General features: G+C 37.6%; 4 protein-coding genes across 7 annotated transcripts; 2 read left to right on the top strand and 2 right to left on the bottom strand.

Moving 5' to 3' along the window:
* Positions 1–29,170: 29,170 nt before the first annotated feature.
* On the bottom strand, positions 29,171–42,760 carry LOC133460919 (coiled-coil domain-containing protein 106-like). The gene is made up of 8 exons (XM_061741632.1): positions 42,745–42,760; positions 42,617–42,639; positions 37,533–37,608; positions 35,946–36,137; positions 33,110–33,262; positions 31,726–31,950; positions 31,322–31,482; positions 29,171–29,326 (listed from the first exon to the last, which is right to left on the bottom strand). The coding sequence occupies exons 1-8, from the start codon at positions 42,758–42,760 to the stop codon at positions 29,171–29,173; spliced, it is 1,002 nt and encodes a 333-aa protein (XP_061597616.1).
* Positions 42,761–42,813: 53 nt separating this feature from the next.
* Positions 42,814–52,767, top strand: tmem238a (transmembrane protein 238a). Its single transcript, XM_061742182.1, has 3 exons — positions 42,814–42,916; positions 50,960–51,117; positions 52,135–52,767. The coding sequence occupies exons 1-3, from the start codon at positions 42,846–42,848 to the stop codon at positions 52,296–52,298; spliced, it is 393 nt and encodes a 130-aa protein (XP_061598166.1). The 5' UTR covers positions 42,814–42,845; the 3' UTR covers positions 52,299–52,767.
* Positions 52,768–59,364: 6,597 nt separating this feature from the next.
* Positions 59,365–84,360, top strand: LOC133460746 (recoverin-like). Of its 3 annotated transcripts, none has more exons than XM_061741491.1 (4): positions 59,365–59,517; positions 64,830–65,395; positions 72,394–72,505; positions 81,540–84,360. In XM_061741491.1, the coding sequence occupies exons 2-4, from the start codon at positions 65,015–65,017 to the stop codon at positions 81,623–81,625; spliced, it is 579 nt and encodes a 192-aa protein (XP_061597475.1). In that variant the 5' UTR covers positions 59,365–59,517; positions 64,830–65,014; the 3' UTR covers positions 81,626–84,360. The 3 variants fall into 3 exon arrangements, with proteins under 3 accessions (XP_061597475.1, XP_061597474.1, XP_061597476.1); XM_061741490.1 differs by having other exon boundaries at positions 59,444–59,574; XM_061741492.1 differs by lacking the exon at positions 59,365–59,517 and adding an exon at positions 59,657–59,679.
* A 10,030-nt stretch (positions 84,361–94,390) lies between these two features.
* si:ch211-232m10.6 (uncharacterized protein LOC572203 homolog) lies at positions 94,391–113,700 on the bottom strand. 2 transcript variants are annotated; one of them, XM_061741487.1, is made up of 7 exons: positions 113,555–113,700; positions 108,310–109,636; positions 105,355–105,549; positions 102,179–102,238; positions 99,411–99,569; positions 97,912–98,023; positions 94,391–95,514 (listed from the first exon to the last, which is right to left on the bottom strand). In XM_061741487.1, exons 2-7 carry the CDS (start codon positions 108,503–108,505, stop codon positions 94,965–94,967), a joined length of 1,272 nt encoding a protein of 423 aa, XP_061597471.1. In that variant the 5' UTR covers positions 108,506–109,636; positions 113,555–113,700; the 3' UTR covers positions 94,391–94,964. The 2 variants fall into 2 exon arrangements, with proteins under 2 accessions (XP_061597471.1, XP_061597473.1); XM_061741489.1 differs by having other exon boundaries at positions 108,310–109,632; positions 113,555–113,569.
* Positions 113,701–117,806: the final 4,106 nt, after the last annotated feature.

Below are 117,806 nucleotides of genomic sequence, written 5' to 3'. Positions count from 1 at the left end.
GGGACAAAAGAGGAAGGGAAGAAGGAAGGAGAGAGCAGGAGGAAAGAAGGAAGGAAGGGAAAAAAGAAGGAAGGAAGGAAGGAAGGAAGGAAGGAAGGAAGGAAGAAAGGAAGGAAACAAGGAAGGAAGGAAGGAAGGAAGGAAGGAAGGAAGGAAGGAAGGAAGGAAGGGAGAAAACAAGGAAAGAAGGAAGGAAGGAAGGAAGGGACAAAAGAGAAAGGGAAGAAGGAAGGAGAGAGCAGAAGGAAAGGAAGGAAGGGAAAAAAGAAGGAAGGAAGGAAGGGAGAAAAAAAGGAAGGAAGGAAGGAAGGAAGGAAAGAAAGGGGAGAAGGAAGGGAGAAAACAAGGAAAGGAGGAAGGAAGGGAGAAAAGAGGAAGGGAAGAAGGAAGGAAGGGAAAAGAAAGAAAGAAAGAAAGAAAGAAAGAAAGAAGAAAGAAAGAAAGAAAGAAAGAAAGAAAGAAAGAAAGAAAGAAAGAAAGAAAGAAAGAAAGAAAGAAAGAAAGAAAGAAAGAAAGATAAATTCCCATTGATGACGTTTTTGTGTAACAAACATGGTGGATCTGAGAGCGAGATAGATTTTATAGTTAAAAAGATGGAGTTGAATTGGTATTTTTTTTTATCGTCATTTTTATCGTTATCGGGATGAATGCCAGAAATTATCGTGATACATTTTTTAAGTCCATACCGCCCATCCCTAATGGACATAATTGGCTTCCTTAAGCTGCTGGCACACTGGCATGAAGTTATTTTTCCACATTAACTTCGTCTTCTTTTCAAAGATAAACATCAGCCACAACACTGAAACTCCTGAGAGGTGAAGTGAACAACATCATCTCTTAACAACGGACTTTTCTGCTGGAAAATCTTGCCTCCTGGCATTCAGGTGGGTCTTATTCTGACACTGATCCACATACTAAAACACTGCTGTGGATTCCTAATGACTGTGATCCAAGAACCAACTATTTTGTGCATTGGCTCATGATCTTATTCATTGCATATAGAAAATTATTTGTCTTTGGGTTTCAATTAAGAATGGCCGATATTTTACCGTTCACGATATACCGTCAAAAAAAATTCCTCACGATAAGAATTTGTAATGACGCGGTAAAAACGATAAATTCCCGTTGATGATGTTTTTGTGTAAAGCTGATTTTTGGAAGGAAGGAAGGGAGAAAAGAGGAAGGGAAGAAGGAAGGAGAGAGTAGGAGGAAAGAAGGAAGGAAGGGGGAAAAAAGAAGGAAGGAAGGAAGGAAGGAAGGAAGGAAGGAAGGAAGGAAGGAAGGAAGGAGAGGAAGGAAGGAAGGAAGGAAGGGATGAAAGAAGGAAGGAAGGAAGGAAGGGAGGAAAGAAAGGAAGGAAGGGAGGAAAGAAGGAAGGAAGGGAGGAAAGAAGGAAGGAAGGGAGGAAAGAAGGAAATAATGTACGAGGGGAGAAAAGAAAGAAGGAAAGGAGTAAAAAAAGAAGGAAGGAAGGAAGGGATGAAAGAAGGAAGGAAGGAAGGAAGGAAGGAAGGAAGGAAGGAAGGAAGGAAGGAAGGAAGGAAGGAAGGAAGGAAGGAAGGAAGGAAGGGACAAAAGAAGGGATAAAAGGAAGGAAGGAAGGAAGGAAGGGAGAAAAGAAGGAAGGAAGGAAGAAGGAAGGAAGGAAGGAAGGAAGGAAAGGAAGGAAGGAAGGAAGGAAGGAAGGAAGGAAGGAAGGAAGGAAGGAAGGGAGAAAAGAGGAAGGGAAGAAGGAAGGAGAGAGAGCAGGAGGAAAGAAGGAAGGAAGGGGAAAAAAGAAGGAAGAAAGGAAGGAAGGAAGGAAGGAAGGGAGGAAGGAAGGAAGGAAGGGAGAAAAAGAGGAAGGGAAGAAGGAAGGAGAGAGCAGGAGAAAGAAGGAAGGAAGGGGAAAAAAAGAAGGAAGAAAGAGAGAAGGAAGGAAGGAAGGGAGGAAGGAGGGAAGGAAGGAAGGAAGGAAGGAAGGAAGGAAGGAAGGAAAAGAGGAAGAGAAGAAGGAAGGAAAGAGCAGGAGGAAAGGAGGAAGGAAGGGAAAAAAGAAGGAAGAAAGAAAGAAAGAAAGAAAGAAAGAAGAAAGAAAGAAAGAAAGAAAGAAAGAAAGAAAGAAAGAAGAAGAAAGAAAGAAAGAAAGATAATTCCCGTTGATGACAAACATGGCGGATCTGAAGCGAGATAGATTCATAGTTAAAAAGGTGGAGTTGAATTGGTATTTTTTTTTTAATCGTCATTTTTATCGTTATCGGGATAAATGCCAGAAATAATCGTGATACATTTTTTAGTCCATACCGCCCATCCCTAGTTTCAATTGGTGTTTAACAACCATTTGAAAGGTGCATTACCCCCACCTACTAGGCAATGTGTCATTTTTCAGTAGAGATGTTCCAATACCAGTGTCCCAAAATATTGGAAAAGATATATGGCTATCCGTATCGGTGAGTATTTCCACCCACGTACCATTCGACACCATGGCCTTTCTTTTTCTTTTTTAAATATACAGACACCCAATTCCTCTATATAGCCCTAAAAACCACGATGCTTTTCAATCCTACCTAGGAAATTCTTGTTTTGGAATCTGCAGGTGGATTAGCTTCGGCACATCGGTTGCTGGACTGAAACGGTGATTTAGCGATCTAACATTGACATCGTGTTGGTAACGTCGCTGTATTTAGGCTGGAAAATCCCACATGGAAAACTCGGACATACACATTACGCAAGGCTGCGGGTTTTCAGACTAAATCCTGTACAATGATGGACGAAATTCTAGCATTCATTGTCTTAGACTTAGATGATCAGCACCTGTTAGTCATTGAAAATGTTGGACTTCTCTACGTAATTGAACACTTGGAGTCATGGTGCCGTTTCCTGGGTCAGAAATGCAGCTCTGTAACTGTTTTTATTTTACAGATAGTTTATCTGATGTTATTGGCAAAAAAAACAAACAAAAAAAAAAACAGAAACTATTGGATTTGTTACTTAATAAAACAGAACGGAACAGAGGGATAGTTACTAGTGATGCACCGATTGTTCGGTAACCGAAATTGTTCGGCCGAAAAAGGCAAAAAAAACACTTTCTGTGTTCGGTGGAATAAGTGGGAAAAAAAACGAACAATTAATAACGGCGTTGTAATATAAGGAGACTGGCCGCTCCCGTAACGGTTGCGCACCACAAACATAAATCGTTGGCCAACCAAAAAGTAACCACATAAGAATTTTACCTAACATTCACCAGGAGGTGGAACCAAAACAACATAATGCTGGGAAATTAAAAAATGTTCAGTTTTTTATGTTCAATAAATATTTTCTACCTTGTAATTTTGTACAAGATTTTTTTCTTTGAAAAGCATGCCTAAATCAAATTTATTTGATTTATGCAATGGTGAAAAAATTGGCAAAATAAATGAAAAACTGCGCAGAACCATGTTCGGTATTGTTCGGTATTTGGCCAAGTGTTTATTATTATTTTCAGTTTCGGTTTCGGCCACAAATTTTCATTTCGGTGCATCACTAATAGTTACGATCCAGAAGAACAAATAATGACGTGAACTGGTATAACTACATCATTTTTTCGAAATCCCTCATGCTATTCTGTAAGATTTTGGGGGGATTTAAAAAAAGAAATATAAAGCCATTCTACAAAACAAATCCCCTCCAAACCACAAGGGGGCAGCAGGAGTATATTAAGCCACGCTAATGAGTACATCCTGAAATACCTCTTTATTCCACTAGAGGGGCACTTTTTTGTGTCTTACGGCAATGAACTTTCTTGTATATACTACCCCCATGTGGTCAGAAGTGGTATTTATGCATAGAGCGGTTTAATAATAGCATGTATGATTAAACAGCCATTTCCAATTTTAAATATGCACAAAAACCTCCATGTGTTAACTTGTGGTGTCTATTACTAAAACATTTATCAGTGTTGCAGTGGTGAGGGGGCTGTGGACATGCATAATTGAACTGAAGGTTGATTTAAAATATCCTTTTATCTTTTGTGATTGTTCAACTAAAAGAACAAAAAAAGAAAAAAGAAATCAGTTTGGTGATGCTAGTAAATAAATTGTAATTGGGACCCCTGCACAGACTGAATAAATGATTTCATGTCAACGTCTTGGTAGTAAAAGCCATGTAATGTATTATTTTATACAAATGTATTATTAAGTAGAAGCCTTTTTCAAATGTCAGTCAGATTATATTGGTCCACAAAAAGGCATCTGGGATGGAAAATGTAGCCTTGGCCACTTGGATTAAACCAAAACTACCGTGATGAGCATTTAGCCTTGACCTGGACAGAGTGTGCAGACTAAAGATTAGCGCTGACGTTACAATGATCTGTTTATCAGAATCGCATGGTTGAATCATCATTTATGTTTTAAAATCATTAAGCTTCCCTTTGTTCAGGGTCGTTTCTGCATCGAGACGCCTGATCTATGTTCTGACCCATTTGCATGCAACTGCTAAATTAAATCTACTCAAATCTGGCTCATCTCTCGAGTCGTATTCTCGGTAACTTAGATGCAATCAGTTTCACTCTGGATATTTTCCTAATGGGAAAGAACATATTCTAGAGTATTAAATAGGTTTTTCCACAACAGCTTTCTATTTGACCTGCTTCTGCTGTGCTGCCGTTCTATTGTTTACACAAACACACTTCGATTCAGCTCGGCGACCGTTTCTGTGGCCTGATCAGTATCCCACTGATATCCCATCAACTTTGATTTCCGATTATGCCTTTATACTATACAAACAGAAAAGTAGGTTACAGAGAAAAGTATTCAGTACCGCCTTGAGTCAGCAGTCTCAAACTGGATTGATATTTGTAATAATTGTAATTTGCTAACGGTTTCTGGATATAACAACGGCAATTCTATTATCTGTATTTCCCAAATATATATTAATTAACTAGCAATAATATCAATTAGCGCAAGCCAGTATAGAAATCTAGGAGATTAAAAATATCAGGACCCCAGTTTAGTGTTTTTATTGCTTAGTTGAAGCTGGACATTAAAAAAAAGGTTAATTGGATGTGAAAAATTTGAAGGAAAAGAAAATAGTACTGGATCATGCACTAGTTGAACTGGTGACTGAATACCGGTAAATCAATGTATCATATTTACTTCAGTTACCAGTGATTGGCAGAAGGCGATTGTCAGAATGAGGCTAGAAAAGAAAAAGCAGACTTTGAATGTACAACAAAACCAGGCAGAGAATAGTATGTACACTGCAAAAACTCAAAATCTTACCAGGAATATTTGTCTTATTTCTAGTTAAAATGTCTCATTTTTAGTCAAAAAAATCTCATTACACTTAAAACAAGAGACATTACCAGAAAAATAACTTGTTATTTGACAATTTTCACCTGTTTCAAGTACATTTTCACTTGAAATAAGTAGAAAAATCTGCCAGTGGGACAAGATTTATCTTCTTATTACAAGCAAAAAAAATCTTGTTCCAATGGCAGATTTTTCTACTTATTTTAAGTTAAAATCTACTTGAAACAGGTGAAAATTGTTGTTTTTATCCAGTGATGAGTCTTGTTTTAAATGTAATGAGATTTTTTTGACTAAAAATGAAGCATTTTAACTAGAAATAAGACAAATATTCTTGTTAAGATTTTGAGTTTTTGCAGTGTAGCCATCTGCTCAGCATAATATACAGCGCTTACAACACCAGCTGCTTCTTAAACACTTATTTAAGTTCAGCTGTCCGCTTTATAGGGCTAAGACTTTAATAATTACACTTATAAAGGTGCAATTGTTCACAAGTATATAATCACAGCCACCCACCCTTAGCTTCAAAACAAAACAGATAACAATCGAGTCATTCAGCTGTCCCAACCTGTCAGTGGGTGTTTGTAGCTGGGATGTTGTGTCTACCACTGGCAAAGTAATGGTACAACATACATCATTAACTGCACAAAGAGAGGGGGGGGTCGTATAGACGGATGATGTCAGAAAAGATCCATCTGCAGGCAACTTGAAGTTGTGCGTTTTCCACAAACTCCATGAAACATGTTCTGTCCTCAAGACGTAATGAGCTGAATAGGTTTAGCCATCATTTTGGTTTGTAACGCAACATTTGTCTCTTTAGTGGTTGACAATTGATATTTAATTTAAAAAAAATTCATAAAATTAAAGCTGCAAGCAGCGATAAACGGGCCCTCGCGCGTGCAATTTTCACCAATAAAGGTTAAGGACTCAAAACCGAGTCCGATGACACCACCCACGACTCTCTATGTCAAACCATTAAAAAGTTATTGTAGAAAGTAGGAACTATCTATCCTTATACTAAGGGGGGGGGTGCGCTTTTTGGCGTCTATCGTCGCCACAGTAACGCTTTTGACTGAGAAAAGTAATTCCCATCGTCGCAGGATGGAGACGCACATTTTGATGTATAACACACCTGGGTGCACGTTACGGTTCGGGCGAAGAAGCGGCCGAAGGAATGGTATAAATTGCTGAATAAATTGATTAATTCAAAATGGCCGACTTCCTGTTCTTCTTTAAGTTGCGACATGAAATTTTCATGCATGTACGTCGAACCGTATTGTGGGGCTTGAGGCACAAAGTTTTCTAGGGGGCGCTGTTGAGCCATTAGGCCACGCCCATTAATGCAAACCATTAAATATCAAATTTTTCGCCAGGCCTGGTGCAAAATTTGGTGACTTTTGGGGCACGATTAGGGGGAAAAAAGGCCCTCATTTCGTCGGAAGAAAAGCGAGAACGAGAAAAATAAAAATTCCTACAGATACAATAGGGCCTTCGCACTGTAAGTGCTCGGGCCCTAATAAAAAAGTATATAGATATATAATAACATTTAAAGAATGATTTAACAACCAAGAGATCTCACTGTGGCTTATAGTCGTTTTTTTCTTAAATATGTTGTTCCTGGGGAGTAAAGCAGCCTCTGCTTATTACAGACATACACAACATGACTACCACCTTCTTACCAGAGTTCTTCCAATTGTGATACAATCATCTGAAATACTCATCTATTCTGACCAAAAAAAAAGGAAATCACGATCAGTGAGTATTTAGATCCCTGCATCATCTGATATTACATACTTCATCAAAAGAATCCCAATTATTTTTCAATTCAGTTGGCCCAGGAAGTTACGCTATACTGTCTTGAAAGTTCCTGTTTTGAGCTGACAGGTGGCGAGTTGTTGGACTGAGCAAGCACCCTGGCATTAGCATCGTTTTTACACTGGAACTTACTCCGTGAAAGGCTGCAGTTCTCAGAGCCAATGGCATCGACTCTGTAGTTAGTATTTCTGAAACAAAAGAAATTCCCCAAAGAAAACCTGAAGGCCACAGCAGTAGTGGGCAAAATTGTAAAATTCATCCTACTTCCTGTGTAACATCAAGAATGTTTAATTTTACTTCTTAATTGGAGTCGTGGGACAGTTGGCAGGTGAGAAGTGCATCTCTGAAATTGCAACTGTGACTAAACATAAGCAGATGGACGTGTAAGCAACCAGATTCACGATGGACATATGAACCTTTCATTCAGTGTCTGACTGGTAACAAATTGGTACTCACTGGCCAACATTCAAAGAATAGTATCAGAAACATCTAACAGCAGTACACCATAGTATTGTTCAACCAAGTCAAAAGTACACTGTTGATAATTTTTCTTTCTTCTTTTTAGATTTTCCTCTAATAGGGGTCACCACACCGACTCATGATTGGCATTCCTTTCACAGACCTGATTTCTTTTGCAATACTCCCAATTTTTGGGCCATGGGACTAACACCATGAGTGGCTGAGGCAATGGGGGTAACATGGGGTTCAGTGTCTTTTTATGTCACGACCATAACACAGGCTTTAAAAACATGTTGTCAAACAGCATGTTATAGTAGGTCACAGGCCCAAACGAAGCAGTGACTACGTTTACATGCAGTCAAAATTCGGGTTATTGCTAATATTCCGGTTACTGAAACATTCGGAATATTCCGTTTACATGGTAATTAATCATTTGGGATATCTGGATCAAACCAGCGACGCGCGGAGAACATCATGACGCAATTACAGTCATTTCTGCTTCTTCTTCCTGTATCCAAATTCAAAACAAAAGCTGCTTCGCGCAACTTTTCCCTCACCTTCTTTTAAATCTGGCTATCCCGGTACTTTCTACCGTCTACAAATGCAGAAATGTTCATATCCTTCATTACATTTATGAAGTGATTAGTCTCCTCCTCACTCCAAAAGTGTGACGTGGTCTTGCGTTTCTCCGTGTTTAGAAGAACTTCCTGGACTCAAAAGACCAGGATTCCTTGTGAACAGAACATGTGCAGAAAACAAATTCATGTTGGGGATGGGGATATTCCGTTTGGTGTTTACATGACTGAATATTCGGGTTTTAAAAGGAGGAACCCAGGGGTCATATTCAGGTTTTTAAAAACCTGAAAATGAGCAAATTCGAGTTATTAAAAGGGGTTATTGGTGTTTATATGGCCATGCAAATTCGGGTTAATGCCAATATTCGGGTTTTAAAAGGGTTATTGATGCATGGAAACGCAGTCAATGTTTTCTTGACATGAAAACGTTTCCTTTCAAAGTTCCTTCAACTGCATCTCACCACCCTAGCAATGGTTTTTGTCATAATTTCACAGACATATTAACTGAACTGTGAATAGTTAATACTTTTAATCAAAAAGTTCCCCCTCCCGCTTGTTCAGCAAAGTTGCATAAAGCAGATTTGGAGGGACAGATGTTGTGTACGTTTGTCTAACAAGCAGTCTGAGGTGACGATAATCTGCTGCGTCAGCCTGAAGACTCATCGTGGTGGAAGGTCAGACTCGGCTGCAGACAAGTAACCTGGTCTGGACCCATAAAAACGCCTCCTTTCGGTAGCCTGTTAGCCAGTCCCTGAGTCTGGGAGCCATAATACCGTCAATCTTCAAACACTTGATTAAGCTCTTCTTTGGAAGACTAAAACTAGTGTAAAAGTAAATGTATTTTCCGAACATAACCTCCCAAATACATACCTACATAAAATGCATTTAGGTTTTTTTGCCTGGACACACTTGGGATTAGGGCTGAACGATATGGACAAAATTTCATATCTCGATATTTATGCCAGATATCTCGATATCGATACGATACGATATGACTTCGGTTCGGTGAAAACCAAGCATTTTTCAGAAAAATAAAAACATCAAAATCAAAATCAAAAGAAATCAAAAGAGTGCAGTTTTATTGATTAGAACTCACTGCCAGTCATCAACATTAACATAAAGTCACTCAATAATAAGTAATAATCAAAATATTTTACTGTAGCTCCGCTTTAACAATAAATAACCAATGCAGTTAGAGTTGGAGTTCAGTACATGTTATTGATTGGACGCTGCAGCTGAACGGACTGTCACAACATCACTGCAGTTTCATGACGAAGTGAAGACAGATTACGGATTAAACTCATGTTTCACTCCCAGGTTTCATATTTGATTTATTTTCTGTTTCAACAATTAAATATCTAAAAATGTTAACTTTCAATCTGATCAACAAAAGAACCAGAAACAACTTTCTTAATTTATTACTGCGCATGTGCAATCCCCCCATTTGTCCAATCCTTGTTTTCAGTAAACGAATAGGAAATAGAGAAAAGAGTTTTCCACTCGCTGTTTTAATTCCCAATTTCGATTTTCAAACACATCAATGAATTTTTTATTATCAAAACAAAAGATGGGGAACGGATTATTTTGGTTTATTTCTCTATTTTTATTTTGTAATTTCAAAAAAAAAAAACGGATGGCTGCGAAATACACGTCGCAATTTTCACCAAGCACGACTTGCACAACACCTCGCTCTGGTCGACATCATCCTTTCTAAATCCAAAATACCTCCAAATAATGGAGGATGATTTATGTTTTGCCACAAAATTAGATTCTGCACCGCCACTGGCCGCATTATCCTCCGTACTCATGTCTCCTTTCTTCCGTTTGGATTTCTCCGCTCTTCTCCGCTCTCCTGCGTGTGGCTGTGTGCGTCTCAGTCACGTGTCCCTCCCTCCCACCCTCCTATGTTTGTCATTGGTTGGCTTCAGCTGTCGATCAACAGCAAGCATGAAATAAGCTTTTTGGTTGGCTGGCCGTAGTGGTGCGTTCAAGGGCAATCTTAAAAGTAGTGTTTATGGAGACTGCTCGAGCTTTACAAGCAGGGCGAGCGGAAATATATCGTTTATATCGTTGCTTTTCCGTTATTAATGTCTAGAATGTTCATATCTCGATATAGATACGATAACGGTATATCGTTCAGCCCTACTTGGGATGTCTACAAATTAAAGAAAAAAAAGTATGGAGAATCTTATTTGTCAAACCTGCCTTCACTTTCACGTCATTGGTTCTTCCTTGTGTTTTAAAAACACCTCTTACACAGAAAAGTATTCTGTTTTATACCAACTGCAGCCTCAGCTAACAACTAAAACTAAAGTATTTGACTTAAGCCATAGTGTTCGTTAAGATTTCACTGTTTTAGACATGCGCTCAATGTTACATTACCAGATACTCAACAGAGTGACATAACCCTAAATGTACATAACTAACTACAACTAAAGGTCCATTAAGAATGATTTCATCTCTGTGTGGAGTTTGCATGTTCTCCCTGTGCTGGCGTGGTTTCCCTCCGGTTACTCCGGCTTCCTCCCACAGTCCAAAAACATGCATAGTAGGTTGATTGATGATTCTAAATGGCCTGTAGGTCTGAGTATGTCTGGTTGTTTGTATGTATGTGGCCCTGCGATGGACTGGTGACCTGTCCAGGGTGAACCACGGCCTCTCGCCTGAAAATTAGCTGGGATAGACTCCAGGATGGATGGATGGATGGATGGATGGACGGACGGACGGACGGACGGACGGACGGACTCGGTTTTAAAAGTTTTGAGGGATTAAATCTGTTTTAAAACAACTCAGCAGGATGTAATTTTTAGTCATGTACTGATCCAATAGATCTGATCCAACCTTAATTGTAAAATCGACCTTAACCACAACTTGCAATGAATGTAAAAGATCATCTGCTTTAGGTGTCTCCTGGGTTATTTCCACAGGTGTATAATCCGGGTGCCATAAATTAAAAATCCTGTCCAGCAGTTGTTGTTCTAAATGTACAGGCTGATACACAGGTATGTTTTAATGAGCAAATATCAGCTTAATGTAAAGAAAATTATTGGACTAATGGTGCTTTGAGACTGACCCCATTTCAAAATTGGTCTTAATTTAAGATTGATTCAAAACTATTTTTGATTTTGTAAAAAAAAAAAAAAAAAAACATTAAAGCACATTACAGAGGTGTATAATCCATAAAGTAAAAATGCTGCCATGTTTCTGGATAATCCTGTAGATTTAGAACAGGGGTTTTCACTAACAACCTGCCATTTTATTAATGTGCTGTTCCAGAGGAGCTGGTTTAGTGACCGGTTGGAACAACTGCTGGACAGGATTTTTACTTTATGGCACCTGGATTATACACCTCTGGTTATTTCTTCAAGTCTTATTGCTCTTTACATAAAAAATGATCCCATGCAAAGAAATGGACAGAGATATTTACAATGACCATTATCAGTTCAACAAAGTCACAGCTCACATGCATGCCCAAAGGTTTTCAACAAATGCATTCAACTGCTATAATATCGTATCATTATCATGACCTCAATATCGTGTATCGTTGTCGTGAGATTTAGTGTATCGTTACACCCCTACTGTCTTGCCAGGAATTCAGAAAAATAAATACATAACCCATCCTACACTGGTTTCAGCGTTACTTTTCCAAACAGGTGCAAACATCTACAGACATCCGCATCATCAACAGCAATGTCAAATCGATTCTGCTATATGGAGCAGAGACGTGGCGAACCACCAACACCATCACCAACAAGATCCAGATGTTCATCAACTGATGTCTGAGACGCATACCGAGGATCCACTGGCCAGACAAGATCAGAAACAAAGACCTGTGGCAACAAACAAACCAGAAGCCAGCTAGTACAGAAATCCTCCAGAGAAAATGGAGATGGATAGGCCACACACTACGGAAACCAGCCGACAACACTAGCCGACAACACCAGCCGACAACACCAGCCGACAACACCAGCCGACAACACCAGCCGACAACACCAGACAGGCCCTCTCCTGGAACCTGCAGGGAAAAAGGAAAAGAGGACTTCCAAGAAACTCATGGCGCCGAGACCTGCAGGCTGGGAAAGACCTGGAACCAGCTGGAGAAGATGGCTCAGGACCGAAGTGCCTGGAGGACACTTGTCGGCGGCCTATGCCCCAGGAGGGGTGATAGGCGTAAGTAAGTCATCTCTGTTTTAAAGGTTTTGAGGGATTAAATCTGTTTTAAGACAACTCGGCAGGATGCAATTTTTAGTCATGTACTGATCCAATACATCTGATCCAACCTTAATTGTAAGATCAACCTTAACCACAACTTGCTATGAATGTAAAAGATCATCTGCTTCAGTCTCCCCTGGGTTATTTATTCAAGTCTTATTGCTCCTTTACATAAAAAAATTAGCCCATGCAAAGAAATGGACAGAGATGTTTACAAAATCTCAGTACTACAATGACCATGCATGCCCAAATGTTTCCAACTGCATAGTACTGTACCTGTCCTGCCAGTAGGGCTGCAACGATTATGAACTGTCAATTATCCATCAAGCTCCACAATGATCATGTTAACATTAAATCAGATAGATTTGTCTGGACATTTCTCTTGCGGGATGGGAGAAGATACTAAATCAATGCATCTTGTTTATTATCATTCGCCACATAATTAAAGCAACCTCATACTAAATTTAAAAAAAAATACTAATTATTCGATTAGTCACACACACACACACACACACACACACACACACACACACACACACACACACACACACACACACACACACACACACACACACACACACACACACACACACACACACACACACACACACACACACACACACACACACACACACACACACACACACACACACACACACACACCTCAGTTTGGACCGACTAATGTGGCTTTAAGATTCTCCAGAATCAAATAAGCACCATCTAATTGCAGGACCTGAAGTTTTATCTCTATTTCCCCCCGTTGGAGCGAGAGTAGTGAGTTGTGACTGTTTATAAACAATGCGGGATCACCAGCAGCTCCAACATCCAATACTCTCCAAAACATCCAATACTCTCCAAAACATCCAATACTCTCCAAAACATCCAATACTCTCGAAACATCCAATACTCTCCAAAACATCTAATACTCTCCAAAACATCCAATACTCTCCAAAACACCCAATACTCTCCAAAACATCCAATACTCTCCAAAACATCCAATACTCTCCAAAACATCCAATACTCTCCAAAACATCCAATACTCTCCAAAACATCCAATACTCTCCAACATATCCAATACTCTCCAAAACATCCAATGTCTCCAAAACATCCAATACTCTCCAACATATCTAATACTCTCCAAAACATCCAATACATCCAATACTCTCCAAAACATCTAATACTCTCCAAAACATCCAATACTCTCCAAAACATCTAATACTCTCCAAAACATCCAATACTCTCCAAAACATCCAATACTCTCCAAAACATCCAATACCCTCCAACATATGTAATACTCTCCAACACATCTAATACTCTCCAAAACATCCAATACTCTCCAAAACATCCAATACTCTCCAAAACATCCAATATTTTCCAAAACATCAAATACTCTCCAAAATACTCTCCAAAACATCTAATACTCTCCAAAATACTCTCCAAAACATCCAATACTCTCCAAAACCTAGAATACTCTCCTAAACATCCAATACTCTCCTAAACATCCAATACTCTCCTAAACATCCAATACTCTCCTAAACATCCAATACTCTCCAAAACATCCAATACTCTCCAAAACATCCAATACTCTCCAAAACATCCAATACTCTCCAACACATCCAATACTCTCCAACACATCCAATACTCTCCAAAACATCCAATACTCTCCAAAACATCCAATACTCTCCAAAACATCCAATACTCTCCAAAACATCCAATACTCTCAGAAACATCCAATACTCTCCAAAACAAACTCCAACTCTGCTCTTTCAGCCCGCGGGGCTGCACCAGAAGTTGAGCTTTCCTTTTTCAAAAGTGACCCAAAAAAAGCCCCGCACAGACTGCAAGTTCCTGTCAGAGTCTTCTTTCCACCGGCGTCGCTTTTCTTGATGCGGGAGAGTCAATTTGGAAAAGAGCAGAGAAGAAGGGAAGCCACACAAATTCATCACATCTGGCTCCACGCTCGTTTACCTGGGTCTTTCCGGGCTAAGATCGCTTCCCCCAGTTTGCCACGCTCCAGTAAATCTTCCGTGACCGAATGTGAAGGGTGGTTTTATTCTTTTAACAAAAATAATAACAATAATTGTCAATGCTTATCGTTAAACAATCACTCCGTACATCCAAGATGGCTGCCAGGAACACCTCCTCCTCCGATGCCCCGTCGGCCGGGAGCCCCGCCTACGGCGTCCCTGATTGGTCCGCTGGGGGAGATGTCGTCCTGCTATTGGCTGCGTTTGCACGTCAGTCAAACATGGACTGGTTTTACTACTTCCCGCGTAACTCGAGCGCTGATTGGACCGCTCGGGAGGTCAAAGGTTAGTTTTGTTTTACGAGCATTCCCCCCCCTCTACTTCCCCTTACGTTGCATTCAAGTCGGACTTGGAACGTTACCTGATGTTTTTACAGAGAGAATAAATGGATGGTTTCATTTTGGTTTGAATTTGGAGTTAAAAGAATGTACAAACGTAAAACAATTTAAGAATAAATATAAAGACATAGTTTATTTTAGGTATAAAAGTGAGGACTGTGTTTAAAGATCACCAGCTGTGTGTGTTCTGCTATTTTGGCATGTTGTCTTTGTATGTTTATATACAGGACTGTCTCAGAAAATTAGAATATTGTGATAAAGTCCTTTATTTTCTGTAATGCAAAAATGTCATACATTCTGAATTCATTACAAATCAACTGAAATATTGCAAGCCTTTTATTATTTTAATTTTGCTGATCATGGCTTACAATTTAAGAAAAACTCAAATATCCTATCTCAAAAAATTTGAATATTCTGGGAATCTTAATCTTAAACTGTAAACCATAATCAGCAATATTAAAATAATAAAAGGCTTGCAATATTTCAGTTGATTTGTAATGAATCCAGAATGTATGACATTTTTGTTTTTTTAATTGCATTACAGAAAATAAAGAACTTTATCACAATATTCTAATTTTCTGAGACAGTCCTGTACTTAGATGTACGTATTATATTTATATCATAGTTATATTATATTTATATCATAGTTATATTATATTTCTGATAGAGTTTACATCTTGTATTAAACAGGTTATTTTTGTAAAAAAAATATATATATTTATACAAATTATTGTCGAGTATAAAAAATAAATACAGACATATAATTTATGTTTAGTTGTGGAAAGGGGGTGGGATTAAATACGTTTATACTTCCTCCCACTCCTTTTCGAACATGTAACTGAAATATGTGTTTTGATGTTGGTTTTTTCGTTATGTGGTGGAATGTAACCTGTATTTGTTTTCTTATCTTTTTTCTTGTTTTTTTATACATGTTTGAAATAAACATGTGGTTTTTTGTTGCAGATTTCCAGTGCTTGACGTGTGTCTCCGTGTGTTCCTGCTTCCTGGATTGGCAGTGGATGTCGTCACCCCCCCCCCCCCCCCCCCCCAAAAAAAAAAAAAAAAAAAAAAAAACACTGGGTTTGTATGTGTATATTTATGTATGTGTACGCATATGTGTGCGTATATATATGTATATATTACATATAGTAATAATGCACATATATACACTTTTGGTTTCTACCGTCATGGTATCAATCAATAATATGTGTGCAGACAAGGTAAAAAAAAAAAAAAAAAAAAAAAAATGAAATAAACAAAAACGAACAAACGATGGTCTCTGGATCGGTTTCACGTTCCCCCAGACCCGGATTAACTCAGTGTGTTTCCCCAGGGTGACCACACCTGAAGTGCCCCCCTCCTCCCACATTTTACGGTAAAAAAAAGGGAAATTTACCATCAATCAATCAATCACATTTTATTTGTATAGCACTTTTCATCCAGGTACATGAAATACAAAGTTCTTAACATTTTGACTGAAAAATAAGCATAATAAAAATAAAAATAAAATAAAAACTGGGAGACCAATGCACACTGACATACAATATAGTTAATTAAAATGAAATAATGATAAAAGTTCAAGAATTAAGGCTAAAAAATAATCAGTCCACAACAATAAAATATAATAATTAATAATAATAATAATAATAATAAAAACATTACAAGAAATAGAAAAATAAATAAACAAATACCTCTAAAAAATGTTAAACAGAATAAAACTATAAAATTTGATGCTACATAAAAGCCAGACCAAAGAGCTGAGTTTTTAGTTTAAAAATGTCCACATTTCCAGCTCCTCTCAGATCCTCCGGCAGGCTGTTCCACAGTTTTGCAGCATCGTGGCTAAAAGCAGCAAATGTTTTAGTTCTACTCTGTGGAAACAGCTAAAAAGGAAGAGCCAGAGGATCTGAGTTCCTTCCTGGTTCATAGAATAAAAACATCTCTGAAATATACTCTGGTGCAAGCCCATGTAGCGCTTTATAAACTAATAAAAGAACTTTAAAATCAACACGAGAACTAACAGGTAGCCAGTGTAAGGATTTTAAAATGGGCCTAATGTGTTTCTCTCCTTCTGGTCTGAGTCAGAACTCGAGCTGCAGCGTTTTGAACCAGTTGCAGATGATTTATGGTATTCATTGGTAGACCAGTAAGAAGAGCATTACAGTCGTCTATCCTGCTAGTTATGAAGGCGTGCATTAGTTATAAAGACCATAGATTTACATGAACATATTGTTGAAGTATATGCTCAACACTCATATTACTAATAAATGTAAGACAAGCAACCAACTAAGAGTAACACCACAGATAGATACACTGATGCTCCAATCAGAATGAAACTCACATGCCAATGTAACACCACATGTTATTTATCATCATTTCCATCATATATGGCCTGTCTGAGGATTACAGTATATGCTAAACTTTTACAGCATATGACTAAACAATCAAACAGGCCTACTGAATGAGCTGATGTGAAGTTAGGGAACAGCACATTAACCCTTGTGCTGTCTTGGGTCAAAATGACCCAATTCTTCCATCCTTCTTTCCTCCTGCCATGCTCTCTCCTTCCTTCTTCCTTTCCTCTTTTCCTCCTTATTTACCCTCCTTTACTCCTTTTTCTTCCTACCTCCCTTTCGTCATTCATTCCTTTATTACCTTCTTTGCTTTTCCTTCCTTCTTTCCTTATTTTATCCATTCCTTCCTTCTTCCCTCCCTTCTTTCTTTCCTTTTGTCCATTCCTTCCTCCCTTCTTTCTTTCCTTTTCTCCCTTCTTTCCTTCCTTTCTCCCTTCCTTCCATCTTTTCTCCCTTCCTTACTCCCTTTCCTACTTCCTTCCTTCTTTCCTTCTTTTCTCCTTTCTTCCTTACTTCCTTCTTTCCTTCCTTCCATCTCTTCTCCCTTCCTTCATTCCTTCTTTTCTCCCTTCACCCTCCCTTGACTCAAAGACAGCACAAGGGTTAATAAACTCACTCAAATGCAATTATTTTTATTATTATTATTATTATTATTATTATTATTATTATTATTATTATTATTATTATTATTATTATTATTATTATACCAATAATAATTATTGTTATTGTTATTATTATTATTATCATTATTATTATTATTATTATACCAATAATAATTATTGTTATTGTTATTGTTATTATTATTATTATTATTATTATTATTATTATTATTATTATTATTATTATTATTATTATTATTATTATTATTATTATTATTTTCATGTATTTTTATTATATCATTGGTTACTACTGTACCAGTTTGCTCATCTTGCAGGAAATATATAGAGAAAATAACAAAATATGACATATATAGTTGAAAGATTCCAGTTCGTGTTCTTTTGTCTGGAGAACCAAGAAGGACTAGTGGAATAAATTCACAGGTTAATACAACTTTTAATCATGTCAAGCACAAGGTTTTTTCCGGCCGGAGGTACAGTTGTGTCCGGCCGGGGTACAGCTCTGTCAGACCGCGTGAGTCGGAGAGAAATGCACGACGTTTTCATGAGTCCAGTCTTTTTTATACTGAAAAGGAGGGTGTTCTTTGCAAGTAAATTTCATTGGTGGAGGGAACGGGAAAAGACCCCCGAACTTTGTCACTTCCAGCTCTACATTTCCTTTACCAGACCGCAGATCAGACCCCCCAATGCTAAACATCTGTTTCTTTCCATTGTCGTCTCTCAACAAATTGTATGTGTATTGCTATCAAGGGGAAATCACCTTAAGGTGTCACCTTTCCCCCGTCTCCTCTCCTACAATGTGTATTTGTATTTAACTTCTAATCTAATTTAAACCTTTTGCTCTTAATCAGAATGAGATTACTTTGAAGAGAGAGCTTAGACAGTTTTGAGCTTCAATAATTTCATTAAATCCTAACATAGTCCAGTTAGTCATTTAATTTGGTGTCCCCTCATTGGCTGGGGCCCCTGGGCCTCGCCTGGTTCAGTATATGGATATATAATCCGGCCTGGCGTTCCACAACTAAGAATAAATAGCATATGTAGATAAGTAAATATCTGCATGCTCAATGAGGTAAATTACGAATGATAAACCAACAACAATTTTGCACCGTACAACTCAATCAATTTAGTGTTTCAAACAACATTTGACGATGGGACATTTAAAAGTCAAACATGTGTGCCTCTTTGTTGCTGTGATGTAAATTACCAGTTCCATCTACATGGCTTTTGCATGTGTTTTCGAGCTGAAATCCAGAGTTCAATGGCCGTTTCATTGCACTTTCCCAAGGTGGAGAGCGGTTTTTCCTCCTCTTTCCGAGTGTACTTGAACGCAGCATCCCATCCCGCAGCAGAGACTTCTGGGAAATTGAGTTCATCACTAAAGTTAGATAGCAACATAACGAATACATTTTTTACGAAATAATTTTTTAATTTTAATAAACGTTATTAGGTCTCATCTTTTCTGGCTTTAAATAATAATTTTGTGTTGGTTTGAACATTTGCTTCATCTGTACATTTTAAACGTTCTATGCCTCTTGATTTTGAATGTATTATTGTTTTTTGCACATTATGTTTAAGACTTTTTGACTTTTTTGATTTATTTACACATTGAAACTATCCTTTTTCTTTTACAATTATCCACATTGAACACAGTAAACACAGTTAATGCTCTTTTGTTGAGCCTGCAGCCATGTATTTCAGTTGAAAGATACATTTTCCAACTATGTAAAATGAATGGATGAGCAATTATCTATCATATAGCACCCTCTCATATTTAATTTTGATTGTTGAAGTGGAAACAAAGTGACAGTTTATCTTGTACCCACATGCAAACATAATCTAGTAATTTACAGAGGTGCCAAGTAACAAAGTACAAATACTCCGTTACCTTACTTAAGTAGAAATTTTGGTTATCAATACTTCACTGGAGTAATTATTTTTCAGACGACTTTTTACTTTTACTCCTTACATTTTCACGGAATTATCTGTACTTTTTACTCTTTACATTTTAAAAACAGCCTCGTTACTCTATTTCATTTCGGCCTTTAATAAAAACTATCCAGTTAAATTGCTCCATCCGGATAGAGTGAATTTGGTTGTGGTTGTTTCAGATGTTCTTGTCCAGTTTTGTTCTTACATCCGTTCCCTCAGATTCCTGCAACTAAACTTGGATGTACATTCCAATAAAGGTTAGGATAAATGATAACACGCCTCTGAACTTTGACTTTTTGCACCATTACAATACTTATAGACAACTAGTCATCATATCTGCTGCTCTCTGAAACACATGTTAATGCTCAATAGTACACATATATGGTTCTTTAATATATTTGCATTATACTAACATGCATTCATTTTCAATGGCTTTTGTCCTTAATGGCTTTTTTCCTCCTTACATTACTTTTACTTTTATACTTTAAGTAGTTTTGAAACCAGTACTTTTATACTTTTACTTGAGTTGATACTTCAACTTCTACAGGAGTATTTTTAAACTCTAGTATCTATACTTCTACCTGAGTAATGAATGTGAATACTGAAGACACCTCTGGTAATTTATAAACATACAGTAGCATTAATAGTTTAGCTTTTTTTTCCATAAATAATGTATCTTCTTTTAACCATGCCATTATAAGCCATAAAAAGGTCATAGTTGATCTGTTTTTTCCATCTGCTGGATAAATTCTATAGTGATCAATGAAAAGAGCACAATATTGATTAGATTTAAAAGGCCTGACTGTGCTGATGGCTTTACTCTACTGAGTTTTCCTTTCTATCCCGGCTGCTTATCCTCCCTGTGCTGCTGTACGCTAAAGATGGAACTGTAGTGTAAAATTAATTGATTAATAAACACATCTGTTTATTTTTTGGCGCATAAAAATATGTATAAACCTTTAACAGTTATCATAAGCATTTGAGGCACTTGGACAATATCCTGGTTTAAGTGTTTTACACGTGTGATTTACAATTTATGTTCAAAATGAGGACATTTGACTACAGACCAGACAAATGACCATGCAGGGAAACCAAGCACTCAGAAATATCCATTTAAATCACCAATGAACCTACAAAGCATCTGTTTGGACCATGAGAGGAAGCAGAAGAGAACTCTCACCCCAGCCAAGAACTGGCTATTTTTTGTTTTAATATGGTTTCTGTAGGAAAACATGACACTAACAATCTTAATGTTTTCAAATGCTGTAAAAATGTGTAGAATAAATATTACATTTCAACATTTCTGTTAACGAAGATTTGTACGGAAGAGTATCAGGGCCATGCAGGAGTAAAAATATTTGAGAGGGGAAGATTTTTTTTTATTGAGCACTTCGAGAAAAAAGTCTAAATGTCGAGATTAATGTTGAAATACAATTTAAAGAATAATTTTAAATAATAATAATAATTATTATTATTATTAAAGAATAAAGTCGAAAGTTCTCAACATTTCAACTTTTTTCTTGACATTTTTACTTTTTCTTGACATTTCAACTTTTTTTCTCAACATTTCAACTTTTTCTCGACATTTTTACTTTTTTTTGATATTTCGACTTTTTTCTCGACATTTCGACTTTTTTCTCGACATTTCAAGTTTTTCTCGACATTTTTATTTTTCTTTTGATATTTTGACTTTTTTCTCGACATTTTGACTTTTTTCTCAACATTTTGACTTTTTTTCTCAAAGTGCATAATGAAAAAAAATTCTTCCTCCTCTAAAATATTCTTTTTATTTTTCTCCTGCCTGGCCCTAAAACTCTTCCATAGATTCGCGTAACAAAAAGAGTAACGTGGAAAGACATTTTCATGCTACATTTGCAGCCGAGGACCCAGTTCTAACTAATATAGAAACATGCAGCATGTGTTCTTCATTCTAAGGCTGATACAAGACTTTTCATTTTTTGCGGCTCCAGACATATTAGTTTTTTGTGTTTTTGGTCCAATATGGCTCTTTCAACATTTTGGATTGCAGATCCCTGACCTAAGATCATGAAAAGCAACGCCTCTGAAATCTGATCAAATGCATATTAATCTGTCTGGTTATTTTCTAACAGCCTGAGTGGAGAACACAATGCACTAAGCATCACTGCAGTCATCCTGTCCTTTCAGTGAAACGTGGTGGTGGCAGCGTCACGATGAGGGGATGTTTTTCTGTGACAGTAAGTGTGTAGCTTGTAAAGACTGGTGAAAAGATGGATGCAAAGATAAAGGAAGCAAATCTGTTTTCATCAGAATCAGAATCAGAATCAGAATAAGCTTTATTGGCCAAGTTTGAGCATGCCCGACAAGGAATTTGACTCCGGTTATTTCACTCAAAAATAAGGCTGCACGCCTGGTATTGGGTTGCTCTACAAGATCAAATATTAACCGCATGCATGACTCTCTCTCATGGTTGACAGTAGTAAACAGGTTAGCTTTAAACACAGCTGTGATGTTTAAGTCAGTTTTGATCAGTAAAACTCCTGACTTTTTATTTAAACATATTGTTTTTAGACGTACTGTGCATGACCATGACACTAGAGGGTCCAGCAAAGGTCAGCTGGAGCTGCCTCACCCAAGAACAAATGCCTTATCACCATCTTTTACCTATAGAGCAATAACCCTATGGAATAATCTGCCTCACTATCTCTGTCTTATAGAAAGTAAACAAGTATTTAAAAAGAAACTTTAATCTTATTTTAGATTTTAGATTTTAGATTATAATGTTGACTTGGCTGTATGTCGAATGGTTCCGTTGTGTGTTTTAGTGCAAATTAATTTTAGGTTCATATAATTATTAAATGTTTGTCTTAAGTGTTTTAACATCAGATATTTTATAATTGTAAATTTTATAATTCGTAAATGTGTGATATATTGTGGATGGTGTGATTGACTGTTTTATATTCTTGTTGTTGTTCTTTGTGGACCCCAGGAAGACTAGTTGGTTACTATGGTACCAGCTAATGGGGATTCCTAATAAACTAAACTAAACTCACTGTACCCAGATTTAAAAAAAATAGCAACAGTAAATAAACAAATGTGGCACTTATTAACATATATACAATTAAAAAACTGAAAGGTGCAGCAGTATGAGGTAGATATGGTTATTGGAAGGTGCAATGTTACAGCATATGATTGTGGTTATTAGTACTATTATTATTATTGCACAGGGATTGATTTCTCTGAGACTCTATGAGTGTTGAGAGTTCATCAGAGCAACAGTTTGGGGGAAGAAACTGTCTGAGTCTGGAGGTTTTGGCGTACAGTGCTCTGTAGATCCGTCCAGAGGGGAGGAGTTCAACCAGACTGTGTTCTGGGTGTGAGGGGTCTGGTCCTGGTCCTGGTCCTGAAGTTTTTCCTGAAGTCCACTGTCATCTCCACGGTCTTGAGCGGGTTCAGCTCCAGGTGGTTCTGACTGCACCAGTGGACCAGCTGATCCACCTCCTGTCTGTACACGGACTCGTCACCCTCGTTTCACTTTATAAAAGGCTCATATGTGAAACACCATTCAGAAAACACAGGATGTATCAACAACCAGAGCTAAACCAGGACCTAAAGGCTCCCCGACATCATTCTGGCTGAGATTAGACGTTTCTGCCAAAAAGAAGAAACTTCTAACGGTGTGACAAACCTACAGAATCTTTACTACAAACACTTTAGGCTGCTATTAAAAAAGTTAGTTTAATCAATCGTCAGTGGACAATCTGAATCCTTACATATCATAGGTTAAGTTATTATTTGGTTATTAAAGTTATCAAAATCAGGTCTTAATGTATACATAAATGAATGAATTTGCAAAATATTTTGCAAAATTTACTTTCAAAAAGCTGCAAAAATGACCTACATTTTAAAATGATTCATCAAGATGTAAATGATTTCCTGCAACAATTACATAATCAAATATGGCTGCAGCATGAACACGAACTAACTTGGGGTTTTACTTATACAGTAATCCCTCGTTTAATTACGTTCAGGGTTCCTACACATTTTTAAGGTCAAATTCAAGCACTTTTCAAGCACCTTCACGGGTCATTTTCAAAATCTTCAAGTACCTTATCACTGGTGTAAAATATCTACAGGAATATATATACTCATAATTATTTTTTCCGCTTTTTATCACAATTATGTACATTGTATCGTTCTGTAAACCTCTAGTCATGTTTCATCTTACTGATTTTATTTCTTCTTGTAATAACTAAACCATACAGTCTGATCCCAATTTTGTGAAAGACACAAGTTATAATTTCAAGCACTTTCAAGCACTTAAACTAAAATTCAAACACTTTTCAGGCCTTGAAAACACAACATTGAAATTCAAGCCCTTTCAAGGATTTCAAGCCCCCGTAGGAATCCTGTACGTTCCAAAAAGGACCCGTGATAAGTGAAATCCGTGAAGTAGGAACCTTTATTTAATTTTTTTTCCAATTATTATATACAGTACAAGGCTTCAGATTGCGGAGATCAGCACCGCCGCACCGCGAACCGATTCATTGATTTGAACGGGAGAAAATGAAAAATGATCATAAAAACAAATACAATAAGAACAGTCGGACAAATTGTGACTAGTATTTCACTGCTTTTCTGATGCTGCTGCATCCCGACTCGCTCTGTGGCGTCTTCTCTTCTGACCTCCTGACCCCCGCGGGGCCGGTGTTGAGACGCATTTTGTAATAACAGTGCATTTTGTAATAAACGTCCAAAATGTAATAACTTTGTCATTTCATTTCGTAATAAACTACCCCAACGCATTTTGTAATAAATTTTGCCCCATTATGTAATAAGTTATTACATTTTGAGAAGATTATTACAAAATGCACTTGCTACTTTTTTTATTCTCTAGAAAATGTAATAACATGGTGCAATTATGTAATAACAACTCTAAAGCATAGTTTATTTGTTTGTTATTGACCTATATACAGGGCTGTCTCAGAAAATTTGAATATTGTGATTTTCTGTAATGCAATTACAAAAACAAAAATGTCATACATTCTGGATTCATTACAAATCAACTGAAATATTGCAAGCCTTTTACTTACAGTTTAAGATTAAGATTCCCAGAATATTCTAATTTTTTGAGATAGGATATTTGAGTTTTCTTAAGCTGTAAACCATAATCAGCAATATTAAAATAATAAAAGGCTTGCAATATTTCAGTTGATTTGTAATGAAATCAGAATGTATGACATTTTTGTTTTTTTAATTGCATTACAGAAAATAAAGAACTTTATCACAATATTCAAATTTTCTGAGACAGTCCTGTAATTCCAAACTTCAAATAGGCAACTAAAGTTATATTTGGAGTTTTATACATAGATTTATTGGGCTACATAGCTCTAAGGGAAATAAAAAACTATAAAAGTCACTCTTGTATAAACAACAATAATAATAGGTATTATTACATAATGCACCATGTTATTACATTTCCTAGAAAATAAAAAAGTTGCAAGTGCATTTTATAATAATCTTCTCAAAATGCAATAACTTATTACATAATGTGGCGAAAGTTATTACAAAATGGGACAGTTTATTACAAAATGCGGCTTTATTACAAAATGAAATGAAAAAGTTATTACATTTTGGACGTTTATTACAAAATGCGGCTCAACAGGGCGTGTTTTTTCCAGAGAAGAACATACAGGACTGTCTCAGAAAATTAGAATATTGTGATAAAGTTCTTTATTTTCTGTAATGCAAAAATGTCATACATTCTGGATTCATTACAAATCAACTGAAATATTGCAAGCCTTTTATTATTTTAATATTGCTGATTATGGTTTACAGTTTAAGATTTAGATTCCCAGAATATTCTTATTTTTTTGAGATAGGATATTTGAGTTTTCTTAAACTGTAAGCCATGATCAGCAATATTAAAATAATAAAAGGCTTGCAATATTTCAGTTGATTTTTAATGAATCCAGAATGTACAGTAGCCTATGAGTTTTTTTTTTTTTTTTGTAATTGCATTACAGAAAATCACAATATTCTAATTTTCTGAGACAGTCCTGTAGTTTTGTGTAGTTGTTGCTGTCGCTCTTTTTTCTTCTGAGCAAAAAGGTTCTTGTAAACCGACATGCCGCCATCTATTATATTTGAAAACTGTAATGAACGAGTCATTAAAGGGTCCCACTCTTGAGCTGCTCGCTGAAGATCACTGGCCATCCTCATCAGCGTTGCTAGGCGACCGAGTGTGAGTCCATCCTCCTCCTCATCTTCATCAACACTCGTGTCCTCTTCTTCCTCCTCTTCCTCTTCTCTCTCATCCTCGCTTTGTGTCTCTGTCATTTCTAGCTCTGCATCAATCGGGGCATGAATGTCATCCGGAGGAGGAGGAGGGGACATGTCATCATTAAATCCTCCAAACTCCTCCGGGGCTCCGGCTTCTTCCTCCTGAAGGATGATGAAGGTGCGGGACGGCATCCTTTTCCAACATAACCCAGTCTCATCCCTATTAGAAACTCTTTCAGGCTCAATCCTCGCGTCTGCTCCTGCAGGATTATTCGCACAGGCGATCTCTCCGTGCAGGGAAACCCTTTTAAGTCCAAAGCGTTTCTTAAATTTTGCAAACCAGCCCTGGCTGGCTTGAAACGCGCTCCTTGATGATGATGATGATGGTCCTGCACCCTCCTCTTCCTCCTCTTCCTCTTCCCTGCCATCCCTGTCTGCACAGCTTTGATACAGTTCTCTAGCTTTCCTGCAGATATCTTTCATATCCAGCGTGATGTTTCTTTTACTGCAGTCAGTAATCCACAGAGCCAGCGCAGACTCCATCCTCACCACGGCCTCGTTGCGGACATTCGCGACCCTTTTTGCGTCCTTATTATTAAAAGTTATTGCTGCTGTCTTCCTGATGTTGTTTTCCTCCTTCCTGATGGAGCGGACGGTGGATTCGTTAATTCCATAAATGCGACCGACAGCCGCAAAGCTTTTTCCTTCCTTTAAAATGTCCAGAAGTTTCACTTTTTCTGCGATGGTGAGCATCTTCCTCCGCCTTTTGGGCCCCATGGCACGTGTCTTTGTCGGTGCTGGACGCTTTGTCGACATCGTGGGCTTTTTTTTGGAGGAGATTTGCACATTTAAATTTGGCACGGTGTGTCGTTCAGCCAATCAGAATGCAGAACACGATGCACAATGCAAATGATCCCGGAAGCAGCGACACCGCGGAAGGTGAACCGCGTTACAGCGAGGGATTACAATAATCCCTCAGTTTATGCCTTTATTCCCTCAGTTTATTCCTTTATTCCCTCAGTTTATTCCTTTATTCCCTCAGTTTATTCCTTTATTCCCTCAATTTATTCCTTTATTCCCTCAGTTGATTCCGTATTTCACAATTGTCCCATGCACGTGTCTCTCACACACACACACACACACACACACACACACACACACACACACACACACACACACACACACACACACACACACACACACACCAAACTAACAATAATGAACAAAATAAAGGACAGGATACATTAAAGACAGCAACATACAGGACTGTCTCAGAAAATTGGAATATTGTGATAAAGTTCTTTATTTTCTGTAATGCAATTAAAAAACAAAAATGTCATACATTCTGGATTCATTACAAATCAACTGAAATATTGCAAGCCTTTTATTATTTTAATATTGCTGATTATGGTTTACAGTTTAAGATTAAGATTCCCAGAATATTCACATTTTTTGAGATAGAGTTTTCTTAAGCTGTAAACCATGATCAGCAATATTAAAATTATAAAAGGCTTGCAATATTTCAGTTGATTTGTAATGAATCCAGAATGTATGACATTTTTGTTTTTGTAATTGCACTACAGAAAATCACAATATTCAAATTTTCTGACACAGTCCTGTATGTTGGTTCGCTCTCTGTTATTTATTAATGTCATATTATACAGATGAATGGTTGGGAAATTTGAATATATTGCAAAACTTCATTCGTTTCAGTAAATTCAACTAAAGGTGAAACAAATATGTTATTTCCCACATGCAAAGTGAGATATTTAAAGCCTTTATTTGTTATAAGTTTGGTTATTATGGTTCACAGTTTATGAAAACCCCAAATAAAAAATCTCCAAAAATGTGAATGTTTTATGAAATCAATAAACAATTCAAAATTGTAACAAATAAAGGCTTAGAATATCTTGCTTTGCATGTAATGAGACTATGTAATATATAAGTTTCACCTTTTAAGTTGAATTATAGAAATAAAATAACTTTTACACCATATTCTAATTTCCCGACCTTCACCTGTAGCTATATTTATATTTACCATAGGAGCATAGGCTATGGTTGGCTGTCTGTACAGTCATGCAAGTTCAATGCTATTAAAGAACTTTAAACTTTAAATCAAGCATTTTGTTTTTTTCATATAGAATAAATACATTTATATGCATTTTAGAAGTTTAGGGGATGTTCCCTTATTTTGGTGTTTGCGCTGCTGAAATCAGGGCGTCCTTTATTTCTATTTCTGAAAGGTGGCAATTAAAATGTAGGCAACTTTAGTTTAAGTACAAAGACAGTTTCTGCAAGCAATCATTTGAGGATTTCTGTATTACTACTTTCTCCCACCAGGGGGCGCTGTCGCCCGCGGGGAGGTTTTTTATTTCCACTTGGAAGATGCCTGTTTGTACCAAAAAAGTTGATTTATCCCAGTCAGTAACTGTAAATTAGTATAACTTTAATCTACTAATTTCCAAATAAAGATTGCTGTGTGCATGTGGTTGAAAAGTAAATGAGTTAGAAATGTGTAAGCCGGCAGGAATGCTTTGATATTAAATTCATGCCATATTTGATTTTGACCCCAGCCTTCACAAAACATTTTTAACTGATTCTTCAACAACTTAAAAAATAAAATCAGACATTTAAAGTCATTTTCTTTATTCCAAAGTCAACAACTCTTTTTCTACCAGTCAAAATGATGCAAAATACAGAAATGTTAACACTTCCATGTCATTAACTTGTAATAATATAACTTAATGATCAAAGACATTCAACACATGTGTTTTAAATAACAAAAAATATACATTTTCAAGAGTTTATTTTCAAGGTGAAAATGACTCAAATATAGTCAAATGTAAAGAAAAAAAAGGTAATAAATGTCTTCATGTAACAGAAACACAAAAATCAACATGGATTGTTTAGACTCCCAGAAAATGAATCTTTACCAATTCAAGACATATGTAACATAAGAGTAACACCATCTAACTTTTTAGATGCATACTCTGCAATTTATCTGCAGGCACTGGGAAAAAATAAATACATAAATAAATAAATAAATCAGATAAGGCAGGTAATTCAATTATCAATAGTCATTCTCCATTATTCATGCTTTATAAATGCTCAATTTCTGCCATATATTGGAGAATGAGCTGAAGAAACTGTCTGCAAAATATGTAAGACAAATATAATGTCTGCCCTGTAGTCTGTATTAACACTTCATCTTAAAAAAGGAAGAGATCCAAACGATTGGACCTGTGAAAGAAAAAAACAAACAAAAAGGCCACATGTACCGGGAGGAAACTGGTCCAGGAGCGACTGTTTCTCCCCGTCAGTTTCTGAAGCGGTACGAGATCGGCAGCAGCTTGTGCGTCTTCTTCATGCCCTGGACTTTGGTGTGCGTCTCCTCGTCCATGGTCTTGTAGCAGCGCCGCGCGTAATCCAGGAGCTTCTCCTTCGACGCCTCAAACTCTCCCACTTCTGTCAACTGTGGGGACAACAGAACTGCTCACCAGCATGAAATGTAAACTCTTTTCATAATCTCAGGGAGAAAGCCTGAGGACGTGACATGCAGTACTCGAGTTGAGGGGGGATGAGGGGGGACGGCATCCCCCCCTGAAATAAAAACAGTCCAAATCATCCCCCCTGTAAAACTGTCATCTCCCCTTTCCATCCCTTATGTCATTTCATCAATGAATGTGGTTTTACTGCTATTTCAACATTTAGAGTCATCACCTGAAAAATAACTTATTTGACAATTTTCACCTGTTTCAAGTAAATGTTCACTTGAAATAAGTAGAAAAATTTGCCAGTGGGACAAGATTTATCTTCTTATTACAAGCAAAAAAATCTTGTCCCACTGGCAGATTTTTCTACTTATTTCAAGTGAAAATCTACTTGAAACCGGTGAAAATTGTTATTTTTTCCAGTGATGAGTTTTGTTTTAAGTATAATGAGATTTTTTTTTTTACTAAAATGAGACATTTTAACTAGAAATAAGACAAATATTCTTGTTAGGATTGTGAGTTTTTGCAGTGATCCATGTTACTTATCCTGTGAAGGACAGAGTCATATTGATAAGTTCAGAAAACTGTTTTTTATTGTTGTGTTTTGATGTATTTGATGTAAGCCCAGTGGATATTTAAAGCTTACAGAAGGCTGCATTTAACTGCTGCTATGTCATTCCTGCAGTATTTCTGCAGGTGTTTTGGTCACTGCTATTATTTGTAATATATTATATTATTTGTAATCAGCACAAATTATCTGTCCCCATATGATAAAATCCACCATCCCCCCTGATTTTTTTTTACAACTCGAGTACTGGTGCATTAGAAAATGCCAGAATTGAACACTTGCCTTTAAAGACATACAATCCACCTGCTCTTCCTCCTTTTTAATCACAAACACGACTCATCTGGTTGGTTTTATTTGGCGATCCAAAGACCACGTGGCTACACATGGCACATTCCTTGAACTATCAGAACATTTTTAGGGATTCATTTGGACTTAAAGGTGAAACAATGTATGAATATTAAAGACCTGTTTGTTTCTGCTCAAACTGTCAGCTCCTTTAAATCAGGCCTAAAAACATTACTGTTTACTGAAGCGTACTCCTAAATTAAATACTTACCTGCTGGATCTACTGCCCTTATTTTTTAACAACTTGTGCTTTTTATTATTTTAACTCTTTTCCTATCATTTTATTTCATTTTATTTGTTATTTAAGCGTACTCTTAAATTAAATACTTTTTTAAAACCGCGCAAAGTTATGGATAAGCCCTGAATGCAGGCATTGTGACGTAGAATTGTCAAATTGGTTTGATTCACCGCACGAATCGGCACAGATTACTTTTGTAATACTGTATTTGACCCGGTATTTGTACGTTTTCACGGTGTAGAAACGTAATTCGTGCCATTTTAAGAATGAGATGTGTCCGAAGTGGAAAACTTTTTGCACACCGGATTTGCAGAAAGGTGCGTCGGAGGAGGAAAGCAGCAGCCAAACCTAACAAGAAAACTCCCGCACACCTTCTTCTCACTGTTCACTTATTTATTAGGCCAACGTTTCGGTCATAGACCTTTTTCAAGGCACCAAAAAAAATGCCTTGAAAAAGGTCTATGACCGAAACGTTGAACAGTGAGAAGAAGGTGTGCGGGAGTTTTCTTGTTAAGAATGAGATGTACCTGCTGTACTCTACTGCCCTTAATTTTTAACAACTTGTGCTTTTTATTATTTGACCTCTTTTCTTATAATTGTATTTCATTTTATATGTTATTAACTGTTTAATTGTGTCTTGCTGCTTTTAATTTTGATGTAAAGCACTCTGAATTACATTGTGTTGAATTGTGCTATACAGATAAACTTGCCTTGCCTAAACTTGTGTTATAGAGATTAAATAATGGATGGATGGATCCTCGGGTGGATCCTCATGTTGGGTGCTGCCTAAGCTCAGACTTCATAAGAAATCTAAAACTCTCTGACCTTATCCGGGGCCACCAGCAGCAGCTCTGCGATGGGGGAGGTGGAGGCCATGGTGTTGCGGTCGACTCCGTGGATCTGGAAGGCCCGGGACATGCTCCTCACCCGCTGGTACGTGGTCAGGATCTTCTTATACCGGATCAGAACCCCGTCTGGGTCTTTCACTACACAGTCAGGTGGGAGGAGAACAGAGACTGAGCAGAGGCCTGCACACTCATTTTAGATTCTTGGTTGGTGTCCAGGAGTTTAAGTCTGATGCGTTTCTAATAATTAGCGCTAATAATCAGGTCAAATCTGCTGTTATTGCACAGGAGCCGTTTCTAAATAAGATGTTGGTGTTATTTCAGTGTATTAGTGCAGCTCAGTTAGTGGGACAGATTTTTACATTACATATGTTGACCTGTCACCTCTCTGCCTCTCCCTCCCGTGCGTGATCCTGAAGATCCTCCTCATCTTCATCCTGGGCTCCCCGCCGGCTCGCCCCCGGCCCTTCTTCTTTGACCCCTTTTCCACGGACGAGTCCTCCCCTTCCTCCTCCTCCCCTTCCTCCACCTCCTCCTCCTCTTCCTCCTCCTCCACGTACTCATCCTCGGTGTAGAACTTTGCCTCTTCCAAATGAAACTCCTGCTTGACTGCAGGAAAACAGAAGAACATCATTTCTATGAGAGCTTTTCATTCTCACAATATTCATCTGAGAAAGTGTGACTGCGTTTACATGCAGTCATTAACCCTTTTAAAACCGGAATATTAGCAATAACCTGGTTTTGCACGGCCATGTGAACACCAATAACCCCTTTGAATAACGCAAATTTGGTAATTAATTTGGTTTTTAAAAACCCAATATGAGCCCTGGGTTACTCCTTTTAAAACCCGAATATTCGGTCATGTAAACACCAAATGGAATATCCCCATCAAACGGAACAGGAATTTGTTTTCTGCACATGCTCTGTTCACAAGGAATCCTGGTCTTTTGAGTCCAGGAAGTTCTTATAAACACGGAGAAACGCAAGACCAGGAGGAGACTAATCACTTCATAAATGTACACTGTAAAAACTCAAAATCTTAACAAGAATATTTGTCTTATTTCTAGTTAAAATGTCTAATTTTTAGTCAAAAAGAAATCTCATTACACTTAAAACAAGATTCATCACTGGAAAAAACAACAATTTTCACCTGTTTCAAGTAGATTTTCACTTAAAATAAGTAGAAAAATCTGCCAGTGGAACAAGATTTTTTTGCTTGTAATGAGAAGATAAATCTTGTCCCACTGGCAGATTTTTCTACTTATTTCAAGTGAAAATTTACTTGAAACTGGTGAAAATTGTCAAATAAAGTTATTTTTCTGGTAATGACTCTTGTTTTAAGTGTAATGAGATTTTTTGACTAAAAATGAGACATTTTAACTAGAAATAAGACAAATATTCCTGGTAAGATTTTGAGTTTTTGCAGTGTAATGAAGGATATGAACATTTCTGCATTTGTAGACGGTAGAAAGTACCAGGATAGCGAGATTTACAAGAAGGTGAGCGAAAAGTTGCGCGAAGCAGGATTTGTTTTGAATTTGGATACAGGAAGAAGAAGCGGAAATGACGGGAATTGTGTCATGATGTTCTCCGCGCGTCGCTGGTTTGATCCAGATATCCCAAATGATGAATTACCATGTAAACAGGGATAACCCTGTTTGCTCGCGCATGGAAATGAAATATTCCAAATGTTTCAGTAACCGGAATATTAGCAATAACCCGAATTTTGACTGCATGTAAACGTAGTCTGTGTCAGCATCTTCCCTACCAGGGACCTGGATGTTGCGGCGGCTCCTCGGCCCCGGAGCCTGGACGCGTTTCAGGGTCATTCCAGACCTGGTGGTCATCGGGGAGGGAGGGGACGGAGAGCTGTTGGGCTGGACCTTCACACCACGTTTGGAGTCTCCACACCACTCTGTCACTGACGGAAACAACATTCACAGTAATGACACAAGGTCTAACCTCTTACCCTGGATTCCAGAGGTGTCTTCAGTATTCACATTCATTACTCAGGTAGAAGTATAGATACTAGAGTTTAAAAATACTCCTGTAGAAGTTGAAGTATCAACTCAAGTTTTTTACTCAAGTAAAAGTATAAAAGTACTGGTTTCAAAACTACTTAAAGTATAAAAGTAAAACTAATGTAAGGGGGAAAAGCCATTAAGGACAAAAGCCATTGAAAATGAATGTATATTAGTATAATGCAAATATATTAAAGAAGCATATATGTGTACTATTGAGCATTAACATGTGTTTCAGAGAGCAGGAGATATGATGACTAGTTGTCTATAAGTATTGTAATGGTGCAAAAAGTCAAACTTCAGAGGCATGTTATCATTTATCCTAACCTTTATTGGAATGTACATCCAAGTTTAGTTGCAGGAATCTGAGGGAACGGATGTAAGAACAAAACTGGACAAGAACATCTGAAACAACCACAACCAAATTCACTCTATCCGGATGGAGCAATTTAACTGGATAGTTTTATTAAAGGCCCAAATGAAATAGAGTAACGAGGCTGTTTTTAAAATGTAAGGAGTAAAAAGTACAGATAATTACGTGAAAATTTAAGGAGTAAAAGTGAAAAGTCGTCTGAAAAATAATTACTTCAGTGAAGTATAGATAACCAAAATTTCTACTTAAGTAAGGTAACAAAGTATTTGTACTTTGTTACTTGACACCTCGGTTGGATTCACACTGAAAGCGTCATAGGCAGCCGGCTGCCATTCATTTTTTCCATGAAAGTGCGCGTCAGAGGCGTGAGAGGCGTCACAGGCGGCGGGAGCAGCGCGTCCAGAGCGTCAATTTGAAGTTGAAAAATCTGAACTTTATGCAAATGAGCAGCGGCAACACCGAGGCAGCGTCCAATCACAGACTGGGATTCCCGAAGCCTCAATGCAGATTGTACTTTCATGTACACACAAACGTACACTCACTCACATGCATACAGGAGCAGAGCTGTGCACTAACAAACTTAATTTATCAGGAATTAATATATTTCATCTCATGTGAAACACGTAACTATTCACATACTTTTATTTGCTACATCGATCCAACGCAAAATAATTAAAAACCGTGCTCATTAATCACAAAACACAGTTTAAACAACATGACCTGGGGCCTGTACTACGAAGCAAGTTCAACATATCCAGGATATCTTTTCCTTATCCAGATTCACTAACCCAGACAATTGCAATCACGCTAAGCGGTCACACGACGGCGGTTATCAACTCGGTATATCAACCCAGGTTTCTCCAATCTGGATATGAGCGCGTGCACATAAAAGGGGCGGTGTTTTCAGCAAATGACCAATTGCAAGCATGGAGAAGTCCGCTGTCAGAGCCGCTTATTTCAGTAGCGAAGAGCAAAGGATAAATTACACTGTGATTTAACTTAATATTTAGACTTGAAATTAAAAGTTCATGTCGTGTTCAAATTAAAGGAGGTCTGACATTTCATCCTCTCTCAAATGACTCGTACCTTGTTTCTACACTATATTTACAGTTTGTACATAAAGGTTTATTTGCAAAAGTAGTTTTCTTAGAAAGACGGAGTGAGGGTATCTACAGCAAAGACAAACGTACTCGCATACCTTGTTTGTGTTGAATAAATGGAGAGGAGACATGGAGCGTGTCTATCACTTCAGCAGTACATTTAATTAACGTTCAACAACGGTTAATGTTCGAGACATCAGCTGTTTTAACAGTCGGGGCAAAACGTTACCATGACAACACCGGAGGGGGCGGGGACTCCCACTATAACAGAATCCCATAACATACCTCTCTGTCAGGAGAAAAGAAATGATAAAGTTTTGATACTTGGGTATGAAAGGAATTGCTTAGTTTCTTGACTAATTCAATTTTTGTTGAAAGTCAGCCCACTCTTTTTTTTTTTCGTCTCACGATCCGCGCACCGAGCTCCACTGGATTCTCTTCGAAAGGGCATGCCATTTTCCAAGAGCGCTGATTGGTCAGTGGGCGGTGCTTTTATACCCGGCGATCTGTATCTCGAACATAACCTGCTCCGGAGCAGGTTAGCTGTTCAGCATAAGTTACCATGGCGATGTACCCCGGTAAGAAGTGAACCACCGTCGTAGTCCTGAAAACCCGGGGTTAAACCTGAAGTTACCTCGCTAACCCCAAATCCCGCTTCGTAGTACAGGCCCCAGATCCGCTCCGACCCGGTGTGTCAGTGTTCACCGCAGACAGACTGCAGCTTCACCGGGACTAACGGCTCTGATGGTTGATGTTGATCCAACCTGGTTAAAGAGAACATCAAACTCACTCTTATCTACGTGTAAATAACGCTAAAATATAAAGAAGGCTTCCCAAAGTGTGATTCATGTTGAAATAGGAAACTAAAGATGTGCACGCTATTTAAAGATATGTGTAGGCTATATATATATATATATATACATAACTAGTACTAATATACACTTTGTTCCCTCCAGTTCTGCAGCGAGCTTTAGCCCCGCCCACTCCAGGCGTCGACAGTACATGCCTCTTCCAGTGTGAATCCACCAATCAGCGAGATGCAGGCGTCAGGAGATTTTTGACGCTTTCAGTGTGAATCCAGCATTAAAATGTCTCCGAGTCGGGCCTCACCGTCTGGACTCCTCATGTTGACGATGAAGCGGTCCAGCTGACAACGCAGGAAGTTCCTCTCCTCCTCCAGCTCCTCGATGCGCTTCTGCAGCCAGGCGTTCTTCTCCAGAGAGACGTACAGGTTGGCCCGCAGGTTTGACACCAGGATGAAAGGGCTGTAGAGAGAAGGAGGAGGCTCCTGCCCTACCGGCTCTGCAGGAAAAGGAGGAAGGGGATTACAAATGTGGCTGACAGTGAGAGGAGAAGATGAAACTAATTAAAAACAGAACAAAATGACAGATGCACTGGGCAGTAGTTAAAAAAAAAAAACTAATATTGGTCAACTTATAATTATTATTATTATTATTATTATTAGGATAAAATACTGAGCTAATAAAAACAACAAAAGCAACCACAAATGCCTTTGTTTTTCCCAGGTGGGATATGACAGTTTAAACAGGCGAGTCTTTGTGATGGAAATATTAGTCTTGGCCCGGGTACAGAGTGTGCAAACTGATATTTTGTTCCTAAAAGATTAGCTCTGGTGTTACAATGACCTGTACAAGGATCATTTGTGGTGTTTAAAATCTTAACGCATCCCTTTTCTGTGTCATTTCCTGCATTGAGACCAATGATGTATGTTCTGACCCACTTGCATGCAACTGCTTAATTAAATCTACTGAAATCTGGCTCATCCCTCAAGTTTTACCATTGTTAACTTAGATGCATTCAGTTTCCGTATATATATATATATATATATATATATATATATATATATATATATATATATATATATATACATAATAATAATAATAATAATAATAATAATAATAATAATAATAATAATAATAATAATAATAATAATAATAATAATAATAATAATAATATAGTACAGGGGTCGGCGACCCAAAATGTTGAAAGAGCCGTATTGGACCAAAAACACAAAAAACAAATATATCTGGAGCCGCAAAAAATGAAAAGTCTTGTATAAACCTTACAATGAAGGAAAATGGCAAAAGGCGAAATGTCGAGAAAAAAGTCGAAATTTCGAGAAAAAAGTCAAAATCTTGAGAAAAAAGTCGAAATGTTGAGAAAAAAGTCGAAATGTCGGGAAAAGAGTTGAAATGTCAAGATTAAAAATGAAAGGAAAAAGGAAGGAAAAAAAGAAGAAAATAAAGAAAAAAGAAAAAAAGGAGAAAAAAAAGAGAAAAAAAGAAGAAAAAAATGTAAAAAAAGGTCGAACATTTTTGAAAAAGCTCCAGGGAGCCAGTAGGGCGGCGCTAAAGAGCCGCATGCGGCTTTAGAGCCGCGGGTTGCCGACCCCTGGTTTAGTATATATGCCTTCAGGCAGAAAGTTCCAGGGAAGTAGTTCTGGAGATGATATGAGCAGCTGAATTCTGAACTAGCTGTAAATTATGTAGGAACTTGTGTTGTAAACCAACAAGAAGAGAATTACAGTAATCAATCTGGGATGTGACTAACTGGAACTTCCAGTATAAAGAAGCATAAACTTATAACCAGGAATCCTGAGTGGCGTCCTCAGCACACCGATCATCATCTGTAGTAACTGACACATAATAAACACGGTCATGTGAGGATGTTCCGTACCGTCCATCATCTGCTGGCCGTGGTTCATGTGATAGGCGTGAGGACGGTTTATTCCCTCCTCCAATGGAAAAGAGACCTCGTAGGTGTCCAGATACATCCCTCCGCCAGCACTTCCTCCCTCTGCTGCTGCCGATGAGGAGGAGGAGGAAGACGGGGGCATGTAGTGCTCTGTGACGGGAACAACAGGAGAAACTCACTGAAAGCTGAAGGTTCATTAGATCCAGTCACACAAGTAAGAAGTAATTATGCAACATCACCGAGAACTTAAATAGAATTGAGCTTTTTCACAGAGATGAAATCACATTTCAACTTACACTGATACAAATATTGTGCTTGATCTACTTAAAAAAAGTAAGTCAACTTTTTGCATGAGATTATTATGTAAATCAAGACAGACTCTTTGTATAAACTACTTAACTTTTTGTATGTAAATAATACATTTTGCAAGTAGTCCACTTAATTGTGTTAAGTTTACTTTATTTTTTCAAAATTAAGTTGACTTTATTTACCAAAATTAAGTTGACTTTACTTGCCAATTAATTTTGTACATACTAAAAATTAAGTCGTTTTTTTTCTTTTATTATTTTTTTAATTTTTTTTTTATTTTAATTTTTATATTTGTATTTTTTATTTTTTATTTTTTATTAGTTTATATTAAAAAAAAAATTAAGTAGTTTATACAAAGACTAGTCTTTCTTCATCTACATAGAAATCTCATGCGAAAAAGCCTTCATTTTTTTGAAGTAGATGGTGTTCTACTTAAACAAATAAAGCATGTTTCATCTAAACGTTGGTCAATCTGCCCAATAGATTAAAATTGTTAAAGGAAAGGTAAATACAACAAGATCAAAGTGCAAACTCAGTCTTCTCACTTTACTGCATCAAAACTTGACGTTGACAGTTTTCGGGAGTTATTGTGGCTATTAAACCTGAAGACACCAAGAGAGAATAGGTGAAATAAAGGCTGGGGGAACTTGATGAATCAGGAATGTTCAGCATCACAAGCCCCAACCAAAGCTTCTCAATAATCTCAAAATACCCCCTCAAAAGTCTCCTCTGGAAGTTCACTTCTACCTGCAGTTAAAAGTTCCCCTTAAAAGGGATCTATGTTCCTGGAAAAAGTTCCTACAATTAACCTCGTCAACCCCATGTACTTGTACATTTACCTTGTGTGGACATAAAAAGTAAATTAGATGCAACAAACTTTTAAAAGTTGCATAAAAGGAAATATATTTTGGTGAAAGAAAAACACACTGCAAAAACTCAAAATCTTACCAGGAATATTTGTCTTATTTCTAGTTAAAATGTCTAATTTTTTGTCAAAAAATCTAGCCAGTGGGACAAAATTTATCTTCTCATTACAAGCAAAAAAATCTTGTTCCACTGGCTGATTTTTCTACTTATTTTAAATGAAAATCTTTTTTTTTCCAGTCTTATTTTAAGTATAATGAGTTTTTTTACCGTTTGGTATGTTTGTTCAAGATTAAATAAACTTAATAGTGCGGTCTCTGCCATGTGCCAAAGATGTAAAATAAACACTGGAAATCTTCTCCATGTGCTCTGGAACTGTCGGATTATAGATGCTTTCTGGAAATATGTTATTAAAATAATCTCTGACATTTTAAAATCATATATTCTTGATCCTAAAGTCTGGATACTGGTAGATATCAGTTCACTAAATATGACTTATCATAAAAACTTCATTCTGCTTGCAGGCACCGCGGCAAAAAATTTTATTTAAAAAAACTGGAAATGAGAAAAATCCCCAGAAACCCAAACAGAGGATCAATGAACTTGCATCATATAAAACTCCAGAAAAAATACTGTATTCTGTTAGAAAAAAACCTAGGGACTTTGACCTTATTTGGGGAGCCTTTTTGGATGTTTTGCCTTTATTGGACGAGCTAATGATCTGAATCATCTACTGCATTAAAGAATGTGTTTTTTCAGGACTTGATTATTTACTTTATTATTAATTTGCTCCAATTATTGTTATGCATATGTGAAAAGAAGCTAAATGATTTCTTTCTTCTTATTTATTTATTTATGTTTAATTATTGTTATGAGAAGTTAAAAAAGGGGAAATATTGATATTTCTATAGTTATTGTAAATCTTTTTTTATTGCCCTCAATAAATTGCCTATGTCTATAAAAAAAATGATATGTTTGTTCAAAACATATATGGTGTTGAACATTAGTTGTTATTTATCAATTGTTTCGGCACCATTAAAGTTGCAATTTTTATAAACTTATTCATGTGGGACTTCAGCTTTATATGACACAAGTTACATACCTAAAACACATGAAACTCAACCAATAAAGCAGAGTACGAGTTAAACTTTCTTCACGCAGAAAAGGTGTCCTTTGAGAGAGTTAAAAAACGAGAAGTTACCAGTTACCAGTCGATTAACGACCAATTAACCAGCAATACACTGCAAAAACTCAAAATCTTAATTTGAATATTTGTCTTATTTCTAGTTAAAATGTCTCATATTTAGTCCAAAAAAATCTCATTACACTTAAAACAAGACTCATCACTGGAAAAAACAACAATTTTCACTTGTTTCAAGTAGATTTTCACTTAAAATAAGTAGAAAAATCTGCCAGTGGAACAAGATTTCTTTGCTTGTAATGATAAGATAAAATAAGATAATCCTTTATTTTCTCCCTCAGTGGGGAAACTCACTTTGTTGGCAGCAGTACACATAACACACACATGCAGGGGAGGGGTAAAAAGTAATATATATATATATATATATATATATATATATATATATATATATATATATATATATATATAATTACAAAATTACAAAATATGAACAGTATATACAGTACATTGAAAATAAAAAAAAAAATATATAATATAAAATATAATATAATAAAATAAAGTAAAAAAATCTTGTCCCACTGGCAGATTTATTTCAAGTGAAAATTTACTTGAAACAGGTGAAAATTGTCAAATAAGTTATTTTTCTGGTAATGACTCTTGTTTTAATTGTAATAAAGATTTTTTGACAAAAAAATTTGACATTTTAACTAGAAATAAGACAAATATTCCTGGTAATATTTTGAGTTTTTGCAGTGTAAAACACATGAAACTCAACCAACAAACCAGAGTATGAGTTAAACTGTCTTCACGCAGAAAAGATGTCCTTTGTGAGAGTTAAAAAACGAGAAGTTACAAAAAAAAAAGTTTTCCATCGATTAACGACCAATTAACCAGCAATAACAGCTCAGTGACCAAATTCCTTATGACTTTAAGCTGATTTTCAACATATATAAACACCACTTTGGTCGTTACATGAGTTTACGAGCAAATACGTCCTTTAGAAACAGTTGCGAGCGACTCTGTGAGTGATGACTGAGGGCTGATTTATGGTTCCGCGTTACACCAACGCAGAGACTACGGCGTAGCGTAAGCGGCGACGCACACCGTACGACGCGCGTCGCCGCGTATTCTACGGCGTCGGCTCTGCGTCGATTTAACGCGGAACCATAAATCAAGCTTGAGGATGCAGCTCACCTGGTGGGTTTGTCTCGTCTCTGCTGCCTGCAGGATTCATGGTTGCAGCCTACTGGATGGGTAATAACTCAAAGATCTGCAGTGGCCTGAGATAAATGTGTCCAGCTGTTATACTTCTGTAATACAGCCTGAAATGAGCCACTTCTCCTTACGGCTCCGCCGGCGAGCGAGTTCACCGCAGCAATTACCTGATTATAAGTGGCGTCAACAGGTGAGGTCTGGTCACCTCACACATGCGCAGAATAACGCACCACTAACACATACACACATACACACACATGAAAAAATAAAAAAAAGTTTTTTAAATGTACTATATTACACAAACTGTGCTCTTTGCGACTTTATATTTTTTATTTTATATTAAATAACAAAAAATCATTTGAAACAAAATCTTTTTTTTTCCAACTTTTTTATTGGGTTTTGCAGATGTATACAATTATATTAAAACATTTACAACAGAAAAAAAAACCGAAAAGGCCAGTGGTCACTTAAGTATTGCAGCATACCCGAACAACCTATATAAAACTAGAACAACCACAATAAAATAATTAGATACATTAAAAAAATTTTAAAAAATAAAAATAAAACTACGACAGAAATTGACAACTAGAAAAAATAAATAAAAATTTGTAATGAAAATTATTAATTTGAAACAAAATCTTTTTTTTTCCAACTTTTTTTATTGGGTTTTGCAGATGTATACAATTATATTGAAACATTTACAACAGAAAAAAACAAACAGAAAAAGACAGTGGTCACTTAAGTATTGCAGCATACCCGAACAACCTATATAAAACTAGAACAACCACAATAAAATAATTAGATAAATAAAAAAATAAAATAAAAAAAATAAAAAAATAAAATAAAACTACGACAGAAATGGACAACTAGAAAAAATAAATACAAATTTGTAATGAAAATTATTAATTTGAAAAAAAATATTTTTTTTTCCAACTTTTTTATTGGGTTTTCCAGATGTATACAATTATATTAAAACATTTACAACAGAAAAAAAAAACAGAAAAAGACAGTGGTCACTTAAGTATTGTAGCATACCCAAACAACCTATATAAAACTAGAACAACCACAATAAAATAATTAGATAAATAAATAAATAAAATAAAAAAATAAAATAAAACTACGACAGAAATGGACAACTAGAAAAAATAAATAAAAATTTGTAATGAAAATTATTAATTTGAAACAAAATCTTTTTTTTTCCAACTTTTTTATTGGGTTTTGCAGATGTATACAATTATATTAAAACATTTACAACAGAAAAAAAAACAGAAAAAGACAGTGGTCACTTAAGTATTGCAGCATACCCGAACAACCTATATAAAACTAGAACAACCACAATAAAATAATTAGATAAAAAAAAAAAAAAAAATAAAAAAATAAAAAAAATTTAATAAAACTACGACAGAAATGGACAACTAGAAAAAATAAAAAAAAAATTCTAATGAGAATTATTAATTTGAAACAAAATCTTAGGTGAAGAAGAGGTCGGAACTCTGGACTCTTTCAACCTTCGTTCGAAAAAATACTTTAAAAATACTTTGTAGCCTACAATGTTATATACTGAATACGGAATTACTTGTAGAATATTTGATTTTTTACTATGTAAGCTGTCTTTGGGATATATGACAAAATGCTGGTTGAGAAAAATTTTAAAGTTTCCCTTACTGGACAAAAAGGTCATAAATTCCCATTGAACATCGAACGCAGCAAAACGTTAAACCCGTTCACCTGGAGGGGCGGGGCCAAGTGGGAACACCTGGAAACTAATGCGGAGAAAAGACTTTTACGGAAAACACCTCAGTTTAACGTCCAGTGAGGAGATTTCTCTCGCCAACAAGTAAGTTTGCTATGAGAGAATTGTGTGAACTAATATTTCCAATCTGTTGTGGTTGAAAGTAATCTACAAACTGAGTTTGAACATCGAACAAGAACAACGAGGCGAGTCTGTTCTCGTTCTCAGACAGGGACAAACATGTTTCATAGGGGTGGCCAGATATACTGTTGTAGTATACAGGCTCAGAAATACTTATTTTCTTTTTTTACTTTCTAACTTGTCTGCATATATATTAATGGTTAATACCATGTTGGTAAAAACCTAAGGCATATATATATATATATATATATATATATATATATATATATATATATACATATATATATATATACATATACATACATATACATACAGGACTGTCTCAGAAAATTTGAATATTGTGATAAAGTCCTTTATTTTCTGTAATGCAAAAATGTCATACATTCTGGATTCGTTACAAATCAACTGAAATATTGCAAGCCTTTTATTATTTTAATATTGTTGATCATGGTTTACAGTTTAAGAAAACTCAAATATCCTATCTCAAAAAATTTGAATATTCTTGGAGATAGGATATTTCAGTTTTCTTAAGCTGTAAGCCATAATCAGCAATATTAAAATAATAAAAGGCTTGAAATATTTCAGTTGATTTGTAATGAATCCATAATGTATGACATTTTAGTTTTTTTTTAATTGCATTACAGAAAATAAAGAACTTTATCACAATGTGTGTGTGTGTGTGTGTGTGTGTGTGTGTGTGTGTGTGTGTGTGTGTGTATATATATATATATATATATATATATATATATATATATATATATATATATATGCTCAGAAGTACTTAAAGAAATGCCTACTGACATTTTGCCCAAATGGTTTGTGATGAAACTGATGATAGAATCTATGTGACCGGCAAGTGTTTATTTTTTTTCATTGAGGCCAGTGGGGCGCCCCTGTTCTCAGACGTACCAAAATATGAGCAATCTGGTCTTCAACAATCTGTTTTATGTTACAGGCACTAAAGCATTTATTCATGATTCAATATCTTTGTTATACAAGACTTTTTACCCAAGGCCACTTATTTCATAGTCCTAAACCTTTACATTTTTTTAGAGAGATTTCTGCATTTAAATCACTAGACCAAGCCAATCTTTTACTGTCCGAGGATTCTTTAGATTAATCTACAATCCTTTTATTAGTCAAGGGGCAACTTTATAAAAGAGCCTCCGTTAAGACTTTTGCTCACATGTCTGGGTAAAGTTTGACAACCTATTTTTTTTGTTAGAACAAATCTATAGAAGGAATTTTAGGGGTGTTGTCATCTTGAATTTCTTAGCTGGTGACCACTAGAGGCGCTAGAATATTCAAGTTCTTAATTCAGGCATATGGTCAGTTTTGGTCAACGTGACAATTTATATGCATAATTGTCAAGATTAAAACATTGTATATCTAAGGAAATAGATAAAACAATAGTAAAAAAGCCTTTATGAATCATATTGTAATATTTTAGCCAATATTGGATACTAAATATCAATTTTTTATAGACGTTTTTGACACAGGATTTCATAGAAAATGTGTTTCACTGCAAAAAAAAAAGAAAAAAGATGGTTATTATGTGTGTGTTAGAAACGCCTATAAAAAAAGTCATATTTTTTAACCAATATTGGACAAAATATAGAAATACAATTTAAAAAAAAAAAAAAAAGTTTTTCAATTGATGTTTTATCCATTTCCCTAAATATAAAATCTTGAACATTGAAGATTTTGCATATAAACTGTACATTTTGACCGTTATTGTGACCATATGCATGAATTGAGTATTGGAATGTAACAGCGCCTCCAGTGGTCATCAGCAAAACAATCCAAGATGACAACACCCCTATTATTCCTCCTAGGGGTTCCTTCTAACAAAACAATAAGGTTGTCAAACTTTACCCAGAAGCGTGAGCAGAGTTATCAATCTTAGGGTTTGCCCCCTGACTATATACAAAAAGGAAACCTGGCCCTGAAGATGATCTAGTATCGCCTTTTCCAGACTAGAAAGAGGAGGTTTATGAGGGGATTGTTTAACTGCTGTTAGAATGTAGTTTCTAATTTGTAGGTATTTAAAGAAGTGTTTATTAGGCATATTGTAATTCTTTTGCAAGTCCTCAAAGAATATAAAGAATATCATTGGGCGGTATGGACTAAAAAATGTATCACGATAATTTCTGGCATTTATCCCGATAACGATAAAAATGACGATTAAAAAAAAATACCAATTCAACTCCACTTTTTTAACTATAATCTATATGTTACACAAAAAACTCATCAACCGGAATTTATCTTTCTTTCTTTCTTTCTTTCTTTCTTTCTTTCTTTCTTTCTTTCTTTCTTTCTTTCTTTCTTTCTTTCTTTCTTTCTTTCTTTCTTTCTTTCTTTCTTTCTTTCTTTCTTTCTTTCTTTCAGGCTCATTTCCTTCCTTCCTTCCTTCCTTCCTTCCTTCCTTCCTTCCTTCCTTCCTTCCTTCCTTCCTTCCTTCCTTCCTTCCTTCCTTCCTTCCATAAATCAGCTTTACACAAAAACGTCATCAACGGGAATTTATCATTTTTACCGCGAGATGACAAATTCTTATCGTGGGGAATTTAAAAAAAAATTTTTTTATTTAAATACCAATTCAACTCCACTTTTTTAACTATAATCTATATGTTGCACAAAAAACTCATCAAAACTAAAAAAAAAACCCTCAAAACTCCTTTCTTTCTTTCTTTCTTTCTTTCTTTCTTTCTTTCTTTCTTTCTTTCTTTCTTTCTTTCTTTCTTTCTTTCTTTCTTTCTTTCTTTCTTTCTTTCTTTCTTTCTTTCTTTCTTTCTTTCTTTCTTTCTTTCTTCATTTTTTTTTCGTCATCAACGGGAATTTATCATTTTTACCGCAAGATGACAAATTCTTATCGTGGGGAATTTTTAAAATTTTTTTTTATTAAAATACCAATTCAACTCCACTTTTTTAACTATAATCTATATGTTGCACAAAAAACTCATCAAAACTAAAAAAAAAACCTCAAAACTCTTTCTTTCTTTCTTTCTTTCTTTCTTTCTTTCTTTCTTTCTTTCTTTCTTTCTTTCTTTCTTTCTTTCTTTCTTTCTTTCTTTCTTTCTTTCTTTCTTTCTTTCTTTCTTTCTTTCTTTCTTTCTTTCTTTCTTTCTTTCAGGCTTCTTTCTTTCTTTCTTTCAGGCTTCTTTCTTTCTTTTTTTCTTTCTTTCAGGCTCATTTCCTTCCTTCCTCCATCTTCCTTCCTTCCTTTCTTTCTTCCTTCCTTAAATCCGTCTTTACACAAAAACGTCATCAACGGGAATTTATCATTTTTACCGTGAGATACAAATTCTTATCGTGGGGAATTTTTTTGACGGTATATCGTGAACGGTAAAATATCGCCCATTCCTAGTCGTTATACATATCCATAACTTTGCCAATCCCTCTCTCTGGCCGGAGTCTAAAGCCAGGGTCACCTCTGCCTGGAGAAAAGATCCTTGAATGGGATTGATTGTTATGGATAGTGGAGGAGCATAACTCCCCACTCTGGAGCCAAGCCTGGGGGAGGACTTGGCTCAGCTCAAACATGCTGCATGGGTTCACCCAGTACTCGAGTTGTAAAAAAAAATCAGGGGGGATGGTGGATTTTATCATATGGGGACAGATAATTTGTGCTGATTACAAATAATATAATATATTACAAATAATAGCACTGACCAAAACACCTGCAGAAATACTGCAGGAATGACATAGCAGCAGTTAAATGCAGCCTTCTATAAGCTTTAAATATCCACTGGACTTACATCAAATACATCAAAACACAAGAATAAAAAACACTTTTCTGAACTTATCAATATGACTCTGTCCTTCACAGGATAAGTAACATGGATCACTGCAAAAACTCAAAATCTTCAAGAATATTTGTCTTATTTCTAGTTAAAATGTCTCATTTTAGTAAAAAAAATCTCATTACACTTAAAACAAGACTCATCACTGGAAAAAACAACAATTTTCACCTGTTTCAAGTAGATTTTCACTTGAAATAAGTAGAAAAATCTGCCAGTGGAACAAGATTTTTTTGCTTGTAATAAGAAGATAAATCTTGTCCCACTGGCAGATTTTCCTACTTATTTCAAGTGAAAATTTACCTGAAAAAGGTGAAAATTGTCACATTTTTCTGGTGATGACTAAATGTTGAAATAGCAGTAAAACCACATTCATTGATGAAATGACATAAGGGATGGAAAGGGGGGATGGCAGTTTTACAGGGGGATGATTTTGACCGTTTTTATTTCAGGGGGGGATGCCATCCCCCCTCATCCCCCCTCAACTCCAGTACTGGGTTCACCCTCCTGCAGGCGGAAGGGGCTTTACTGCTTTTGTCTTGTAGCTTTGTTAAACATGATTAGGTTTAGAGAAAAGCAGAGGTGGAGATGTGTAATTTCACCTGTCAGCACCACTCAAGGTGACTAAAATGGCTTATGATCTTTGAAAAGATCCATGTCTGTAGATGATAATTTGGTCTGATAATAAGTTAACCCTTTGTGAGTGGCAGCTGTATGATAGTTTGAGTGACATTGTGTGATGATTCTGTACTTGGTTAACCTTCTTAACACTATCTTAAGTACACACAGAACTTGATAGCCCAACAAATTCCCATTAATAATGATGTTCATTTTGTTTACAATATTGTTATGTTTATAAAACTAATCTGGTTCCTTATCTCATTGTTATGTCCTTTATGTCGTGTATTTGCAGATAAAGACCAGTTTGTGACATTAGTGGCTGTTATAGTTTCATAGCAGCCTAATGATGCTCTTCTAGTTTAAGGCTCAATGACCTGCAACAATGATATAGTACGGGTATATTATACATTTCCTGAATCCTTATGGGCCTGTGAGTATTCCAGTTTTTGTATTTTGTGTCTCTGTTGTTCCTAGATGACACAGGGATAAAAGATAGTATATCATTTAGGCGAAAATGGTGTAAAAATGTGTGTTGTTTATAGTTTAAAGAGCTGCAGTGACCTCTATGTTGGTCAGAAAGATTCTCATCTTAGCTTCAATGAAAGCTTAAAAGGTCCCCTTTAAAATGATTCCAAAGACAATATTGTGACACATTGACAGATTTCCTGTACATGAGTCTAAACCAGGATATGCAGCAGCAGCTAAATGTAATTTTCTGAAGGGGGTGGGTAACTTCATGAGCTGATAACTATGATCCAGCTGCCACTCAGGAAGGTTATCATACCAAAATATCATCTATAGACATGGATCTTTTCAAAAATCATAAGCTAGTTTGGTCACCTTGAGTGGTGCTGATATCTGGTCTGGAACATGGACTATAGAGACGAGAGGAATGAAGGTCAGTCACAGCAAGACAGAGTTTTCATTTCATTTCATTTAATTTATTCCATTCATGGTATATATTCTCAATAATGTTGTACAAAATTTCATGAAGTACACATTATCACCATGAAAGAAAAGGAGCAGGAAGAAGAAAACTTATGATACCTGCCCCTCTCTGTTAATACAGTTACGTTGACTTACTGAACACCAATCTATCTATCACATATTTATAACAAGAAAACAAACAAAAAATACCACTCTATCTATTTTTTTTCTCTTTCCCCTTCTTCTTTTTTGTAGGCACTTATCTTCTCTTTTTTAAACATTTTCTTAAGTTGATACAAACTTGTGCAACCTCTCAGTTCCTTGCTTTGTCCATGCCATAATTTTACACCTGTAACAGAAATACACCTTTGTTTTATGTTTAGCCTTGCAAAAGTATGTTTGAAATCATGTTTAAGTCTGTTGTCCTCCAATCTGAACAAATTTTGCAACTGTTCTGGTAACAATCTATTTTTTGCTTTGAACATTATTTTTAAAGTTTGAAGTTCAACCATATCCAGTCAACCAGTCCATGTGTTAATGAAACTGAGTGGTGAAGATGCAAAGATAGGGGGTGAAGGAGTTAAAATATGTGGACTCAGCTGTGTAAAGAGGGCTGGAGAAGAGAGTGCAGGCAGGTTGGAGTGGGAGAAGAGTTTCTGGGGTTTCCTGTAGTGGAAGAGCAGCAGTTGTAGTAAAGGGGAGAGGTTTACGGGATGGCAGTGATACCAGCTTTTCTCTGTGGCATGGAGACCGTGGCACCAGTGGCGTCAATTCAGTCAAAGCTAAGGTATAGCAAGGTTACGAGTCACAGAACTTAACTAGAGTATCAATCAACACGTCCAGCAAATACTCATCACAGAAGTCTGCTATGGAGCTTATCTGTGTGGTCAAGAAAATTGGAACTTTTTCAAATGCAGTCTCACTCACTGCAAAAACTCAAAATCTTACCAGGAATATTTGTCTTATTTCTAGTTAAAATGTCCAATGTTTAGTCAAAAAATCTCATTACACTTAAAACAAGAGTCATCACCAGAAAAAAAACTTGTTATTTGACCATTTTCACCTGTTTCAAGTAAATTTTCACTTGAAATAAGTAGAAAAATCTGCCAGTGGAACAAGATTTATCTTCTTATTACAAGCAAAGAAATCTTGTTCCACTGGCAAATTTTTCCACTTATTTTAAGTGAAAATCTGCTTGAAACAGGTGAAAATGGTTGTTTTTGAGTCTTGTCTCAAATGTAATGAGATTTTTTTGACTAAAAATTAGACATTTTAACTAGAAATAAGACAAATATTCTTGTTAAGATTTTGAGTTTTTGCAGTGTAATAACTAGTGAAATCAATCATGTTGATGCTGATTTGCATTTGTAGTTATTCTATATGTATTAAGTAATAGAATAATCAATGCAAATAGACACAGAGTAATTCCATAAATGTATTTAAAAAACAAACATTTACATTTTCCCTTGAAGCCAAGGTGTGGCGGCTGCCATACCTTCATACCCAATTGACGCCCCTGCGTGGCACTGACCAAGAAACAGAATGCAGAGATGAAAATGCTGATGTTTTCTTGGTGAGAGACAAGGATCGATTGAATTAGGATTAAGCACATCTGTGTAGCAGCCAGGCTCGTATGGGTTGGAGATTAAGTAAGAGAGGTTGGATAGAGATGATGTGGACACGTAAAGAGGAGGGAAATCCTGTATTTTTCTTTTCCTCTGACCAGGCAGCTCCATCTCCAACATCCTTGTACCAAAGAGAGGGAAATACATTTTACAAACAGAGATTTTAATATGAAAAACAGTTTAAAAAAGAAATGTTTCTCTGATTTAGACTAATTATTATTTTATTTAATTATTAATTTTTATTTATGTATTTATAACACTTTGGTTGGACACAGTATAAATTATGAAGGTGTCCTTATTAGTGTTTTTTACAATTAAATTCAATCTGATTCTTAAAAAAATCTTAAAAAAATCAACTGTATATTAATAAAATTAAGGTAATTAATTGTGAAAATACACTGCAAAAACTCAAAATCCTACCAGGAATATTTGTCTTATTTCTAGTTAAAATGGCTCCTTTTTAGTAAAAAGAAAATCTCATTACCAGAAAAATAACTTATTTGATCATTTTCACCTGTTTCAAGTAAATTTTCACTTGAAATAAGTAGAAAAATCTGCCAGTGGGACAAGATTTATCTGGGGCAAAAAAATCTTTTTCTACTTTTCTACTTATTTTAAGTGAAAATCTACTTGAAACAGGTGATGAGATTTTTTTGACTAAAAAAGAGACATTTTAACTAGAAATAAGACAAATATTCTTGTTAAGATTTTGAGTTTTTGCAGTGTAATAGGCCAGTTTCCCCAATAAAATGGTAAATAATGTAATTGTACAGGGAAATTCTGCCTTGTAATTGACACATTCCTACATTCAATCTTATGCATTGTACTTTTCTATCAAGCATGGCAGGATTTTTTCTGATTAAATGACACTTTCAGAGGATTTTCAGTGCAGCGTGTGTACTCGGGTATTTGTACAGTGTAGTATTGGTACTATAGAGCAGGATTTCGCTCCACGGCTGCAGATGCAACGCTCGTCTGTGGCTGATGTTTCAGTAGCAACAGCTTTGTTGTGTTTTTAACAGTTGTTCTTGTTCCAGGCCAAGCATGGGTCTCTGTGACGGGCTGTCCCGCTGTAAACTGGCGCTGGCCTTCGCCGTGTTTATGGATCTGGTGGGAGGAGGAGCTCTGCTGGTGGGAGTCTTTGCTCCTCTGGAGATCAACGGAAAGGACTTCGGAGACTTGCTGGTCTATACTGGTATTATATGTTTATTATAACTAAATGAGGGGCGGTAACTAGACAAAACAAAGTAGAATTAAAGCTGCAAGCAGCGATGAACGGGCCCTCGCACCCTTGTGCACATTCAGGCTGAAGTGGAAGCTTTTATGACTTACATGTAGATTCTTCAGGCCTGGACATTTAGCGGATGAAACCAGCCACGACTCTCTATATAAAACCATTCAAAAGTTATAGCAGAAAGTAGGAACTATCAAATATGGACCAATCAGATGATGTATCACCAGGCCTGGCTTGCATGCAAAATTTGGTGACATTTGATGAAACTATCAAATATGAACCAATGGAGGGTGGGCGCGCTTTTTTGCGCCTATCGTCGCCACGGTAACACTTTTGACTGAGAAAAGTAATGTGCATCGTCGCAAGATGGAGACACACATTTTGATGTATAACACACCTGGGTGCACGTTACGGTTCAGGCCGCATTAACGACTGAAGAAATGGCATAAATTGCGCCAAAATTACAAGATTCATTCAAAATGGCCGACATCCTGTTCAGTTTCGGCCATGGCGCCAAGAGACTTTTCTTTAAGTTGCGACATGATACAGGTGTGTACCGATTTTCGTGCATGTACGTCAAACCGTATTGTGGGGCTTGAGGCACAAAGTTTTCTAGGGGGCGCTGTTGAGCCATTAGGCCACGCCCTTTAATGCAAACCATTAAATATCAAATTTTTCACCAGGCCTGGCTTGCGTGCAAAATTTGGTGACTTTTGGGGCACGTTTAGGGGGAAAAAAGGCCCTCATTTCATGGGAAGAAAAAAGAGGAAAATAAAAACAAAAACTCCTACAGATACAATAGAGCCTTCGCACTGTCAGTGCTCGGGCCCTAATAATGTAAATTCATAAAGTTATAAAGCGTTAGGAACTAGGAAAAAGTGTAAACTTCTTCCTACTCCTTTTTTCGAACATATATGAATATGAAGATGTTACTGTTTATTTTTATTTTTTTATATACATGTTCATTCATTCATCCAGGAGCCCTGTTTGTGGTGGCGTCCCTGGCCGGCTGGGTCCTCTGGTACAGCGGGAACATCGACGGCCCAACGGCCAGGAAGGAGCTCGGTCACATCAGCAGCGCCGTCGACCGACTCGCCCGCAACCTCAGCCGTAAGATCCGCTCGCACCGGACCGGCCGCTGAGCCCGGGTCGGCCGCTGATCCCGGGGCGGCCGCTGAGCCCGGACCGGCCGCTGAGCCCGGGGCGGCCGCTGAGCCCGGGGCGGCCGCTGAGCCCGGGGCGGCCGCTGAGCCCGGGCCGGCCGCTGATCCCGGGCCGGCCGCTGAGCCCGGAGCGGCCGCTGAGCCCGGGGCGGCCGCTGAGCCCGGACCGGCCGCTGAGCCCGGGGTGGCCGCTGAGCCCGGGGCGGCCGCTGAGCCCGGACCGGCCGCTGAGCTCGGGGGGGAGGGGGAGAAGTGCACGCTCTCATCACAACAGTCTGTATTCAGTATTTAAATCAGAACAACTGTGTCAGTATTTATACCAGAAAACGCACTGAGTCACAATTCAAGTTTTACATACGGTTCAGAATCATTTCAGCTGCAGAAATGTTGTTACAAAGTTGGTCAAATAATGCTTATCCACAAGCAGTTTTTTAATTGTTTTTTTTTTTTAAATCAGTTTTTGACTGTCTTTTAGTAAAACAATGATATTTTGTTGTTTTTCAAATAAAACTTTTTTCAATAAATTGCAGATTATGTCTATTTTTGGTTATGTTTTTACCAATATGGATCATTTAGAAACAGACTTCTTTATGATAATGTGTAGGTTTTTCTACTACTCTTACACTGAAAAAACTCAAAATCTTAACAAGAATATTTGTCTTATTTCTAGTTAAAATGTCTCATTTTTGGTAAAAAAAAAAAAAAATCTCATTACACTTAAAACAAGAGTCATCACTGGAAAATACAACAATTTTCACCTGTTTCAAGTAGATTTTCACTTAAAATAAGTAGAAAAATCTGCCAGTGGAAAAAGATTTTTTTGCTTGTAATGAGAAGATAAATCTTGTCCCACTGACAGATTTTTCTACTTATTTCAAGTGAACATTTACTTGAAAGAGGTGAAAATTGTCAAATAAGTTATTTTTCTGGTAATGACTCTTGTTTTAAGTCTAATGAGACTTTTTTTTTTACTAAAAATGAGACATTTTAACTAGAAATAAGACAAATATTCCTGGTAAGATTTTGAGTTTTTGCAGTGTAGTGTTTTAGTTTTGTGATTAACTTAACCCTAAAAAATAGAATGAAACATTCCCAAACAATGGAATTATATAAATGAAATGTCATTTAGGCAAAACAGAAACAGAATTATTTCCCAAAGAGGTCAAATAAAAGTTTTACATTAGCACATGTACATAGTTATTTTTCCTCTTACAAGTTAATTGTTTACAGTAGTTTTTTTTTCTTCAGGTCTTTTCCTTTTCTTTTTTTGTACCTACAAATCCTCCGTCTGCAGAGACGAGCTGTTTGTCCTGCAAAAGGGCTTCAGGTCGCAGCAGGTGTGCAGGTCAAACCCGGACTAAGAAGCTGCAGTGTTATTGTCTTAAAAGATCAATGCGCATGATGTAAAAGAAAAAAAAGAGAAAGGGGAAAAAAATTGCACAGTTGTATTATTGTATCAATTTGCTTTCAGATTTAAGGGACAAATAATAAAAGGTATCTATCTCTGTATCCAGGGTTGGTAATCGGCAGTGAAACATATACTGACATCTACTGGTGGGAATCTACAAGTAGGAATTACAACAATATCAGTGTTGCGTTTCCTGAGCCGTGACCTGAACCTGAGCAAGAGCAAGATTAATACGGTTAAGAGGGTTAGAAGTCTGGGTTTGGTGCAACACACATTATTTAACATGGCCTGTGCTCCGTAGGAGTAACAAAGCTTTAGAGGGGTTGCCCCCAATAAAAAATAAAAAGATTAACAGATAAGATGGCAGGACACACTGCAAAATCTCAAAATCTTAACAAGAATATTTGTCTTATTTCTAGTTAAAATGTCTCATTACACTTAAAACAAGACTCATCACTGGAAGAAAAAACAACAATTTTCACCTGTTTCAAGTAGATTTTCACTTAAAATAAGTAGAAAAATCTGCCAGTGGAACAAGATTTTTTTGCTTGTAATGAGAAGATAAATCTTGTTCCACTGGCAGATTTTTCTACTTATTTCAAGTGAAAATTTACTTGAAACAGGTGAAAATTGTCAAATAAGTTATTTTTCTGGTAACGACTCTTATTTTACGTGTAATGTGATTTTTCTTTTTTGTGACTAAAAATGAGACTAGAATTTTTTAAGTAGAAATAAGACAAATATTCCTGTTAAGATTTTGAGTTTTTGCAGTGCACTTATAACAAAGCACAAAGAGTAAACTGGAACAGGTACATTGATCCAAAATGTGTGTCTAATGGGGTTTCATTTTCATGTAAAGGACTTATTTCATGCTGAAGGGAATTTTTATTCATGAGAAATCACTGTCTGATTGCATATATTAATGTAATGCAAAATATAGTTTGAGGTTCAACATCCAAGGAATATGATTCAGTCATGAAGCACTAATACACACACAAACAGTTATTATATTATACTATATTGTTTTATAGGGCATAAAATACTTTATTTAAGGGCTTTACTCATGACATTTGTCAATGACTTCAGTTTTGTTGCTGTACATTTTTCAAAATAAAAAAGCACAATATGTGTCTTTAGAACTAGAAGAGTAATAGTCCACAAAGTCGATATAGACTTAATAAAACTGATATGAACTGAAAAAACTATAGCAATTCCAAAATTAGTTTTGAAAGCTAGAAACTTTATCAACAAAAATCGAAACATTAAAAGCGAAGAGACTTCAGAAAAAGAAACAATTCTACAGTGGTTGCCTTGATATAGAAGGATTTTCTGACATTAACATGAACTGGTTGACTGAGAACCTTCACAGACAAACAAAAGTCACCGGAACAACTTTCCCCAAAGAAAACAAACAACCCAGCAATCTCCAGAGTTTGGGGATTAGTAAAAGCAAGTGGTTATTCATTACAAAGTCAGCTGGGGAAGGAGCTTTAGGGAACTTTTGGGATGAAAACTACATACTCATTTGCCTAAATCAGGGGTCGGCAACCCGCGGCTCTAGAGCTGCATGCGGCTCTTTAGCGCCGCCCTGGTGGCTCCAGGAGCTTTTTCAAAAATGTTTGACCTTTTTTTTCCTTTTTTTCTTCTTTTTCTTCTTTTTTTCCTTTTTTTCCCTTTTTTTTCTTTTTTTTCTTATTTTTTTCTCTTTTTCTTTTTTTCTTCTTTTTGTATTTTTTTCCTGGTCCAATATGGCTCTTTCAACATTTTGGGTTGCCGACCCCTGGTCTAAATGAAGAAAGCCCTGATCTTCCTCCTCTTCACGTGTCCTTCTGCTATTTTCCTCTGGCTGATCAGCTTGTATAAACAGAGATTTGGGAAAACAAATCTCTGTCTCCTAGTTGACTCCATGCCTAATCCTCCTTACGCTGCGTCACTGCCGCTCTTTCATTCTCCCTCCACTCCCCCATCATTCACTCCATCCCTTCAATCAAGGGATTCTCTTTCCTGAAACTCCATCCAAACCAGGAGAGAGAGAGAGACTTGTCCACAGAGCCAAGAAATTAAACGAGACAAAACAACCCCCCTCACTAATCCAATAAAACCAACTCCTTAATCTCTGACGGGGGAAATCCTCAAAGTTGCTAAAAAAAGACTGTGATGACTCACAGCGAGTTATCTGAGGTGTAGCACCGTTTACAATCAGAAAGATCAGGGATGTTACAGTGAATATATCTGCAGAAATAAATATGCTGGTTGAATTAAACTTTAGGGGCGGATGTGCAGGGAGGGAGCTGCACAAAAACACAATCCTTACGCATGTTTATCTCCTCTCTCTTATTTGCTCAGTTTGTAGGATGAAACCTCAACAGTTAAATAAGCTTTAAGAGGCAAATATCACATTTGCAACTACATCTGAGAAACTGAAATCACTTGATGTCATAACTTCATAATTTAAACACCTATTAATCAAATGTGAATTATGATGGAGCAATGTAATATAATAAGTTATTATAATATCAGAATCAGAATCAGGTTTATTAGGTCAGCTTAGAAAACTGTCATCGGCGGCGACACGATGGTATTGTGCGCCTGTTTTCCATAACACTGGGATAGGGGGGGGGGAATACATCTTCACACTGAATATCATACAATACACAGTATCAAGTTGCAAAAAAACACCTCAGCAGCACACAGAACCACAGACATCACGAGACTGGCATGTGTGTGTGTGTGTGTGGGGGGGGGGGGGGGGGTGGTTCGTGGGGGATGGGGGGAGGGGTCCCCGCACAGTACATCCAAGTGATCGCTGTCTGGCGCTCGAACCCGAAGACTGTTGGGGGGGGGGCGGGCTGATAAGAGGGGGGAACCGAGGAAGGCGTTTGAATTGAGGGAGGTGTGTGTGCTTATCAGTAAGTGTCTCTGTGAAGCGATGAGTCCGTCCGTGAACCTCCGCCCAGATCTGCTCTCAGCCAATGTCCTTGATGTTATCAGGCGGCTCGGTACAGTTCTGCAACAGGGATCCGCAGGTGTTCGTGGGAGAGGGGAGGGTTAGTGGGAGGCAGAGTCATCTTGTTTACATTCCACCAGGAAGATTGTGACTAGGAGCGGCCGGCCCAGGCCGCTTTGTCAAGGGCAAATTATAGAATCAGCAATTATTTTGAAAACAAGCAGCCTCAGTAATTTTCCGTCTGCCTTTCAGTCTCTGGTTCATCAGCGGCGACTCCAATCAGGCGAATTGTGATCAATTCCGGCCAAGCTGAGCTCCCAACTTCTCCAGGTTGTTATCAATCTTGTTAATGAGCTCAAAGACCCCCGCCAGCCTGCGGTTCTGTTCGAGAATTGCATCCAGCTTACGGGCCTGCTCCCCAAACGTAAAAGTCAGAGCGCTGATCGCTTTGCTTGACCCTTCAGCCACGTCCAGCAGCTTTGAAAGAGCGAAAACGGCTGCCGACGACTTACGCGTTTGTCGATACATCAGGAAACCCCCACCTCCGATCATGAGGATAATCAGGAGAAATCCTGCTATCATGAATCCAAATATGAATGCATCTTCTACGTCCTCAATGGACATGATCGCCATGCACAAAGGCTTCCAATTTTTGTAGGAATCCATAGTATATCCCGAAAAAAATGTCCCATACGGGCTCTCTTACCCCCTGTCTTCTTGTTGCAAAAGTTTGGTCAATTGTGCTGAGAGACCAGTTAATCAATTCCATAATTGTAATTTCGGAGAAGTGAAAAAGAAGAGAACTCTGAAGACGAGACAAGCAAAAGCAGTAGCAGGGCAGACAGATAAGGGAGAGGGAGCAGAAAAAGCGTCCGCCTTCGTCGAGAGCCGGAAAAAAAATATCATAACTGACTGTATGCATTGAAAGGGGGCTTTATGTATGTACACTAGTGTGTGTGTGTGTGTGTGTGTGTGTGTGTGTGTGTGTGTGTGTGTGTGTGTGTGTGTGTGTGTGTGTGTGTGTGTGTGTGTGTGTGTGTGTGTGTGTATGCTGGGACAAAAACCTCTGGATAAGGTAGAACAAAGTAAATATAACACAGAACCAAACTAATATAAGTATTCATTTTGGATTATACTTAGGATTCAAAATAAGTAACCCGCTTTCACAAATTTTAGCCCAATCCAGCGACAAACTTAACAATTAGAGATGAATGAAATATCATGATGTTTAGTCTGCAAATGCTACATTTGAAAACCTATAATGAGGAAAGTACTTACGGAAGAGTTTAGAGGATTTTCTTTTTAAACCAACAAATACATTACTAGATAAATAAATTGGAGGCTCTTAGAGAGACCTGTCAGAGCCAAGAAACAAACAAAACAAAACAACCCCCCTTACTAATCCAATAAAACCAACTCCTTAATCTCTGACGGGGGAAATCCTCAAAGTTGCTAAAAAAAGACTGTGATGACTCACAGCGAGTTATCTGAGGTGTGGCACCGTTTACAATCAGAAAGATCAGGGATGTTACAGTGAATACTGAATATCTGCAGAATAAACATGCTGGTTGAATTAAACTTTAAGGGCGGATGTGCAGGGAGGGAGCTGCTCAAAAACACATTCCTTACGTTGTTTATCCCCTATCCCCCTATGTTTATCTCCTCTCTCTTATTTGCTCAGTTTGTAGGATGAAACCTCAACAGTTAAATAAGCTTTAAGAGGCAAATATCACATTTACAGTTGCAAATGTGATATTTGATATCTGAGAAGCTGAAATCACTTGATGTCATAACTTCATAATCTACTAATCAAATGTGAATTATGATGGAGCAATGTAATATAATAAGTTATTACAATATCATAACTGACTGTACGCATTGAAAGGCTTTATGTATGTACACTAATGTGTGTGTGTGTGTGTGTGTGTGTGTGTGTGTGTGTGTGTGTGTGTGTGTGTGTGTGTGTGTGTGTGTGTGTGTGTGTGTGTGTGTGCTGGGACAAAAACTTCTGCACTGCAAAAACTCAAAATCTAGTTAAATTATCTTAACTCTAGTTAACTAGTTATTTCTAGTTAAAATGTATCATTTTTAGTCAAAAAATTCATTACATTCATTACATTTAAAACATTACCAGTCATTACCAGAAAAATAACTTGTTATTTGACAATTTTCACCTGTTTCAACTGTTTCAAGTAAATGTTCACTTGAAATAAGTAGAAAAATCTGAGTGATGAGTCTTGTTTTAAGTGTAATGAGATTTTTTTTGACTAAAAATAAAACATTTTAACTAGAAATAAGATAAATATTCTTGTTAAGATTTTGAGTTTTTGCAGTGTGGATAAGGTAGAACAAAGTAAATATAACACAGAACCAAACTAATATCCATTTTCTAAGTATCCATTTTGGATTATACTTAGGATTCAAAATAAGTAACCAGCTTTCACAAATTTTAGCCTAATCCAGCGACAAACTTAACAATGAGAGATGAATGAAACAATTTTTTAAATATCATGATTTTAGTCTGCAAATGCTACATTTGAAACCCTATTAGGCCTATGAGAAAAGTACTTGCGGAAGAGTTTAGAGGATTTCCTTTTTAAACCAACAAATACATTACTAAATAAATAACTAAGTATGTTAAAAGGGTTGTGATATTTAATTGCAGCCTTCATCCTTAATGGAAGTCAGGAGTAATCAGCGTGGGCAGGAGAGCTGGTGATGCTGCTCCGCCTCTGGACGGGGATCCAGATTATTGACGTAAGTCCCAGGTGGAGGCGGAAATATCTGCAGCTTCTCCCAGACGGAGCGTCAGCGTCTGACCTGAGAGACTCGGCTGATCACAGGTAGGACCCAGACACACCTGCGCGTCCTGCCTTTACCTCCTTCATTGTCCTTTACAGGTAACTTTCTGTGCAGCATTTATGGGACACATAAGATCTTGAATGGCATTGGGAGGCTTTAGATTCTGTTTGTAGGTACACTGAAAAAAATAAATCTAAGCGCATGTAAGTATAACATATTTAAATATGTGATATTAACAATTAAAAATGAAATTTGTTGCTTTACATGAATACAGGACTGTCTCAGAAAATTTGAATATTGTGATAAAGTTCTTTATTTTCTGTAATGCAATTAAAAAAACAAAAATGTCATACATTCTGGATTAATTACAAATCAACTGAAATATTGCAAGCCTTTTATTATTTTAATATTGCTGATTATGGCTTACAGTTTAAGATTAAGATTCCCAGAATATTCTAATTTTTTGAGATAGGATATTTGAGTTTTCTTAAGCTGTAAGCCATAATCAGCAATATTAAAATAATAAAAGGCTTGCAATATTTCAGTTGATTTGTAATGAATCCAGAATGTATGACATTTTTGTTTTTGTAATTGCATTACAGAAAATCACAATATTCTAATTTTCTGAGACAGTCCTGTACATCTAGTTTTGAACTTAATCTGCATTTGTTCAAAAAACAAGACATTGTGCATTTTTTCCTTAACAAGCAGTATTTATGTAATCCCAGTAATCTTTTCATTTACACACAAACAACAAGCAATGATCTTGTTGTATTTACTTTTCCTTTAACAATTTTAATCTATTGGGCAGATTGACCAACGTTTAGATGAAACATGCTTTATTGTTTAAGTAGAAACCACAGTAAAAAATATCTTGCATGATCTACTTTAAAAGGTGACTTTTTGCATGAGATTTTTATGTAGATCAAGAAAGACTACTCTTTGTATAAACTACTTCATTTTTTTTTAAATATATGAACTAATAAAAAAATTAAAATAAATAAATAAATAAAATAAAATAAAAATATAAAAATAAATAAATAAAAAAAAAACTTAAATTTTAGTATGTACAAAATTAATTTGCAAGTAAAGTCAACTTAATTTTGATAAATAAAGTAAACTTAACACAATTAAGTTGACTGTACTTGCAAAATGTATTATTTACATACAAAAAATTAAGTAGTTTATTCAAAGACTAGTCTTTCTTGATCTACATAATGATCTCATGCAAAAAGTTGACTTATTTTTTTAAAGTAGATCAAGCACAATATTTGTATCAGTGTAAATGTATAATCACAGGTTTCTCCTGCTGAAAGTGTAAACCTTCAGAGTATTTGCCCAAATTCAGTCTGCAAATGCACAACAGGAGATGGTGCGTTGATTTTGGGAGGGAGATGAAGTCTTTTCCTCAAGAAAAAAAGAAAGCCGGTTGTGATTATTAGGTGTAAAGAAAGTAGCCAAAATGGGACGGTCTTTGCTGTGGTTTTATATTTGAATTTTCTCAATTTTCCAGAGTGTCTTCCAAGAAAATCTGGAAAATGTAAGTGCAGGAAAACGACTCTCAGATGATCCAAACTTTTACAGTGACTCAAACGTGAACTTTTTATTATACAATTTGGCAACTATCAACGCTTTTCTGAAATTCACATTTATGTCAAATGCTTTTTTCTTATTTAGTGACCCAGCACAGTTCACTTTTTCTCTCTAGATAGCCTTTAAAAAAAAAACACCAGTTTGACACCTTGTTCTTCAGGACACTCCGGATAAGATGCCGTTTTGGAAGTTGGCAGGACAATAGAATTATGTTTACGACTGCTTTTGCTCATTCTGGCAGCTCATTGGTACTTTCTTTAACCTACCTTGTTATCTGGAACTGTTTGATAATAATATGTCGACCTAAAGACGTTAATCCCTGTAGGCCTCACTCTTCAAATTCATCTCAGGTATCAGTTTACATAATTTACTTTATGTTCTACAATTATCTTCACTGTTTACTACCTGAGAGCTGCACTAGTGAGGTAGGTGGGACAATCTTTCTTCATGTTTTATTTGTAATTTGATGGTGGACACCATCAAATTAGAATGTAGGGCGGCAGCAACCAAATCAACGTAAGTGCAAACGGCAGCACTGCCGGGTTCGCTGTAATGTCCCTTCAAACCGAATAACCGTTCATGTTTATTTCACTGCAAAAACTCAAAATTTTACCAGGAATATTTGTCTTATTTCTAGTTAAAATGTCTAATTTTTTGTCAAAAATCTCATTACACTTAAAATAAGAGTCATTACCAGAAAAATAACTTGTTATTTGACAATTTTCACCTGTTTCAAGTAAATTTTCCCTTGAAATAAGTAGAAAAATCTGCCAGTGGAACAAGATTTATCTTCACATTACAAGCAGAAAAATCTTGTTCCACTGGCAGATTTTTCTACTTATTTTAAGTGAAAATCTACTTGAAACAGGTGAAAATTGTTGTTTTTTGTGATGAGTCTTGTTTTAAGTCTAATTAGATTTTTTTTTACTAAAAATGAGACATTTTAACTAGAAATAAGACGAATATTCTTGTTAAGATTTTGAGTTTTTGCAGTGTTCCTGTGCTGCCATATTTAATACTCTAGCTATTTTAAATATTTTCACATCTTGCATGTATTGGCCACACTTTGATATAACCTGCATTAAATCCACTTTCACACAAAGATCGGAGTATAAAGATGCATTTGAAATTCCCTTATTCCACTTCCACTGCTCAACTGTGCTTGAACAACGATCCCACGAAGGTCCGATATTCTCTCAGGAGCAAAAGTTCCACAATCCACAGATGGTTTGATCCTAAACGTTGCAGTCCATGGCTGGTTACACTGCAAAAACTCAAAATCTTTGTCTTATTTCTAGTTAAAATGTCCTATTTTTAGTCAAAAAATCTCATTACACTTAAAACAAGAGTAATCACCAGAAAAATAACTTGTTATGTGACAATTTTCACCTGTTTCAAGTAAGTTTTCACTTGAAATAAATAGAAAAATCTGCCAGTGGAACAAGATTTATCTTCTCATTACAAGCAAAATAATCTTGTTCCACTGGCAGATTTTTCTACTTATTTTAAGTGAAAATGTACTTGAAACAGGTGAAAATTGTTGTTTTTTCCAGTGATGAGTCTTGTTTTAAGTGTAATGAGACTTTTTTTTTTTACTGAAAATGAGGCATTTTAACTAGAAATACGACAAATATTCTTAAAAGTTTCACATGTCTGTGTTTGAGAGTCTGCCAGGCTTCATGTGTATAATTCTAACTGTGTATGATGTGATAGTCGCCAGCCTTGGCGATCACTCGTGTTTTTTTGTGTGTCTTGAGCCAATCATAAACTGGATTGGTTCAAAAATAGCAAAGAAGCAGAGAGATGCCAAAAACTGTATGCCAAACACAAATACATACATACAAAACAATCACAGACCCGATTTTTATCTTACAAAAAAGAGCAATTAGAGTTATAAACAAAGCAGTTTATCGAGAACCAACTACGGTAATAGATTATTCATAAATTCAAATGTGCTTAAATTCAGAGATTTAGTGGACCTTAAAACAGCGCAATTTATGTTCAAAATCAACAATAAAACACTTCCTGACAGCTTTCAGAAGCTCTTCCAAAGCAGAGTTAGAAATATGAACTCAGGGGAACATTTATGTTCAGGTGACAGGATTAATCTGTGGAACAGCTTAGATACAGAAATGAAAATGTGGAGCACGTTATTACAATTCAAAAGCACCTATAAATACAAAATGATTAATAAATATAAAACAAAGGAATAATACACATAGGCATGTACGTATGGACATGTGTATGTATGTATGTATGTATGAATGAATGAATGAATGAATGAATGAATGAATGAATGAATGAATGAATGAATGAATGAATGAATGAATGAATGAATGAATGAATGAATTTTATTTTTGTGTCATGTCCGAAGACCCATCCCTTTACGGGATTATAAGACACCAGAAACAGAAAATCATCAAATACACAATATCACACGCACTTAATTGGGAGCTGCACAATGTACACCGGAAAAACAAAAATAAATAAATAAATCAAAAACCAGATTGGATATTTTTAAATATATGTTACTTTTCTTCGTTTATCCCACGCTTTCTCCAAATAGTCAGCAAGTGCAAATATTTTATGATCAAAAATCCATTTGAGTCTCTCAGCATCGCTTACCCACATCAAATCCAGATTCTTACACCTATCAAATAATTTTTGACGCAGCTCATGATACAGAGGACAATAAAATAAAAAATGGAACTCATTTTCAATATCATTAATATTACAGTAAGGACAAATTCTCTCTTCTTCTGGGACCCCTCGATAACGTCCTGTCTCAAGGTGCAGAGGCAAGATTCCACAACGGATTTGGGCACACAATGATCGTTGTCTTTTAGAGAGGGAGGCACAAACATACTTTTCACCGCTATAACAACTTTTTATCAAACAAAATATTCTTAATTTTGGTTTATACAGTATGTCCTGTGACCATTTGATCTGATAGGCATTAAACAAGGCTTCCTTAGCCCAAAAGACATTCACAACGCTCCCATTCTGAAATGCATGCAATGCGCCAATCCTCATAAATATACCCTCTACTTCACTTGCCCATGCACCTTTTATTGTAACATCCCATTTTAATATTTTCTTAGCAATTCTATTCTCGGGCATCTTCACTATTCTGTTCCAATAGTATGTATGTATGTATATATGTATATATGTATATATGCGTATGTATGTGTGTGTGTATGTATACATAAGTACAGGACTGTCTCAGAAAATTAGAATATTGTGATAAAGTTCTTTATTTTCTGTAATGCAATTAAAAAACAAAAATGTCATACATTCTGGATTCATTACAAATCAACTGAAATATTGCAAGCCTTTTATTATTTTAATATTGCTGATTATGGTTTACAGTTTAAGATTAAGATTCCCAGAATATTCTTTGAGATAGGATATTTGAGTTTTCTTAAACTTAGGCTTCAGTCTACACCTTTTGGTCCTTGGCTTTAGCTAAAATTGTATACAATTGTATATATATATGTATATATACCAAAAATTATACTTTTTTTTGTATAACACCGACGAATTACACCTGTACTTTGGGTTTGTGGGAATTGAAAGGACCAATAAACTAAACTGAACTAAAAAAAAACAAAAAAACACTTTACTCAAAGATAAACATTTGGTTTTCCTTCTAGGTTGCTGGTATTACTTGTAAGTTGCTGGTATTACTTGTAAGTTGCTGGTATTACTGGTGCTTGATTGGTTTAGTGAGCTTACCAAGTGGCTTGTGCTCTTTTCACAGCATCCGTGTTTGTAGGCTGAGTTGAAGGCCAGAAACCGGCTCAACAAGGATTGTGCAGCTCCATCCAGGAATACTCCTCCCGTCACCGTGACAACTCTGATCAAACAGCAGAGGTAACCCCTTCCAGCTGAGGTTACGTCTGAATTTTCCTGGAAGAAGAGCCCAAGCAGCACCCTGAATTAATAATGGGTAACACCAAGAGCGGCGCCATGTCCAAGGAGATCCTGGACGATCTGAAACTCAGCACCAAGTTCTCAGAGGACGACTTAGTCACGTGGTACCAAAACTTCAAAAAGCAGTGTCCGACGGGCCGCATCTCCAAAGAGGAGTTTCAGAACATCTACATCAAGTTCTTCCCCGAAAGCGACGCCAACACTTACGCCCAGCACGTCTTCCGCTCCTTTGACACGAACGACGACGGCACTCTGGACTTCAAGGAGTACATCATCGCCCTGCACATGACGTCCACGGGGAAGACCACCAGCAAGCTGGAGTGGGCCTTCTCGCTGTTCGACGTGGACAAGAACGGATACCTCACCAAGCCCGAGGTCACCGAGATCTGCGCGGTGAGCTCTTAAGAAAATATTCCGTGTTCCAGACCAGATATCAGCACCACTCAAGGTGACAAAACTTGCTTATAGAGCAAGTTTGTAGATCAGGTAGATCAGGGGTCGGTAACCTGCGGCTTTAGCGCCGCCCTAGTGGCTCCCTGGAGCTTTTTCAAAAATGTTTGACCCTTTTTTTTCTTTTTTTCCTCTTTTTTCTTTTTCCTTCTTTTTTTCTTCTTTTTTTCTTTTTTACGTTTTTTATCTTCTTTTTTTCTTCCTTTTTCCTTTCTTTTTTAATCTCGACATTTCGACTTTTTTCTCAACATTTCGACTTTTTTCTCAACATTTCGACTTTTTTCTTGAGATTGTACTTCAACATTAATCTCAACATTTCAACTTTTTTCTCGTCATTTCGACTTTTTTCTCGTTATTTCGACTTTTTTCTCAACATTTCGACTTTTTTCTCGTCATTTCGACTTTTCTCAACATTTCGACTTTTTTCTCATCATTTCGACTTTTTTCTCAACATTTCGACTTTTTTCTCAACATTTCGACTTTTGTCTTGACATTTCGACTTTTTTCTCGACATTTCGACTTTTTTCTCGTCATTTCGACTTTTCTCAACATTTCGACTTTTTTCTCGTCATTTCGACTTTTTTCTCAACATTTCGACTTTTTTCTCAAAATTTCGACTTTTTTCTCAACATTTCGACTTTTGTCTTAACATTTCCACTTTTTTCTCGACATTTCCACTTTTTTCTCGTCATTTCGACTTTTTTCTCGTCATTTCGACTTTTTTCTCAACATTTCGACTTTTTTCTCAACATTTCGACTTTTTTCTCAACATTTCGACTTTTTTCTCGTCATTTCGACTTTTTTCTCAACATTTCGACTTTTTTCTCTTCATTTCGACTTTTTTCTCGACATTTCAACTTTTTTCTCGACATTTCATCTTTTTTCTCGTCATTTCAACTTTTTTCTCAACATTTCGACTTTTTTCTCGACATTTCGACTTTTTTCTCGAAATTGTACTTCAACATTAATCTCAACATTTCGACTTTTTTATCGTCATTTCGACTTTTTTCTCATCATTTCGACTTTTTTCTCAACATTTCGACTTTTGTCTTGATATTTCGACTTTTTTCTCGACATTTCGACTTTTCTCAACATTTCGACTTTTTTCTCAACATTTCGACTTTTTTCTCGTCATTTCGACTTTTTTCTCAAAATTTCGACTTTTTTCTCAACATTTCGACTTTTGTCTTAACATTTCCACTTTTTTCTCGACATTTCGACTTTTTTCTCGTCATTTCGACTTTTTTCTCAACATTTCGACTTTTTTCTCGACATTTCGACTTTTTTTTGGGCATAATGAAAAAAATCTTCCCCCAGTTCTAACTAGTATAGAAACATGCAGCATGCGTTGTCTTCATTCTAAAGCTTATACAAGACTTTTCATTTTTTGCAGCTCCAGACATATTTTTTGTGTTTTTGGTCCAATATGGCTCTAAAACATTTTGGGTAGCTGACCCCTGGTCTAGATGATATTTTGGTATGATAACCTTCCTGAGTGGCAGCTGTATCATAGTTATCAGCTCATGAAGTTACACACCCCCTTCAAAAAACTCCATTTTAGATGCTTGTTTATAAAACTAAGCTGGTTCCTTATCTCATTGTGGTTCCTTTATGTCGTGTATTTGCATGATAAAAAACAGTTTGTGGCTGTTATAGTTTATAGCAGCATAATGATGCTCTTCTAGTTTAAGGCTCACAATGACCTGTAACAATGATATAGTATTGGTATTTTATACATTTCCTGAATCCTTATGGGCCTGTGAGTATTCCAGTTTTTGTATTTTATGTCTCTGTTGTTCCTAGATGACACAGGGCTAAAAGATAGTATATCATTTAGGCGAAAATGGTGTAAAAATGTGTGTTTATAGTTTAAAGAGCTGCAGTGACCTCTATGTTGGTCAGAAAGATTCACATCTTAGCTTGAATGAAAGATTAAAAGGTCCCCTTTAAAATGATAACAAAGACAAGTACTACCTCATGAGCTGATAACTCTGATCCAGCTGCCACTCAGGAAGGTTATCACACCGTAATATCATCTACAGACATGGATCTTTTCAAAAATCATGAGTAAGTTTTGTCACCTTGAGTGGTGCTGACCAGTGAAATTTTGGGCTCTGGCCCCTGGACTAAAAGGCCATGATGTGAAACCCCTGTACAACGCAGAGACGAGTAGTTTACAAACTCTTTGAGTCTGAACATAGCCGAGAAATTTAATTTCGGAGACATCTTGTCAAAACTGTAGCAATCTAAACCTTTTTCAATAGTAAATACCACAATACAGCATGACAAATGTTGGCAAACATTCATGGTGGAGCCAAATGAACACAACTTGTTTTCCAAACGTCTGCATTGAGTAGCCAGGTGACAGACGTCTCTGAGAAACCAAATGCAGGGATGCATAAGGACCAGGCAGGTGTAGAACTATAAAATACAAGAATATTTGTCTTATTTCTAGTTAAAATGTCTCATTTTTAGTCAAAGAAAATCTCATTACGCTTAAAACAAGACTGAAAAAAAAATAACAATTTTCACCTGTTTCAAGTAGATTTTCACTTAAAATAAGTAGAAAAATCTGCCAGTGGAAGAAGATTTTTTTGCTTGTAATGAGAAGATAAATCTTGTCCCACTGGCAGATTTTTCTACTTATTTCAAGTGAAAATTTACTTGAAACAGGTGAAAATTGTCAAATAACAAGTTATTTTTCCAGTGTTGAGTCTTGTTTTAAGTGTAATGAGATTTTTTTGACTAAAAATGAGACATTTTAAATAGAAATAAGACAAATATTCCTGGTAAGATTTTGAGTTTTTGCAGTGGGACAACTCCCTCTACCGTGTTTCACACATGATGCTCTGCTTTGGATCATGAGCTGTTCCTTTCCTTTGCCACAATTTTGTTAACAAAACTGAATTTGGACAATGGCACACTTTTCATGCCATTGTCCAACGATTTGAATAAAAGCAAACAAAAAAACAGTCAATATGTGAGCAAAACTTTCAGCTTTAATTCAACATTCAAATGTGTGATGAGAGATTTTTTTTAAATACATGAAACAAGCTGAATTTCTATCACTAGTATGAGAGGAGAAAAATTGTGGCAAAGGAAAAGAACAGCTCATGATCCAAAGCAGAGCATCATGCGTGAAACACGGTGTACTGCAAAAACTCACAATCTTACCAGGAATATTTGTCTTATTTCTATTTAAAATGTCTCATTTTTAGTCAAAAAAATCTCATTACACTTAAAACAAGAGTCATTACCAGAAAAATAACTTGTTATTTGACAATTTTCACCTGTTTCAAGTAAATTTTCACTTGAAATAAGTAGAAAAATCTGCCAGTGGGACAAGATTTATCTTCTCATTACAAGCAAAAAAATCTTGTTCCACTGGCAGATTTTTCTACTTATTTTAAGTGAAAATCTACTTGAAACAGATTATTTATTTTTTTTTCCATTGATGAGTCTTGTTTTAAGTGTAATGAGACATTTTAACTAAAAATAAGACAAATATTCTTGTTAAGATTTTGAGTTTTTGCAGTGGTGTGTGGCTGTCGGTGTTCATGAATGATGTGTTTATGAATGATGTGACTGCTGACAGAAGGGCTGAGAATAATTCAGAGGTGTATGAGGTATAATCTACTAATCTACCATAAAACTGACAAGACAGATGGAGAGAAGTCGTGTTTCGGTTAAAGAGGACGAAACTGAAGGCAGAAACAAGCAGGAAAGGAGGAAACTCCGAGTTGGTTCGTATCCATGGGTTCCAGACTTCACGCAATCATTTACTGCAAAGGAGGGTTTTTTTTTATAAGTACATTTTTTTAAATGCAGCTATATTTACAATTATCCCTCTTCAAATGCTTTTGAGCCTCTGAAAAAGGAGCTACCTTGCTTTTAAAGGAGCATGAGGCTCCTTTTAATAAATGAGACTCTCTAGCGCCACCCTTCACCACGACGGCCGTCGGGGGTACTGCAGCCAACAGTGAAGCCGGCACGGGAGAACGGGGAGAACGTGCATGCAGGGTCATGTGACGTCACATCCGCAGCCCAGCGCGGGAAATTCGGGACCGAATTGCAGCACATTTTGCAGCACACAGCCTGTTCAAGGCAACAGAGAGATACACTAGAGGAAACATTCTTTTGGGTTTGGAACGCTTCATCTGACATTATTACTAGAAAACTTAAAACGTATACAAATTTTTTTCATAAATCCTGCCTCAATCCTGCCTCATGCTCCTTTAATGGTAACAACACTTAGATCTACCTCCACTCTGGTGGTGTATGAACGCAAATATTATAAAAACTCACGTAATAACTCCCAGAGAAACAACGGAAACCAGGAGAGATTTAAGGGCAAGAAACAAAACTACGTGTGTTTTTAAAACCACACCCCGTGTTGTCATGAAAACACAACGTTTCATGTCGTGGATGCGCCTGCAGAGATCAGTTAGCCTGCGATACGCACACGAATCCACACACAAACAATGTGAAATTGACTAAATTATGTGACTCGACCAATTTCACCTAGAGTCCTATATTTGTATAGAGTCAAATAGAATTGGATAAATGGATGGATGGATGGCTTGATGGATCAATAATTAGGATGGAAGCAAGATTTATGTTTGACAGGAGATGGTCTTTGACAGAAACTGCGTTTACAATATTTTGACATCACTTGAAAGGAAATTGTGTTTCCAGACAGACAGACAGACAGACAGACAGACAGACAGACAGACAGACAGACAGACAGGGGTATAAGGTGTGGACCCAAACGCAGGAGAGCAGGAGGCAGGAGTTCAATGAAAAAAGGGTTTATTAACAAAAACATGGAGGGAACAAACAGTACGGGCCGACAGGGAACAAGGGAATGACAAGACCAGATATACACAGGGGATAACGAGACATGACGAGACACAGGTGCAGACAATCAGGGCAGATGGGACACAGTCAAACCCTGACAGATAGATACACTGCAAAAACTCGAAAACTTACCAGGAATATTTGTCTTATTTCTAGTTAAAATGCCATTACCAGAAAAATAACTTGTTATTTGGCAATTTTCACCTGTTTCAAGTAAATTTTCATTGAAATAAGTAGAATAATCTACCAGTGGAACAAGATTTATCTTCTCATTACAAGCAAAAAAATCTTGTTTTAAGTGAAAATCTCCTTGAAACAGGTGAACATTGTTGTTTTTTTTTCCAGTGATGAGTCTTGGTTTAATTGTAATGAGATTTTTCTGACTAAAAATGAGACATTTTAACTAGAAACAAGACAAATATTCCTGGTAAGATTTTGAGTTTTTGCAGTGTAGATTTGGAATGATGCCAGATTTCCAAACATTAGTTTCACCTTTCCACTTCTGAAGACCTCTCGGTTATCAAATTTATCTCAGAATAAAGTGCCATGACCTTTTCCATGTGAGGCAATCTATTTTCAAACACGGGATTAGACTTTGGTTTGCTCTGATAAACAGTTAAAGCTTAGGCCTGAGCTATTAGAGAGCTTTGGAGCGAGGAGAGAAGCATGCAGGATTAGGAGGGAATATAATTTACAAAACAGTTTCAAACAAAAGGTTAGACCCGAATGTCAGCCGGAGCATGTCACATTAGCCATTGACCTTAATGCATAACTTAATGATAACTTTGCAATGTAAAATGTTTTGATTACAGGAGTGAATGAACCAGTGTATGAAGTAATAATGAAAATGAATGCTTTACAGGATGATTTAAAACGTGAGGCACTTTCTGCTCACTGTGGGATTACTGAGACTGACTACACACCTTGAAGGGCTTTTTCTCTGATTGCATTTTCTGTAATGTGGGAATGTTAAAGAGAAAACAGTAAAGTTGAAGATCCAGAGTCACTATGCAAGAGTCACTGTTCAGAGCAGGGGTCGGCAACTCGCGGCTCTAGGGCCGCATGCGGCTCTTTAGCGCCGCCCTGGTGGCTCCTGGAGCTTTTTCAAAAATGTTTGACCCTTTTTTCCCTTTTTTTTCTTTTTTTCTTTTCTTTTTTTTCTCTTTTTTTCTTTTTTCCTTTTTTCTCTTTTTTTCTTTTCCCATTCCTTTTTAATCTCAACATTTCAACTTTTTTCTTGAAATTTTGACTTTTTTCTCGACATTTTGACTTTTTTCTCGACATTTCGACTTTTTTCTTGAGATTGTACTTCAACATTAATCTCGACATTTCGACTTTTTTTTCGAAATCTTGACTTTTTTCTCGACATTTCGACTTTTTTCTCGACATTTCGACTTTTTTCTCGACATTGTACTTCAACATTAATCTCGACATTTCAACTTTTTTCTCGAAATTTTGAATTTTTTCTCGACAATTCGACTTTTTTCTCGAAGTGCATAATGAAAAAAAAAATCTTCCCCCAGTTATAACTAATATAGATACATGCAGCATGTGTTACCTTCATTCTAAGGCTTATACAAGACTTTTCATTTTTTGCAGCTCCAGAGATATTTGTTTTTTGTGTTTTTGGTCCAATATGGCTCTAAAACATTTTGGGTTGCCGACCGCTGGTTCAGAGCAACCAAGATGGCTGCAAAATTGCTAACAACACCAATTTGGATCAATGCGCTCTGCCTTTATGGCATGCATTGTTTCTGTGATTGGTTGTACCGTACATACATAAAAAGTCCCCTAAGTTTGCACAGAACTCCCGTTTCCATGCAGGCACATCCATAACAGCCATATTTAATTTTAAAGTTCACATAATGACAGAGTAAAGCCGGAGATTTCAGAGGAGCAGGGAGGTTAATCCAAGGCACATGTTGCTGTTTTAGTCAATGTTTTATTTGGTTTTTAGTATAAGCAATGTGAGACAATCATGCTGCAATACATCCATGGCAAATAAAATCGTGAAACCTATATACAACTTTATTGTGATTAATCAAAACGCTGGACTTTCTTTTTGTCTTTCTCCCCCCCAACAGTCAATTTTCAAGTTGATTCCTAAAGATGAAGTGGAAGATCTGCCCGACGATGAGAACACACCGCAGAAGAGGGCGGACAAACTCTGGAGTATCTTTGAAAAGGGAGAAAATGGTGAGACGTCATCTTACAAATAAAGACACAATCAAAACAATCACATCAGACTTCCAACAAGTGTGGCCCTTTAAAGTCTCTGTGAAGTTATATTTGATGTTACATGTTTGCATTCACGTAGTTCACATTTGTATAACACGTCACATTTACAACAGTACATAACCTGATATTGGGAGAAAAAAAAAAACATTTTGTAGGTGTATCTAATCATATTTTGGATTAGCTTCCTGGAAACACTTTGGAAATGTAAAACGGTTCCTATTCTTGGTGGTTTGGAATAATTTTATCTGCATCCAAATGCTTTTTTGAGCATCAAATTTCGATGGGGCTGATGTAAACTGGAGGATTGTTTTCAAATTTGAAAATATGCAAAACAGGCAAATTGCATTGTTTCAACCATTGACAGGAACTTTGAATAAGTAAAGAAAAAAAATACAAAAAAAACCCTCAACTGCCTCCAACAAATGCTTTTAAATAAGAACACCAATGAGAGGATGTGGAGCTGCAACCTCATGACAGGAAGTGCAATAGCTATGCTGAAAAAAAATAAAATAAAGGCTCAATATGCCGTCATTGACATCATAATTATATGATGGCAATGTTTTCTGACTTGTATCCTTCTAGAGACGTAGTTTACACCTGTAATAATGCTGACATCTTTATATTTCATAACCTCAATAACAACGTCAACTTTCAACATGTCACTATGGAGATGAACACGTTCACTGCTGTTGCTATGGGAACAGAAACATCCCTGTGGGAAGACTCTGTAACAGATCACTGGGAACCAATTCCCTGATTAATTCAAATTTCATGCGTTTATGAAACCAGACAAATGTTTCTTTGTTATTTACACTGCAAAAACCAAAATCTTAACAAGAATATTTGTCATTACATTTAAAACAAGACTCATCACTGGAAAAAACAACAATTTTCACCTGTTTCAAGTAGATTTTCACTTAGAAAAAGTAGAAAAATCTGCCAGTGGAACAAGATTTTTTTGCTTTCAATGAGAAGATAAATCTTGTCCCACTGGCAGATTTTTTTTACTTATTTCAAGTGAAAATTGACTTGAAGCAGGTGGAAATTGTCAAATAACAAGTTATTTTTCTGGTAATGAGTCTTGTTTTAAGTGTAATGAGATTTTTTGACTAATAATTAGACATTTTAACTAGAAATAAGACAAATATTCCTGGTAAGATTTTGAGTTTTTGTAGTGTACCCCCCACAGTTACATGTAGGCGGAAATGGTTTTACAAGATGACAAATGTTAATGTCTGTAGACAACAGACCTAAAGATATTCAGTATTTTACATAAACATTTGACATGTAGACACCAAAAGTTGTGCCATATCAGGCAAAAATATATAAAGCCATAAATATGTGCATTATAAAGGTGTGTTCTCTTGATTGGCATCAGGTATAGCCAATGGCTAGTAGTCATCACTTTTGCTACGCAGCCCTTAGCACTGTCTTGACTTGAAAAACGGAATCGTCCCGTATTCATAAACTAAAGTACGTGTCCCGTATTGAGCTGAAAAGGGACGCACTTTGTCCCGTAATACTGTGAGAGTCAAAAAATAGTCATAAAATGCCAATGGAAAATGGCATTGAGTTGTTGAGTTCATAAGTAATTTTTTTCTGTTTTATTACAACTGTAGCTACAGTCATGGCGTTTGAGGCACAAATATGTTTACAAGTTTTCTACAGACTTTCTGTTTTCACTTTTGTTATTGCACTAAAAATGTGCACTATTACAGAATGGATGTTCTGCTTTCTTTCTATTGTTTTATGTTAATTTATACAATTTTAAGTTAAACAGGACAGGTTTCTGTTGAAGAAAGATGCTTATTTTATTCAGTTCATTTTGTTATTTTGTATGAAAGTGAATTGCTGGATAATAATGTGTTTTCCATGTGTTCATGGCATTCAAAAATATGCATCTAATTCATTTCAGGTTTGAGTCAAATTGTTAAAAAAGTGTTTCACTCACAAAAAAAGCGGCAAAAAAAATTCACCACGCCAGGAAGGGTGAAGGTTGCCGATGGGGTGTCCCTTATTTATTTTTCAGGGAGTTGGCAACATGACCACTGAAAATAAATTTGAAATGGGAGGCCCCTAAGCAAACATTCACCGGCAGCTCTGCAGGATCGGTTAAAGGAGCCCGGGCCGACTGCAGATCATTGCAGTCCAGTGGAAATCCCCAGTCAAGCAGCGTTGCAGCTTGTGGGCCTAAACCGGTAGACGAGCCAGACTGCACCGGGTCTAAGACTAGGGTTGCCACCTTTCAAAAATAGAAATAAGGGACGCCCCCGATTTCAGCAGCGCAGGCACCAAAAAAAGGGACATCCCCAAAACTTCTAAAATGCGCAGAAATTTATTTATTCTATATGAAAAAAAAATGTTTTGATTTGAAGTTTAAAGTGCTTTAATAGCATTGAACTTGCATGACTATACGGACAGCCAACCATACTAGAAACTAAAATAGCCTATGCTCCTATGGTAAGTATAATTAAAGCTGCAAGCAGCGATGAACGGGCCCTCGCACTGACGGCCACCGCCCTCCATAAGCATATCAGAAATGACACCACCCACGACTTCCTATGTCAAACCATTCAAAAGTTATAGCAGAAAATAGGGACAACCAATCAGAAGAAGGGGCGGGGCTAATTCAGGCCAATGAAGGTGAAGGACTCAATACCGAGTCCGATGACACCACCCACATGTCTTTATCACAACCCGTTCAAAAGTTATGGCAGAGAAAAGTATTCTAGGGGGCGCTGTTGAGCCGTTAGGCCACGCCCATTAATGCAAACCATGAAATATCAAATTTATCGCCAGGCCTGCCTTGCATACAAAATTTGGTGACTTTTGGGGAACTATCAAATATGGACCAATCAGATGAAGGGGGGGCGCGCGTTTTGGCGTCTAGCGTCGCCACGGTAACACTTTTGAAAGAGAAAAGTAATGCGCGTAGTCACAGGATGGAGACGCATATTTTGATGTATAACACACCTGGGTGCACGTTACGGTTCGGGCCGTATTAACTGTCGAAGGAATGGCATAAATTGCTCCAAAATTACGCGATTAATTCAGAATGTTCAAAATGGCCGACTTCCTGTTAGGTTTCGGCCATGGTGCCAAGAGACTTTTCTTTAAGTTGCGACATGATACAGGCGTGTACCGATTTTCGTTCATGTACGTCAAACCGTATTGTGGGGCTTAAGGCACAAAGTTTTTTCTGTCTGAACCAATGAGATGAAGGGGGGTGCGCTTTTTGCCGTGTAGCGTCGCCACGGTAACACTTTTAAAAGAGAAAAGTAATGCGTGTTGTCGCAGGATGGAGACGCACATTTTGATGTATTACACACCTGGGTGCACGTTACGGTTCGGGCCGTATTAATTGCTGAAGGAATGGCATAAATTGGGCCAAAATTACACAATTAATTAAAAACAGCAGACTTCCTGTTTGGTTTCGGCCATGGCGCCAGGGGACTTTTCTTTAAGTTTTGCCATGATACAGGTGTGTACCGATTTTCGTGCATGTACGTCAAACCATATTGTGGGGCTTGAGGCACAAAGTTTTCCGGGGGGCGCTGTTGAGCCAGGCCAGGTGTCATCGGACTCGGACTCATGAGTCCTTGACCTTCATTGCCCTGAATTAGCCCCGCCCCTTCTTCTGATTGGTTGTCCCTATTTTTCTGCTATAACTTTTGAATGGTTTGACATAGGAAGTCGTGGGTGGTGTCATATCTGATATGCTTATGGGGGACGGTGGCCATGAGTGCGAGGGCCCGTTCATCGCTGCTTGCAGCTTTAATTTTGTTCATTATTGTTAGTTTGTTGTTCATGTGTGTGTGTGTGTGCGACAGACGTGCAAGGGACAATTATGAAATATGGAATAAACTGTGTTCCGTATTGGTTCAATACGGAACGTAAAAATCCCGTATTTCAAGGGACGGGTGGTACGCCTGTCTAAGACTGCTACTCCTTATGCTAGTCTTCACCTCTGACAGCACTCGTTGTGGGTGTCACTTTGGTAGAAATGTTTGAAATTAGGATGTTTGGACAGACTTGATTAGAATAAAAGTAAGATAGTATTAGCCAACTTGTGGGGACTGAAATAGAGGGTCATGTTCCAGCTGGTTTCTAGGCCTGACCGTTCCCCTCATTTGCTATAGACAAGTTTTTGAGCCGTTTCCGCTCTACCTCCTGAAGTCCTCCCGTCGATGCGATCCACTTCTGTTCTGGCGGACTAGTTCTGTATTGCTAGCTAGCACTGGCGTTGTGCCGAGTGCCGACATAGCACTTACAAAGAGGATATAGCAACTACATGGATATTTCAAAGAAGAAAAGTGGTTCGTTAACGACGTGTGCGGTGGTTGGTTGTAAGAACTAGAGAAAGCACCTGAACGAGTGGTTAGATAGAGAGTGCAGCTACAAAGAGGCAACGTCCATGCGCTCCTTTGTTTACTTTTTTTCGCAAGCCTGATACCGACTCGGAATCAAGGACCTGGCTGAATGCAGGGCCGCCGCAAGGGGTGTGCGAACCGTGCGACCGCACGGGGCCTCGCGCCCCAAGGGCCTCGCGCCCCAAGGGCCTCGCGCTATGGGCCGTTTTTTTTTTTTTTCCTTCTTTCCCTTATAAACATCAACAGTCACGTTCCATTACAGACCTTAATGTGTACTAGTCTGTGCATATCAATAAATATATGTGCAATGATGTGCTTTCTGATTAATGTCTGTTGTTCAATACAACTGCGTCAGACCAAGCGCATTGACACAAGGTGCTCTGATCCAGACGGGTGGAGTGTGTAACAAACTGTCACACAATGTCGGGAGAACAAGACAGATTCAAGAAATTTCCATAAGGGAATGAAAAAATAAAAAAAACTAAAGAAAATGGAGGAGTTTAATGCCTCTGTGAAAGGCTCGTTTGATAAATTTGTTACAAAAATCACGATCCGACCGGGTCTCAAGCAGCCATGGGGCCCCGCGTCGAGGCAAGCCCAGATGATGATGAGGCAGAGGAAGGTATCCAGTATTTTGCTAATTGGAGAGTTAAAATTGCGCATATAGACACCCGATCCGTCTCGAAAAACCCCAAAATTTCGAGGGCCCCCCCCCCCCCCCGGCCATTTCGCACAGGGCCCCGCAAATCTCCCAGACGGCTCTGGCTGAAGGCATTGAATCCTCATATTACCAAAAATAAAGACATATAGGCCTAGGCTAAAATGGTCAAATAATCTTGTTACCTTCCATAGGATCGCAGCTGAATGGGAACACGATCTCCTGGTCCAGCAACACACGAACATCCCACAGTTTTGACTTCTCCAGCTTCTGTTACAGCACCCGAGCATTATGCCATGCATTGTTCAAACACTGGCTACACTGCAGATATTGATTTGCCTCAGAGGCTTTCAGATTGTCCATTGCTTTTCCATCTATTGCCATGGATTGCACGAAGTAGGAGCAGATCTTGCTGTCCGTTCTGCTGGGCCGTGTCGTCACGTTCTCCTCCCAGTTCTGCACTGAATTCGGATGGGGAGAGTAACGCCATCTCCAGTCAAAGTAGTAGAACCGTGTTCCTATGACAAAGACATAGTTGTCGACATTAAAAGCTCACAAGCAGCGAGTCTTTGCTTTAGGTTAGTATCCACGCCACTGTGTTTACACTGGTAGACGCTGCGCAAACCACTTCCAGGAAATGAAATGCATTTGTGTAGGGCAGGGGTCGGCAACCCAAAATGTTGAAAGAGTATTGGATCAAAAACACAAAAAACAAATATGTCTGGAGCCGCAAAAAATGAAAAGTCTTGTATAAGCCTTAGAATGAAGGCAACACATGCTGCATGTATCTATATTAGTTAGAACTGGGGTTTTTTTTTTTCATTCTGCACCTCGAGAAAAAAGTCGAAATGTCAAGAAAAAAGTGTAAATGTCGAGATTAATGTTGAAGTACCATCTTGAGAAAAAAGTCTAAATGTCGAGAAAAAAGTTGAAATTTCGAGAAAAAAGTGTAAATGTCGAGATTGATGTTGAAGTAAAATCTCGAGAAAAAATTTGAAATGTCGAGAAAAGTCAAAATTTCGAGAAAAAATGTCGAGATTAAAAAGGAAAGGAAAAAGGAAGAAAAAAAGATAAAAAAGGAAAAAAAAGAAGAAAAAAGAAAAAAAGGAGGAAAAGGAGAAAAAGAAAAGAAAAAGAAGAAAAAAAGGAAAAAAAAGGTCAAACATTTTTGAAAAAGCTCCAGGAGCCACTAGGGCGGTGCTAAAAAGCCGCATGCTGCTCAAGAGCCGCGGGTTGCCGACCCCCGGTATAGGGTAATGGCAGCGCCCATGTTTTGGCGCGTAAAACTTGTCTATAAACAGTATGAGGAGGAAAGGGGCTTCAAAAGCACTTTTAAAAAAAACATGTGAGTGATGTCACAGGGGGTTTGTGGAATTCTTCTCATACAGTCTATGATCTGTATCTGGACAGTCTAAGTAACCAAGACATATGGCATGTGTTTCACTTTATGAGGTGATGGTCACTATGTCAGCTATTGTCATGCATCTTTATGGAAATGCTAATATCTTTGTGTACTGTAGGTCTTTCTTCCCTGATTTGATGTACGATCTTATGATGCCTGGCCTTAATGTGTGTCAGTGGTTGACATTTTCCCCAGTTTCTGTTTTGCCCCACCTGTGTCCCATCTGCCCTGATTGTCTGCACCTGTGTCTCGTTATCCCCTGTGTATATCTGGTCTTGTCATTCCCTTGCTCCTTGTGGTTCCGTACTGTGCTTCCCTCCATGTGTCCTGTTTTGCTCCAGTTTTCGATCCCTGTTTTTTGATCCTGCCAAGCAGCGCTTTTGGTTTTGGTTTTTGGAAATAAACCCTTTTTTGTTGTGAACTCCTGCCTCGCTCTCCTGCATCTGCACCACACCAGTCCTGACAATGTGGTGATGCATGGAATGTGATATCTTTATTTATATATATATATATATATATATATATATATATATATATATATATATATATATATATATATATATATATATATATTAGTGGTGGGACTGGATTAAAAAAATTATCTAATTAACTAGATGCTTTGTAATTAATTTATCGCAATTACTCGCATATCAATATTTGACACGAGAAGAAACATTTTTCAATTTAAATGGATTTTGGTATATGACTGAATCATTGAATTGACACATAAATGAGCTTAAACAACAAAATTGTGTTTATTTTGATAACGTTTTAAAATAAAAGTCAATATGAATAATAGCATTATGATTGCATTGTCAACAAGGCACAAACTTAAATTCAAGTTAGCTATATTCAAGCTTTTTCAGGACTTTTTGTGAACTTTCTGTCTTAAACAAATTTGTTTTGTTTAGTAAAATTAAAAAACAGCACTTTCAAGTACATCCTGCTCCAACTAGGAGCGTCGTCTGTGCTTTGGCATCGAGGTGGTAGCGGAGGCTGGAGAGGCTCCGCTGATAGGCAAATTCTTTCTTGCACAATTTGAACACAACTGTGCTTTTATGCAGGTTTCTACTCTGTAGTTTTTTAAAACTAAAATTTCCGCCCACCGAACCCAGCAACGACTTCCCATCGGTTTCGGTTTCCATTTTTGTTTCTTGTGTTGAGTTTTGTGCATCAGTATTACAGGTAACTTATACCGGGAACTCGTGCAATGAGAAACGTTCTGCACTGTTTGGAGTGCAAAAGTAAATTGCGATTAAATGCGTTTTTTTTTTTTGTCGCGTTATCTTTCTGTAATTAATTAATCGTAATTAACGCAATAAAGTCCCAGCCCTAGTATTTATATAAAAAGACAGACCTGTCCCCAAAGACCTGCTTTAAGGGTGATCAGAATTGTTGTGTACTTGCTTGAGAGACGGGCAAGGTTTCTTAATTTTATCTCTCTACTGCAATCTTTTCTACTTTGACATCATTCAGGAATGATCAAGAGTTAAGATAGTATGTGGTTATGGTAAGAAAAGGTTTAAATCTAAAGCATATTTAGCTTGGTTCTTGGTCAATGGAAGGTGAACGATGTTTCACCTTCTATTGAAAAACCATCCTAGGTTTGAACTACTGCCGTTGAATCAAGACTTAGAGAGATTTAAAGTGACCAGGATGACTGAGAAGTTAAATCTACCACAACATACCTGCTCCCTGTCATGTCACATGAATGCTGCCCTACACAAAACAACAGTTAACAGATACTTCTTCATACTGTCTTCATCCATTAACTGTGACTCATACATTTTGATTATGAGGACAAACGTACCTATTACATGTTTTCTCAGGAGAGTGGCTTTAGAGTTAACAGGAGTATTGATGATATTGGAGATTAAGGACCATCACTCATTGATTTTTCTTCATCTTTTTTTTTTAAATATCTTTTTATTTCACAATAATTTTCATAATTCACATTTTCACATTCACAATTCCTATTCTACCCACATTCCTACCTTCCCCATAATTACCCTAGGGGAAAAAAAAGGAAAAAAAACATACATTAAGGGAGAACAAAATTTAATAAATATTACAAAAATAAATAAATAAATAAAAAAAATATATAATGGCAGCAACAGCGATATCAAATTATATATATATATATATATATATATATATATATATATATATATATATATATATATATATATATATATATATATATATATATATATATATATATATATCCATACATGCATACAAACATACATACATATAAAGCACAAGTTCGAAAATAAATATCCTGCTTTTTTTCCGGTCTAACTGAAGATCAAGTGTATCATTTAATAAATACAAATTGGAGCTTAACTGAAAATTAATTTCTAATACTGATTGTGTGAAGGAATGAATTGATTTCCAGAAACTTATTAAAAGATCACATTCCCAAAACATATGTACAAATGTTCCATCGATTCTTTTACATCTTGGACATTTTGAAGATTTTTCTTTATCTTTTAATTCAATTGAGATTATATCTACAGTAAATGGTTGTAAGTTGTTGTTTTTTTTTCTTTCTCCATTCAGATCGAATTGCAGAAGGAGAGTTCATCCAGAAACTGTTGGAGGACGACGATGCTCTCGCTCTGATCCAGTTAGAACCTTTAAAGTAGCGGTGATTCCTCCCCCTCCGGTCCAGATGTTTCCCTTGTTACCCTCGATGTGACACACCCGGAAGCACCTTCATAAATAATATATCATGCAGGAGGCGTAGACAAAGCCCTATTTGATACATAATCTCCTGCTTTAACTTCCCTCGTGTCACGTGTGAATCTGTGCCGTTTGAGTTTCTCGTAGTGCAACACGCGAAAGAGTATAGCGACATCACAGTAGCAGTCATTTTAAACTTTAATTACTTCAAATGAGCCCCCACATACTACAATCTGTCTCCCTTTGAAAAGACAAAAACATCAAATGTTATCAATTATCTTCATCAAATGATTTTATTAATTTATTAAACCCACTTGACACAAAACAATAAGTATATTTTGCATTTTCAGTTGAGGCTACGTGCTCATATGAACTGAAATATACAGTATGAAGTGCTTTTAATTATGTTGGGAACATTCAGAAAATAGATAAATTAACAATGAATGTGTGTGTTTTTAAAATAAAATAAGTTAGTACATCTTCTGTACACCGTGACCCTGCAAAGGGGATGGAAAATGGATGGATGGATCTCCTGTACGTTGGTTAATATTTCATATAATGCAAATGTTTACCTCTGTCCATTAAGCAATACGGTTTTCAATATTGTTGTTTAATTTTGTATTTTGGCCATTTTTAATTCACTTATGTAACCCGGCCTTAAATGTTTGAAGATGTAGTTAAATGGTACAGAGAATATAAATATACACAGACTGGATATTCCTTTACATCAAATTTAATAAATAAAACAGTGAAGTTTCATTCATAATATAAAACAAAAACAAACCTCTGAAACAAAGCTTAGACTTGTGTTAAGCAGGGATGAGTGTCAGCAGCATTTATTATTTTGCAATTTTATTGTCATGAAAGCAGCACAAAGTACCTTATTTCATATTACGATATCAGTTTCAATTTCATTTGAAGGACTTTTTGCAAACTTTTAGAAAGCTCTCACTGTCTCCCTGCTGCCAATATAATCAGGGCTGCACATAATTATTTTGGTCTGGTGCTCAGAGGAGCCCCTGGATATGTGACTTGGGGCTCCAAAAACACGGTGACCCGTCTCGCCGGATCGATAAAAGAGGGATGCAGGAATAAGTTATAGGCAAAACGATATTTATTCACTTATAAAGATGATTGGCTCAATATGGTCCTTTACAAAGTTAATTTATTTCAATAATTCAACTAGAATATGGTGTAAAAGTTAATTTATTTCAATAATTCAACTAGAATATGTTGTAAAAGTTAATTTATTTCAATAATTCAACTAGAATATGGTGTAAAAGTTAATTTATTTCAATAATTCAACTAGAATATGGTGTAAAAGTTAATTTATTTCAATAATTCAACTAGAATATGGTGTAAAAGTTCATTTATTTCAATAATTCAACTAGAATATGGTGTAAAAGTTAATCTATTTCAATAATTCAACTTAAAAGGTGAAACTAATATATTACCTAGTCTTATTACATGCAAAGCAAGATATGTTAAACCTTTATTTGTTATAATTTTGATGATGGAATTGTTTATTGATTTCATAAAATATTCTCTAATTTATTTTTTATTTGGGGTTTTCATAAACTTTGAGCCATAATCAGAGAGCAGCGTCTTGCCGGTGCAGGCAGCTGCTGCTGCACGCAGTGACGGACACTGGCTGATTTATGGTTCCGCGTTACACCAACGCAGAGCTTACGGGGTAGGATACGCGGGAGCGCGAACGTACGGTGCGCGTCGCCGCGTAACATCATGCAGCCGCTTCTCAACACACATTTTCTGTTTCTATCCACGGGTAGTGGTTCAGTTTGGCGTCTCTTTGTAGTTGGTGGTGGTGGAATGCCAGAATAATTACTTAATGGCGCTTGCTTCTTGGACATTTTGTTGAGACGTGTCGCGGTTTGTTCAGTAAAGCTGATGCTTACCTCTCTCCCTGCGCAATCCACCACAGCAACGGACGCGCTGTGATTGGCCAGTACCAACTTTGAGTGGGAGTTCTGGGGAAAAGCTCTCCCAATAGATTTTTTAATATTAGTATTCTGGTCTGGCCACAACCAATAATATGAGCCCCAGCTGTTGGTACGCAAAAGCGCTTAGCAGCACAAGATTGACAGCGCACTGTGGATTTTGACGGCGCATGCGCTCTGGCGGCCCACTTATGTGCAGCCCTGAATATAATCCAAATATATTCAAAGCAACTTTGTTGGCAGTCTCTGGTGTTCAGAGGCAGCTAAGAAACTCTTAACAGTTATGGTTCATGAGAAGGGGAGAGAGTTACGCAGCAAGAACCCAAACAAGAGCAAATATTGGACAAAAATCATTAAAGGAACTCAATTTCCACACTTTGGGGCTATGAATTACAAAAGTTCCTTTTTGCCACTTTTAAACTACTGTATGTGGGTAGTTTGCTTGACTCACACTAAAGCCATGTTTTAAGGAGGATTTGCTTGACGCAGCACTTCAACAATCCAACAATTTCAACTAGTTTGGAATCAGATCCAAAGACCAACAGCATATTAGCCGCCTGTGTGAGTTACAACGACAGAACACGGCGTCCGACACAAACTATGACAAATGTGTGTTCAGTGTTTGCACATTGAAGTTTATCATTGAAAGTGTAATGTTTATCATATGTTTAATGTTTATTGTAATAATTTGTCATGCAATAAACAACAAAGTACAACAGATGGCTCTACTTTTTGTGTAAGCTACACTCACCGGCCACTTTATTAGGTGCTTGCTACACTGCAAAAACTCAAAATCTTACCAGGAATATTCCTGAATATTGTCTTATTTCTAGTTAAAATGTATCATTTTTAGTCAGAGAATCTCATTACACTTAAAACAAGAGTCATCACCAGATAAATAACTTATTTGACAATTTTCACCTGTTTCAAGTGAATTTTCACTTGAAATAAGTAGAAAAATCTGCCAGTGGGACAAGATTTATCTTCTCATGGCAAGCAAAAAAATCTTGTTGCATTGGCAGATTTTTCTACTTATTTTAAGTGAAAATCGACATGAAACAGGTGAAAATTGTTGTTTTTTCCACAGATTAGTCTTGTTTTAAGTGTAATGAGATTTTTTTAAACTAAAAATGAGACATTTTAACTAGAAATAAGACAAATATTCCTGGTAAGATTTTGAGTTTTTGCAGTGTAGAACCAGGTTGGACCGCCTTTTGCCTTCAGAACTGCCTCTCAGGCGCGGGTGGGAGGCAGGACTCAGATGCAAAGCAGATGTTTTAGGTGACTGTTTATTCAGACAGAGTAAACTAATAGGTACAAAAATAAAGTTGTTCCAAAAGGCGAAAAAACGCTACGTTAAAGATGCGATACCCAAAAACAACAAAACAAAAGGCGTTCCAAAGGGAGGAAAACAAAGCTACTTATCTATAAAACCTAACTCAGACCTGATTTTGGAACAAAAGGGATACAAAAAAACAAACGAGGAAAAAACTATGGCTATGGATCTTGGGTCTTGGATACGGTGGGATGGCGATGAAGGACGACACACTGGCACAAGACAAAGGCCACGTTTACACATAGCCGGGTATTTACAAAAACGGATATTTCCCCCTCTACGTTTGGAAAAATACCATAATTTACACAAACCTGCATTAATACGCTGTTAAGGTGCTATGAGCAGCCAAACCTGCAGGGGGCAGTGTAACGAGAAGATAAAGTCATGCTAGCCAATCAGAATCCTGGAAAAAAACATCAACAAATGACACGAGTAACTTCCAGTTACTTCCAAGATGAACGAGAGTCTTTCGTTTGGAGTGACAGAGAAGTGGAGTTACTTTTAACTGTGGCGTTAGAAAATAAAACGGGTAAAATACAAGAAAATATTGACGGTGGCCAAACAAATTGTAAACGCAGGTCGCACTCATGACGCTGGTGACGTTTCTGTTGCATAATGTGACGTTCTGAAGCCTAAATGTCCGTTTCCCTCCGTTTACAAGCAAACCTGCAGACAGAGTTTTTGCAAATCTCCACTTTGGCCCAGAGTTTTCAGAACTGATCCTTTTTGGTGACTTTGAGCTTCGTTTTCGTGTAAGCGAACGACCAAAACGCATGAAAACACCACCGTTTTTGCTACGTGTAAACGGGGCCAAAGAGACGCAGACTATATGAAAACATGGGAAGAGAGGGAACAGGTCGACACAATCAGGAGTTAGGGGAGACGATCAGACCGGTGACATCAGGAAGGGCAAGTGACCTGAAACAAGAGGAGAGTTACTTTTCAAAATAAAACCAGAAATGATGAGACAAAAAACACAAAACAAGACATGATCTCACTGCGGTGGGACCAACCTGGGTGGGACACTGCCTTCATCCTTCATGGCATAGATTCAACAAGGCAGGGTCGGCGCCAGAGCAAATATTCAGAGGGGGCACGAGGCTTATTAGGGCGGGCACAAAATCAGTCGTGTAGGACAGCATTTTAAGGAAAAAAGTGCATTCTCACTGCTTTCCTATTAATAATCTGTCTAAAACAGCCTTTCTCAACCTTTTTTCAGTCATGACACCTTTCAAAAGTGAATAAAATCTCACGACACCCCAGAGTAAAATATAATTAAAAACCGCACTCGCTCTGACTAAATGCATGAGTCCCGTTTATTTTGTATCAATAACTTCAACACGATAACTGCACCAGAGTAGAATTCATCGTTCACTGCTGTGCTTGGTTGCCACGCTGATGGACAGAAACGATGGTGATTTTTAAAAGAAAGACTGCCTAAAGAGACTTTTCCAGCCGGCTTCACGCCGGCCGTTCAAAGTGAAGCCTGATTTATGGTTCTGCGTTAAATCGACGCAGAGCCTACGCCGTAACGTACGCGGCGACACGCACCGTACGTGCGAGGAAATTCGGACTGGCACAGCTGAATTAGCGGAGCTCTTTAATGCAGAAACAGAGGATGAGACTTCGATGGGTTTGATTAATGTAAAAACTGATATTAAGTACAATCAAACAAAGTTTTGCTCCCGCTCTATTTTTAAATATGCACACTTGTGTGCTTGTGTGTGTGTTCTGCGGCACGCGGGCATGTGTGTGTGTGTGTGTGTCCGGACCAATGAGCATACATCCCCACATGTGACGCAAATATAACTAAAAAAATTGTTTTTTTTTGTAAATGTATTTTTTAAATGTAATTTACGAAGGATGATTTCACGTTCAATAAGATAAGTAATAAATAAAATACAAAGTTTGGCACAAAGGCTTGGCCTGCTTGTGGGCGAGTGGAGGGGGGCACAATAACTCATTTGGGGGGGCATGGCCCGCGGATGACCCCCCATGACGCCGACCATGCAACAAGGTAGTGGAAACATTCCTCAGGGAGTTTGGTCCATATTGACATGAAGCATCACAGTTGCTGCGTATTTGTTGACTGCACATCCATGATGAGAATCTCCCGTTCCACCACATTCCAAAGGTGCTCTATTGGACTGAGATCTGGTGAGTGGAGGCCGGTTGAGTAGTGAACTCATCGTCATGTTTAAGAAACCAGTCTGAGATGATTCTTTATGACATGGAGCGTCATCCTGCTGGAAGTGGCATCAGAAGATGGTCCACTAAGGTCATAAAGGGATGGACATGGTCAGCAACAACACTCAGGTAGGCTGTGGCGTTGACACGATGCTCAGTTGGTACTAATGGGAGCAAATGGTGCCAGGAAAATATCCCCCACACCATAACACCACCACCGCCAGCCCGAACCGTTGATACAAGGCAGGATGGATCCATGCTTTCATGTTGTCAATGCCAAATTCTGACCCTACCATCCGAATGTTGCAGCAGAAATCAAGACTCATCAGACCAGACAATGTTTTCCAATCTTCTGTTGTCCAGTTTTGGTGAGTCTGTGTGAATCGTAGCCTCAGTTTCCTGTTCTTATCTGACAGGAGTGTTACCCGTTGTGGTTTTCTGTAGCCCATCCATCTCAAGGTTCCATGTGTTGTGCGTTCTCCTCTGACCTCTGGCATCAACAAGGCAAATTTATTTATATAGCACATTTCACACGACGAGCATGGACTCAATGTGCTCAAATACATAAACAAACAAACAAAAAAACAAAATGACACGGTTCCAATAACAGAAACAGACAAAAGGATGTCAAGAGAAAAATAAAAACAACAATTAAAGCTGCAAGCAGTGATGAACGGGCCCTTGCGCGTGCAATTTTCACCAATAAAAGTCAAGGACTCACTACTGAGTCTGATGACACCACCCACGACTCTTTATGTCCAACCATTCAAAAGTTATTGCAGAAAGTAGGAACTATCAAATATGGACCAATCAGATGAAGGGGGGACGCGCTTTTTGGCGTCTATCGTTGCCACGGTAACGCTTTTGACTGAGAAAAGTAATGCGCGTCGTCGCAGGATGGAGACGCACATTTTGATGTATAACACACCTGGGTGCACGTTACGGTTCGGCCGTATTAACTGCCGAAGGAATGGCATAAATTGCGCCAAAATTATATGATTAATTCAAAATGGCCGACTTCCTGTTTGGTTTCGGCCATGGCGCCAAGAGACTTTTCTTTAAGTTGCGACATGATACAGGGGTGGACCGATTTTCGTGCATGTACGTCAAACCGTATTGTGGGGCTTCAATCACAAAGTTTTCTAGGGGGCGCTGTTGAGCCATTAGGCCACGCCCATTAATGCAAACCATTAAATATCACATTTATCACCAGGCCTGGCTTGTGTGCAAAATTTGGTGACTTTTATGGGCATGTTTAGGGGGGTAAAAAGGCCCTTATTTCGAAGGAAAACGAGGATAAAAACGAGAAAAAAAAATTCCTACAGATACAATAGGGCCTTCGCACTGTAAGTGCCCGGGCCCAAATAACAACAATAATTCCATTAAAACAAAAGTGCTATCACTCAGCCAATCGTTTAGAGTTTAGTCAAACGCATGTGCAAAAAGGTACGTTTTTAGTCTGCTTTTGAAAGAGGGCTGTTGGAGCAGACCTTAGTTCCTGCAGAGAGGAATTCCAGAGAGTGTAGTGACTGAAGCACCATGAGCAGATCTAGTGTAGATTCTAGGTATGATGAGAAGACTCTTATTTGGTGATCTAAGGCGGGGTCGGCAAACCGCGGCTCTAGAGCCGCATGCGGGTCTTTAGCGCCGCCCTAGTGGCTCCCTGGAGCTTTTTCAGAAATGTTTGACCTTTTTTTTCAATTTTTTCTTCTTTTTTTTCCTTCTTTTTTTCCTTTTTTTTCTTCTTTTTTCTCTTTTTTTCCTTTTTTCTCTTTTTTTCTTCCTTTTTCCTTTCCTTTTTTCTCGAAATTTTGACTTTTTTTCTCGACATTTCCACTTTTTTCTCGAGATTGTACTTCAACATTAATCTTGACATTTTGACTTTTTTCTCGAAATTTTGACTTTTTTCTCGACATTTCGACTTTTTTATCAACATTTCGATCTTTTTCACGAAATTTTGACTTTTTTCTCAACATTACGACTTTTTTCTCAAGATTGTACTTCAACATTAATCTTGACATATCGACTTTTTTCTCGAAATTCTTCACTTTTTTCTCGACATTCCGACTTTTTTCTCGAAGTGCATAATGAAAAAAAAAATCTTATGTATAATATATATATTATATATAGATATATATATATATATAGATATTATATATAAGTTATAACTAATATAGATATATGCAAAATTCATCAAAATTTTGACTTTTTTCTCGACATTTCGATTTTTTTCTCGAGATTTTGACTTTTTTCTCAACATTTCGACTTTTTTCTCGACATTTCGACTTTTGTCTCAATGAAAAAAAAAATCTTCCCCCAGTTATAACTAATATAGAAACATGCAGCATGTGTTGCCTTCATTCTAAGGCTTATACAAGACTTTTCATTTTTTGCGGCTCCAGACATTTGTTTTTTGTGTTTTTGGTCCAATATGGCTCTTTCAACATTTTGGGTTGCTGACCCCTGATCTAAGGGATCTGTCCGGTATGTATTCAGTGAGCATGTCACCCATGTAGGAGGGAGCTAAGCCTTTCATAGATTTAAAAACAATAAGAAGTACTTTAAAATCTACTCCTTGTTTAACAGGGAGCCAGTCAAGAGAGGATAACAAGGCATTTGCGGCCACAGAACTGGATATTATCTCTTTTTCTGACCGTTCTCTGTAAACCCTAGAGATGGTTGTGTATGAAAATCCCAGCAGTTCAGCAGTTTCTGAAACACTCAGACCAGCCTGTCTGGCACCAACAACCGTGTCAGGTTCAAAGTCACTTAAATCACCTTTCTTCCCCAGTCTGATGCTGGTTTGACCTGCAGAAGATCGTTTTGAGTTGCTGCCGTGTGATTGGCTGATTAGAAATGTGGGTTAACAAGCAGTTGGACAGGTTTACTTAACCCTTGTGCTGTCTTCAGGTCAAGGAAGGAGGAAGAGAAGAAGGGAGGAAAGAAGGAAGGAAGGAAGGAAGGAAGGAAGGAAGGAAGGAAGGAAGGAAGGAAGGAAGGAAGGAAGGGAGGAAGGAAGGAAGGAAGGGAGAAAAGAAGGAAGGAAGGAAAGAAGGGAGGAAAGAAGGAAGGAAGGGAAAAAAGAAGGAAGGAAGGGAGGGAGGAAGGAAGGAAGGAAGGAAGGAAGGAAGGAAGGAAGGGAGGAAGGAAGGAAGGAAGGAAGGAAGGAAGGAAGGAAGGAAGGAAGGAAGGAAGGAAGGAAGGGAGGAAGGAAGGAAGGAAGGAAGGGAGAAAAGAAGGAAGGAAGGAAAGAAGGGAGGAAAGAAGGAAGGAAGGGAAAAAAGAAGGAAGGAAGGGAGGGAGGAAGGAAGGAAGGAAGGAAGGAAGGAAGGAAGGAAGGAAGGAAGGAAGGGAGGAAGGAAGGAAGGAAGGAAGGGAGAAAAGAAGGAAGGAAGGAAAGAAGGGAGGAAAGAAGGAAGGAAGGGAAAAAAGAAGGAAGGAAGGAAGGAAGGAAGGAAGGAAGGAAGGGAGGAAGGAAGGAAGGAAGGAAGGAAGGAAGGAAGGAAGGAAGGAAGGAAGGAAGGAAGGAAGGAAGGAAGGAAGGGAGGAAAGAAGGAAGGAAAGGAGGAAAGAAGGAAGGAAAGGGTGGAAAGAAGGAAGGAAGGAAGGAAGGAAGGAAGGAAGGAGGGAAAGAAGGAAAGAAAGGAGGAAAGAAGGAAGGAAGGAAGGAAGGAAGGAAGGAAGGGAGGGAGGAAGGAAGGAAGGAAGGAAGGAAGGAGGGAAAGAAGGAAAGAAAGAAGGAAGGAAGGAAGGAAGGAAGGAAGGGAGGAAAGAAGGAAAGAGAGGATGAAAGAAGGAAGGAAGGAAGGAAGGAAGGAAGGAAGGAAGGAAGGAAGGAAGGGAGGGAGGGAGGGAGGGAGGAAGGAAGGGAGGGAGGGAGGGAGGGAGGGAGGGAGGAAGGAAGGAAGGAAGGAAGGAAGGAAGGAAGGAAGGAAGGAAGGGAGGAAGGAAGGAAGGAAGGAAGGAAGGAAGGAAGGAAGGAAGGAAGGAAGGAAGGAAGGGAGGAAGGGAGGAAAGAAGGAAAGAGAGATGAAAGAAGGAAGGAAGGAAGGAAGGAAGGAAGGGAGGGAGGAAGGAAGGAAGGAAGGAAGGAAGGAAGGAAGGAAGGAAGGAAGGAAGGAAGGAAGGAAGGAAGGGAGGGAGGGAGGGAGGGAGGGAGGAAGGAAGGAAGGAAGGAAGGAAGGAAGGAAGGAAGGAAGGAAGGAAGGGAGGGAGGAAGGAAGGAAGGAAGGAAGGAAGGAAGGAAGGAAGGAAGGAAGGAAGGAAGGAAGGAAGGAAGGAAAGAAGGAAGGAAAGGAGGAAAGAAGGAAGGAAAGGGTGGAAAGAAGGAAGGAAGGGAAAAAAGAAGGAAGGAAGGAAGGAAGGAAGGAGGGAAAGAAGGAAAGAAAGGAGGAAAGAAGGAAGGAAGGAAGGAAGGAAGGAAGGAAGGAAGGAAGGGAGGAAGGAAGGAAGGAAGGAAGGAAGGAAGGAAGGAAGGAAGGAAGGAAGGAAGGAAGGAAGGAAGGAAGGAAGAGAAAAAAGAAGGAAGGAAGGAAGGAAGGAAGGAAGGAAGGAAGGAAGGAAGGAAGGAAGGAAGAGAAAAAAGAAGGAAGGAAGGAAGGAAGGAAGGAAGGAAAAGAAGGAAGGAAGGGAGGAAAGAAGGAAGGAAGGAAGGAAGGAAGGAAGGAAGGAAGGAAGGAAGGAAGGAAGGAAGGAAGGAAGGAAGGAAGGAAGGAAGGAAGGGAGGAAATAAGGAAGGAAAGGAGGAAAGAAGGAAGGGAGGAAGAGAGGAAGGAAGGAAGGAAGGAAGGAAGGAAGGAAGAGAGGAAGGAAGGAAGGAAGGAAGGAAGGAAGGAAGGAAGGAAGGAAGGAAGGAAGGAAGGGAGGGAGGGAGGGAGGGAGGGAGGGAGGGAGGAAGGAAGGAAGGAAGGAAGGGAGGAAATAAGGAAGGAAAGGAGGAAAGAAGGAAGGAAGGGAGGAAAGAAGGAAGGAAGGAAGGAAGGAAGGAAGGAAGGAAGGAAGGAAGGAAGGAAGGAAGGAAGGAAGGAAGGAAGGAAGGAAGGAAGGAAGGAAGGAAGGAAGGAAAGGAAGAAGGAAGGAAGGGAAGAAAGAAGGAAGGAAGGAAGGAAGGAAGGAAGGAAGGAAGGAAGGAAGGAAGGAAGGAAGGAAGAGAAAAAAGAAGGAAGGAAGGAAGGAAGGGAGGAAATAAGGAAGGAAGGAAGGGAGGAAAGAAGGAAGGAAGGAAGGAAGGAAGAAAAGAGGAAGGGAGAAGGAAGGAGAGAGCAGGAGGAAAGAAGGAACAGGAGAATTAGGTCATTTTGACCCAAAGACAGTATAAGGTTAACCAAGTGGTCGGTGAGTTTATAATATGAGTCTGTTTGTTACAAGAAGTTGCGTATTTTTCTGTCTTTGACAAAAAGTACAGTTTATTTTCAAACAAAACCACCTGCAATAGGAAATGTGCCGCGGTATCCATTCCATCTGTCCATGGTTGAGAAATGAATCTTTCAGAATCATTTCCATTATGCTTTTTCTCAGTGCATCAGTGCAATCATGCTTCAGAACTGCACACATTGTCCAGAGTGAACACGCCCTGAATTGGGTTTATCTAAACACAGAAATGTTGGCATCTTACATGCCAAAACAAATGCTTTTTTTAATTTATTTTGGAAGGTTTCAAAATAAAGCACTCAACTCTTTACAAAAAGGACACAAGATGAGAAAACTCTGGGAGCTCTTACTAAAACAGGCCACTGTGTAAATACATTGCATAATGGCTTTAGTAAGTAACCTAAATACATTGTTTGCCAAAAACAATTCAGTGAAACCTCTATAATCCTCAAGATGTTCAAAATATGTGAAATAAATGTGAATAAAACTGGAGTGATGGCTTCATAATGAATAAGTCCTTCACTCTCCATGTGCTTGCTGTTATATAACTGCTGTATTATCCAGACTTAAATTGCATTTTTAATTACTGTCCAAATACAGAACTATTTAGTGCCCTTACAGCCAGCTTTATCTCTGACTCGCATCCTATTTTATCACAATCCCTCCCGCTCTTCTTATTCCCACCACTGGAGAGATTGCTTACATAATCGTCTGTCCAGTATCCGAAAACATCTGTCGCAACATCCAAATCTCTGTTGGATTCATCTTTGATCCTCCTTTCTTTTTTTTTTACTTTTACTCCTAGATGTACTATTCCCCTGTTTCACGTGTATGCTTAGTATTAAGATACCATATGAGGCTGGTGGGATTAATCTATTTATTTAGTTTCAATGCCTCAAGTATTTGGTCAGAAACCTGATATTGGGCAAATTCAAACTGACATCATCACAGATTTTATTGAAATAGTTCATACACAACACCAAATCCCTGTAGTGATTGGGAATATTTACATGCAGAGCATTTGAGAAGTCTGAAGGTAAGAAAATCCACCATTTCTAAAATAAAATAAAAATGTATGTGTTAAATTCACAAGAAAATTTTCAAAAATTCTTCGGAAATTATTATTAAACCATTAGTATTTGCTTTTTAAGTTGTTTTATCAGCCTCCGTGTGTGAATAATATGCCAAGAAATCCAAGAAAAGGTTACTGAAAGGCTGGATTTACATGAAGAAAGGTTGTTTTTTTTGGTAATATTGGTTTGCGTGCAGAACAATTTCATATTGTAAGATAATTATTAAAAAAACACACAGATTCCAATTACTGCCTAACAATACACAATCTCATTGTTTGTTTTTATAATCTGTTATGAAGTTGCATTAAGTTGCAACGATTTGTTGGTTCTCTTCTTGTTGGTTTCTCTTGCTTTAACATATATAAAGTGGTCTCCCCTCAGCCTGCCAACTCAGAGAAGGAGGAAAGCAACCAAATTCTGCAGTGTCTGTACAGCCGCCCGGATGAACCGTCCAGTGTGATGTGGATCTACGAGACAATAAGATTCTGCTCCCATCGTTACGTAACCAAAATGCAATTTACATAGGTTGGCCTCCGATGCGTGAAACTTCCGCCATTCCGTAGCGGTGTATCGCGTCATTCAGGCAGCCAATCAGCACAGAGCCTCATTATCATAGCCCCGCCCACTCAGAATCCTGCATAGATAATGAGGTTAAATGGGATGATATGGGATGATTGGGATTTTTTCAAAAATGTTTGACCTTTTTTTTTCCTTTTTTCTTCCCTTTTTTTCTTTTTTTCCTTTTTTCTCTTTTTTTCTTTCTTTTTCCTTTCCTTTTTAATCTCAACATTTCAACTTTTTCTCGAAATTTTTACTTTTTTCTCGACATTTCGACTTTTTTTCTCTACATTTCGACTTTTTTCTCAACATTTTGACATCTTCTTTTCTTTTTTTTCTTTTTTTTCCTTTTTTTCTCTTTTTTTCTTGCTTTTTCCTTTCCTTTTTAATATCGACATTTTGACTTTTTTCTCGACATTTCGACTTTTTTCTCAACATTTCAAATTTTTTCTCGAGATTGTACTTCAACATTAATCTTGACATTTTGACTTTTTTCTCAAAATTTCGACTTTTTTCTCGACATTTCGACTTTTTTCTCTACATTTCGACTTTTTTCTCAACATTTCGACATTGGGAATGGGATGATAAAGACATGGCTCAGAGGTTGAATTTCTAATTTATTTAGCAAAAACAATCAAAAGCTTGTTTTTAAGACATTCAAGGCCTGTTTAAAATAGGTATTAGATGCCATATAGGTCCCCTTTAACATTTAATTTAACACATGTAAAAAATTAAATTAAACATATGTACAACTTTTATTAATGTGCTTGTTCAACACCAGTGGTTTTACAGTGTATTTTGTCTTTTTCCCATGGAAGTCTTAGCAGATTGAGTCCTGTCTCGAATCTTGCAAAACATATTCCATTTCATGCATCTCCTGTTCACAGTCTTCACATCCTTCCCCACAACATCCCTCCACGACCACCACGTCTCCACGGTCCATCAGCCTCCCCCCTCCGGCTCCTCGTGTTCCCATCAGTCCTCCAACTCCATTTCCTCCGACTCCGGCCATGGACGCCATTCCTCCTGGTCCGAGTCCTCCCATCCCCCCACCAACGTTCTCCACATCAGGAACTCCCATTCCTCCCCCGGCTCCGCAGGCCAGCGGTCCCACGGACGGTCCCACTCCTTTGGGCCAGAGTGGATCGGTGAGCGCCCCCTGCTGGCCGAGCTGCATGAGCTGGCTGACGGAGTAGATCCCTCCTCCCGCGGCTCCCACCACCTCCTCGTAGGACGGAGCACAGCTGGCGGCCCGGGCCTCCTCCAGCCTCATCCTGGCCCGGTGCTTCATCTCGATGATGGTCTTGGTGTACGAGTTGAGCGTCGCCACCGCGGCTCCCATGCAGCAGCTGAAGGAAAGCCACGCCAAGCTGGAAGGGGGAAAGATTTTGGAAGACAAATTTGAGCATTGTGCTTACCCAACATACCAATACAATTAGTCATTAAAAAGTATGGACAAATCATAAAGATGTACTGGAAAAAGCCTGTATGTATTTTCCTTTTCGAGCTTGTAAAGGCTGGATTAGGGTTCTGCGTTAAATCCACGCCGAGCGTGCGCCGCAGGTTGCGCCGCGCACCCCACGGCGCATACCACGCCGTGCCTGACGCACCTCCCAAAAATTGTAACTACGCATCAAGAGGTCGCAGACCCAACACAGACCGAGAGGGCTGTGATTGGTTCGCTTCAACGCATTTCCAGTTCCGGTTCGTGAAGCAGTCGTGAACTTTCAGCGCTCTTTTCTTCATGTGTGTGTGATTTTTTTTGTTTTGGTTTCTTGCACAATAGTTGTCCTTATCTCTTTGATTCACTGTGACCGGAAATGTCGGATAAACCATTAATGAAAAGAACGCACCCCCCTAGTGCTCTGGGGGGTATTGCACCACGGCGAAATGGAGTGACAGAGAAGTCCTGACGATTCACGACGGCGTCACGGCAGCGGCGTGTGCTCTGCGTTGTTGTAGCGCAGAACTTTAATCCAGGCTTCAGTCTGAAGCAAACCAGGAAGTGAAAATAAAAGCAATTCCTTGTTTGACCACTAGGGGGCGGCTCCAAAAGCAAGTCAATCGCTAATGACTCCCATGTTAAACTGTCCAACTTTGCGGCAGAAATTAATATGGCTTGATTAAAGAAACAGTTTAGTTCTCCTTAGCTAGTTGTCACTTCTGTGACAATCACGTAAACTTGATGGCTGACTATGATTAATAGAAAGACATTTTTCTACAAAACGGCAAGATATAAATCTACACTTTTTACACAGAATGGAGAAAAAGCAATAGGTTTCGAAATATCTAGCTCCCATTGGTCGTTTATATCGTTGAAAGAAAATAGAGGTTATAGTAGGCTACGTGAAAAGGAGTTCTTTGTGTCTGCACTCGATTGCTGTTCCTGCGGAAGACCCGGATGTCTGGCACAGTAAAATTGAAATTGAATTGCAAGAACTGAATTTGAATTGTGAGAACTGAATGTAGATTCGGTTTTTCAAAGCAATGATTCAAATTAATCAATACAAATTCAAATGATGTGATTCAGATTCAGTTTTTTGATGAAATTATTCAAGTTGAGCAATTCAAATTCAAATTTGAATTGCTCAAATTATGTGAGATCCTTTTTGGTACTTGTTAGTGTCTATCTTTTGTTTTGCATGCTGTCCTCCTCTGAGGAACTTATTGCTGAAGTGCTACTTTTAAACTTTCATTGATAATATTAAATGTTGACTAGATTTTAAATAAGTTCATAATCTTTATGGACAGGATTTCTAGGTGCAGCCAGGGACCGGAGGGGATCCGGTTTGGGAACCTCAGGATTTCATCTCTGCTTTTTGCAGATGATGTTGTCCTGTTGGCTTCATCAGACCGGGATCTTCAGCATGTGCTGGGGCGGTTTGTGGCCGAGTGCGAAGCGGCAGGGATGAGAATCAGCACCTCCAAGACCGAGGCCATGGTTCTCCATCCGGAAAGGGTGGCGTGCCTTCTCCGGGTGGGTGGAGAAGTCCTGCCTCAGGTGGAGGAGTTCAAGTATCTCGGGATCTTGTTCACGAGTGAGGGAACGATGGAGCGTGAGATTGACAGACGGATCGGTGCAGCGTCCGCAGTTATGCGGTCGATGTACCGGACCGTCGTGGTGAAGAGGGAGCTGAGTCGAAAGGCAAAGCTCTCGATTTACCGGTCAATCTACGCCCCTACCCTCACCTATGGTCATGAACTTTGGGTAGTGACCGAAAGGACAAGATCGCGGATACAAGCGGCCGAGATGAGTTTCCTCCGCAGGGTGGCTGGACGCTCCCTTAGAGATGAGTTTCCTCCGCAGGGTGGCTGGTCGCTCCCTTAGAGATAGGGTGAGGAGTTCGGTCACCCGGGAGGAGCTCGGAGTCGAGCCGCTACTCCTCCACATTGAGAGGAGTCAGCTGAGGTGGCTTGGGCATCTGTACCGGATCCTCCTGGACGCCTCCCTAGGGAGGAGTTCCAGGCATGTCCCACCGGGAGGAGACCCCGGGGAAGACCCAGGACACGCTGGAGAGACTATGTCTCTCGGCTGGCCTGGGAACGCCTCGGACTCCCCCCGGAAGAGCTGGTGGAAGTGTCTGGGGTGAGGGAAGTCTGGGCATCCCTGCTGAGACTACTGCCCCCGCGACCCGGTAACGGATAAGCGGCGGACGATGGATGGATGGATAGATTTTAAATGTTGGTGCAACTAAACCACAAAGGATATTAAGCATTTTTAATTTGAAGGTGGAATAATTGATTTGGATCGACAGAAAGTAACTCACGCAAAAGACCAGCCGTAGTCCCAGGATTGAGGCCTCCAGTCTTTGGGCCCGATGCTGACGGTCAGCTGAAACACGGTGGTGTACATCATGTGAGCTACCATCCCCATCAGGCCTGGGCGATGGAGGAAACACGGTTGAAATGAAAAAAAAAAAGAGATTAGAATACATCAAATAACTCTCCAGATAGGAGAGATTAAAAGTAGAAACAGAAGGAGGAATCAGAGCAATGAAGATTAAAAATCTAACTCTTAAACCTATGCATTATCGGTTAAGACTTAGCAAACCGTGACTATTTAAAATTAATGGAAAGTCTAGGCATAGTAACCCATTTTCAGCAGATAGTATGCAGTAACAGATTCATTACTTTTGATGCTGACATGCAAAACTCCTAAATCGTCTGTTTAAAAGTCCTGGTATTTTGGTAAAGTCAGAATTAAGCCTAGTATGAGCTAACCAGCATTTTAACACATACCTACATAACAAAAAATGGAAATAGTCCTGTAAATATTGAAAACAATATTGACATCTCATCAGAAGGATGTTTTCCCTTCCAAACACAAGACCAGGGGACTCTGTGGAGTTCTGTGACTTCACGCGGTTCAAAATCAGCTCTTTTCTCATAAAGTGGCCCAGAATCAGAATATCAGAATATCCGATGATCCCAGGGGGAAATTGGCTTTCGTGTGTCCCATTATTTAAGTGCAGCCATCGTGTAGCGATGATTTCAATGACTGCATTTCCATGCATCACTAACCCTTTTAAAACCCGAATATTAGCAATAACCCGAATTTGCACGGCCATGTAAACACCAATAACCCCTTTGAATAACCCCAATTTGCTCACATTCGGGTTTTTAAAAACCTGAATATGACCCCTGGGTTACTCCTTTTAAAACCCGAATATTGGGTCATGTAAACACCAAACGGAATTTGTTTTCTGCGCATGCTCTGTTCGCAAGGAATCCTGGTCTTTTGAGTCCAGGAAGTTCTTATAAACACGGAGAAACGCAAAACCACGCCACACTTTTGGAGTGAGGAGGAGACTAATCATTTTATAAATGTATTGAAAGATAGGCACATTTTGGCATTTGTAGACGGTAGAAAGTACCGGGATAGCGAGATTTACAAGAAGGGGAGCGAAAAGTTGTGCGAAGCAGCATTTGTTTTGAATTTGGATACAGGAAGAAGAAGCGGAAATGACGGGAATTGCGTCATGATGTTCTCCGCGCGTCGCTGGTTTGATCCAGATATCCCGAATGATTAATTACCATGTAAACGGAATATTCAGAATGTTTCAGTGACCGGAATATTAGCAATAACTCGAATTTTGACTGCATGTAAACGTAGTCAATGTTTCTCATGCTGACATAGACCAGACGGGAACAGGACATTCAGTGTTGCTACTTTGCAGATCTTTACAGTACATAGCCACAAAAGCAATACACTATATTGCAAGTGGTGTTTTGTATTAAGTTGAGGGAAAGTGTTGCAGGTCTGCACCTGAGAGCACGGTGCACATGGCAGCGAAGGCGTTGATCTTGAGGGAACTCATCTCCCTCTTGGCACAGAGACAAATGGCTTCCACCCACATCAGCAGGAAACCCATCGCCAACAGACCGATGTACATGAACTCACTGATGACCGACAGCCACAGCACACCTACAAGAATGATCAGAAAAACATGCAAGGCTTCGTTAAAATTGGAGCCTAATACTCTCTGATTATGTTTAGTGCAGGGGTCGGCAACCCAAAATGTTGAAAGAGCCATATTGCACCAAAAACACAAAAAACAAATATGTCTGGAGCTGTCTGGAATGAAAAGTCTTGTATAAGCCTTACAATGAAGGCAACACATGCTGCATGTTTCTACAGTATATTAGTTATAACTGGGGGAAGATTTTTTTTTCATTATGCACTTTGAGAAAAAAGTCGAAATGTCGAGAAAAAAGTCAAAATTTCGAGAAAAAAGTTGAAATGTCGAGATTAATGTTGAAGTACAATCTTGAGAAAAAAGTCGAAGTGTCAAGAAAAAAGTCGAAATGTCGAGAAAAAAGTTGAAATGTCGAGATTAATGTTTTTTTTTTTTTTTTTTTTTACCTTGTCTGCACACATATTATTGATTGATACCATGACGGTAGAAACCAAAAGTGTATATATGTGCATTATTACTATATGTAATATATACATATATATACGCACACATATGCGTACACATACATAAATATACACATACAAACCCAGTGTTTTTTTTTTGTTTTTTTTTTGGGGGGGGGGGGGGGGGGTGGGGGGGGGGGTGGTGACGACATCCACTGCCAATCCAGGAAGCAGGAACACACGGAGACACACGTCAAGCACTGGAAATCTGCAACAAAAAAACCACAAACAAAGCACGAAACCGGCACGGAGCCAACCAAAACACGAACAGCAATCGACCTAAATCTTGAGATCTGATCGCAGTCTGAGCTAAGCTATCGCTACCGCTACCTAAACCCAAAAACTAGAGAGCCAGCATGCAGGTGAACAAGCCAGTGTGTATGTCTATGTGTGTGTGTGTGTATGTATATGATCATGCAAGTGTGTGTGTGTGTGTGTGTGTGTGTGTGTGTATGCGTGTGACTAAATTACTATATGTGTGTGTGTGTGTGTGTGTGTGTGTGTGTGTGTGTGTGTGTGTGTGTGTGTGTGTGTGTGTGTGTGTGTGTGTAATAAACCAAACAAAGCTCCACCTGAAGTGTATCTATAGTGGGGGAGGGGGGGGAGCAACCCCGCCACCCGTGAGACCAGAGGCCGACAAGGAAGAGCCCGGAACCCAGGCCACCGGCAACCCCACAGAGGGGAGAAGTAGGAGGGAGGCAACCCACCGCCTGCGAGGCCCCCCCCCCCCACCCGGCGGCGGCCGAGGGGGCCCGCGGGCGGGGCCCCCACGGCGCGGAAAGAAGCAGCCAGGGATCCCGCGGCGGCGGACCGCGACCCAGGCAATCCCCGGCCACCCGGTCCGGGCCGGACACGCGGCCAGGAGGCCCTCACCCTTCAGGCCAGCGACCCCCACCCGGCAGGGGGCCAGCCCGCCCGGAGAGACAGAGCCGCCCCGGCCGCCGACGCGGGCAGGCGCACCCGTCCCCCACGAAAGTGGCCCTCCAAGACCAGAGAGGCGCCCCGCCGTAGAGGCAGCGGGGGGGACCGGAGACGGGCCCGGAGAGAGGGAACCCCCCAACAAGGCGACACCCGCGCAGGCCCGACAACGGAGGGCCCCAGACCCAGGCATCCCATTCATTCATCCATTCACCTATCCGATACCTATACTAATAATAATATAATATACTATACATAATAATAATAATAATACTAATAATAATACTAATAATAATAATAATAATAACCATCTTTGTATAATATAATATTGATAAATTATTAAGTTTTTGATGTCCTGCCAATGGAGGCTCAAATCCTCCATGGCAGGACCCTTCCATACCGCATTCTCACCGACACAGACATACAATCACGCACCGTTTCCCCCTCCCCGGGGGGATCCAGCACCGCCAGAAGGCACCCCAGGCTGCACGGCGGGCCCCGCCAGGCCCGGGTAACCCGACCCACCCGTCCCAGGCCCAGGCCGGTGAGGGAACGCGGGTGATGTGGGAGATTAATGTTGAAGTACAATCTTGAGAAAAAAGTCAAAATGTTGAGAAAAAAGTCGAAATGTCGAGAAAAAAGTCGAAATTTCAGAAAAAAGGCGAAATGTTGAGATTAATGTTGATGTACAATCTCGAGAAAAAAGTCGAAATGTCGAGAAAAAAGTAAAAATTTCGAGAAAAAAGTCAAAATGTCGAGATTAATGTTGAAGTACAATCTTGATAAAAAAGTCGAAGTGTCAAGAAAAAAGTCGAAATGTCGAGAAAAAAGTCGAAATGTTGAGAAAAAAGTCAAAATTTCGAGAAAAAAGGCGAAATGTTGAGATTAATGTTGATGTACAATCTCGAGAAAAAAGTCGAAATGTAGAGAAAAAAGTTGAAATGTTGAGAAAAAAGTCGAAATGTTGAGAAAAAAGTCGAAATGTCGAGAAAAAAGTCAACATTTCAAGAAAAAAGTCGAAATGTTGAGATTAAAAAGGAAAGGAAAAAGGAAGAAAAAAAGAAAAAAAGGAAAAAAAGAAAAAAAAAAAGAGGGAAGAAAAAAAAAGCTGCATGCCGACCCCCGGTTTAGTGGAATATGAACTTAATTTTCTTGGTTTTCTGCTTCGTCAAGAGAAGAACCGGCATTGCACCAACCTTGCGATTCTCCTGGTGTCAGCTCAATGAAACTGCGACACTTTTCTTCTTGATCATCACCTGAGGAAAAAAAACACAGAGATGTGAGTCATCTGGTCCTGGAAGTTGAAAACTGTGCATTTGTGATGTAAGATTGTTTTTGAATATCCCTCCTTGTGCTTCAGGTAACACAGAAAATCTACATGAAGCATTTGCAGTGTAACCTCACTGCAAAAACTCAAAATCTTACCAGGAATATTTGTCTTATTTCTAGTTAAAATGTCTCATTTTTAGTCAAAAAATCTCATTACACTTAAAAAAAGAGTAATTACCAGAAAAATAACTTGTTATTTGACTATTTTCACCTGTTTCAAGTAAATTTTCACTTGAAATAAGTAGAAAAATCTGCCAGTGGGACAAGATTTATCTTCTCATTACTAGCAAAAAAATCTTGTTCCACTGGCAGATTTTTCTACTTATTTCAAGTGAAAATCTACTTGAAACAGGTGAAAATTGTTGTTTTTTCCAGTGATGAGTCTTGTTTTAAGTTTAATGAGATTTTTTTTTACTAAAATGAGACATTTTAACTAGAAATAAGACAAATATTCTTATTAAGATTTTGAGTTTTTGCAGTGTAACCTCTTCCTGCCATGGTCTCTGTTTCTGTGTTTTAGTTTAGTTTTTTGTTCACTTGATCCGGAGTCTGCAGACATCTTGCTTGTTTTGGATCCAGGTTATTTGTTTCGCCTGCCCCGATCCCTCCATAGGGGTTCCAGCGTTGCCAGGTTTGTGTAATTCCTCCTCCATCTGCTGTGTTTTTAACCACCTCCACTCCCAACTGTTTAAGGATTTTGTTATTTTGAACCCCTGCCGTTGCAGTGCCTTTGGTTTTGTTTCATTAAAGTGTGTTTACGTCTCATCTAACTGTCTCAAGTCCATAAAACTCATTTCATGTCGTCTTTCAACTTCACACAATATGACACTTCCAAATTCTGCGAATTTTGGACTGAAATGAAATCCAGGAAATATAGTGAGCTGCTTTAAGCCCGCTAGCTCATCTTATCTCATCTATGGGAAAATGAATTTAGGAGCAAACTTAATGCAGAAAATCTTCTTTGAACAGCTGATTATAAAGAAAAACAAAACAAACAGAAAACTGTGTAGAACAATACAAGGCAGTAATTACTTTTTGCATGTGTTCGCTGCACTGAAGGCTTAGTGGCCAGCGGGACATTGTGTTATGTGGATGTTTGAACAGGTTTATCTTGCTTAATTCCTCCTCTTCATTTCGCTCTGACAAATCAATCACAAGTGTGTCACAGTTGTGTCCATTGTTTGTTTGTTTTTATTGTCATCAAACACTTATCAGTGTTATTTGCAGGGTTTTGACTGGTTTTCTGTTTTTGTAGCATTTGTATTTGAAATGTTGCTTTTTTTTTTACAAATTTGGGACTCACACTTCACAGTACTGTCGTTTCTAAAGTGATATTACTGATAGAAAACTAAATTACACTTGTCTTGCTTTTAGTAAAAAAGTATTCTAGCCTACATTAAACATTTTTATTACCTTGATTTATTTTTCAATGTTGAGAATCTGGTCAAAACTGAGGGAAAAGGTTGAATTTTCAATATTTGTACAATGTATAAAATGAAACAAACGATAAAGGAAAAGATCAGACAAGATTTAATTTTACTGGAAAATTAAGTCAAAATGAAAAAAATTTAAATTTATTTGCAATATCACAATTAAAGCCACGCCCTTTTTCAATTAAAGAAGATATACAGTATGAGAAACATTCTTTTGTTCTTGACAGCAATTATTTGACTAAAGTTTTAAAGACCCAACTCGTAACACAAGTCTGTCAATGTGTTTGCCGTCACCGTTGTATAAAACTTTTTTTTTCTTCAAGTAGTTTACATCCCTGCTGTGACATCACAAATCCAGAAGTATCCAGCATTGAGGTTGTGTATTTTGTTATAATAATAATAATAATAATAATAATAATAATAATAATAATAATAATAATAATAATAATAATAATAATAATAATAATAATAATAATAATAATAATAATAATAATAATAATAATAATAAATGTAATTTATAATGCACTTTCCATTCTGAGAATCTCAAAGGGCTACAAAAAAAAAAACATTGATCATAGCTAGCGTATGATTTGCTAAAAAGGTGGGTTTTAAGCCCTCTCTTGAAAGAGTCAAGTTGTTCAGGTCCCTACCAAAAATAGGGATCAGCAAAACTGCCCGTCCCGATATTTAAGGTACTTTGTTTAGACTCTTTCAGTGGAGATTATTTTCCAGTACTGTATGTGCCATCACATATTATACGTATAATAGAAATGGCTGCGTGAAATTGTGCTTTTTAAAGGACTTTATGTGTGTTGAACTCTGCTCTGGAAGCCACACATCTCTGTGTTTACCGCTGTCCAAGAACACGCTAACATCCCTGTGCTGTCCGAGGAAGTTAAATAAAGGTTCAGTGTTCCTCCCACACTGCAAAAACGTATTTCTAGTTAAAATGTCTCATTTTTAGTCAAAAAAATCTCATTACACTTAAAACAAGACTCATCACTGTAAAAAAAACTATTTTCACCTGTTTCAAGTAGATTTTCACTTAAAATAAGTAGAAAAATGTTTTTGCTTGTAATGAGAAGATAAATCTTGTTCCACTGGCAGATTTTTCTACTTATCTTAAGTGAAAATCTACTTGAAATAGTTTTTTTTTCCAGTGATGAGTCTTGTTTTAAGTGTAATGTGATTTTTTGACTAAAAATGAGACATTTTAACTAGAAATAAGGTAAATATTCTTGTTAAGATTTTGAGTTTTTGCAGTGCAAAACCTGCACTCTTGTTGGACTGCCTTCTTCATCTCCACCCAACTTCCCATTATAGAGCTGGATAGTCCAAGCTGTGACAGCATGATTTTCTTCATATTTTTGGAAAATATTTCCTTAATGTTGACCTCATTCTCAAAATGCAAAATGCAAAAAGAACTTTTTTTGGCAAAGAATTGGCTTTATTTGTTTGACCTAGCCTGTAAAAGCTTGTAAATCTGATGCTTGGTTTTGTCTTGGATGGTTATTTAAGATCATTGAAGTTTTAATGTAAGTACGGTTAAAATATTCAAGCAAGAAATCTTGTTTGGGCTCTCCAACCCTTCTGCTCCCTGGATCACCAACCTTCATTGTGTTTTTCACAGGAGAGCCAGAACCCGGTGTGGAAGTATCTGAGCATGAACTTGTCCTCGCCCGTCTCCCAGATGTAGTGGACGGCGTTGGCCAGCTGCTTCTTCCTTAACTGGGCCAGTTCCTCCTTCTGCTTCGGGGAGAGTGTTACGTTGGAGACGGGGTCTCTGGGGTCCACGGTGGGGGGCTCTGGACAAGTGGGAAAAGAGCAAGACAGAAATACAGATATGAAGGCAAAAATAATTCCAATTAAAGCTGCAAGCAGCGATCAACGTGCAATTTTCACCAATAAAAGTCAAGGACTCAAAACTAAGTCCGATGAAACCACCCACGAGTCTTTATATCAAACCATTCAAATGTTATTGCAGAAAATAGGGACAACCAATCAGATGAAGGGGGGGGTTAATTTGCACCAATTATGTTCAAGGATTCAAAACCGAGTCCGATGACACCACCCACGAGTGTTTATATCAAACCATTCAAATGTTATGGCAGAAAGTAGGAACTATCAAATATGAACCAACCAGATGAAGGGGGGCGCGCTTTCTGGCGTCTATCGTCGCCACGGTAACGCTTTTGACTGAGAAAAGTAATTCCCATCGTCGCAGGATCTAGACGCACATTTTGATGTATAACACACCTGGGTGCACGTTACGGTTCGGGCGAAGAATCGCCGAAGAAATGGCATAAATTGCCCCAAAATTACATGATTAATTCAAAATGGCCGACTTCCTGTTCGGCACAAAGTTTTCTAGGGGGCGCTGTTGAGCCATTAGGCCACGCCCATTAATGCAAACCATTAAATATCAAACTTTTTGCCAGGCCTGGCTTGCGTGCAAAATTTGGTGACTTTTGGGGTACGTTTAGGGGGAAAAAGGCCCTCATTTCTTCAGAAGAAAAACGAGGAAAATAAAAACGAGAACATTTCCTACAGATAAATTAGGGCCTTCGCACTGTAAGTGCTCGGGCCCTAATAATGTGAACAAGGTGCAGAAAGTAAAGCTGACACAAAGCCTGGCATGTGACTCGTCAGGGTCAGGCAATGGCCTGTACCGACGCTGAAACACCGTCCTCATGTGAACGTTTGACTGCAAAGCTTAAAAGGCTTTAATGAGTATAGAAACCTGATAAAGTGCAGCTGCAGACATAAAGTGCTGAGATTAAAATAAAGATGGAATTATGTACCTCTCTCATTGTGTGCACTGATCCTGGCTTTTCCTTGTCTAGACTTGTCACACTTTGTATGTGAGTGAGAAATGTGCTTCCGTTATGACTTAACTTTTATGATTACTTCCAGTTTAATGCATGTTATCACATAGTGGAAGAAATGTATTTTGATCTTAATTCAAAAACAAATTTAATTCATAAATCTTCATTTTAATTCTAACGAATCTAAACTATAACTGATGTCATGTTTAACCGACTTTTAATGAAGCTTATTGAAAATACAACATATTTAAATATAATATTTGCAACTTGAAATTCTTCTTAATGTATTTTTTGAATCCTGATTGATATAAGAAAGTTTTAATTGACTATACCAAATTCAATTTATGCTAATTTCCAGCCATCTTGTATTAATCCTGTGTACTTCCAGAGTAGATATAAAAAGGGGCATCATTATTTCAGACAGAAAAAGAGACTTTTAAAAGAAAATAAGAAAAACAACTGAATAATTAGACAATTCTGCCACTATTTGGATTTGTCTTCTGATGAGTCAATCATGTTCCATGAGGCTTCACGAATCACATTTTTTGTGGATTCCATAAACAGGCTCTAAACAGACCACAACATAAATACTTTTAAGATGATAAATCACCATTATACACTGCAAAAACTAAAAATGTTGCTTGTAATAAGAAGATAAATCTTGTTCCATTGGCAGATTTTTTTCTACTTATTTCAAATGAAAATTTACTTGAAACAGGTGAAAATTGTCAAATAAGTTATTTTTCTGGTAATGAGTCTTGTTTTAAGTGTAATGAGATTTTTTTGACTAAAAATTATATATTTTAACTATAAATAAGACAAATATTCTTGTTAAGATTTTGAGTTTTTGCAGTTAAACTAGAAAAATCTGCCAGTGGGACAAGATTTATCTTCTCATTAAAAGCAAAAAAATCTTGTTCCACTGGCAGATTTTTCTATTTATTTTAAGTGAAAATCTACTTGAAACAGGTGAAAATTGTTGTTTTTTCCAGTGATGAGTCTTGTTTTAAGTGTAATGAGATTTTTTTTTTTACTAAAAATGAGACATTTTAACTAGAAATAAGATGAATATTCTTGTTAAGATTTTGAGTTTTTGAAGTGTAATGTTGTAAGTAACTCAGAAATCATGGAAAAACCAAATTAGGTCTTTTTAAATGAAATGCAAAATTGCATGTGAATATCTAATATGTGATTCAGTCAAATTTGAACATTTTACTGTAAAGGTAACTGTAATCCTTAAAGTGGAATTTCGAACACAGGATAGTTTATCGCTGCCACACTGCAAAAACCCAAAATCTTAACAGGAATATTTGTCTTATTTCTAGTTAAAATGTCTAATCTTTAGTCAAAAAATCTCATTACACTTAAAACAAGAGTCATTACCAGAAAAATAACTTGTTTTTGACAATTTTCACCTGTTTCAAGTAAGTTTTCACTTGAAATAAGTAGAAAAATCTGCCAGTGGGACGAGATTTATCTTCTCATTACAAGCAAAAAAATCTTGTTCCACCGGCAGATTTTTCTACTTATTTTAAGTGAAAATCTACTTGAAACAGGTGAAAATTGTTGTTTTTTCCAGTGATGAGTCTTGTTTTAAGTGTAATGAGATTTTTTTGACTAAAAATTAGACATTTTAACTAGAAATAAGACAAATATTCTTGTTAAGATTTTGAGTTTTTGCAGTGGCAAGTTCACCTGTGATGAATAAAGTTAAAAAAATATTTTTTCCCCCTTTCTCACCTGTGGTGTACGGCTGGCTGTTATTCTTTCCACAGTTTTTCGTCTTCACCGGTGACAGACAGACGGGCTTCACCACCTTGTGTGTCCCTTCGCACCAGTAGGAGGTGCAGAAAGCCGAGACGGACAGCGTGAGGGCCAGCGAGGTCAGCGCCAGCGACAGCAGCGAGCGGTTGCGTCTGGACATGTTCTCCAACATGGTTGCACTTTGAATCAAGTCAATCCAAAGGAAAAAAAATAGCTGTTGGCTATCGGTAACAGTGTTTCAACTTCACTTTGAGGGGGATTCTGGTCCAATGAGATGGAGACATGAGCCTGAACGACCCCGGTGAGCAATCTTGATGAGTATCAAAGGGTCTAAGGGTTTTCCATGACACCACAACATCATTAAAAAAAAACTATGAGTTGCTCAGCAGTTGGATTGAGAAGTAGTTGGAAAGAGGATATCCAAATAACACAGGTGGCAGCTATTGGTTGACTTTGAGGGTGATTGTGGTCCAAAAGAATGGCAGCATGAGCCTTAATAAACACGGTAATCAATGACGATGAAGATCAGAGGGGTGACGGGCAACTGAGACTGATTCATTGAGAGAGAAAAAGCAAGAGAAGAAAATGAAAGTTGACTGAGAAATGGAATATGAGCTACATAATAAGCAGACAAGTGCAGAAGTGGTATGAGGTTGGGGTTTTAGGAGGGACAATCGTTGATTAGGACAGTGGTGTAGAAAAAGATAAAGCACTGGGATTTAATCTCTTCCAGCGAGAAAGAAAAGGGAGGCAGATGTGCAGGGCAAAGGCTGCATAAGGACATCCAACTTCCCTGCTGGAGCATTAGTCACAGAAAATGATGACTAGATAGAAAGGCAGGCTGTTAAATCTAAATCTGAGATCATTGTTTGTTCTGACGGCCAGGACAGGCTTCTGTGACCCCATGACCCCGATGACCTAGAGAGGCTGATGTATGTTTCCTCTTGATTTAAGTCAAAACGTTTGTCCCGTCACAGTCGGTCCACGTTTCCCACTTGCCGCCTCCGCTCACGTTCCAGATCCGTCTGTTTTTCCTTGATGGTATCTTCTTCTCCTCCTCAGATGAAGATAAATGACTCAATCTGATCTTGCAGATTTTGTAAGTAATCGGCTTCAATGTCACAGGTCATCCTGTTCTCCCACCTGCTCCCTCACATCTTGTGGACGGATTGAGCTTGCAAAGGAGTGATTAGTCCAGTATCTTAGGCACTACCTCTGGGTTTTCTAATCTGTATTAATCTTGAGTAAAATGAACGTGATTAATGTCCAGGGACTCTCATGCAATCTTTGCCTCAACGACTACCTAGGGAGAAAAGAAAGGAATTATGAAATAGGCAAACATCTGGAAGAAGTCATCAAGAAAGGTTGAGACTTATCGTTGGTTGGTAACACAGGTCATGGTGATCCCTGGAGTTAAATAAGAAGGAATCTGGGTTGATTCTTTGATCCCAAAGACCTTCCAAGGTCTTTCTTTACTTTGAAGTAACTGGTATGGAGTTCCAAACACTTAAGCTCTTGACACCTAAACAACTGCTTGATCGCTGTTGAGATGACGATGGCGCTGCCCCTCTATGTTGTTTGCCATCTTTACTGAAGTGAATGTCAGACTTTACGGGTGATACCATAGGACAACACCCTTGTTTAATGCCGGTCTTCACAACTAAAGGACATTAACTTCCTCTGGCAATTGGTAATCGATGTACACAGCAAAGAGAGGAGTTAAAACAAAGATGGTGGCTTGCAGCACCACATATCCGATGGCAGCCTGTTCAAATAACAAGTCCGCAAGATCTTAGAGTACACTGCAAAAACTCAAAATCTTAACAGGAATATTTGTCTTATTTCGAGTTAAAATGTCTCATTTTTAGTCAAAAAAACTACTTGAAACAGGTGAAAATTGTCAAATAACAAGTTATTTTTCTGGTAATGAGTCTTGTTTTAAGTGTAATGAGATTTTTTGACTAAAAATGAGACATTTTAACTAGAAATAAAACAAATATTCTTGTTAAGATTTTGAGTTTTTGCAGTGTAATCTTGTAAGTAACTCAGAAATCATTGAAAAACTAAATTAGGCTTTTTTAAATGAAATGCAGAATTGCATGAGAATGTTTAATATGTGATTCAAATTTGAACATTTTACTGTAAAGGTAACTGTAATCCTTAACGTGGAATTTCAAACACAGGATAGTTTATCGCTGCCAAGTTCACCTGTGATAAATAAAGTTTAAACAAAATCACCTTTCCCCACTGCAAAAACTCAAAATCTTAATAAGAATATTTGTCTTATTTCTAGTTAAAATGTCTCATTTTTAGTCAAAAGAAATCTCATAACACTTAAAACAAGACTCATCACTGGAAAAAACAACAATTTTCACCTGTTTCAAGTAAATTTTCACTTGAAATAAGTAGAAAAATCTGCCAGTGGAACAAGATTTTTTTGCTTGTAATGAGAAGATAAATCTTGTCCCACTGGCAGATTTTTCTACTTATTTCAAGTGAAAATCTACTTGAAACAGGTGAAAATTGTCAATTAAGTTATTTTTCTGGTAATGACTCTTGTTTTAAGTGTAATGAGATTTTCTGACTAAAAATGAGACATTTTAACTAGAAATAAGACAAAGTCCAAACAAGCTGAATCCTGAAGACTTCATCAATTTGTGAAGATGAAACATCTTCTAGAACAAAATAAGTCCAATTGCCTGTATTTTGTTTGCCCATATGAATCTAACATTGTGTCAAATTAATGAAATGTTCATTTGAAGCTTTCTCTCAATCTGTTATCACGTTTGAATGCTTTCACAAGGGGTTTTGACATTCAGTAGAGTGTTATTAATGACGAATCAACATCTATAATTTCAACTTAATGCCTTTGTTATCAATAAATGTATTGCTGATGTCCAAAAAGTAGAAAGTTAAGTAGGAGTATGTAACCCCAAAAAACTGTAAAAAAAAACATAACTCATGCGATGCATTGCTAATTACACAATTGTGTAAGGCTGGGAGGGTAAATTAGATTATTAGATTACTTCATGATAGCCTCTTATAACCACAATGATCTCTGCATGCAAGGCATATTTATTTAGGAGGGATAATTCTATAAGTTGTGAAACAATATGGAATAGGTAAAACATGATTAGGTTCCCCGTGTTGTATCAACTAACTCAGAGTTTTATTACCATAATTAGCAGAGAGTAATCACAGAGTTGCATTCCCTGAAATTTGACCAAACTACAAAACTGGTGTAGTCTGTAATCATCAATGTTTGAAAATAACTTTTAAATTAGGAGCTTGTTCTCTTTATAAACTAAACTTCACATATTAGAGTCATTGAAAACTTTGGAATTTCCATTCCAACGTTCCTTAAGGAACTGTTGATTCAACTAATATTTGACGGCCCAGAAATAGTTTCTCAGAGCTCTTGAGTAGATATTCTAATGATCTTTTAGCCTGACTTTAAGCAAAGACTGTTGTTATGTCATGACTGAGCAGGGACTAGGGTTGCCACCCGTCCCGTAAAATACGGAATTGTCCTTTATTTGAGAAAAAAATGTTGCGTCCCGTATTGAACTAATACGGGACACGATTTGTACCGTATTTTCATTAACTTTTACACCATATTCTAGTTGAATTATTGAAATAAATTAACTTTTACACCATATTCTAGTTGAATTATTGAAATAAATTAACTTTTACACCATATTCTAGTTGAATTATTGAAATAAATTAACTTTTACACCATATTCTAGTTGAATTATTGAAATAAATCAACTTTTACACCATATTCTAGTTGAATTATTGAAATAAGTTAACTTTTACACCATATTCTAGTTGAATTATTGAAATAAGTTAACTTTTACACCATATTCTAGTTGAATTATTGTAATAAATTAACTTTTACACCATATTCTAGTTGAATTATTGAAATAAATTAACTTTTACACCATATTCTAGTTGAATTATTGAAATAAATTAACTTTTACACCATATTCTAGTTGAATTATTGAAATAAGTTAACTTTTACACCATATTCTAGTTGAATTATTGAAATAAATTAACTTTTACACCATATTCTAGTTGAATTATTGAAATAAATTAACTTTTACACCAAATTCTAGTTGAATTATTGAAATAAATTAACTTTTACACCATATTCTAGTTGAATTATTGAAATAAATTAACTTTTACACCATATTCTAGTTGAATTATTGAAATAAATTAACTTTTACACCAAATTCTAGTTGAATTATTGAAATAAATTAACTTTTACACCATATTCTAGTTGAATTATTGAAATAAATTAACTTTTACACCATATTCTTCACCTGTAGGCTATATTACATCTTGGCTGATGTGGACATACATAGCATAGGAGGCTATTTCAGTTGCTAGTATGGTTGTCTGTTTGTACAGTCATGCAAGTTCAATACTATTAAAGCACTTTAAACTTTAAATCAAAGCATTTTGTTTTTTCATATAAAATAAACACATTTTTATTCAGTTTAGAAGTTTTGGGGCTTTTTTTTTGGCTCCTGCGCTGCTGAAATCAGGGCGTCCCTTATTTCTATTTCTGAAAGGTGGCAACCCTAGCAGGGACAAAAGATTTAAATCAGCTTGTGTTGAGCTCCTTTCTTTTCCATTGACTTTTCCATTGACTATCTAAGATTTATTTTGGCACTTGAGTTAAGCCAAATCCACAAAATGTACAACTATCTTGAATTTAAGAAAGACTGAATTAATGATTTTTAGACCTTCAAATTTACCTTGGAACAATGATAAAGTCTGATGCACTAAAGTTGTTAATTTCTAAAAAATGACTTACATTTCTGATATGAAATGAGAAAATTATAACGTTTGCTGATTTTCCTGAATTTCCCTCTAAATGTGTCTTCTGGTAGAATTCTGGAGTTGAACAGGAACTGGTTGTTTTCCATCTCAGAAATGCAGTTTAAAGATTGTACCATCAATAATTCAGAACAAACACAGGAGCCTGATTTGCACAAATATAAACAATATCAATATATCGCATAGATGAAATGGTCACATTGAAATAAAAAACCTAAGACGCGTTTTCTGCGCTTTGTTTGCAGGATATCCATCCCATTGCGAAGAGCTAAGATCTTACTGGTCATGCACGTGATTAAGAAATCCAGCTGCAGAGGTCGGAGCTGAGGTTTTGAGCAGATCAAGCTTAAAAAGTCCAAAGAAATAAAAGTCCTCTTACCACGACTGCAGGAGAAGTCCAGTCTGTGTTTCCTTCCCCTCGTCTCAGCATTTCCTCCATCAGGCCCTTCTCCGTCTTGTGGGAGTTTCTATCAAAAACCCACCCAGATTTCCTTCTAATCCTCACAAGTCCAGCTGTTACTTTTGCTCCACTTCACTCCTCACACTGTGTCCATTCGTCCATGCCCACAATTCTATCTCCCTCCATTCTGTCTTCATCTCTCTTTCTCTCTCCAGCACAGCTTTCCTGACCCATAATGATTAATTTGACATTGTGGTATAGAACAGCTTGGACTGAGATGAGTGTGATAGTGTCGTAATCTCATGGTACATGTTGTCCCATAAACTTTGATCCTTCTTAACACAATCCAGCTCAGCTGTGCAGTTGTGGTCAGACATTTACATTACATTCCCCAGGGACATGCATGTTACTGCAGCATTAAGCTTTCTTTGCATTAAGTTTGAACTGTTCTTTTACTGGGGCAGAATGGTTTACAAAGTATTTAACATACGTTCAATCTAAAATAGAAAAGAGAAAATAGTTTTGGTGCATAAATTGTAATTTAATTTGGTTTTCCTTAAGCATTACACAAAAATAATCGAATATCTGATTGAAAGTGCTTCAGTGCTTTTGGTAGTAACAACACGCTATTAGAATCTTGGTTGAATATTTGACTAATCTTCTTAGTGAATTACATTTAGTGTCATAGAAACAACCACTTTTTTTCTTTTTCTTGTTTTTTTTTTGTCAGAACTTGAACTTTAAGTGTAGTCAATAGATAACTTGATATCTGAGCAGACAAGAATCACATGTGGAGTTCCCCAAGGTTCCATCCTGGGACCTCTTCTGTTTAACATCTACATGTTTCCACTGGCACAGATTATAAAGAACAACAAAATAACCTACCAAAGCTATGCAGATGACGCGCAGATATATACACGAATCCGGCGACTTGTGTGCGCCGCCATCTTGCGGCGGCACCATTGCTGCGGTGGCAGGTGTCAATCTGCCACCGCAGCGCTGTTATTGTAACCTGACGCTCTACAGCATCATTATAGCTGGATTGATGATGTTAGACAGTGGCCTTCCATAAATAATGAAGGTATCTTAAATTAATGCTGATGTTAATTTATAAATAATGATTTGTTTGAGCGATAAGCAGGAAAGAATAGAGGAATAGGGAGATAAGGGAGAGTATGATTAAACACTGTAATATAGCATACGTTACGTGTGACGTTAGCAGCGCGAAATGTAATCATTATGGAAAGGCTACGTGATTAAAAAAAACAACAACCACAACACCTGTTTATGTTTTGTTTTATTTTAGGTATCCAAGAATATTTTATTGATCGCCTGGCGTCCGATGACCAAAAAAAACGCAATTACAGGTCTCTAATTGAAGGGCAGAACTATCTCAGCTCCGGATGATACAGAATACATACATACATAACCCCAATCTGCAGATAAAACTTGTTTGTTGAGGAAAAAATATCAACTCTATTTGTAGCTGCAGAAGAAAAAAATAATCTCACGAGGAAAAGAAAAATATTGCTCACGCCTCGGAGTCTCTTCATATAGCGGTAAAAAAAAAAAGAAAAGAGAAGTAAGAGTAATAAAAAAGATGTACTGTATGTTGTACTATTATACAAATTTATTGAAACACATGGCGAGTCAAACATTTACCAAAGCAGCTGCCAAACACTAAACAAGGTAGTAAGACGGTGGTTCTGCAGAACTGCGGCAGTAAATCCTCATCGGAGCTTCATTCTTTAGTAGTGATTTCATATGAACCCAAACCGTTAATAATCATTATTTTCTCCATATACCGCTCCCTGGCTTCCTTGTTTAAGGTATCCCGGTAAATTCCAGTTCCTTTCCAGCAGTTTAACCTCTTTTTTTTGCGTCCGTCTGTTCACTTGGTGAAACAGAAAAGTAGTTTTGAAAGTCCGTCCTGTCTTCATTCACTATCAAAACAAATGCACGCGACGGGACAGGAGTTTTCCGATGATACAAATACATTAAGAGAGCCTGGCAGGGAGCGGAGTAATAGATCCATGGGAGCGGAGCATGGATCTATATACGTATATATGTCTATGGGCTGGAGCGGAGGAGCGGAGCCGCCACCGCAGTAATGGCGGCCGCTCGACTTCCGGGTTTTGCTGGATTCGTGTATATGACACCAGGAGACCGAGGCCCCGTACAGGCTCTTGGTAAATGCATTGAGGAGAATAATGACGGGATGTGCCAACACTTTCTCCAGCTAAACAAAAACAAAACTGAGGTAATTGTGTTTGCAGCCAAAGAGAAGCAATTACAGGTTCAGAACTTCAATTTATACAGCTAAAAACCACCAACCAGGCCAGAAATCTGGGTGTGGTGATGGATTCTGACCTGGATTTGGAGAAAACACATTAAGACAATAACAAGGTCGGCCTACTATCACCTCAAGAATATATCAAGGATAAAACACAATTTTAAGATGAACATCTGCACAGTTTTCGCTTGCTACTGTATGTAATTTCACAGCCTATGATGGGATCTTTAGTTTTCAAGGGGGAAATAACATTAAATAATTGACATATAAAGTCAGTATATACATTTCAAAGTTCTTTATGAGCTTCTGCAGAAATTCAAGCTCATGCAGTTGTTGGGGTTTTCCCTTTTTTTCTTCCTTTTTAATCTTTTAAGCTTCGTGAAACACTGGATTTAGTATTTTGAATCAAACGTTTGGTTTTACTTGGATTTACTTATAATTGTGTCTTACCTACACATTTGATCAACTCCTCTTTGTTTTATTCCCCAGAAAATACTAGCTTACTTTACCTTATGTTAATATTTGTACACTTTGTAGACCACCTTTCCAAACTACGTACAGTATGATCACTCTGATCAATCCGGTTCAAACATAAATTGATGCATTTAGATATGTTTGCAGCTACGTTTTAATCAGTACTCGAGTTGTAAAAAAAAAAATCAGGGGGGATGGTGGATTTTATCATATGGGGACAGATAATTTGTGCTGATTACAAATAATATAATATATTACAAATAATAGCACTGAACAAAACACCTGCAGAAATACTGCAGGAATGACATAGCAGCAGTTAAATGCAGCCTTCTGTAAGCTTTAAATATCCACTGGGCTTACATCAAATACATCAAAACACAACAATAAAAAACACTTTTCTGAACTTATCAATATGACTCTGTCCTTCACAGGATAAGTAAAATGGATCACTTCAAAAACTCAAAATCTTAACAAGAATATTTGTCTTATTTCTAGTTAAAATGCCTCTTTTTAGTAAAAAAAATCTTATTATACTTAAAACAAGACTCATCACTGGAAAAAACAACAATTTTCACCTGTTTCAAGTAGATTTTCACTTAAAATAAGTAAAAAAAATTGCCAGTGGAACAAGATTTTTTTGCTTGTAATAAGAAGATAAATCTTGTCCCACTGGCAGATTTTTCTACTTATTTCAAGTGAAAATTTACTTGAAACAGGTGAAAATTGTCAAATAAGTTATTTTTCTGGTGATGACTCTAAATGTTGAAATAGCAGTAAAACCACATTCATTGATGAAATGACATAAGGGATGGAAAGGAGGGATGACAGTTTTACAGGGGGGATGATTTGGACCGTTTTTATTTCAGGGGGGATGCCGTCCCCCCTCATCCCCCCTCAACTCCGGTACTGGTTTTAATCACAACAACCTTAAAATGTTAATGAGAAAAATGCCAGTGTTGTCACAACAGGGCGTCATTCTTGAACTCCGTTGGGCCTTTCAAATCCTGCTGGATGTCACCTTTTGGTCCCATTTTGATTCAGGGCAAGCTTACAGAAGTTTAATCACCTAAATGGTATGTGACGAACAGGAAAAATATTCATTAAGTATCTATAATTAAAATGATTCCAAAACTGGATTGCTATAAATAAGAAGCTTACGGTGTGGATTATGTGATCTGACTTCCTTGCGTAAAAAAAAACCCAACACAAGGACGTGACTGACTAGCATATCCTAATGTAACATATGCTGACAAGCTGTCACATTCCCAATCCCCCCCCTCTGTTTTTAGACACTAAGCTCCTCTCTCACTGAAAGGAAAGACCCGGATCCGGCTCAGCTGCATTCATTCCTCTTCTCAACCAATTCTGTAATGGCCTTCACTTATGGTACACCTCCAAATTAATCCAGGAATAAATACACGAGCGAATGAATGCAATGGTTAAAAACCTGCAAGGAATAAGAGT

The sequence above is a fragment of the Cololabis saira genome, chromosome 15, assembly GCF_033807715.1.
Source record: "Cololabis saira isolate AMF1-May2022 chromosome 15, fColSai1.1, whole genome shotgun sequence".
In the NCBI taxonomy this organism is placed as follows: domain Eukaryota; kingdom Metazoa; phylum Chordata; class Actinopteri; order Beloniformes; family Belonidae; genus Cololabis; species Cololabis saira.
This window is presented reverse-complemented; position numbering and strand designations above follow the sequence as displayed.

Coding starts and splice junctions, on each gene's coding strand:
- LOC133460919 (XM_061741632.1), bottom strand. Junction 36,138..37,532: donor CGGCCAGCAGATGATGGACG/GTACGGAACATC, acceptor CTTTTCCTGCAG/AGCCGGTAGGGCAGGAGCCT. Junction 31,951..33,109: donor CCGCAACATCCAGGTCCCTG/GTAGGGAAGATG, acceptor GTTTTCCTGCAG/TCAAGCAGGAGTTTCATTTG.
- tmem238a (XM_061742182.1), top strand. CDS start 42,846: ATGCGGAGAAAAGACTTTTACGGAAAACACCTCAGTTTAACGTCCAGT. Junction 42,917..50,959: donor GAGATTTCTCTCGCCAACAA/GTAAGTTTGCTA, acceptor TTCTTGTTCCAG/GCCAAGCATGGGTCTCTGTG. Junction 51,118..52,134: donor AGACTTGCTGGTCTATACTG/GTATTATATGTT, acceptor TCATTCATCCAG/GAGCCCTGTTTGTGGTGGCG.
- LOC133460746 (XM_061741491.1), top strand. CDS start 65,015: ATGGGTAACACCAAGAGCGGCGCCATGTCCAAGGAGATCCTGGACGAT. Junction 65,396..72,393: donor AGGTCACCGAGATCTGCGCG/GTGAGCTCTTAA, acceptor CCCCCCCAACAG/TCAATTTTCAAGTTGATTCC. Junction 72,506..81,539: donor CTTTGAAAAGGGAGAAAATG/GTGAGACGTCAT, acceptor TTCTCCATTCAG/ATCGAATTGCAGAAGGAGAG.
- si:ch211-232m10.6 (XM_061741487.1), bottom strand. CDS start 108,505: ATGTTGGAGAACATGTCCAGACGCAACCGCTCGCTGCTGTCGCTGGCG. Junction 105,550..108,309: donor CAGCCAGCCGTACACCACAG/GTGAGAAAGGGG, acceptor CCACTTGTCCAG/AGCCCCCCACCGTGGACCCC. Junction 98,024..99,410: donor CATGTGCACCGTGCTCTCAG/GTGCAGACCTGC, acceptor TCCATCGCCCAG/GCCTGATGGGGATGGTAGCT.